The 144,179-nt window shown below is 46.0% G+C and overlaps 1 protein-coding gene across 2 annotated transcripts; it reads right to left on the bottom strand.

The window, feature by feature from the left end:
* Positions 1-60,613: 60,613 nt before the first annotated feature.
* Positions 60,614-121,549, bottom strand: ATP2A1 (ATPase sarcoplasmic/endoplasmic reticulum Ca2+ transporting 1). Of its 2 annotated transcripts, XM_069219573.1 has the most exons (23): positions 121,166-121,548; positions 116,426-116,443; positions 115,541-115,623; positions 112,125-112,229; positions 111,887-112,025; positions 106,873-106,953; positions 106,490-106,575; positions 105,561-105,858; positions 104,125-104,291; positions 95,314-95,402; positions 94,281-94,383; positions 89,710-89,841; positions 88,622-88,747; positions 87,396-87,614; positions 81,381-81,716; positions 80,395-80,615; positions 79,914-80,116; positions 76,149-76,234; positions 68,989-69,122; positions 68,435-68,552; positions 66,942-67,059; positions 64,810-64,856; positions 60,614-61,541 (listed from the first exon to the last, which is right to left on the bottom strand). In XM_069219573.1, the coding sequence occupies exons 1-22, from the start codon at positions 121,281-121,283 to the stop codon at positions 64,852-64,854; spliced, it is 2,985 nt and encodes a 994-aa protein (XP_069075674.1). In that variant the 5' UTR covers positions 121,284-121,548; the 3' UTR covers positions 60,614-61,541; positions 64,810-64,851. The 2 variants fall into 2 exon arrangements, with proteins under 2 accessions (XP_069075674.1, XP_069075673.1); XM_069219572.1 differs by lacking the exon at positions 64,810-64,856 and having other exon boundaries at positions 121,166-121,549.
* Between the last annotated feature and the right edge of the window lie 22,630 nt (positions 121,550-144,179).

The raw sequence follows: 144,179 nt of genomic DNA, 5'->3' as shown, positions 1-144,179 counted from the left end.
GCCCCACAAGTCACCCCATCTTGGATTCCCCTAGGTCTCTAGTTTTCAAAAATGCACAGGTTTGATAGGTTTCCCTAGGTGCCGGCTGAGCTAGAGGCCAAAATCTACAGGTAGGCACTTTGCAAAAAACAGCTCTGTTTTCTTTTAAAAAATGGGATGTGTCCACGTTGTGTTCTGGGGTGTCCTATGTCGCGGCCGCTAGGCCTACCCACACAACTGAGTTATCATTTTTATCGGGAGACTTGGGGGAACGCTGGGTGGAAGGAAATTTGTGGCTCCTCTCAGATTCCAGAACTTTCTGTCACCGAAATGTGAGGAAAATGCATTTCTTTTAGCCAAAATTTGAGGTTTGCAAAGGATTCTGGGTAATAGAACCTGGTCAGAGACCCACAAGTCACCCCATCTTGGATTCCCCTAGGTCTCTAGTTTTCAAAAATGCACAGGTTTGGTAGGTTTCCCTAGGTGCCGGCTGAGCTAGAGGCCAAAATCTACAGGTAGGCACTTTGCAAAAAACAACTCTGTTTTCTGTGATGTGTCCACGTTGTGTTTTGGGGCATATCCTGTCGCGGGCGCTAGGCCTACCCACACAAGTGAGGTATCTTTTGTATCGGGAGACTTGGGGGAACGCTGGGTGGAAGGAAATTTGTGGCTCCTCTCAGATTGTAGAACTTTCTGTCACCGAAATGTGAGGAAAATGTGTTTTTTAGCCAAAATTTGAGGTTTGCAAAGGATTCTGGGTAACAGAACCTGGTCAGAGCCCCACAAGTCACCCCATCTTGGATTCCCCTAGGTCTCTAGTTTTCAAAAAGGCACAGGTTTGGTAGGTTTCCCTAGGTGCCGGCTGAGCTAGAGGCCAAAATCTACAGGTAGGCACTTTGCAAAAAACAGCTCTGTTTTCTTTAAAAAAATGGGATGTGTCCACGTTGTGTTCTGGGGCGACTCATGTCGCGGCCGCTAGGCCTACCCACACAACTGAGGTATCATTTTTATCGGGAGACTTGGGGGAACGCTGGGTGGAAGGAAATTTGTGGCTCCTCTCAGATTCCAGAACTTTCTGTCACCGAAATGTGAGGAAAATGCATTTCTTTTAGCCAAAATTTGAGGTTTGCAAAGGATTCTGGGTAACAGAACCTGGTCAGAGACCCACAAGTCACCCCATCTTGGATTCCCCTAGGTCTCTAGTTTTCAAAAATGCACAGGTTTCCCTAGGTGCCGGCTGAGCTAGAGGCCAAAATCTACAGGTAGGCACTTTGCAAAAAACAGCTCTGTTTTCTTTTAAAAAATGGGATGTGTCCACGTTGTGTTCTGGGGTGTGTCATGTCGCGGCCGCTAGGCCTACCCACACAACTGAGGTATCATTTTTATTGGGAGACTTGGGGGAACGCTGGGTGGAAGGAAATTTGTGGCTCTTCTCGGATTCCAGAACTTTCTGTCACCGAAATGTGAGGAAAATGCATTTCTTTTAGCCAAAATTTGAGGTTTGCAAAGGATTCTGGGTAACAGAACCTGGTCAGAGCCCCACAAGTCACCCCATCTTGGATTCCCCTAGGTCTCTAGTTTTCAAAAATGCACAGGTTTGGTAGGTTTCCCTAGGTGCCGGCTGAGCTAGAGGCCAAAATCTACAGGTAGGCACTTTATAAAAAACACCTGTTTTCTTTAAAAAAATGGGATGTGTCCATGTTGTATTCTGGGGCGTTTCATGTCGCGGCCGCTAGGCCTACCCACACAACTGAGGTATCATTTTTATCGGGAGACTTGTGGGAACGCTGGGTGGAAGGAAATTTGTGGCTCCTCTCAGATTCCAGAACTTTCTGTCACCGAAATGTGAGGAAAATGCATTTCTTTTAGCCAAAATTTGAGGTTTGCAAAGGATTCTGGGTAACAGAACCTGGTCAGAGCCCCACAAGTCACCCCATCTTGGATTCCCCTAGGTCTCTAGTTTTCAAAAATGCACAGGTTTGGTAGCTTTCCCTAGGTGCCGGCTGAGCTAGAGGCCAAAATCTACAGGTAGGCACTTTGCAAAAAACAGCTCTGTTTTCTGTGATGTGTCCACGTTGTGTTTTGGGGCATATCCTGTCGCGGGCGCCAGGCCTACCCACACAAGTGAGGTATCATTTTTATCGGGAGACTTAGGGGAACACTGGGTGGAAGGAAATTTGTGGCTCCTCTCAGATTCTAGAACTTTCTGTCACCGAAATGTGAGGAAAATGTGTTTTTTAGCCAAAATTTGAGGTTTGCAAAGGATTCTGGGTAACAGAACCTGGTCAGAGCCCCACAAGTCACCCCATCTTGGATTCCCCTAGGTCTCTAGTTTTCAAAAATGCACAGGTTTGGTAGGTTTCCCTAGGTGCCGGCTGAGCTAGAGGCCAAAATCTACAGGTAGGCACTTTGCAAAAAACAGCTCTGTTTTCTTTAAAAAAATGGGATGTGTCCACGTTGTGTTCTGGGGTGTGTCATGTCGCGGCCGCTAGGCCTACCCACACAACTGAGGTATCATTTTTATCGGGAGACTTGGGGGAACGCTGGGTGGAAGGAAATTTGTGGCTCCTCTCAGATTCCAGAACTTTCTGTCACCGAAATGTGAGGAAAATGCATTTCTTTTAGCCAAAATTTGAGGTTTGCAAAGGATTCTGGGTAACAGAACCTGGTCAGAGACCCACAAGTCACCCCATCTTGGATTCCCCTAGGTCTCTAGTTTTCAAAAATGCACAGGTTTGGTAGGTTTCCCTAGGTGCCGGCTGAGCTAGAGGCCAAAATCTACAGGTAGGCACTTTGCAAAAAACAGCTCTGTTTTCTTTTAAAAAATGGGATGTGTCCACGTTGTGTTCTGGGGTGTGTCATGTCGCGGCCGCTAGGCCTACCCACACAACTGAGGTATCATTTTTATCGGGAGACTTGGGGGAACGCTGGGTGGAAGGAAATTTGTGGCTCTTCTAGGATTCCAGAACTTTCTGTCACCGAAATGTGAGGAAAATGCATTTCTTTTAGCCAAAATTTGAGGTTTGCAAAGGATTCTGGGTAACAGAACCTGGTCAGAGCCCCACAAGTCACCCCATCTTGGATTCCCCTAGGTCTCTAGTTTTCAAAAATGCACAGGTTTGGTAGGTTTCCCTAGGTGCCGGCTGAGCTAGAGGCCAAAATCTACAGGTAGGCACTTTATAAAAAACACCTCTGTTTTCTTTAAAAAAATGGGATGTGTCCATGTTGTATTCTGGGGCGTTTCATGTCGCGGCCGCTAGGCCTACCCACACAACTGAGGTATCATTTTTATCGGGAGACTTGTGGGAACGCTGGGTGGAAGGAAATTTGTGGCTCCTCTCAGATTGTAGAACTTTCTGTCACCGAAATGTGAGGAAAATGCATTTCTTTTAGCCAAAATTTGAGGTTTGCAAAGGATTCTGGGTAACAGAACCTGGTCAGAGCCCCACAAGTCACCCCATCTTGGATTCCCCTAGGTCTCTAGTTTTCAAAAATGCACAGGTTTGGTAGGTTTCCCTAGGTGCCGGCTGAGCTAGAGGCCAAAATCTACAGGTAGGCACTTTGCAAAAAACAGCTGTTTTCTTTAAAAAAATGGGATGTGTCCACGTTGTGTTCTGGGGCGTCTCATGTCGCGGCCGCTAGGCCTACCCACACAACTGAGGTATGATTTTTATCGGGAGACTTGGGGGAACGCTGGGTGGAAGGAAATTTGTGTCTCCTCTCAGATTCCAGAACTTTCTGTCACCGAAATGTGAGGAAAATGCATTTCTTTTAGCCAAAATTTTAGGTTTGCAAAGGATTCTGGGTAACAGAACCTGGCCAGAGCCCCACAAGTCACCCCATCTTGGATTCCCCTAGGTCTCTAGTTTTCAAAAATGCACAGGTTTGATAGGTTTCCCTAGGTGCCGGCTGAGCTAGAGGCCAAAATCTACAGGTAGGCACTTTGCAAAAAACAGCTCTGTTTTCTTTTAAAAAATGGGATGTGTCCACGTTGTGTTCTGGGGTGTCCTATGTCGCGGCCGCTAGGCCTACCCACACAACTGAGGTATCATTTTTATCGGGAGACTTGGGGGAACGCTGGGTGGAAGGAAATTTGTGGCTCCTCTCAGATTCCAGAACTTTCTGTCACCGAAATGTGAGGAAAATGCATTTCTTTTAGCCAAAATTTGAGGTTTGCAAAGGATTCTGGGTAATAGAACCTGGTCAGAGACCCACAAGTCACCCCATCTTGGATTCCCCTAGGTCTCTAGTTTTCAAAAATGCACAGGTTTGGTAGGTTTCCCTAGGTGCCGGCTGAGCTAGAGGCCAAAATCTACAGGTAGGCACTTTGCAAAAAACAACTCTGTTTTCTGTGATGTGTCCACGTTGTGTTTTGGGGCATATCCTGTCGCGGGCGCTAGGCCTACCCACACAAGTGAGGTATCTTTTGTATCGGGAGACTTGGGGGAACGCTGGGTGGAAGGAAATTTGTGGCTCCTCTCAGATTGTAGAACTTTCTGTCACCGAAATGTGGCGAAAATGCATTTTTTTAGCCAAAATTTGAGGTTTGCAAAGGAATCTGGGTACCAGAACCTGGTCAGAGCCCCACAAGTCACCCCATCTTGGATTCCCCTAGGTCTCTAGTTTTAAAAAATGCACAGGTTTGGTAGGTTTCCCTAGGTGCCGGCTGAGCTAGAGGCCAAAATCTACAGGTAGGCACTTGGCAAAAAACAGCTCTGTTTTCTTTAAAAAAATGGGATGAGTCCACGTTGTGTTTTGGGGAGTCTTTTGTCGCAGCCGCTAGGCCTACCCACACAACTGAGGTATCATTTTTATCGGGAGACTTGGGGGAACGCAGGGTGGAAGGAAATTTGTGGCTCCTCTCAGATTCCAGAGCTTTCTGTCACCGAAATGTGAGGAAAATGCATTTCTTCTAGCCAAAATTTGAGGTTTGCAAAGGATTCTGTGTAACAGAACCTGGTCAGAGCCCCACAAGTCACCCCATCTTGGATTCCCCTAGGTCTCTAGTTTTCAAAAATGCACAGGTTTGGTAGGTTTCCCTAGGTGCCGGCTGAGCTAGAGGCCAAAATCTACAGGTAGGCACTTTATAAAAAACACCTCTGTTTTCTTTAAAAAAATGGGATGTGTCCATGTTGTATTCTGGGGCGTTTCATGTCGCGGCCGCTAGGCCTACCCACACAACTGAGATATCATTTTTATCGGGAGACTTGGGGGAACGCTGGGTGGAAGGAAATTTGTGGCTCCTCTCAGATTCCAGAACTTTCTGTCACCGAAATGTGAGGAAAATGCATTTCTTTTAGCCAAAATTTGAGGTTTGCAAAGTATTCTGGGTAACAGAACCTGGTCAGAGCCCCACAAGTCACCCCATCTTGGATTCCCCTAGGTCTCTAGTTTTCAAAAATGCACAGGTTTGGTAGGTTTCCCTAGGTGCCGGCTGAGCTAGAGGCCAAAATCTACAGGTAGGCACTTTGCAAAAAACAACTCTGTTTTCTGTGATGTGTCCACGTTGTTTTTTGGGGCATATCCTGTCGCGGGCGCTAGGCCTACCCACACAAGTGAGGTATCTTTTGTATCGGGAGACTTGGGGGAACGCTGGGTGGAAGGAAATTTGTGGCTCCTCTCAGATAGTAGAACTTTCTGTCACCGAAATGTGGCGAAAATGCATTTTTTTAGCCAAAATTTGAGGTTTGCAAAGGAATCTGGGTACCAGAACCTGGTCAGAGCCCCACAAGTCACCCCATCTTGGATTCCCCTAGGTCTCTAGTTTTAAAAAATGCACAGGTTTGGTAGGTTTCCCTAGGTGCCGGCTGAGCTAGAGGCCAAAATCTACAGGTAGGCACTTGGCAAAAAACAGCTCTGTTTTCTTTAAAAAAATGGGATGTGTCCACGTTGTGTTTTGGGGCGTCTTTTGTCGCAGCCGCTAGGCCTACCCACACAACTGAGGTATCATTTTTATCGGGAGACTTGGGGGAACGCAGGGTGGAAGGAAATTTGTGGCTCCTCTCAGATTCCAGAGCTTTCTGTCACCGAAATGTGAGGAAAATGCATTTCTTTTAGCCAAAATTTGAGGTTTGCAAAGGATTCTGGGTAACAGAACCTGGTCAGAGCCCCACAAGTCACCCCATCTTGGATTCCCCTAGGTCTCTAGTTTTCAAAAATGCACAGGTTTAGTAGGTTTCCCTAGGTGCCGGCTGAGCTAGAGGCCAAAATCTATAGGTAGGCACTTTGCAAAAAACAGCTCTGTTTTCTGTGATGTGTCCACGTAGTGTTTTGGGGCATATCCTGTTGCAGTCGCTAGGCCTACCCACACAAGTGAGGTATCATTTTTATCGGGAGACTTAGGGGAACGCTGTTGGAAGGAAATTTGTGACTCCTCTCAGATTCCAGAACTTTCTGTCACCGAAATGTGAGGAAAATGCGTTTTTTAGCCAAAATTTGAGGTTTGCAATGGATTCTGGGTAACAGAACCTGGTCAGAGCCCCACAAGTCACCCCATCTTGGATTCCCCTAGGTTTCTAGTTTTCAAAAATGCACAGGTTTGGAAGGTTTCCCTAGGTGCCGGCTGAGCTAGAGGCCAAAATCTACAGGTAGGCACTTTGCAAAAAACAGCTCTGTTTTCTATAAAAAAATGGGATGTGTCCACGTTGTGTTTTGGGGCGTCTCCTGTCGCAGCCGCTAGGCCTACCCACACAACTGAGGTATCATTTTTATCGAGAGACTTGGGGAACGCTGGGTGGAAGGAAATTTGTGGCTCCTCTCAGATTCCAGAACTTTCTGTCACCGAAATGTGAGGAAAATGCATTTCTTTTAGCCAAAATTTGAGGTTTGCAAAGGATTCTGGGTAACAGAACCTGGTCAGAGCCCCACAAGTCACCCCATCTTGGATTCCCCTAGGTCTCTAGTTTTCAAAAATGCACAGGTTTGGTAGCTTTCCCTAGGTGCCGGCTGAGCTAGAGGCCAAAATCTACAGGTAGGCACTTTGCAAAAAACAGCTCTGTTTTCTGTGATGTGTCCACGTTGTGTTTTGGGGCATATCCTGTCGCGGGCGCCAGGCCTACCCACACAAGTGAGGTATCATTTTTATCGGGAGACTTAGGGGAACACTGGGTGGAAGGAAATTTGTGGCTCCTCTCAGATTCCAGAACTTTCTGTCACCGAAATGTGAGGAAAATGTGTTTTTTAGCCAAAATTTGAGGTTTGCAAAGGATTCTGGGTAACAGAACCTGGTCAGAGCCCCACAAGTCACCCCATCTTGGATTCCCCTAGGTCTCTAGTTTTCAAAAATGCACAGGTTTGGTAGGTTTCCCTAGGTGCCGGCTGAGCTAGAGGCCAAAATCTACAGGTAGGCACTTTGCAAAAAACAGCTCTGTTTTCTTTAAAAAAATGGGATGTGTCCACGTTGTGTTCTGGGGTGTGTCATGTCGCGGCCGCTAGGCCTACCCACACAACTGAGGTATCATTTTTATCGGGAGACTTGGGGGAACGCTGGGTGGAAGGAAATTTGTGGCTCCTCTCAGATTCCAGAACTTTCTGTCACCGAAATGTGAGGAAAATGCATTTCTTTTAGCCAAAATTTGAGGTTTGCAAAGGATTCTGGGTAACAGAACCTGGTCAGAGACCCACAAGTCACCCCATCTTGGATTCCCCTAGGTCTCTAGTTTTCAAAAATGCACAGGTTTGGTAGGTTTCCCTAGGTGCCGGCTGAGCTAGAGGCCAAAATCTACAGGTAGGCACTTTGCAAAAAACAGCTCTGTTTTCTTTTAAAAAATGGGATGTGTCCACGTTGTGTTCTGGGGCGTGTCATGTCGCGGCCGCTAGGCCTACCCACACAACTGAGGTATCATTTTTATCGGGAGACTTGGGGGAACGCTGGGTGGAAGGAAATTTGTGGCTCTTCTAGGATTCCAGAACTTTCTGTCACCGAAATGTGAGGAAAATGCATTTCTTTTAGCCAAAATTTGAGGTTTGCAAAGGATTCTGGGTAACAGAACCTGGTCAGAGCCCCACAAGTCACCCCATCTTGGATTCCCCTAGGTCTCTAGTTTTCAAAAATGCACAGGTTTGGTAGGTTTCCCTAGGTGCCGGCTGAGCTAGAGGCCAAAATCTACAGGTAGGCACTTTATAAAAAACACCTCTGTTTTCTTTAAAAAAATGGGATGTGTCCATGTTGTATTCTGGGGCGTTTCATGTCGCGGCCGCTAGGCCTACCCACACAACTGAGGTATCATTTTTATCGGGAGTCTTGTGGGAACGCTGGGTGGAAGGAAATTTGTGGCTCCTCTCAGATTGTAGAACTTTCTGTCACCGAAATGTGAGGAAAATGCATTTCTTTTAGCCAAAATTTGAGGTTTGCAAAGGATTCTGGGTAACAGAACCTGGTCAGAGCCCCACAAGTCACCCCATCTTGGATTCCCCTAGGTCTCTAGTTTTCAAAAATGCACAGGTTTGGTAGGTTTCCCTAGGTGCCGGCTGAGCTAGAGGCCAAAATCTACAGGTAGGCACTTTGCAAAAAACAGCTGTTTTCTTTAAAAAAATGGGATGTGTCCACGTTGTGTTCTGGGGCGTCTCATGTCGCGGCCGCTAGGCCTACCCACACAACTGAGGTATGATTTTTATCGGGAGACTTGGGGGAACGCTGGGTGGAAGGAAATTTGTGTCTCCTCTCAGATTCCAGAACTTTCTGTCACCGAAATGTGAGGAAAATGCATTTCTTTTAGCCAAAATTTTAGGTTTGCAAAGGATTCTGGGTAACAGAACCTGGCCAGAGCCCCACAAGTCACCCCATCTTGGATTCCCCTAGGTCTCTAGTTTTCAAAAATGCACAGGTTTGATAGGTTTCCCTAGGTGCCGGCTGAGCTAGAGGCCAAAATCTACAGGTAGGCACTTTGCAAAAAACAGCTCTGTTTTCTTTTAAAAAATGGGATGTGTCCACGTTGTGTTCTGGGGTGTCCTATGTCGCGGCCGCTAGGCCTACCCACACAACTGAGGTATCATTTTTATCGGGAGACTTGGGGGAACGCTGGGTGGAAGGAAATTTGTGGCTCCTCTCAGATTCCAGAACTTTCTGTCACCGAAATGTGAGGAAAATGCATTTCTTTTAGCCAAAATTTGAGGTTTGCAAAGGATTCTGGGTAATAGAACCTGGTCAGAGACCCACAAGTCACCCCATCTTGGATTCCCCTAGGTCTCTAGTTTTCAAAAATGCACAGGTTTGGTAGGTTTCCCTAGGTGCCGGCTGAGCTAGAGGCCAAAATCTACAGGTAGGCACTTTGCAAAAAACAACTCTGTTTTCTGTGATGTGTCCACGTTGTGTTTTGGGGCATATCCTGTCGCGGGCGCTAGGCCTACCCACACAAGTGAGGTATCTTTTGTATCGGGAGACTTGGGGGAACGCTGGGTGGAAGGAAATTTGTGGCTCCTCTCAGATTGTAGAACTTTCTGTCACCGAAATGTGGCGAAAATGCATTTTTTTAGCCAAAATTTGAGGTTTGCAAAGGAATCTGGGTACCAGAACCTGGTCAGAGCCCCACAAGTCACCCCATCTTGGATTCCCCTAGGTCTCTAGTTTTAAAAAATGCACAGGTTTGGTAGGTTTCCCTAGGTGCCGGCTGAGCTAGAGGCCAAAATCTACAGGTAGGCACTTGGCAAAAAACAGCTCTGTTTTCTTTAAAAAAATGGGATGTGTCCACGTTGTGTTTTGGGGAGTCTTTTGTCGCAGCCGCTAGGCCTACCCACACAACTGAGGTATCATTTTTATCGGGAGACTTGGGGGAACGCAGGGTGGAAGGAAATTTGTGGCTCCTCTCAGATTCCAGAGCTTTCTGTCACCGAAATGTGAGGAAAATGCATTTCTTCTAGCCAAAATTTGAGGTTTGCAAAGGATTCTGTGTAACAGAACCTGGTCAGAGCCCCACAAGTCACCCCATCTTGGATTCCCCTAGGTCTCTAGTTTTCAAAAATGCACAGGTTTGGTAGGTTTCCCTAGGTGCCGGCTGAGCTAGAGGCCAAAATCTACAGGTAGGCACTTTATAAAAAACACCTCTGTTTTCTTTAAAAAAATGGGATGTGTCCATGTTGTATTCTGGGGCGTTTCATGTCGCGGCCGCTAGGCCTACCCACACAACTGAGGTATCATTTTTATCGGGAGACTTGTGGGAACGCTGGGTGGAAGGAAATTTGTGGCTCCTCTCAGATTCCAGAACTTTCTGTCACCGAAATGTGAGGAAAATGCATTTCTTTTAGCCAAAATTTGAGGTTTGCAAAGGATTCTGGGTAACAGAACCTGGTCAGAGCCCCACAAGTCACCCCATCTTGGATTCCCCTAGGTCTCTAGTTTTCAAAAATGCACAGGTTTGGTAGGTTTCCCTAGGTGCCGGCTGAGCTAGAGGCCAAAATCTACAGGTAGGCACTTTGCAAAAAACAACTCTGTTTTCTGTGATGTGTCCACGTTGTTTTTTGGGGCATATCCTGTCGCGGGCGCTAGGCCTACCCACACAAGTGAGGTATCTTTTGTATCGGGAGACTTGGGGGAACGCTGGGTGGAAGGAAATTTGTGGCTCCTCTCAGATAGTAGAACTTTCTGTCACCGAAATGTGGCGAAAATGCATTTTTTTAGCCAAAATTTGAGGTTTGCAAAGGAATCTGGGTACCAGAACCTGGTCAGAGCCCCACAAGTCACCCCATCTTGGATTCCCCTAGGTCTCTAGTTTTAAAAAATGCACAGGTTTGGTAGGTTTCCCTAGGTGCCGGCTGAGCTAGAGGCCAAAATCTACAGGTAGGCACTTGGCAAAAAACAGCTCTGTTTTCTTTAAAAAAATGGGATGTGTCCACGTTGTGTTTTGGGGCGTCTTTTGTCGCAGCCGCTAGGCCTACCCACACAACTGAGGTATCATTTTTATCGGGAGACTTGGGGGAACGCAGGGTGGAAAGAAATTTGTGGCTCCTCTCAGATTCCAGAGCTTTCTGTCACCGAAATGTGAGGAAAATGCATTTCTTTTAGCCAAAATTTGAGGTTTGCAAAGGATTCTGGGTAACAGAACCTGGTCAGAGCCCCACAAGTCACCCCATCTTGGATTCCCCTAGGTCTCTAGTTTTCAAAAATGCACAGGTTTAGTAGGTTTCCCTAGGTGCCGGCTGAGCTAGAGGCCAAAATCTATAGGTAGGCACTTTGCAAAAAACAGCTCTGTTTTCTGTGATGTGTCCACGTAGTGTTTTGGGGCATATCCTGTTGCAGTCGCTAGGCCTACCCACACAAGTGAGGTATCATTTTTATCGGGAGACTTAGGGGAACGCTGTTGGAAGGAAATTTGTGACTCCTCTCAGATTCCAGAACTTTCTGTCACCGAAATGTGAGGAAAATGCGTTTTTTAGCCAAAATTTGAGGTTTGCAATGGATTCTGGGTAACAGAACCTGGTCAGAGCCCCACAAGTCACCCCATCTTGGATTCCCCTAGGTTTCTAGTTTTCAAAAATGCACAGGTTTGGAAGGTTTCCCTAGGTGCCGGCTGAGCTAGAGGCCAAAATCTACAGGTAGGCACTTTGCAAAAAACAGCTCTGTTTTCTTTAAAAAAATGGGATGTGTCCACGTTGTGTTTTGGGGCGTCTCCTGTCGCAGCCGCTAGGCCTACCCACACAACTGAGGTATCATTTTTATCGAGAGACTTGGGGAACGCTGGGTGGAAGGAAATTTGTGGCTCCTCTCAGATTCCAGAACTTTCTGTCACCGAAATGTGAGGAAAATGCATTTCTTTTAGCCAAAATTTGAGGTTTGCAAAGGATTCTGGGTAACAGAACCTGGTCAGAGCCCCACAAGTCACCCCATCTTGGATTCCCCTAGGTCTCTAGTTTTCAAAAATGCACAGGTTTGGTAGGTTTCCCTAGGTGCCGGCTGAGCTAGAGGCCAAAATCTACAGGTAGGCACTTTGCAAAAAACAGCTCTGTTTTCTGTGATGTGTCCATGTTGTGTTTTGGGGCATATCCTGTTGCGGGCGCTAGGCCTACCCACACAAGTGAGGTATAATTTTTATCGGGAGACTTGGGGGAATGCTGGGTGGAAGCAAATTTGTGGCTCCTCTCAGATTCTAGAACTTTCTGTCACCGAAATATGAGGAAAATGCATTTTTTTAGCCAAAATTTGAGGTTTGCAAAGGATTCTGGGTACCAGAACCTGGGCAGAGCCCCACAAGTCACCCCATCTTGGATTCCCCTAGGTCTCTGGTTTAAAAAAATGCACAGGTTTGGTAGGTTTCCCTAGGTGCCGGCTGAGCTAGAGGCCAAAATCTACAAGTAGGCACTTTGCAAAAAACAGCTCTGTTTTCTGTGATGTTTCCACGTTGTGTTTTGGGGCATATCCTGTCGCAGGCGCTAGGCCTACCCACACAAGTGAGGTATCATTTTTATCGGGAGACTTCGGGGAACGCTGGGTGGAAGGAAATTTGTTGCTCCTCTCAGATTCCAGAACTTTCTGTCACTGAAATGTGAGGAAAATGCGTTTTTTTAGCTAAAAATTGAGGTTTGCAAAGGATTCTGGGTAACAGAACCTGGTCAGAGCCCCACAAGTCACCCCATCTTGGATTCCCCTAGGTCTCTAGTTTTAAAAAATGCACAGGTTTGGTAGGTTTCCCTAGGTGCCGGCTGAGCTAGAGGCCAAAATCTACAGGTAGGCACTTTGCAAAAAACAGCTCGTTTTCTGTGATGTGTCCACGTTGTGTTTTGGGGCATATCCTGTCGCGGGCGCTAGGCCTACCCACACAAGTGAGGTATCATTTTTATTGGGAGACTTTGGGGAACGCTGTGTGGAAGGAAATTTGTTGCTCCTCTCAGATTCCAGGACTTTCTGTGACTGAAATGTGAGGAAAATGCGTTTTTTTAGCCAAAATTTGAGGTTTGCAAAGGATTCTGGCTAACAGAACCTGTTCAGAGCCCCACAAGTCACCCCATATTGGATTCCCCTAGGTCTCTAGTTTTCAAAAATGCACAGGTTTGGTAGGTTTCCCTAGGTGCCGGCTGAGCTAGAGGCCAAAATCTACAGGTAGGCACTTTGCAAAAAACAGCTCTGTTTTCTGTGATATGTCCACGTTGTGTTTTGGGGCATAACCTGTTGCGGGCGCTAGGCCTACCCACACAAGTGAGGTATCATTTGTATCGGGAGACTTGGGGTAACGCTGGGTGGAAGGAAATTTGTGGCTCTTCTCAGATTCCAGAACTTTCTGTCACCAAAATGTGAGGAAAATGCATTTCTTTTAGCCAAAATTTGAGGTTTGCAAAGGATTCTGGGTAACAGAACCTGGTCAGAGACCCACAAGTCACCCCATATTGGATTCCCCTAGGTCTCTAGTTTTCAAAAATGTACAGGTTTGGTAGGTTTCCCTAGGTGCCGGCTGAGCTAGAGGCCAAAATCTATAGGTAGGCACTTTGCAAAAAACAGCTCTGTTTTCTGTGATGTGTCCACGTTGTGTTTTGGGGCATATCCTGTTGCAGTCGCTAGGCCTACCCACACAAGTGAGGTATCATTTTTATCGGGAGACTTAGGGGAACGCTGGGTGGAAGGAAATTTGTGGCTCCTCTCAGATTCCAGAACTTTCTGTCACCGAAATGTGAGGAAAATGTGTTTTTTTAGCCAAAATTTGAGGTTTGCAAAGGATTCTGGGTAACAGAACCTGGTCAGAGCCCCACAAGTCACCCCATCTTGGATTCCCCTAGGTCTTTAGTTTTCAAAAATGCACAGGTTTGGAAGGTTTCCCTAGGTGCCGGCTGAGCTAGAGGCCAAAATCTACAGGTAGGCACTTTGCAAAAAACAGCTCTGTTTTCTTTAAAAAAATGGGATGTGTCCACGTTGTGTTTTGGGGTGCCTCCTGTCGCAGCCGCTAGGCCTACCCACACAACTGAGGTATCATTTTTATCGAGAGACTTGGGGAACGCTGGGTGGAAGGAAATTTGTGGCTCCTCTCAGATTCCAGAACTTTCTGTCACCGAAATGTGAGGAAAATGCATTTCTTTTAGCCAAAATTTGAGGTTTTCAAAGGATTCTGGGTAACAGAACCTGGTCAGAGCCCTACAAGTCACCCCATCTTGGATTCCCCTAGGTCTCTAGTTTTCAAAAATGCACAGGTTTGGTAGGTTTCCCTAGGTGCCGGCTGAGCTAGAGGCCAAAATCTACAGGTAGGCACTTTGCAAAAAACAGCTCTGTTTTCTGTGATGTGTCCATGTTGTGTTTTGGGGCATATCCTGTCGCGGGCGCTAGGCCTACCCACACAAGTGAGGTATAATTTTTATCGGGAGACTTGGGGGAACGCTGGGTGGAAGCAAATTTGTGGCTCCTCTCAGATTCTAGAACTTTCTGTCACCGAAATATGAGGAAAATGCATTTTTTTAGCCAAAATTTGAGGTTTGCAAAGGATTCTGGGTACCAGAACCTGGGCAGAGCCCCACAAGTCACCCCATCTTGGATTCCCCTAGGTCTCTGGTTTTAAGAAATGCACAGGTTTGGTAGGTTTCCCTAGGTGCCGGCTGAGCTAGAGGCCAAAATCTACAAGTAGGCACTTTGCAAAAAACAGCTCTGTTTTCTGTGATGTTTCCACGTTGTGTTTTGGGGCATATCCTGTCGCAGGCGCTAGGCCTACCCACACAAGTGAGGTATCATTTTTATCGGGAGACTTAGGGGGAACGCTGGGTGGAAGGAAATTTGTTTCTCCTCTCAGATTCCAGAAAATTCTGTCACCGAAATGTAGGAAAATGCGTTTTTTTAGCTAAAATTTGAGGTTTGCAAAGGATTCTGGGTAACAGAACCTGGTCAGAGCCCCACAAGTCACTCCATCTGGGATTCCCCTAGGTCTCTAGTTTTCAAAAATGCACAGGTTTGGTAGGTTTCCCTAGGTGCCGGCTGAGCTAGAGGCCAAAATCTACAGGTAGGCAATTTGCAAAAAACAGCTCTGTTTTCTGTGATGTGTCCACGTTGTGTTTTGGGGCATATCCTGTCGCGGGCGCTAGGCCTACCCACACAAGTGAGGTATCATTTTTATCAGGAGACTTAGGGGAACGCTGGGTGGAAGGAAATTTGTGGCTCCTCTCAGATTCTAGAACTTTCTGTCACCGAAATGTGAGGAAAATGCGTTTTTTTAGCCAAAATTTGAGGTTTGCAAAGCATTCTGGGTAACAGAACCTGGTCAGAGTCACCCCATCGTAGATTCCCCTAGGTCTCTAGTTTTCAAAAATGCACAGGTTTGGTAGGTTTCCCTAGGTGCCGGCTGAGCTAGAGGCCAAAATCTACAGGTAGGCACTTTGCAAAAAACAGCTGTTTTCTTTAAAAAAATGGGATGTGTCCACGTTGTGTTCTGGGGCGTCTCATGTCGCGGCCGCTAGGCCTACCCACACAACTGAGGTATCATTTTTATCGGGAGACTTGGGGGGAACGCTGGGTGGAAGGAAATTTGTGGCTCCTCTCAGATTCCAGAACTTTCTGTCACCGAAATGTGAGGAAAATGCATTTCTTTTAGCCAAAATTTGAGGTTTTCAAAGGATTCTGGGTAACAGAACCTGGTCAGAGCCCTACAAGTCACCCCATCTTGGATTCCCCTAGGTCTCTAGTTTTCAAAAATGCACAGGTTTGGTAGGTTTCCCTAGGTGCCGGCTGAGCTAGAGGCCAAAATCTACAGGTAGGCACTTTGCAAAAAACAGCTCTGTTTTCTGTGATGTGTCCATGTTGTGTTTTGGGGCATATCCTGTCGCGGGCGCTAGGCCTACCCACACAAGTGAGGTATAATTTTTATCGGGAGACTTGGGGGAACGCTGGGTGGAAGCAAATTTGTGGCTCCCTCTCAGATTCTAGAACTTTCTGTCACCGAAATATGAGGAAAATGCATTTTTTTAGCCAAAATTTGAGGTTTGCAAAGGATTCTGGGTACCAGAACCTGGGCAGAGCCCCACAAGTCACCCCCATCTTGGATTCCCCTAGGTCTCTGGTTTTAAGAAATGCACAGGTTTGGTAGGTTTCCCCTAGGTGCCGGCTGAGCTAGAGGCCAAAATCTACAAGTAGGCACTTTGCAAAAAACAGCTCTGTTTTCTGTGATGTTTCCACGTTGTGTTTTGGGGCATATCCTGTCGCAGGCGCTAGGCCTACCCACACAAGTGAGGTATCATTTTTATCGGGAGACTTAGGGGGGAACGCTGGGTGGAAGGAAATTTGTTTCTCCTCTCAGATTCCAGAAAATTCTGTCACCGAAATGTGAGGAAAATGCGTTTTTTTATCTAAAATTTGAGGTTTGCAAAGGATTCTGGGTAACAGAACCTGGTCAGAGCCCCACAAGTCACTCCATCTTGGATTCCCCTAGGTCTCTAGTTTTCAAAAATGCACAGGTTTGGTAGGTTTCCCTAGGTGCCGGCTGAGTTAGAGGCCAAAATCCACAGGTAGGCAATTTGCAAAAAACAGCTCTGTTTTCTGTGATGTGTCCACGTTGTGTTTTGAGGCATATCCTGTCGCGGGGCGCTAGGCCTACCCACACAAGTGAGGTATCATTTTTATCAGGAGACTTAGGGGAACGCTGGGTGGAAGGAAATTTGTGGCTCCTCTCAGATTCTAGAACTTTCTGTCACCGAAATGTGAGGAAAATGCGTTTTTTTAGCCAAAATTTGAGGTTTGCAAAGCATTCTGGGTAACAGAACCTGGTCAGAGCCCCACAAGTCACCCCATCGTAGATTCCCCTATGTCTCTAGTTTTCAAAAATGCACAGGTTTGGTAGGTTTCCCTAGGTGCCGGCTGAGCTAGAGGCCAAAATCTACAGGTAGGCACTTTGCAAAAAACAGCTGTTTTCTTTAAAAAAATGGGATGTGTCCACGTTGTGTTCTGGGGGCGTCTCATGTCGCGGCCGCTAGGCCTACCCACACAACTGAGGTATCATTTTCATCGGGAGACTTGGGGGGAACGCTGGGTGGAAGGAAATTTGTGGCTCCTCTCAGATTCCAGAACTTTCTGTCACCGAAATGTGAGGAAAATGCATTTCTTTTAGACAAAATTTGAGGTTTGCAAAGGATTCTGGGTAACAGAACCTGGTCAGAGCCCCACAAGTCACCCCATCTTGGATTCCCCTAGGTCTCTAGTTTTCAAAAATGCACAGGTTTGGTAGGTTTCCCTAGGTGCCGGCTGAGCTAGAGGCCAAAATCTACAGGTAGGCACTTTGCAAAAAACAGCTCTGTTTTCTTTTAAAAAATGGGATGTGTCCACGTTGTGTTCTGGGGTGTCCTATGTCGCGGGCCGCTAGGCCTACCCACACAACTGAGGTATCATTTTTATCGGGAGACTTGGGGGAACGCTGGGTGAAAGGAAATTTGTGGCTCCTCTCAGATTCCAGAACTTTCTGTCACCGAAATGTGAGGAAAATGCATTTCTTTTAGCCAAAATTTGAGGTTTGCAAAGGATTCTGGGTAACAGAACCTGGTCAGAGCCCCACAAGTCACCCCATCTTGGATTCCCCTAGGTCTCTAGTTTTCAACAATGCACAGATTTGGAAGGTTTCCCTAGGTGCCGGCTGAGCTAGAGGCCAAAATCTACAGGTAGGCACTTTGCAAAAAACAGCTCTGTTTTCTTTAAAAAAATGGGATGTGTCCACGTTGTGTTTTGGGGCATCTCCTGTCGCAGCCGCTAGGCCTACCCACACAACTGAGGTATCATTTTCATCGAGAGACTTGGGGAACGCTGGGTGGAAGAAAATTTGTGGCTCCTCTCAGATTCCAGAACTTTCTGTCACCGAAATGTGAGGAAAATGCATTTCTTTTAGCCAAATTTTGAGGTTTGCAAAGGATTCTGGGTAACAGAACCTGGTCAGAGCCCCACAAGTCACCCCATCTTGGATTCCCCTAGGTCTCTAGTTTTCAAAAATGCACAGGTTTGGTAGGTTTCCCTAGGTGCCGGCTGAGCTAGAGGCCAAAATCTACAGGTAGGCACTTTGCAAAAAACAGCTCTGTTTTCTGTGATGTGTCCATGTTGTGTTTTGGGGCATATCCTGTCGCGGGCGCTAGGCCTACCCACACAAGTGAGGTATAATTTTTATCGGGAGACTTGTGGGAACGCTGGGTGGAAGCAAATTTGTGGCTCCTCTCAGATTCTAGAACTTTCTGTCACCGAAATATGAGGAAAATGCTTTTTTTTAGCCAAAATTTGAGGTTTGCAAAGGATTCTGGGTACCAGAACCTGGGCAGCGCCCCACAAGTCACCCCATCTTGGATTCCCCTAGGTCTCTGGTTTAAAAAAATGCACAGGTTTGGTAGGTTTCCCTAGGTGCCGGCTGAGCTAGAGGCCAAAATCTACAAGTAGGCACTTTGCAAAAAACAGCTCTGTTTTCTGTGATGTTTCCACGTTGTGTTTTGGGGCATATCCTGTCGCAGGCGCTAGGCCTACCCACACAAGTGAGGTATCATTTTTATCGGGAGACTTTGGGGAACGCTGGGTGGAAGGAAATGTGTTGCTCCTCTCAGATTCCAGAACTTTCTGTCACTGAAATGTGAGGAAAATGCGTTTTTTTTAGCTAAAAATTGAGGTTTGCAAAGGATTCTGGGTAACAGAACCTGGTCAGAGCCCCACAAGTCACCCCATCTTGGATTCCCCTAGGTCTCTAGTTTTAAAAAATGCACAGGTTTGGTAGGTTTTCCTAGGTGCCGGCTGAGCTACAGGCCAAAATCTACAGGTAGGCAATTTGCAAAAAACAGCTCTGTTTTCTGTGATGTGTCCACTTTGTGTTTTGGGGCATATGCTGTCGCGGGCGCTAGGCCTACCCACACAAGTGAGGTATCATTTTTATCAGGAGACTTAGGGGAACGCTGGGTGGAAGGAAATTCGTGGCTCCTCTCAGATTCTAGAACTTTCTGTCACCGAAATGTGAGGAAAATGTGTTTTTTTAGCCAAAATTTGAGGTTTGCAAAGCATTCTGGGTAACAGAACCTGGTCAGAGCCCCACAAGTCACCCCATCGTGGATTCCCCTAGGTCTCTAGTTTTCAAAAATGCACAGGTTTGGTAGGTTTCCCTAGGTGCCGGCTGAGCTAGAGGCCAAAATCTACAGGTAGGCACTTTGCAAAAAACAGCTCTGTTTTCTGTGATGTGTCCACGTTGTGTTTTGGGGCATATCATGTCGCAGTCGCTAGGCCTACCCACACAAGTGAGGTATCATTTTTATCGGGAGACTTAGGGGAACTCTGGGTGGAAGGAAATTTGTGGCTCCTCTCAGATTCCAGAACTTTCTGTCACCGAAATGTGAGGAAAATGCATTTCTTTTAGCCAAAATTTGAGGTTTGCAAAGGATTCTGGGTAACAGAACCTGGTCAGCGCCCCACAAGTCACCCCATCTTGGATTCCCCTAGGTCACTAGTTTTCAAAAATGCACAGGTTTGGTAGGTTTCCCTAGGTGCCGGCTGAGCTAGAGGCCAAAATCTACAGGTAGGCACTGTGCAAAAAACAGCTCGTTTTCTGTGATGTGTCCACGTTGTGTTTTGGGGCATATCCTGTCGCGGGCGCTAGGCCTACCCACACAAGTGAGGTATCATTTGTATCGGGAGACTTGGGGCAACGCTGGGTGGAGGTAAACTTGTGGCTCCTCTCAGATTCCAGAACTTTCTGTCACCGAAATATGAGGAAAATGCATTTTTTTAGCCAAAACTTGAGGTTCGCAAAGGATTCTGGGTACCAGAACCTGGGCAGAGCCCCACAAGTCACCCATCTTGGATTCCCCTAGGTCTTTAGTTTTCAAAAATGCACAGGTTTGGTAGGTTTCCCTAGGTGCCGGCTGAGCTAGAGGCCAAAATCTACAGGTAGGCACTTTGCAAAAAACAGCTCTGTTTTCTGTGATGTGTCCACGTTGTGTTTTGGGGCATATCCTGTCACAGGCGCTAGGCCTACCCACACAAGTGAGGTATCATTTGTATCGGGAGACTTGGGGTAACGCTGGGTGGAAGGAAATTTGTGGCTCTTCTCAGATTCCAGAACTTTCTGTCACCGAAATGTGAGGAAAATGCATTTCTTTTAGCCAAAATTTGAGGTTTGCAAAGGATTCTGGGTAACAGAACCTGGTCAGAGACCCACAAGTCACCCCATCTTGGATTCCCCTAGGTCTCTAGTTTTAAAAAATGTACAGGTTTGGTGGGTTTCCCTAGGTGCCGGCTGAGCTAGAGGCCAAAATCTATAGGTAGGCACTTTGCAAAAAACAGCTCTGTTTTCTTTAAAAAAATGGGATGTGTCCACGTTGTGTTTTGGGGTGTCTCCTGTCGCAGCCGCTAGGCCTACCCACACAACTGAGGTATCATTTTTATCGAGAGACTTGGGGAACGCTGGGTGGAAGGAAATTTGTGGCTCCTCTCAGATTCCAGAACTTTCTGTCACCGAAATGTGAGGAAAATTTGTTTTTTTAGCTAAAATTTGAGGTTTGCAAAGGATTCTGGGTAACAGAACCTGGTCAGAGACCCACAAGTCACCCCATCTTGGATTCCCCTAGGTCTCTAGTTTTCAAAAATGCACAGGTTTGGTAGGTTTCCCTAGGTGCCGGCTGAGCTAGAGGCCAAAATCTACAGGTAGGCACTTTGCAAAAAACAGCTCTGTTTTCTGTGATATGTCCACGTTGTGTTTTGGGGCATATCCTGTTGCGGGCGCTAGGCCTACCCACACAAGTGAGGTATCATTTGTATCGGGAGACTTGGGGTAACGCTGGGTGGAAGGAAATTTGTGGCTCTTCTCAGATTCCAGAACTTTCTGTCACCAAAATGTGAGGAAAATGCATTTCTTTTAGCCAAAATTTGAGGTTTGCAAAGGATTCTGGGTAACAGAACCTGGTCAGAGACCCACAAGTCACCCCATATTGGATTCCCCTAGGTCTCTAGTTTTCAAAAATGTACAGGTTTGGTAGGTTTCCCTAGGTGCCGGCTGAGCTAGAGGCCAAAATCTATAGGTAGGCACTTTGCAAAAAACAGCTCTGTTTTCTGTGATGTGTCCACGTTGTGTTTTGGGGCATATCCTGTTGCAGTCGCTAGGCCTACCCACACAAGTGAGGTATCATTTTTATCGGGAGACTTAGGGGAACGCTGGGTGGAAGGAAATTTGTGGCTCCTCTCAGATTCCAGAACTTTCTGTCACCGAAATGTGAGGAAAATGTGTTTTTTTAGCCAAAATTTGAGGTTTGCAAAGGATTCTGGGTAACAGAACCTGGTCAGAGCCCCACAAGTCACCCCATCTTGGATTCCCCTAGGTCTTTAGTTTTCAAAAATGCACAGGTTTGGAAGGTTTCCCTAGGTGCCGGCTGAGCTAGAGGCCAAAATCTACAGGTAGGCACTTTGCAAAAAACAGCTCTGTTTTCTTTAAAAAAATGGGATGTGTCCACGTTGTGTTTTGGGGTGCCTCCTGTCGCAGCCGCTAGGCCTACCCACACAACTGAGGTATCATTTTTATCGAGAGACTTGGGGAACGCTGGGTGGAAGGAAATTTGTGGCTCCTCTCAGATTCCAGAACTTTCTGTCACCGAAATGTGAGGAAAATGCATTTCTTTTAGCCAAAATTTGAGGTTTTCAAAGGATTCTGGGTAACAGAACCTGGTCAGAGCCCTACAAGTCACCCCATCTTGGATTCCCCTAGGTCTCTAGTTTTCAAAAATGCACAGGTTTGGTAGGTTTCCCTAGGTGCCGGCTGAGCTAGAGGCCAAAATCTACAGGTAGGCACTTTGCAAAAAACAGCTCTGTTTTCTGTGATGTGTCCATGTTGTGTTTTGGGGCATATCCTGTCGCGGGCGCTAGGCCTACCCACACAAGTGAGGTATAATTTTTATCGGGAGACTTGGGGGAACGCTGGGTGGAAGCAAATTTGTGGCTCCTCTCAGATTCTAGAACTTTCTGTCACCGAAATATGAGGAAAATGCATTTTTTTAGCCAAAATTTGAGGTTTGCAAAGGATTCTGGGTACCAGAACCTGGGCAGAGCCCCACAAGTCACCCCATCTTGGATTCCCCTAGGTCTCTGGTTTTAAGAAATGCACAGGTTTGGTAGGTTTCCCTAGGTGCCGGCTGAGCTAGAGGCCAAAATCTACAAGTAGGCACTTTGCAAAAAACAGCTCTGTTTTCTGTGATGTTTCCACGTTGTGTTTTGGGGCATATCCTGTCGCAGGCGCTAGGCCTACCCACACAAGTGAGGTATCATTTTTATCGGGAGACTTAGGGGGAACGCTGGGTGGAAGGAAATTTGTTTCTCCTCTCAGATTCCAGAAAATTCTGTCACCGAAATGTAGGAAAATGCGTTTTTTTAGCTAAAATTTGAGGTTTGCAAAGGATTCTGGGTAACAGAACCTGGTCAGAGCCCCACAAGTCACTCCATCTGGGATTCCCCTAGGTCTCTAGTTTTCAAAAATGCACAGGTTTGGTAGGTTTCCCTAGGTGCCGGCTGAGCTAGAGGCCAAAATCTACAGGTAGGCAATTTGCTAAAAACAGCTCTGTTTTCTGTGATGTGTCCACGTTGTGTTTTGGGGCATATCCTGTCGCGGGCGCTAGGCCTACCCACACAAGTGAGGTATCATTTTTATCAGGAGACTTAGGGGAACGCTGGGTGGAAGGAAATTTGTGGCTCCTCTCAGATTCTAGAACTTTCTGTCACCGAAATGTGAGGAAAATGCGTTTTTTTAGCCAAAATTTGAGGTTTGCAAAGCATTCTGGGTAACAGAACCTGGTCAGAGCCCCACAAGTCACCCCATCGTAGATTCCCCTAGGTCTCTAGTTTTCAAAAATGCACAGGTTTGGTAGGTTTCCCTAGGTGCCGGCTGAGCTAGAGGCCAAAATCTACAGGTAGGCACTTTGCAAAAAACAGCTGTTTTCTTTAAAAAAATGGGATGTGTCCACGTTGTGTTCTGGGGCGTCTCATGTCGCGGCCGCTAGGCCTACCCACACAACTGAGGTATCATTTTTATCGGGAGACTTGGGGGAACGCTGGGTGGAAGGAAATTTGTGGCTCCTCTCAGATTCCAGAACTTTCTGTCACCGAAATGTGAGGAAAATGCATTTCTTTTAGCCAAAATTTGAGGTTTTCAAAGGATTCTGGGTAACAGAACCTGGTCAGAGCCCTACAAGTCACCCCATCTTGGATTCCCCTAGGTCTCTAGTTTTCAAAAATGCACAGGTTTGGTAGGTTTCCCTAGGTGCCGGCTGAGCTAGAGGCCAAAATCTACAGGTAGGCACTTTGCAAAAAACAGCTCTGTTTTCTGTGATGTGTCCATGTTGTGTTTTGGGGCATATCCTGTCGCGGGCGCTAGGCCTACCCACACAAGTGAGGTATAATTTTTATCGGGAGACTTGGGGGAACGCTGGGTGGAAGCAAATTTGTGGCTCCTCTCAGATTCTAGAACTTTCTGTCACCGAAATATGAGGAAAATGCATTTTTTTAGCCAAAATTTGAGGTTTGCAAAGGATTCTGGGTACCAGAACCTGGGCAGAGCCCCACAAGTCACCCCATCTTGGATTCCCCTAGGTCTCTGGTTTTAAGAAATGCACAGGTTTGGTAGGTTTCCCTAGGTGCCGGCTGAGCTAGAGGCCAAAATCTACAAGTAGGCACTTTGCAAAAAACAGCTCTGTTTTCTGTGATGTTTCCACGTTGTGTTTTGGGGCATATCCTGTCGCAGGCGCTAGGCCTACCCACACAAGTGAGGTATCATTTTTATCGGGAGACTTAGGGGGAACGCTGGGTGGAAGGAAATTTGTTTCTCCTCTCAGATTCCAGAAAATTCTGTCACCGAAATGTGAGGAAAATGCGTTTTTTTATCTAAAATTTGAGGTTTGCAAAGGATTCTGGGTAACAGAACCTGGTCAGAGCCCCACAAGTCACTCCATCTTGGATTCCCCTAGGTCTCTAGTTTTCAAAAATGCACAGGTTTGGTAGGTTTCCCTAGGTGCCGGCTGAGCTAGAGGCCAAAATCCACAGGTAGGCAATTTGCAAAAAACAGCTCTGTTTTCTGTGATGTGTCCACGTTGTGTTTTGGGGCATATCCTGTCGCGGGCGCTAGGCCTACCCACACAAGTGAGGTATCATTTTTATCAGGAGACTTAGGGGAACGCTGGGTGGAAGGAAATGTGTGGCTCCTCTCAGATTCTAGAACTTTCTGTCACCGAAATGTGAGGAAAATGCGTTTTTTTAGCCAAAATTTGAGGTTTGCAAAGCATTCTGGGTAACAGAACCTGGTCAGAGCCCCACAAGTCACCCCATCGTAGATTCCCCTATGTCTCTAGTTTTCAAAAATGCACAGGTTTGGTAGGTTTCCCTAGGTGCCGGCTGAGCTAGAGGCCAAAATCTACAGGTAGGCACTTTGCAAAAAACAGCTGTTTTCTTTAAAAAAATGGGATGTGTCCACGTTGTGTTCTGGGGCGTCTCATGTCGCGGCCGCTAGGCCTACCCACACAACTGAGGTATCATTTTCATCGGGAGACTTGGGGGAACGCTGGGTGGAAGGAAATTTGTGGCTCCTCTCAGATTCCAGAACTTTCTGTCACCGAAATGTGAGGAAAATGCATTTCTTTTAGACAAAATTTGAGGTTTGCAAAGGATTCTGGGTAACAGAACCTGGTCAGAGCCCCACAAGTCACCCCATCTTGGATTCCCCTAGGTCTCTAGTTTTCAAAAATGCACAGGTTTGGTAGGTTTCCCTAGGTGCCGGCTGAGCTAGAGGCCAAAATCTACAGGTAGGCACTTTGCAAAAAACAGCTCTGTTTTCTTTTAAAAAATGGGATGTGTCCACGTTGTGTTCTGGGGTGTCCTATGTCGCGGCCGCTAGGCCTACCCACACAACTGAGGTATCATTTTTATCGGGAGACTTGGGGGAACGCTGGGTGAAAGGAAATTTGTGGCTCCTCTCAGATTCCAGAACTTTCTGTCACCGAAATGTGAGGAAAATGCATTTCTTTTAGCCAAAATTTGAGGTTTGCAAAGGATTCTGGGTAACAGAACCTGGTCAGAGCCCCACAAGTCACCCCATCTTGGATTCCCCTAGGTCTCTAGTTTTCAACAATGCACAGATTTGGAAGGTTTCCCTAGGTGCCGGCTGAGCTAGAGGCCAAAATCTACAGGTAGGCACTTTGCAAAAAACAGCTCTGTTTTCTTTAAAAAAATGGGATGTGTCCACGTTGTGTTTTGGGGCATCTCCTGTCGCAGCCGCTAGGCCTACCCACACAACTGAGGTATCATTTTCATCGAGAGACTTGGGGAACGCTGGGTGGAAGAAAATTTGTGGCTCCTCTCAGATTCCAGAACTTTCTGTCACCGAAATGTGAGGAAAATGCATTTCTTTTAGCCAAATTTTGAGGTTTGCAAAGGATTCTGGGTAACAGAACCTGGTCAGAGCCCCACAAGTCACCCCATCTTGGATTCCCCTAGGTCTCTAGTTTTCAAAAATGCACAGGTTTGGTAGGTTTCCCTAGGTGCCGGCTGAGCTAGAGGCCAAAATCTACAGGTAGGCACTTTGCAAAAAACAGCTCTGTTTTCTGTGATGTGTCCATGTTGTGTTTTGGGGCATATCCTGTCGCGGGCGCTAGGCCTACCCACACAAGTGAGGTATAATTTTTATCGGGAGACTTGGGGGAACGCTGGGTGGAAGCAAATTTGTGGCTCCTCTCAGATTCTAGAACTTTCTGTCACCGAAATATGAGGAAAATGCATTTTTTTAGCCAAAATTTGAGGTTTGCAAAGGATTCTGGGTACCAGAACCTTGGCAGCGCCCCACAAGTCACCCCATCTTGGATTCCCCTAGGTCTCTGGTTTAAAAAAATGCACAGGTTTGGTAGGTTTCCCTAGGTGCCGGCTGAGCTAGAGGCCAAAATCTACAAGTAGGCACTTTGCAAAAAACAGCTCTGTTTTCTGTGATGTTTCCACGTTGTGTTTTGGGGCATATCCTGTCGCAGGCGCTAGGCCTACCCACACAAGTGAGGTATCATTTTTATCGGGAGACTTTGGGGAACGCTGGGTGGAAGGAAATGTGTTGCTCCTCTCAGATTCCAGAACTTTCTGTCACTGAAATGTGAGGAAAATGCGTTTTTTTAGCTAAAAATTGAGGTTTGCAAAGGATTCTGGGTAACAGAACCTGGTCAGAGCCCCACAAGTCACCCCATCTTGGATTCCCCTAGGTCTCTAGTTTTCAAAAATGCACAGGTTTGGTAGGTTTTCCTAGGTGCCGGCTGAGCTACAGGCCAAAATCTACAGGTAGGCAATTTGCAAAAAACAGCTCTGTTTTCTGTGATGTGTCCACGTTGTGTTTTGGGGCATATGCTGTCGCGGGCGCTAGGCCTACCCACACAAGTGAGGTATCATTTTTATCAGGAGACTTAGGGGAACGCTGGGTGGAAGGAAATTCGTGGCTCCTCTCAGATTCTAGAACTTTTTGTCACCGAAATGTGAGGAAAATGTGTTTTTTTAGCCAAAATTTGAGGTTTGCAAAGCATTCTGGGTAACAGAACCTGGTCAGAGCCCCACAAGTCACCCCATCGTGGATTCCCCTAGGTCTCTAGTTTTCAAAAATGCACAGGTTTGGTAGGTTTCCCTAGGTGCCGGCTGAGCTAGAGGCCAAAATCTACAGGTAGGCACTTTGCAAAAAACAGCTCTGTTTTCTGTGATGTGTCCACGTTGTGTTTTGGGGCATATCATGTCGCAGTCGCTAGGCCTACCCACACAAGTGAGGTATCATTTTTATCGGGAGACTTAGGGGAACTCTGGGTGGAAGGAAATTTGTGGCTCCTCTCAGATTCCAGAACTTTCTGTCACCGAAATGTGAGGAAAATGCATTTCTTTTAGCCAAAATTTGAGGTTTGCAAAGGATTCTGGGTAACAGAACCTGGTCAGCGCCCCACAAGTCACCCCATCTTGGATTCCCCTAGGTCACTAGTTTTCAAAAATGCACAGGTTTGGTAGGTTTCCCTAGGTGCCGGCTGAGCTAGAGGCCAAAATCTACAGGTAGGCACTGTGCAAAAAACAGCTCGTTTTCTGTGATGTGTCCACGTTGTGTTTTGGGGCATATCCTGTCGCGGGCGCTAGGCCTACCCACACAAGTGAGGTATCATTTGTATCGGGAGACTTGGGGCAACGCTGGGTGGAGGTAAACTTGTGGCTCCTCTCAGATTCCAGAACTTTCTGTCACCGAAATATGAGGAAAATGCATTTTTTTAGCCAAAACTTGAGGTTCGCAAAGGATTCTGGGTACCAGAACCTGGGCAGAGCCCCACAAGTCACCCATCTTGGATTCCCCTAGGTCTTTAGTTTTCAAAAATGCACAGGTTTGGTAGGTTTCCCTAGGTGCCGGCTGAGCTAGAGGCCAAAATCTACAGGTAGGCACTTTGCAAAAAACAGCTCTGTTTTCTGTGATGTGTCCACGTTGTGTTTTGGGGCATATCCTGTCACAGGCGCTAGGCCTACCCACACAAGTGAGGTATCATTTGTATCGGGAGACTTGGGGTAACGCTGGGTGGAAGGAAATTTGTGGCTCTTCTCAGATTCCAGAACTTTCTGTCTCCGAAATGTGAGGAAAATGTGTTTTTTTAGCTAAAATTTGAGGTTTGCAAAGGATTCTGGGTAACAGAACCTGGTCAGAGACCCACAAGTCACCCCATCTTGGATTCCCCTAGGTCTCTAGTTTTCAAAAATGCACAGGTTTGGTAGGTTTCCCTAGGTGCCGGCTGAGCTAGAGGCCAAAATCTATAGGTAGGCACTTTGCAAAAAACAGCTCTGTTTTCTTTAAAAAAATGGGATGTGTCCACGTTGTGTTTTGGGGTGTCTCCTGTCGCAGCCGCTAGGCCTACCCACACAACTGAGGTATCATTTTTATCGAGAGACTTGGGGAACGCTGGGTGGAAGGAAATTTGTGGCTCCTCTCAGATTCCAGAACTTTCTGTCTCCGAAATGTGAGGAAAATGTGTTTTTTTAGCTAAAATTTGAGGTTTGCAAAGGATTCTGGGTAACAGAACCTGGTCAGAGACCCACAAGTCACCCCATCTTGGATTCCCCTAGGTCTCTAGTTTTCAAAAATGCACAGGTTTGGTAGGTTTCCCTAGGTGCCGGCTGAGCTAGAGGCCAAAATCTACAGGTAGGCACTTTGCAAAAAACAGCTCTGTTTTCTGTGATGTGTCCACGTTGTGTTTTGGGGCATATCATGTCGCAGTCGCTAGGCCTACCCACACAAGTGAGGTATCATTTTTATCGGGAGACTTAGGGGAACTCTGGGTGGAAGGAAATTTGTGGCTCCTCTCAGATTCCAGAACTTTCTGTCACCGAAATGTGAGGAAAATGCGTTTTTTTAGCCAAAATTTGAGGTTTGCAAAGGATTCTGGGTAACAGAACCTGGTCAGAGCCCCACAAGTCACCCCATCTTGGATTCCCCTAGGTCACTAGTTTTCAAAAATGCACAGGTTTGGTAGGTTTCCCTAGGTGCCGGCTGAGCTAGAGGCCAAAATCTACAGGTAGGCACTGTGCAAAAAACAGCTCGTTTTCTGTGATGTGTCCACGTTGTGTTTTGGGGCATATCCTGTCGCGGGCGCTAGGCCTACCCACACAAGTGAGGTATCATTTGTATCGGGAGACTTGGGGCAACGCTGGGTGGAGGTAAATTTGTGGCTCCTCTCAGATTCCAGAACTTTCTGTCACCGAAATATGAGGAAAATGCATTTTTTTAGCCAAAACTTGAGGTTCGCAAAGGATTCTGGGTACCAGAACCTGGGCAGAGCCCCACAAGTCACCCATCTTGGATTCCCCTAGGTCTTTAGTTTTCAAAAATGCACAGGTTTGGTAGGTTTCCCTAGGTGCCGGCTGAGCTAGAGGCCAAAGCAACAGGTAGGCACTTTGCAAAAAACAGCTCTGTTTTCTGTGATGTGTCCACGTTGTGTTTTGGGGCATATCCTGTCACAGGCGCTAGGCCTACCCACACAAGTGAGGTATCATTTGTATCGGGAGACTTGGGGTAACGCTGGGTGGAAGGAAATTTGTGGCTCTTCTCAGATTCCAGAACTTTCTGTCACCGAAATGTGAGGAAAATGCATTTCTTTTAGCCAAAATTTGAGGTTTGCAAAGGATTCTGGGTAACAGAACCTGGTCAGAGACCCACAAGTCACCCCATCTTGGATTCCCCTAGGTCTCTAGTTTTAAAAAATGTACAGGTTTGGTGGGTTTCCCTAGGTGCCGGCTGAGCTAGAGGCCAAAATCTATAGGTAGGCACTTTGCAAAAAACAGCTCTGTTTTCTTTAAAAAAATGGGATGTGTCCACGTTGTGTTTTGGGGTGTCTCCTGTCGCAGCCGCTAGGCCTACCCACACAACTGAGGTATCATTTTTATCGAGAGACTTGGGGAACGCTGGGTGGAAGGAAATTTGTGGCTCCTCTCAGATTCCAGAACTTTCTGTCACCGAAATGTGAGGAAAATTTGTTTTTTTAGCTAAAATTTGAGGTTTGCAAAGGATTCTGGGTAACAGAACCTGGTCAGAGCCCCACAAGTCACCCCATCTTGGATTCCCCTAGGTCTTTAGTTTTCAAAAATGCACAGGTTTGGAAGGTTTCCCTAGGTGCCGGCTGAGCTAGAGGCCAAAATCTACAGGTAGGCACTTTGCAAAAAACAGCTCTGTTTTCTTTAAAAAAATGGGATGTGTCCACGTTGTGTTTTGGGGTGTCTCCTGTCGCAGCCGCTAGGCCTACCCACACAACTGAGGTATCATTTTTATCGAGAGACTTGGGGAACGCTGGGTGGAAGGAAATTTGTGGCTCCTCTCAGATTCCGGAACTTTCTGTCACCGAAATGTGAGGAAAATGCATTTCTTTTAGCCAAAATTTGAGGTTTGCAAAGGATTCTGGGTAACAGAACCTGGTCAGAGCCCTACAAGTCACCCCATCTTGGATTCCCCTAGGTCTCTAGTTTTCAAAAATGCACAGGTTTGGTATGTTTCCCGAGGTGCCGGCTGAGCTAGAGGCCAAAATCTACAGGTAGGCACTTTGCAAAAAACAGCTCTGTTTTCTGTGATGTGTCCATGTTGTGTTTTGGGGCATATCCTGTCGCGGGCGCTAGGCCTACCCACACAAGTGAGGTATAATTTTTATCGGGAGACTGGGGGGAACGCTGGGTGGAAGCAAATTTGTTGCTCCTCTCAGATTCCAGAAAATTCTGTCACCGAAATGTGAGGAAAATGCGTTTTTTTAGCTAAAATTTGAGGTTTGCAAAGGATTCTGGGTAACAGAACCTGGTCAGAGCCCCACAAGTCACTCCATCTTGGATTCCCCTAGGTCTCTAGTTTTCAAAAATGCACAGGTTTGGTAGGTTTTCCTAGGTGCCGGCTGAGCTAGAGGCCAAAATCTACAGGTAGGCAATTTGCAAAAAACAGCTCTGTTTTCTGTGATGTGTCCACGTTGTGTTTTGGGGCATATCCTGTCGCGGGCGCTAGGCCTACCCACACAAGTGAGGTATCATTTTTATCAGGAGACTTAGGGGAACGCTGGGTGGAAGGAAATTTGTGGCTCCTCTCAGATTCTAGAACTTTCTGTCACCGAAATGTGAGGAAAATGCGTTTTTTTAGCCCAAATTTGAGGTTTGCAAAGCATTCTGGGTAACAGAACCTGGTCAGAGCCCCACAAGTCACCCCATCGTGGATTCCCCTAGGTCTCTAGTTTTCAAAAATGCACAGGTTTGGTAGGTTTCCCTAGGTGCCGGCTGAGCTAGAGGCCAAAATCTACAGGTAGGCACTTTGCAAAAAACAGCTCTGTTTTCTTTAAAAAAATGGGATGTGTCCACTTTGTGTTTTGGGGTGTCTCCTGTCGCAGCCGCTAGGCCTACCCACACAACTGAGGTATCATTTTTATCGAGAGACTTGGGGAACGCTGGGTGGAAGGAAATTTGTGGCTCCTCTCAGATTCCAGAACTTTCTGTCACCGAAATGTGAGGAAAATGTGTTTTTTTAGCCAAAATTTGAGGTTTGCAAAGGATTCTGGGTAACAGAACCTGGTCAGAGCCCCACAAGTCACCCCATCTTGGATTCCCCTAGGTCTTTAGTTTTCAAAAATGCACAGGTTTGGAAGGTTTCCCTAGGTGCCGGCTGAGCTAGAGGCCAAAATCTACAGGTAGGCACTTTGCAAAAAACAGCTCTGTTTTCTTTAAAAAAATGGGATGTGTCCACGTTGTGTTTTGGGGTGTCTCCTGTCGCAGCCGCTAGGCCTACCCACACAACTGAGGTATCATTTTTATCGAGAGACTTGGGGAACGCTGGGTGGAAGGAAATTTGTGGCTCCTCTCAGATTCCGGAACTTTCTGTCACCGAAATGTGAGGAAAATGCATTTCTTTTAGCCAAAATTTGAGGTTTGCAAAGGATTCTGGGTAACAGAACCTGGTCAGAGCCCTACAAGTCACCCCATCTTGGATTCCCCTAGGTCTCTAGTTTTCAAAAATGCACAGGTTTGGTATGTTTCCCTAGGTGCCGGCTGAGCTAGAGGCCAAAATCTACAGGTAGGCACTTTGCAAAAAACAGCTCTGTTTTCTGTGATGTGTCCATGTTGTGTTTTGGGGCATATCCTGTCGCGGGCGCTAGGCCTACCCACACAAGTGAGGTATCATTTTTATCAGGAGACTTAGGGGAACGCTGGGTGGAAGGAAATTTGTGGCTCCTCTCAGATTCTAGAACTTTCTGTCACCGAAATGTGAGGAAAATGCGTTTTTTTAGCCAAAATTTGAGGTTTGCAAAGCATTCTGGGTAACAGAACCTGGTCAGAGCCCCACAAGTCACCCCATCGTGGATTCCCCTAGGTCTCTAGTTTTCAAAAATGCACAGGTTTGGTAGGTTTCCCTAGGTGCCGGCTGAGCTAGAGGCCAAAATCTACAGGTAGGCACTTTGCAAAAAACAGCTCTGTTTTCTGTGATGTGTGCACGTTGTGTTTTGGGGCATATCCTGTCGCAGGCGCTAGGCCTACCCACACAAGTGAGGTATCATTTTTATCGAGATACTTTGGGGAATGCTGGGTGGAAGGAAATTTGTGGCTCCTCTCAGATACTAGAACTTTCTGTCACCGAAATGTGAGGAAAATACATTTTTTGGGCCAAAATTTGGGGTTTGCAAACGATTCTGGGTAACAGAACCTGGTCAGAGCCCCACAAGTCACCCCATCTTGGATTCCCCTAGGTCTCTAGTTTTCAAAAATGCACAGGTTTGGTAGGTTTCCCTAGGTGCCGGCTGAGCTAGAGGCCAAAATCTACAGGTAGGCACTTTGCAAAAAACAGCTCTGTTTTCTGTGATGTGTCCACGTTGTGTTTTGGGGCATATCCTGTCGCAGGCGCTAGGCCTACCCACACAAGTGAGGTATCATTTTTATCAGGAGACTTAGGGGAACGCTGGGTGGAAGGAAATTTGTGGCTCCTCTCAGATTCCAGGACTTTCTGTCACCAAAATGTGAGGAAAATGCGTTTTTTTAGCCAAAATTTGAGGTTTGCAAAGGATTCTGGGTAACAGAACCTGGTCAGAGCCCCACAAATCACCCCATCTTGGATTCCCCTAGGTCTCTAGTTTTCAAAAATGCACAGGTTTGGAAGGTTTCCCTAGGTGCCGGCTGAGCTAGAGGCCAAAATCTACAGGTAGGCACTTTGCAAAAAACAGCTCTGTTTTCTTTAAAAAAATGGGATGTGTCCACGTTGTGTTTGGGGGCGTCTCCTGTCGCAGCCGCTAGGCCTACCCACACAACTGAGGTATCATTTTTATCGAGAGACTTGGGGAACGCTGGGTGGAAGGAAATTTGTGGCTCCTCTCAGATTCCAGAACTTTCTGTCACCGAAATGTGAGGAAAATGCATTTCTTTTAGCCAAAATTTGAGGATTGCAAAGGATTCTGGGTAACAGAACCTGGTCAGAGCCCCACAAGTCACCCCATCTTGGATTCCCCTAGGTCTCTAGTTTTCAAAAATGCACAGGTTTGGTAGGTTTCCCTAGGTGCCGGCTGAGCTAGAGGCCAAAATCTACAGGTAGGCACTTTGCAAAAAACAGCTCTGTTTTCTGTGATGTGTCCACGTTGTGTTTTGGGGCATATCCTGTCGCGGGCGCTAGGCCTACCCACACAAGTGAGGTATCATTTTTATCGGGAGACTTGGGGGAACGCTGGGTGGAAGGAAATTTGTTGCTCCTCTCAGATTCCAGAACTTTCTGTCACCGAAATGTGAGGAAAATGCGTTTTTTTAGCTAAAATTTGAGGTTTGAAAAGGATTCTGGGTAACAGAACCTGGTCAGAGCCCCACAAGTCACCCCATCTTGGATTCCCCTAGGTCTCTAGTTTTCAAAAATGCACAGGTTTGGTAGGTTTCCCTAGGTGCCGGCTGAGCTAGAGGCCAAAATCTACAGGTAGGCACTTTGCAAAAAACAGCTCTGTTTTCTGTGATGTGTCCACGTTGTGTTTTGGGGCATATCCTGTCGCGGGCGCTAGGCCTACCCACACAAGTGAGGTATCATTTTTATCGGGAGACTTGGGGGAACGCTGGGTGGAAGGAAATTTGTGGCTCCTCTCAGATTCCAGAACTTTCTGTCACCGAAATGTGAGGAAAATCTTTTTTTTTTTGGCCAAAATGTGAGGTTTGCAAAGGATTCTGGGTAACAGAACCTGGTCAGAGCCCCACAAGTCACCCCATCTTGGATTCCCCTAGGTCTCTAGTTTTAAAAAATGCACAGGCTTTGTAGGTTTCCCTAGGTGCCGGCTGAGCTAGAGGCCAAAATCTACAGGTAGGCACTTTGCAAAAAACAGCTCTGTTTTCTGTGATGTGTCCACGTTGTGTTTTGGGGCATATCCTGTCGCGGGCGCTAGGCCTACCCACACAAGTGAGGTATCATTTTTATCGGGAGACTTGGGGGAACGCTGGGTGGAAGGAAATTTGTGGCTCCTCTCAGATTCCAGAACTTTCTGTCACCGAAATGTGAGGAAAATGCGTTTTTTTAGCCAAAATTTGAGGTTTGCAAAGGATTCTGGGTAACAGAACCTGGTCAGAGCCCCACAAGTCACCCCATCTTGGATTCCCCTAGGTCTCTAGTTTTCAAAAAAGCACAGGTTTGGTAGGTTTCCCTAGGTGCCGGCTGAACTAGAGGCCAAAATCTACAGGTAGGCACTTTGCAAAAAACAGCTCTATTTTCTGTGATGTGTGCACGTTGTGTTTTGGGGCATATCCTGTCGCAGGCGCTAGGCCTACCCACACAAGTGAGGTATCATTTTTATCGAGATACTATGGGGAATGCTGGGTTGAAGGAAATTTGTGGCTCCTCTCAGATACTAGAACTTTCTGTCACCGAAATGTGAGGAAAATACATTTTTTGGGCCAAAATTTGGGGTTTGCAAACGATTCTGGGTAACAGAACCTGGTCAGAGCCCCACAAGTCACCCCATCTTGGATTCCCCTAGGTCTCTAGTTTTCAAAAATGCACAGGTTTGGTAGGTTTCCCTAGGTGCCGGCTGAGCTAGAGGCCAAAATCTACAGGTAGGCACTTTGCTAAAAACAGCTCTGTTTTCTGTGATGTGTCCACGTTGTGTTTTGGGGCATATCCTGTCGCAGGCGCTAGGCCTACCCACACAAGTGAGGTATCATTTTTATCAGGAGACTTAGGGGAACGCTGGGTGGAAGGAAATTTGTGGCTCCTCTCAGATTCCAGGACTTTCTGTCACCAAAATGTGAGGAAAATGCGTTTTTTAGCCAAAATTTGAGGTTTGCAAAGGATTCTGGGTAACAGAACCTGGTCAGAGCCCCACAAGTCACCCCATCTTGGATTCCCCTAGGTCTCTAGTTTTCAAAAATGCACAGGTTTGGAAGGTTTCCCTAGGTGCCGGCTGAGCTAGAGGCCAAAATCTACAGGTAGGCACTTTGCAAAAAACAGCTCTGTTTTCTTTAAAAAAATGGGATGTGTCCACGTTGTGTTTTGGGGCGTCTCCTGTCGCAGCCGCTAGGCCTACCCACACAACTGAGGTATCATTTTTATCGAGAGACTTGGGGAACGCTGGGTGGAAGGAAATTTGTGGCTCCTCTCAGATTCCAGAACTTTCTGTCACCGAAATGTGAGGAAAATGCATTTCTTTTAGCCAAAATTTGAGGTTTGCAAAGGATTCTGGGTAACAGAACCTGGTCAGAGCCCCACAAGTCACCCCATCTTGGATTCCCCTAGGTCTCTAGTTTTCAAAAATGCACAGGTTTGGTAGGTTTCCCTAGGTGCCGGCTGAGCTAGAGGCCAAAATCTACAGGTAGGCACTTTGCAAAAAACAGCTCTGTTTTCTGTGATGTGTCCACGTTGTGTTTTGGGGCATATCCTGTCGCGGGCGCTAGGCCTACCCACACAAGTGAGGTATCATTTTTATCGGGAGACTTGGGGGAACGCTGGGTGGAAGGAAATTTGTGGCTCCTCTCAGATTCCACAACTTTCTGTCACCGAAATGTGAAGAAAATCTTTTTTTTTTTGGCCAAAATGTGAGGTTTGCAAAGGATTCTGGGTAACAGAACCTGGTCAGAGCCCCACAAGTCACCCCATCTTGGATTCCCCTAGGTCTCTAGTTTTCAAAAATGCACAGGTTTGGTAGGTTTCCCTAGGTGCCGGCTGAGCTAGAGGCCAAAATCTACAGGTAGGCACTTTGCAAAAAACAGCTCTGTTTTCTGTGATGTGTCCACGTTGTGTTTTGGGGCATATCCTGTCGCGGGCGCTAGGCCTACCCACACAAGTGAGGTTCCATTTTTATCGGGAGACTTGGAGGAGCGCTGGGTGGAAGGAAATTTGTGGCTCCTCTCAGATTCCAGAACTTTCTGTCACCGAAATGTGAGGAAAATGTGTTTTCTTAGCCAAATTTTGAGGTTTGCAAAAGATTCTGGGTAACAGAACCTGGTCAGAGCCCCACAAGTCACCCCATCTTGGATTCCCCTAGGTCTCTAGTTTTCAAAAATGCACAGGTTTGGAAGGTTTCCCTAGGTGCCGGCTGAGCTAGAGGCCAAAATCTACAGGTAGGCACTTTGCAAAAAACAGCTCTGTTTTCTTTAAAAAAATGGGATGTGTCCACGTTGTGTTTTGGGGCGTCTCCTGTCGCAGCCGCTAGGCCTACCCACACAACTGAGGTATCATTTTTATCGAGAGACTTGGGGAACGCTGGGTGGAAGGAAATTTGTGGCTCCTCTCAGATTCCAGAACTTTCTGTCACCGAAATGTGAGGAAAATGCATTTCTTTTAGCCAAAATTTGAGGTTTGCAAAGGATTCTGGGTAACAGAACCTGGTCAGAGCCCCACAAGTCACCCCATCTTGGATTCCCCTAGGTCTCTAGTTTTCATAAATGCACAGGTTTGGTAGGTTTCCCTAGGTGCCGGCTGAGCTAGAGGCCAAAATCTACAGGTAGGCACTTTGCAAAAAACAGCTCTGTTTTCTGTGATGTGTCCACGTTGTGTTTTGGGGCATATCCTGTCGCAGGCGCTAGGCCTACCCACACAAGTGAGGTATCATTTTTATCAGGAGACTTAGGGGAACGCTGGGTGGAAGGAAATTTGTGGCTCCTCTCAGATTCCAGGACTTTCTGTCACCAAAATGTGAGGAAAATGCGTTTTTTAGCCAAAATTTGAGGTTTGCAAAGGATTCTGGGTAACAGAACCTGGTCAGAGCCCCACAAGTCACCCCATCTTGGATTCCCCTAGGTCTCTAGTTTTCAAAAATGCACAGGTTTGGAAGGTTTCCCTAGGTGCCGGCTGAGCTAGAGGCCAAAATCTACAGGTAGGCACTTTGCAAAAAACAGCTCTGTTTTCTTTAAAAAAATGGGATGTGTCCACGTTGTGTTTTGGGGCGTCTCCTGTCGCAGCCGCTAGGCCTACCCACACAACTGAGGTATCATTTTTATCGAGAGACTTGGGGAACGCTGGGTGGAAGGAAATTTGTGGCTCCTCTCAGATTCCAGAACTTTCTGTCACCGAAATGTGAGGAAAATGCATTTCTTTTAGCCAAAATTTGAGGTTTGCAAAGGATTCTGGGTAACAGAACCTGGTCAGAGCCCCACAAGTCACCCCATCTTGGATTCCCCTAGGTCTCTAGTTTTCAAAAATGCACAGGTTTGGTAGGTTTCCCTAGGTGCCGGCTGAGCTAAAGGCCAAAATCTACAGGTAGGCACTTTGCAAAAAACAGCTCTGTTTTCTGTGATGTGTCCACGTTGTGTTTTGGGGCATATCCTGTCGCGGGCGCTAGGCCTACCCACACAAGTGAGGTATCATTTTTATCGGGAGACTTGGGGGAACGCTGGGTGGAAGGAAATTTGTGGCTCCTCTCAGATTCCAGAACTTTCTGTCACCGAAATGTGAAGAAAATCTTTTTTTTTTTGGCCAAAATGTGAGGTTTGCAAAGGATTCTGGGTAACAGAACCTGGTCAGAGCCCCACAAGTCACCCCATCTTGGATTCCCCTAGGTCTCTAGTTTTCAAAAATGCACAGGTTTGGTAGGTTTCCCTAGGTGCCGGCTGAGCTAGAGGCCAAAATCTACAGGTAGGCACTTTGCAAAAAACAGCTCTGTTTTCTGTGATGTGTCCACGTTGTGTTTTGGGGCATATCCTGTCGCGGGCGCTAGGCCTACCCACACAAGTGAGGTTCCATTTTTATCGGGAGACTTGGAGGAGCGCTGGGTGGAACGAAATTTGTGGCTCCTCTCAGATTCCAGAACTTTCTGTCACCGAAATGTGAGGAAAATGTGTTTTCTTAGCCAAATTTTGAGGTTTGCAAAAGATTCTGGGTAACAGAACCTGGTCAGAGCCCCACAAGTCACCCCATCTTGGATTCCCCTAGGTCTCTAGTTTTCAAAAATGCACAGGTTTGGAAGGTTTCCCTAGGTGCCGGCTGAGCTAGAGGCCAAAATCTACAGGTAGGCACTTTGCAAAAAACAGCTCTGTTTTCTTTAAAAAAATGGGATGTGTCCACGTTGTGTTTTGGGGCGTCTCCTGTCGCAGCCGCTAGGCCTACCCACACAACTGAGGTATCATTTTTATCGAGAGACTTGGGGAACGCTGGGTGGAAGGAAATTTGTGGCTCCTCTCAGATTCCAGAACTTTCTGTCACCGAAATGTGAGGAAAATGCATTTCTTTTAGCCAAAATTTGAGGTTTGCAAAGGATTCTGGGTAACAGAACCTGGTCAGAGCCCCACAAGTCACCCCATCTTGGATTCCCCTAGGTCTCTAGTTTTCAAAAATGCACAGGTTTGGTAGGTTTCCCTAGGTGCCGGCTGAGCTAGAGGCCAAAATCTACAGGTAGGCACTTTGCAAAAAACAGCTCTGTTTTCTGTGATGTGTCCACGTTGTGTTTTGGGGCATATCCTGTCGCGGGCGCTAGGCCTACCCACACAAGTGAGGTATCATTTTTATCGGGAGACTTGGGGGAACGCTGGGTGGAAGGAAATTTGTGGCTCCTCTCAGATTCCAGAACTTTCTGTCACCGAAATGTGAGGAAAATCTTTTTTTTTTTGGCCAAAATGTGAAGTTTGCAAAGGATTCTGGGTAACAGAACCTGGTCAGAGCCCCACAAGTCACCCCATCTTGGATTCCCCTAGGTCTCTAGTTTTCAAAAATGCACAGGTTTGGTAGGTTTCCCTAGGTGCCGGCTGACCTAGAGGCCAAAATCTACAGGTAGGCACTTTGCAAAAAACAGCTCTGTTTTCTGTGATGTGTCCACGTTGTGTTTTGGGGCATATCCTGTCGCGGGCGCTAGGCCTACCCACACAAGTGAGGTTCCATTTTTATCGGGAGACTTGGAGGAGCGCTGGGTGGAAGGAAATTTGTGGCTCCTCTCAGATTCCAGAACTTTCTGTCACCGAAATGTGAGGAAAATGTGTTTTCTTAGCCAAATTTTGAGGTTTGCAAAAGATTCTGGGTAACAGAACCTGGTCAGAGCACCACAAGTCACCCCATCTTGGATTCCCCTAGGTCTCTAGTTTTCAAAAATGCACAGGTTTGGTAGGTTTCCCTAGGTGCCGGCTGAGCTAGAGGCCAAAATCTAGAGGTAGGCACTTTGCTAAAAACAGCTCTGTTTTCTGTGATGTGTCCACGTTGTGTTTTGGGGCATATCCTGTCGCGGGCGCTAGGCCTACCCACACAAGTGAGGTACCATTTTTATCGGGAGACTTGGGGCAGCGCTGGGTGGAAGGAAATCTGTGGCTCCTTGTAGGAAAGTACCATCTTGCCTGGCATGTTACCCCCATTTTTCACTGTATATATGTTGTTTTAGTTGTATGTGTCACTGGGACCCTGCCAGCCAGGGCCCTAGTGCTCATAAGTGTGCCCTGAATGTGTTACCTGTGTTATGACTAACTGTCTCACTGAGGCTCTGCTATCCAGAACCTCAGTGGTTATGCTCTCTCATTTCTTTCAAATTGTCACTAACAGGCTAGTGACCAATTTCACCAATTTACATTGGCATACTGGAACACCCTTATAATTCCCTAGTATATGGTACTAAGGTACCCAGGGTATTGGGGTTCCAGGAGATCTCTATGGGCTGCAGCATTTCTTTTGCCACCCATAGGGAGCTCTGACAATTCTTACACAGGCGTGCCACTGCAGCCTGAGTGAAATAACGTCCACGTTATTTCACAGCCATTTACCATGCACTTAAGTAACTTATAAGTCACCTATGTCTAACCTTTACCTGGTAAAGGATAGGTGCAAAGTTACTTAGTGTGTGGGCACCCTGGCACTAGCCAAGGTGCCCCCACATTGTTCAGGGCAAATTCCCCGGACTTTGTGAGTGCGGGGACACCATTACACGCATGCACTACACATAGGTCAATACCTATGTGTAGCTTCACAATGGTAACTCCGAATATGGCCATGTAACATGTCTATGATCATGGAATTGCCCCCTCTATGCCATCCTGGCATAGTTGGCACAATCCCATGATCCCACGGGTCTGTAGCTCAGACCCTGGTGCTGGCAAACTACCTTTCCCGGGGTTTCACTGCAGCTGCTGCCAACCCCTCAGACAGGTTTCTGCCCTCCTGGGGTCCAGCCAGGCTTGGCCCAGGATGGCAGAACAAAGGACTTCCTCAGAGAGAGAGTGTTACACCCTCTCCCTTTGGAAAAAGGTGTCAGGGCTGGGGAGGAGTAGCCTCCCCCAGCCTCTGGATATGCTTTCATGGGCACAGATGGTGCCCATTTCTGCATAAGCCAGTCTACACCGGTTCAGGGACCCCTCAGCCCTGCTCTGGCCCGAAACTGGACAAAGGAAAGGGGAGTGACCACTCCCCTGACCTGCACCTCCCCTGGGAGGTGCCCAGAGCTCCTCCAGTGTGCTCCAGACCTCTGCCATCTTGGAAACAGAGGTGCTGCTGGCACACTGGACTGCTCTGAGTGGCCAGGGCCAGCAGGTGACGTCAGAGACTCCTTCTGATAGGCTCCTTCAGGTGTTGCTTGCCTATCTTCTCTCCTAAGTAGCCAAACCCTCTTTTCTGGCTATTTAGGGTCTCTGCTTTGGGGATTTCCTTAGATAACGAATGCAAGAGCTCATCAGAGTTCCTCTGCATCTCTCTCTTCACCTTCTGCCAAGGAATCGACTGCTGACCGCGCTGGAAGCCTGCAAAACTGCAACAAAGTAGCGAAGACGACTACTGCAACTCTGTAACGCTGATCCTGCCGCCTTCTCGACTGTTTTCCTGGTGGTGCATGCTGTGGGGGGTAGTCTGCCTCCTCTCTGCACTAGAAGCTCCGAAGAAATCTCCTGTGGGTCGACGGAATCTTCCCCCTGCTACCGCAGGCACCAAAGAACTGCATCACCGGTACCCTGGGTCTCCTCTCAGCACGACAAGTGAGGTCCCTTGAATCCAGCAACTCTGTCCAAGTGACTCCCACAGTCCAGTGACTCTTCAGTCCAAGTTTGGTGGAGGTAAGTCCTTCCCTTCAGACTGCATTGCTGGGAACCGCAACTTTTGCAGCTACTCCGGCCTCTGTGCACTTCCGGCGGAAATCCTTTGTGCACAGCCAAGCCTGGGTCCACGGCACTCTAGCCTGCATTGCACGACCTCCTAAGTTGTCTTCCGGCGGCATGTGACTCCTTTGTGCAACTTCGGGTGAGCACCGTTTCACTCCTCTTCGTAATGCCTGTTCCAGCACTTCTGCGGGTGCTGCCTGCTTCTGAGAGGGCTCCTTTGTCTTGCTGGGTGCCCCCTCCGTCCCCTGACGCAATTGGCGACATCCTGGTCCCTCCTGGGCCACAGAAGCATCCAAAAATCCTAACCGCACGACTTGCAGCTAGCAAGGCTTGTTGGCGGTCTTTCTTCAGGAAAACACTTCTGCACGACTCTCCACGGCGTGGGGGATCCATCCTCCAAAGGGGAAGTCTCTAGCCCTTGTCGTTCCTGCAGAATCCTCAGCTTCTACTGTCCTGTAGCAGCTTCTTTGCACCCACAGCTGGCATTTCCTGGGCATCTGGCCATCTCCGACTTGCTTGTGACTTTTGGACTTGGTCCCCTTGTTCCACAGGTACCCTCGTTTGGAAATCCATTGTTGTTGCATTGCTGATTTTTGTCTTTCCTGCAGAATTCCCCTATCACGTCTTCTAAGTCCTTTGGGGAACTTTAGTGCACTTTGCACTCACTTTTCAGGGTCTTGGGGTGGGCTATTTTTCTAACCCTAACTGTTTTCTTCCAGTCCCAGCGACCCCCTACAAGGTCACATAGGTTTGGGGTCCATTTGTGGTTTGCATTCCACTTTTGGAGTATATAGTTTGTGTTGCCCCTATCCCTATGTGTCCCCATTGCATCCTATTGTAACTATACATTGTTTGCACTGTTTTCTAATACTATACTGCATATTTTTGGTATTGTGTACATATATCTTGTGCATATTTGCTATCCTCATACTGAGGGTACTCACTGAGATACTTTGGCATATTGTCATAAAAATAAAGTACCTTTATTTTTAGTATATCTGTGTATTGTGTTTTCCTATGATATCGTACATATGACACTAGTGGTACTGTAGGAGCTTCACTCGTCTCCTAGTTCAGCCTAAGCTGCTCTGCTAAGCTACCATTATCTATCAGCCTATGCTGCTAGACACCCTATACACTAATAAGGGATTCCTGGGCCTGGTGCAAGGTGTACGTACCCCTTGGTACTCACTACAAGCCAGTCCAGCCTCCTACATTGGTTGTGCAGTGGTGGGATAAGTGCTCTGTAACTACTTACCACTTTTGTCATTGTACTTTTCATAAGAGGAAAATATACAAAACAAGTTCAGTATATGTACACCTAACCAAAAAGTTTTGCTATTCTTCTCTCACTTCTTTTCTAAAGTGCGGAAAAGTACCTCTAAACTTTCTAAAAAGTTCTTAAAAAGTTTTTAAAGTTTTTTTTCCTGTTCTTTCAAAAGTTCTAAAAACTTTTTCTCACTTTTTCTGTCACTTAAACACTTTCCTCTCAGATTCCAGAACTTTCTGTCACCGAAATGTGAGGAAAATATGTTATTTTAGCCAAATTTTGAGGTTTGCAAAGGATTCTGGGTAACAGAACCTGGTCAGAGCCCCACTAGTCACCCCATCTTGGATTCCCCTAGGTCTCTAGTTTTAAAAAATGCACAGGTTTGGTAGGTTTCCCTAGGTGCCGGCTGAGCTAGAGGCCAAAATCTACAGGTAGGCACTTTGCAAAAAACAGCTCTGTTTTCTGTGATGTGTCCACGTTGTGTTTTGGGGCATGTCCTGTCGCGGGCGCTAGGCCTACCCACACAAGTGAGGTATCATTTTTATCGGGAGATTTGGGGGAACATAGAATAGCAAAACAAGTGTTATTTCCCCTTGTCTTTCTCTACATTTTTCCCTTCCAAATGTAAGACAGTGTGTAAAAAAGACGTCTATTTGAGAAATGCCCTGTAATTCACATGCTAGTATGGGCACCCCGGAATTCAGAGATGTGCAAATAACCACGTGCTCGCAACACCTTATCTTGTGCCCATTTTGGAAATACAAAGGTTTTCTTGATAGCTATTTTTGACTCTTTATATTTCAGCAAATGAATTGCTGTATACCCGGTATAGAATGAAAACCCACTGCAGGGTGCAGGTCATTTATTGGCTCTGGGTACCTAGAGTTCTTGATGAACCTACAAGCCCTATATATCCCCGCAACCAGAAAAGTCCAGCAAACGTAACGATATATTACTTTCGAAAATCTGACATTGCAGGAAAAAGTTACAGAGTAAAACGTAGAGAAAAATTGATGTTTTTTACCTCAATTTCAATATTTATCTTTTTCAGTTGTCATTTTCTGTAGGAATCCCTTGTAGGATCTACACAGATTACCCCTTGCTGAATTCAGAATTTTGTCTACTATTCAGAAATGTTGTGGTTTCTGGGATCCAGTGTTGGTTTCATGCCCATTTCTGTCACTGACTGGAAGGAGGCTGAAAACACAAAAAATCGTAAAAATGGGGTATGTCCCAGTAAAATGGCAAAATTGTGTTGAAAAATTGGGTTTTCTGATTCAAGTCTGCCTGTTCCTGAAAGCTGGGAAGCTGGTGATTTTAGCACCGCAAACCCTTTGTTGATGCCCTTTTCAGGGAAAAAAACACAAGCCTTCTTCTGCAGCCCCTTTTTCCCATTTTTGTGAAAAAAACAAAATGTTCACTGTATTTTGGCTAATTTCTTGGCCTCCTTCTGGGGAACCCACAAAGTCTGGGTACCTATAGAATCCGTAGGATGTTGGGAAAAAAGGACGCAAATTTGGCGTGGGTAGCTTATGTGAACAAAAAGTTATAAGGCCTAAGCGCGAACTGCTCCAAATAGCCAAAAAAAGGCTCGGCACAGGAGGGTGAAAAGGCCTGGCAGCAAAGGGGTTAAAAACTTTGACCAGTGCACTTGAAAACATGTTTATGATGTATTACGCGCCGTGTTCTAAAGCGCGAATAACGCATTCGACTGCCACAACCTCTTGTGAAAGTATGTGCTCGCAATTCTGTTTTCATCAGAATATACTTGCCCTAATTTGGTTCCACGATTCGCTGTTTTCATTGTTTGATGCTTATAAAATGTACGTTCGATAAAACAAGCCACCTGGGGTCACCAAAGGGCTGTGTTTTGTGTAAATACCTCCCAAGGTGACATTTCCTTATATCTGTTTATCGGTTCACAGACTCAAGACAAAACTACTGGTGGCGTTAATCCAGAACCATGTCCAATCTGTGCGCGGGAGCTGGGAAAGCAGGTACGAATCCACGGAAGTGGTTTACTTGTTGAGAATTTCGTTCATAAATATATAAGTTTGTGCATTTAGGGCTCAATTAAAAATTGGATATGTGGGCTTATTTATTGTGCCATACTCCAAGTACATTTCAGTAATCACGCCGTACATTGTGTCCCTATTCGGATTGGGTAATATCACTTGTAAGGAGCGGTAGGCAAATTTTGCGCAAGTACCCCCTCCCCCCACCCACACACACACCGTTATTACGCGAAATCACACACAAACCGAAAATTACATTTAGGGGCATATTTATACTCCGTTTGCGCCGGAATTGCGTCGTTTTTTTTGACGCAATTTCGACGCAAAACTAACTCCATATTTATACTTTGGCGTTAGACGCGTCTAGCGCCAAAGTCCATGGAGTTAGCGTCATTTTTTAGCGTGGACACCTACTTTGCGTTAATGAGATGCAAGGTAGGCGTTCCCGTCTAAAAAATCGACTCCGAGGCATGTGCGTCGGATTTATACTCCCGGGCAAAAATCACGCCCGGGAGTGGGCAGGTCAAAAAAAATGACGTACGGCCGCTTTTGCGCCGTTTTTTAGCGCCTGCAAAAGGCAGGCATTAAGGGACCTGTGGGCTCTGAAGGATCCCAGAGGTGCCCTCCCATGCCCCCAGGGACACCCCCTGTCACCCTTGCCCACCCCAGGAGGACACCCAAGGCTGGAGGGACCCATCCCAGGGACATTAAGGTAAGTTCAGGTAAGTATTTTTTTTTTTTTTTTTTTGTGGCATAGGGGGGCCTGATTTGTGCCCCCCTACATGCCACTGTGCCCAATGACCATGCCCAGGGGATAGAAGTCCCCTGGGCATGGCCATTGGGCAAGGGGGCATGACTCCTGTCTTTGCTAAGACAGGAGTCATTTCTATGGGGGTTGGGAGTGAAAAAAAAATGGCGCAAATCGGGTTGAGGCGCAAAAATTGCCTCAACCTGATTTGCCCCATTTCTTGACGCCCAAGCTCCATTTTCCCCTACGCCGGCGCTGCCTGGTGTACGTCGTTTTTTTAACGCACACCAGACGGCGCCGGCGGCTAACGCCGGCTAACGTCATTCAATAAATACGGCACCCGCATGGCGCTTCAGAATGGCGTTAGACGGCGCTAATTTTTTTGACGCAAAACTGCGTTAGCGCAGTTTTGCGTCAAAAAGTATAAATATGGGCCTTAGTGTTGTATCTCAGAAACCACAAGTACCGCAAACCTCAGGTGCTTATATTCTGGGTGTTCGCTTTCTTTAACTACTCACACTCTTAAAATGTTTCTGTGAGGCGCGTGGTCTACGTACATAATTCAAAGAATTTTGTGTGACAAGGTGGACCGTGGAACGCAAAATTGCGCACGAGTACACTGGTCCTACTTGTAAAGGGACTCCTACCCTGAGTGGTCTGGTTCAGGAGGGCACATAGTGAAAAGATTTCTAAGAGTTGCTTGGTTTAGTAAATTAGTCCATTTGTCATCTGCCAGGAAGGATCGAGAAGTACAACTTGTGTCTCAGTGACTCTGTGAGAGCTGCACAGGAAGGAGTCGTGTCTGTTCATCTCTATGAAAGAAAAGGATGTGCTCTTTTATGGGGAAATGCTGATACGGCACAAACAGTGGAGTAGAGGGGCCGTATATTTTTTTCATACTGTCAACAATGACACAATCGATTATCTTCAGTGGCTTCTCTCGAAGTAAATTGTGGTGGGTGTACACGTTGGGCCACAGAAAAATCAAGATGGGTTCACCTTCAAAGGGTAGATAGATAGATAAAAAAAAGTTAAAATCTGATTTTGTGTGTGTGCAGCTCACAGCAAAAATGCACTGTGCCATCTTCTCAGATCATAAGAGTATCAGTACGGTTGCCATGGTGATGGGGTGAAATACTGTCGGGAACAGGCTTTGTTTTTTCCAAATAAGAAACAGAAATAGAAAGTAAAACAGATCAAACATTGGCGGAGCCAATAGATCGCAGCCCTGAAACCTACTGACATGGGTAACTCTTTTTAGGTCAAGTATAGTACTGCACAATCACTGCTTTTCCAACCTGTTGTAGTGTATTTGTGGCTTTTAGCGACATCCATGTCACGCCCTTCACTTTTACTCGTTGATGGCTTGTCTTTCAAAAATCCCTCCAGCCCTTTAATTATATGCAGGGCCACTGGAATTGTGTGGCAGAAAGGACCACAATATGCAGCAGGGTTGGCCAATTCATGTGGCAAAAAATGTCCAGTTATGCATTTACGATGTCAATATGTCCAACTCACGAAAATGCGAGACCTATTGCATTGCAAATGCTTGTTACTTTATGTATGTTTGTTTTTGCCTATGTGTCACTGGGATCCTGCTAGCCAGGACCCCAGTGCTCATAAAGTATGCCCTGTATGTGTTCTCTGTGTGGTGCCTAACTGTATCACTGAGGCTCTGCTAACCAGAACCTCAGTGTTTATGCTCTCTCTTCATTTGAAATTGTGAGTGCAGGCTAGTGACTAATTTTACCAATTCTGATTGGTACACTGGAACACCCTTATAATTCCCTAGTGTATGGTACCTGGGTACCCAGGGTATTGGGGTTCCAGGAGATCCCTATGGGCTGCAGCATTTCTTTTGCCACCTATAGGGAGCTCAGACAATTCTTACACAGGACTGCCACTGCAGCATGAGTGAAATAACGTCCAAGTTATTTCACAGCCATTTTACACTGCACATAAGTAACTTATAAGTCACCTATATGTCTAACCCTCACTTAGTGAAGGTTAGGTGCAAAGTTACTTAGTGTGAGGGCACCCTGGCACTAGCCAAGGTGCCCCCACATTGTTCAGGGCAACTTCCCCGGACTTTGTGATTGCGGGGACACCATTACACGCGTGCACTACATATAGGTCAATACCTATATGTAGCGTCACCATGGTAACTCCGAACATGGCCATATAACATGTCTAGGATCATGGAATTGTCACCGGGGGACAATTCCATGCATCCCCGGGTCTCCAGCATAGAGCCCGGGTACTGCCAAACTAACTTCTCCAGTTTTTCCCTGCAGCTACCGCTGCTGCCACCCCTCAGACAGGTTTCTGCCCCCCTGGGCAGCCTGGTCCCAGGAAGGCAGAACAAAGGATTTCCTCTGAGAGAGGGTGTTACACCATCTCCCTTTGGAAATAAGTGTGAAGGGCCTGGGGGAGTAGCCTCTCCTGGCCCCTGGAAATGCTTGGAAGGGCACAGATGTGCCCTCCTTTCATAAGCCAGTCTACACCGGTTCGGGGATCCCCCCAGCCCTGCTCTGGTGGGAAACTGGACAAAGGAAAGGGGAGTGACCACTCCCCTGACCAGCACCTCCCAGGGGAGGTGCCCAGACCTCCTCCAGTGTGTCCCAGACCTCTGCCATCTTGGATGCAGAGGTGTGAGGGCATAATGGACAGCTCTGAGTGGCCAGTGCCAGCAGTTGACGTCAGATACCCCTCCTTATAGGTGCTTACCTTTCTCTGTAGCCAATCCTCCTCTGAGGGCTATTTAGGGTCTCTCCTTTGGGTATCTCAACAGATAGCAAATGCAAGGGCTCACTAGAGTTCCTCTGCACTTCCCTCTTCTACTTCTGCCAAGGATCGACCGCTGACTGCTCCAGGACGCATGCAAAACTGCAACAAAGTAGCAAGAAGACTACCAGCAACATTGTAGCACCTCATCCTGCCGGCTTTCTCGACTGTTTCCTGGTGGTGCATTGTCTGAGGGCTGTCTGCCTTCACCCTGCACTGGAAGCAAAGAAGAAATCTCCCGTGGGTCGACGGAATCTTCCCCCTGCAACGCAGGCACCAAACTTCTGCATCACCAGTCCTCTGGGTTCCCTCTCATCTTGACAAGCATGGTCCCTGGAACACCGGAGCTGGATCCAAGTGTCCCCGACAGTCCAGTGGCCCTTCTGTCCAAATTTGGTGGAGGTAAGTCCTTGCCTCCCCACACCAGACAGTAATCCTGTGTACTGCGTGAACCGCAGCTGCTAGGGCTTCTGTGCACTTTTGCAAGACTTCCTTCGTGCCCATCCTAGCCCAGGCCCCAGCACTCCGTCCTGCATTGCCCAACTCACTGAGTTGGACTCAGACTTCATGGGACTCCCTTTTGTTGTGCTAAGTCAACCGTTGTGCTCAGATCTTCTGAACACCTGCTCAGGTGCTTCTGCGGGTGCTGCCTGCTTCTGCGGGGGCTCTCTGTGTTGCTGATCATCCCCTCTGTCTCCTCCTCCAAGGGGCGACCTCCTGGTCCTTCCTGGGTCCTGGCAGCACCCAAAATCCTAAACCGCGACCCTTGGAGCTAGCAAGGCTTGTTTGCGGTCTTTCTGCATGGAAACAACTCTGCATCCTCCAGCACACCGTGGGACATGTTCTGGCCAAAGTAGAAGTTCCTGACACCTTCCGTTGTTGCAGAATCTTTGGCTTCTTCCACCTGGAGGCAGTCCTTTTGCACCTTCATTTGGGGTTTAGTGGTCTCCTGCCCCCCCGGACACTTGCGTGACTCTTGGACTTGGTCCCCTTCCTTTACAGGTCCTCAGGTCCAGGAATGCGTCTTCAGTGCTTTGCAGTCAGTTGTTGTCCTTGCAGAATCCCCTATCTCGACTTTACTGTCTTTCTGGGGTAGTGGGATAACTTTACTTCTACTTTTCTGGGTCTTGGGGAGGGGTATCTTGGACACCCTTTGGGCCATATTTATACTTTTCGACGCACAACTGCGCCAACGCAGTTGTGCGTCAAAAAATCTAACGCCGGCTAACGCCATTCTGAAGCGCCATGCGGGCGCCGTATTTATTCAATGACGTTAGCCGGCGTTAGCCGGCGTAGCTGCCTGGTGTGCGTCAAAAAAAATGACTTACACCAGGCAGCGCCGGCGTAGGGGAATATGGAGCTTGGGCGTAAAAAAATGGGGCAAGTTAGGCTGAGGCAAAATTTGCGCCTCAACCCGATTTGCGCCATTTTTTTTTACTCCCAACCCCCATTGATATGACTCCTGTCTTAGCAAAGACAGGAGTCATGCCCCCTTGCCCAATGGCCATGCCCAGGGGACTTATGTCCCCTGGGCATGGTCACTGGGCATAGTGGCATGTAGGGGGGCACAAATCAGGCCCCCCTATGCCACAAAAAAAATACTTACCTGAACTTACCTTAATGTCCCTGGGATGGGTCCCTCCATACTTGGGCGTCCTCCTGGGGTGGGCAAGGGTGGCAGGGGGTGTACCCGGGGGCATGGGAGGGCACCTCTGGGCTCCTTCCGAGCCCACAGGTTCCTTAACGCCTGCCCTGACCAGGCGCTAAAAAACGACGCAAAAGCGGCTGGACGTAATTTTTTTTGACTCGGGAGTGTAAATACGGCGCACATGCCTCGGAGTCATTTTTTAGAAGGGAATGCCTACCTTGCATATCATTAATGCAAAGTAGGTGTCCACGCTAAAAAATGACGCAAACTCCATGAACTTTGGCGCTAGACGCGTCTAACGCCAGAGTATAAATATGGAGTTCGTTTTGCGTCGAATTTGCGTTAAAAAAAACGACGCAAATCCGGCGCAAACAGAGTATAAATATGGCCCTTAGTGTTTTCTTACACTCCCAGAGACCCTCTACACACTACACTAGGCCTGGGGTCCATTCGTGGTTTGCATTCCACTTTTGGAGTATATGGTTTGTGTTGCCCCTAGGCCTATCTCTCCCTATTGCATTCTATTGTGTCCTACAGGGTTTGCACTACTTTTCTAACTGTTTACTTACCTGATTTGGTTTGTGTGTGTATATTTTGTGTATATTACTTACCTTCCAAGGGAGTATACTCACTGAGATACTTTTGGTATAGTGTCACTAAAATAAAGTACCTTTATTTTTAGTCTGAGTATTGTATTGTGTTTTCTTATGATATAGTGCTAAGTGATATAAGTGGTATAGTAGGAGCTTTGCATGTCTCCTAGTTCAGCCTAAGCTGCTCTGATATAGCTACCTCCATCAGCCTAAGCTGCTAGAACACCTCTAATCTACTAATAAGGGATAACTGGACCTGGCACAAGGTGTAAGTACCACAAGGTACCCACTATAAGCCAGGGCAGCCTCCTACACTTTGTTATATTAAATATTGTTCAATAATATTATTTACAACCTTTTTATGTTAAGTTACTCTTAGAAATGGGGTCTCTAGTTGGCAGAGGTATACACCCTTGTCCAAGTAGGGACCACAATCCTAGTCAAGGTATATCACACACAATCCAAATTATCCTGTGCCCACCCTCTGGTAGCTTGGCACAGAGCAGTCAGGCTTAACTTAGAAGGCAATGTGTAAAGTATTTGTGCAATAAATCATGCAGTAACATAGTGAAAACACCACAAAAATACACCACACAGGTTTAGAAAAATAGATTATTTTTATCTGAATAAAATAAGGTCAAATAAACACAAGTTGAAATATCACTTTTAGAATGTTTAAAAGAGTCTTAATCCTTGGAAATAAACAGAAGTCTCTTTGTTACACACAGTACCTAGTATGCGTCAAAAATAACAATGCACGGATACCGCAGAGGAGGAGATGCGTGGAAAAATAAGATGGCGCATCGATTTCTCCGATGTGGCACAGAAGATGCGTTGTTTCTTTCCACGCTGCAAGGGGTTTGCGTTGTTTTTCAGCATGCAGTCTTGGTTCCTCACTGTGATGCAGGGTATTTTGACGCCCAGGGATGATGTGGGGAAAGATCCTTGACACCCTGGAAGAAGGCATGGGCGCTGCATCGATCCGATAGGCAATGTGTCATATTTTCCACCGCAAGACAGGCGCTACGTCGAATTTCCACACTTGAAGTTGGGCTGCGTCGTTCCGGTCGGCTGTTCGGCAATTTCTCGGTCTCAATACAGGCTTTGCGTCGATTCCGGCAGGTGGTGCATCAATTTTTGGCGCACAAGGAATTTCCTGAAGAGATGAAGTCTTTTTGGCCCTGAGACTTCAGAAAGCAGGAGGCAAGCTCAATCCAAGCCCTTGGAGTGTACTTTTGGGGAAGGCAGAGTCCTTCTCAGCAAAGTCAGAGGCCAGCAGGGCAGCAAGGCAACAGCAGGGCAGCAGTCCTTCTCAACAAAGCAGTCTAGATGAGTCCTTTGGGCAGCCAGGCAGTTCCTCTTGGCAGGTGTTTGTCCAGAAGTGTCTGAGTTGGTGGCGTCAGAGACCCAGTTTATATACTCAAAAATGCCTTTGAAGCGAAGGAGACTTCAAAGAGTGGTTTTGAAGTGCACAAGTTCCCCTTTCAGTGCAGTCCTGTCTGCCAGGGTCCTAGTAGGGGGTTTGGCAGTCCATTGTGTGCGGGTAGACCACTGGCCTTTGAAATGTAAACGTGAGGCCCTCCACCCTTCCAGCCCAAAAAGACCCATTCAATATGCAGATGAGAGCAGGTGTGACAGAGTGTCCTGTGTTTGTGGTTGTCTGGGTGAAATTTACAAGGGAGAGGTCAACCAGCCCAGCTAAGACGTTGATTGGAGACAGGTTGTAAGTGGCATTTCCAAAATAGTAATATAAAATCCAACCTCACCAATAAGCAGGCTTTTCTATTACCATTCTGGCCATACTAAATATGACCTGGTTACCTCTTTCAGATCAGACTCTACCACTGAAAAAGTATATGAGGGCAGTCCTAATGCTAGTCTATGAAAGGAGCAGGTCTCAAAGTAGTGGAAAACAAATTTAGAAGTTTTTCACTACCAGGACATATAAAACACATATGTTCATGTCCTGCCTTTTACCAACACTACACCCTGCCCTTGGCAAGTACTTTTAAATGCCAAGTTGAAGTGGCAGTGAAACTGCACACACAGGCCTTACAATGGCAGGCCTGAGACATCTTTAAGGGGCTACTTAAAGTGGGTGGCACAATCGGTGCTGCAGGCCCACTAGCAGGTGGGTCATCCTTGCATACCAATCCTCACCCCTACAGGAACCTCCATTTTAACAATGTCTGTGTCTGATGAAGCCTCAAAAGGAAACTTTCCCCCTTTCCCTCCTCTAGTTTCATAGTAACAACTTTGGCAGGCGATCAGTGACTATAATTGCTGCATCCAATCTTCTTGTGACAAAGCCCTTGTAAAATTAGCATTCACCTGGCGCTCTTCCTTTGCTAGTGCCTTTCTCCGCCTCATCGCGGTTCCAGAGTTCTCTTTGGACAAAGACAGTAATACAGTCTTTATTTCAAGCACCTGCATGAGGCCTTCTCCAGACTAAAGGAGGTAGCATTCTCTGATACACTCCTCTGGAACAGACCACAGCGCTGCATTACTGATTTTGGCTGCCCACTACCTCGAGTCCCAGATCAGGCAGACTGATGATGATGATGTGGCTGATGACTTGGAGGTTGGTTCCTTCTCCCATGCCTCACAATGATGATGATGATGTTTTTTTCTTGTGCTTGCCCTCAAGATGCTCTGGAGCCCTTGTCTACTACTCTGGCTCCCTATGCCCAATTCCCAAATTCCCCAATTTTGGATTTGCTAGGACGACATATGTTTGGCCTCTCCGAGCTGAGACACCCTAACTCCTGAAAGTGGCCCCCCTCCCTCATGTAATCGGCTTAGTTTTCAACTGGTTCTCTTCCCCTTTGTATAAATAAGTTAGAGGCACCTTTCACTTTGAATTCCCCCATCTCTTCATAACAGTCAGGGTTTGTCCACTCCTGGGATTAACATGTATTTGTTTTCTTTTCTATAACGTCATGGCGAAGACCCATGACACAGCATCAACTGTGCCTTCAAACAACATCAATATCACATCCTGGACACTTTTGATCCTCTCAGCCCCTCTTGGAGGCTCTCGAATTGGCTGCTCCATCACCTGTGGAGGTTGACCTTAAAGCTTTCTGTTTCTGTGTCCAACAATTATTGGTCTTCTTGGGTGACACCCATGCTCCCATCTCCACAAAAAACCTTGTTAAATTACCCTTTGCTTGAGTCCCTAAATTGTGGAACAGTTTGTGAGCCCATCTCACATTCTAGCAAAGGCCCTTCAGAGACAAGTTCATCAAGTCACTCTTTAAATGCGTTTCTCTACTTACTTCCCTAGACAGGGCTCAGACTAACATGTGGATGATCTCTCACAAGCCTTGCCTTCTCTCTATAGCTGGCCATCATCAAGGGTACTTGTCTGGCCAACACAAAGGTCTGTTCTGCAATTATCCTTTTTCTCCCACTTTCCTACCTTCTTCCCATGAGGAAGTCGTTCTGGCCTCAGCAATGGGCTCAAGCAACAAGGTCTCATTCCTTAATCAAGATAAGCATGGTAACTCTTCAAGGTAAGCATGGTAACTCTTTCTTATTCTTTCTCACTGCTCAATGTTGGTGGGTAATACTCACTGTAACTCTTTTTTATTCTTCCCCCTACCAGTTGTGTCACCCAGTTCATCCCAAAATGGTGCTCCCTAACCTCCAACCATTGGGACCTTCAAACTGTTTGGTTGTCACATAGATTTCTGGTTCTGTTCCCCTTCAATCTCACCTCTCTATCCCACTCTCCTTTTCACCAGCAAGGTCCACATTGGTAGATCAAGAGGTCTTGGATATAGCTTGGAAGGGTGCTATCATTACTACACCCCTCAAAGCTGATGTTAAAGCTTGATTTTTCTGATTTGCAAAAAGGACAAATGCCTCAGACCAGTTATTAGTCTTTGGGCTCTTAATCTTTGAGTGATACACTAGCATTTATAATTGGAAGACATTCATTTTTTGAGAGACACTGTTCTACCCTTAAACTGGTTGGTCAGACTCAACCTGAAATTTGTTAATTTTTAGGGGGGGCCTGGGGGGATGCATGCTGGAACCATGCATGCCGTTCACTAATGCCTTTACCAGGTATGCCTTTATCACGAAAAATCGTTGTTAAGGCATTCGTGGTAAAGGCATTAGTGGTAACAACGAGGTCGTTGTTCCGACCTCGTTGTTCAGGCATGGGTGGCTCGAGCACTCATTGTTCCGACATATAACCCACATGACTCCTGTCTTAGACATATAACCCACATGACTCCTGTCTTAGAAGAGAAGGAGTCATGCCCACCACCCCAATGGCCAGCACAGAGGACCAGAGTCCCCTGGGCATGACCATTGCACCCAGTGCCATGTAGGGGGGCCCATTTCAGGGTCCCCGATGTGAATTGCATCTTCCTGCAAATGGACAGCCTGTTTGCTGTGAAATGTGTCAAAAAGCTCAGAGGAAAAAGGTCCAAGCTTGTTGCAGATTTTTCCAGTTATCTCTGTGAACATTGTATCTTGCAACAGTCTCTCTGTGATAGTGAAGTGCCTGCCAAGCCTCTCCCCCTCCCCTGCAGATTAGTTTGCCAGGCATCTTTGGGACTCCAGCAATTGAGTGTTGCACTTCTCTCGAGAGTCCTCCTATTTTTTAGACATTTTCTCTACAAAATAGTCTTGGTCACCCCGATTGGCTTCTTTCTAAGGCCTGGATCCCCTCATAGTGGATTTGGCCACAGACTGTTCATGTTTCCTTCCAAGCATCTACTCTCTTCTCTTGGACTCAGAAGGTCATCATCATACCCCTGTGCTGCAAGGTCAAGTTTATCTTCTGGCGTGGGAAGTCTCTGGGGAACCTCAAGATGGCCAGACCTTTTGGAGGTCGCTGCAGACCTGGTTGACGAGTCCTGGTCCCCGTGTATTCATTGCACCTATAACTCTGCCTGGAAGGTGTGGTTTGGTGGTGCTTGGTATGGAATCTGGGTCCCTTTACTTCCTCCATTTCCTGTCTAACCACATTCCTCACATCCCTTCTTTTCTAAAGTCTCTCTTATAGAAATAATTATTAATGTTTATCGTTATGCTATTGGTACCCACCATCCTCTTTTCAACACTATTTTCTTTGGTAGGGACCCCTTGTCTGCCACCTAATAAGGTGAATCCAGCTAAGGAGACACTCTCTTCCTTGTTAAACTTCCATCTGGGACATCTTCATTATTTTTCATTTCTGAACTCCTCACTCTCCCTAAAAGATCTCTCCTTCAAGCTTGCCTCTTTGTTGTGCCTTATCTCTTGTAGAAGAGTGTCAGTCATTAGCACAATTTCCAAAGCAGGCATTAACATTTTGCCTGATGTTGAAATGTTTTACATATCTGCTCGCACCAAGATATCCTCCCATTCCGTGCCTTTCCTGCTGTCTTTGTTTTCTGTCTTCAGAATTAAAATATGTCACACTTCTATTCACTCCTCTGACCAGCTTCTTCTCTTTCATAGTAGTTCCCACAAATCAGTCTCTTCTGCTACGTAGTCCAGTTGGATGAAACTAACCTTGCCTGTCACTGCCATCAATACCTGCACTTTTGAAGCACAATCCACTTGTGGGGCTATGGCTTCAAAGGTATTCTACACTGGCTGAAGACTGGAGGACATCCTTAGAGGTGCCTATTTAGTCCCAGCCACTGACCTTTAAACCTTCTGCCTTATGCAACCTGAACACATATCCGACTGAGTCCTCTCCAAGCTTTGAACTTGCACATTGTGCTACCTTATACTTTTGCCATACAATTGGGGTGTTCTTAGCATCAGTGAAGAGGGGATCTAAGATCTTATTAAGACAATGAGACATGTATAATATTACTCTAACCTTTCCCCGGGGTCAATGTTCTCTCTATGCTTAATTTTGCTTTACCATGTGGTTTGAAAGAAGATACTACTTGTTTAATATTATTGATTGCTGTTAATGTTATTTATTAAGACATTGTCACTGCAACTTGCTTTGTATCACATTTCTTCCTTTTACAGGTTCCTCATAATTTTAAGGTTGTAGTAAGGGTTATTTTTGTTTTCTTTTTAATACTAACATTTCGTGAAGTGCTCCCGTTGTTCCAGCGAGATGTTTGTTCATGGCAGTTTTTCTTCGAGTTTGATCACCTGACTAATTTTCAGCTTTCTGTAATGTTAGGCAGTAAGAGAGAGCATTTGCTGTTGGATCTGCTACTATACACTACGAGGGACATCATAATATTATTGTTTGTCAGCACCTTTTATTGCTACTGCCAGGATCAGATTAAAGAGATAGGGCCACACTTATAAGGGAATTGCATCACTTTTGCAGCACTCAATGTGGTGCATGTGAGATGCAACTTCAAAATGTGATTTATCAAGCCAGGCAAGGCAATCTTGTGTGGCCCTTGGTAGCTTAATAAATCCAAAGTAACGTTATTTAGCGCAAATCGCTGTGTTGTGTTACTCTGCTCCAGGGAGGCATACCCCAAGGATCTTGACGCATTCCCAAACATTCCAAAAGATTTACCAAAAGTGGTAGACCTGGGAATGTGTCAAAACTGCTACACCTCCCCAGTTGAGGCGTATCAAGGAGAAATATAATGCAGCACACATAGAAAAATAAAAATGCCTCAGTGGATTGATTTTGTGCATGAAGGTGAGCCTTCCTGCACAAAAACAATCACCTTACGATGCAGTCACCCTTGCACCATGGTGCAAGGGTGCCTGCCTTGGCACTAGGCTGCCAAAAGGGCACCGGCACAGGGAAAATGCAGGAATGTACCGTATTATTTGATATACGGTGTGTTCCTTTCCTTTCCCTGTCACCCAGCGCAGCCCAACAAGTGAGCTGCATGATTTTCTTACAAAGATGCCCCTTAATGAATGTTTTACAAGCCTCATTGTCTTTAATAAAATCTTAGATGTGCTCTTAACTGAAGGTGGGGAAAGCCTTTGTTAAGGATTGCAAAAATAAAATGAAGCCATATTTGTCTTTAAAAAATTGTAGTCTTCATATGTAGGGAGTGCTGACATATATACTCTCCTAAGGGAGAGTAAGTACGTGTGATAAAGCATAACCAGAATAATTATATTTTTTCCAGATGAATCACCGATTGAACATACCATGGGCAAGAGTCACACATGTTTCTTTCCATTAATTTAGTAGGCGTGACGTACTCATATGAATGATGGCTTAGGGCTGCAGTGAGTTACACCTAATTCAGCAGGTACACCAGAAACAATCGTTTTTCATACCACTGCATAGGGCTTCTGTGTTAAACATTTAAAAGTTTATTTCGAACAAAAACTATAGTTGATGGCATTCCGATCAAAATGCATTTCTGAACATTATGTACAGATGTGGATAAATTCCACACCCTTTTTTTCTTCCACCCTCAAAGCCATGTAGTGTTTCCTAGCAATGGGGCTCCATTTGGTAAACGTGTATTGGGTTCAACTTTAGTCTGGCTTTAGGCCGCCCATTGTGTGCATAGGGCTTTCATTGGAGCCAGGTCACTTAATCACCAGGGACGCCTCCCATCCTTCTACAACCACATGCATCTCGAAATTGTATTTCCTGAAGGTCCCAGTTTGGAGTAGTGTCGTACTACAGAAGAGTGATCTACAAATGTTCCCTGCCTAAACCTGAGAAAGTGGGTATCCTGTAAATGCGTTTTGTTTTATAGTGCAATCTAGAGAATCTGTGCTAAACAATATGAAGTTTATTTCACCCAAAAAAGATTATATTTGACGAGACGGTGTTCCAATGTGTTTCTGAGCATTGTGTACAGCTCTGGATGAACTTCACTTTCTTTTCTCCCTCCTCCCTCCAAGCAAAGTAGCGTTTCCTAGCAATAGGGCTCCGCTGGGTAAGTTTGTAAATTGGGCTATGCCTCACCGAACCTGTGAGGAAGCAGGTACACCAGAACATTCTTAATTACATAGCGCCACCTAGGTCTTATGGCATAAACAATTTGGTGTTTATTTCGTTCAAAAAGTTTATATTTCATGGCATTTTGTTTCGAAAGAGTTTCTGATCTTTTGGCATAGATTTGGATCAATATCCCTATTTTTTCTCACTGTCCCATCTCTGACCATGAGTGTTTCCTAGCAGCGGGGCTCCATTTGGTAAACACATGTATTGGGTTCAAATTAGGCCTGGCTTTAGGCCGCCAGGTCAGTGACTCTTAGAACTGCCTTGTGAGACCGGCTACCTGACAACTAGGGCTTTCCCTCCTAATTAAACAGATCCTTTGGGGCATCCAGCCTGGGTGCCCAGGTAAGGGGTGCCAGGTTAAGGGTGAGGCATGTTTGGGCCAGGAAAGGTCTACGAGCAGCAACACTGCCACTTTCCCTCCAGACCACCAAGTAAGCAACTACTCACCACTACAACGGATAACTGATATTGAGTACTAAGGGATTAGCCCTCCTGAGTTCAAACCCTCATATACAATCACACAGTAAGGATTGCTGATACTGGCTTCTAGTGAACAATCACCCCTGGATATTGCTCGTTTACTCGGCTCTAATTGATTATCACTGAGGGCTACAGCCCTAACCGATAACCACTCATGGTTACAGCTGACCATCTAGGCTCTAAGACCCATTCACCTTAGGACAGCTCACTAGTCGATTACCTAGGCAGAGAGCCTTCTCAGGTATAACTCGCCTCTGATTCTAGAGAGAATACAGTCACCCCCGCAACATATTCAGACACTAGCAGCAGGATCATCCATCTCTACCTCCAACCATAAGACGAAGGAAAGAAGCTTTAGTTTTTCTAGCAGTGTTCCCAGTACCAATCTGATTTCATCTGTGACACAAAGTCATACCATATACCAATTCACTACCTAATAATTCATTTTCAACAGGACCGACATATAATGTATGAAAGGTCCTGTGGCACTTTGATGGCAACTGAAGGGCACAGAACCACACACTTCCAGCCCACTAACCACTCAGTACAAACTAGACAGGCTTTTAAAGGCTGGAGGGACCTGCAACACACTGCTAGTCACTGAACGACTATAACATAGTCCTTTCTGCAGGTCCCAAATAGTCATATACTGTGAACACCAACATTCTATTACAACAAAAGGTTGTTTCTAACACTGTATTTTTGGCCATTCTCTGTAGTTGATGTCTCATAATGGCAATAAAATAATGGAGACCGTTAAAGCAGTCTATCCAGGAAGATCTCAGATTCCCACTGACTCCTTCTTTACACCAATTCCTCCACCAGACCCATAAGATCTCAGAGTCGATGGTCTCCTACTACAACCAGTATGGGGCATGGTATTGAGAACCTAAAGAAAAATAACAACACAATGAAAGGCCCTGAAGAGCTAATTGGGGCTGGCAGTATTCCACAAACTATGACAATTCATGTCTATCTCTCACACTTCCTTATTCATCGCGCTGCCAAGTTCACATCCCATAGCGCTATAATCCCACCTCAGTGGTCATCATGTATGACTTGGAAACACATTCCACATAAGGGCAATGCAAAAACACTACACATTTTCAGCCACACTCCCACATGGTTTGGCATGCTGTCCGTGTAAACAAGCCCTTCAGTGCCCCACATCGGGATTGTAAGTGCTACACAAATGCAAAAATACACTGTCCCGCATGCAAATAACATTGATTCTTTCTGCAGTTTTACATCCTTAGGTTGCATGCTATCTCAAAAAGTCTTCTTGATACATATGCCTAAAACAATGCATGAAACATCGTCCTTGACTCAAAACAATTGATTGTTTTCGTCACCTTTCTAGTAAGCAATAATTAATAACCATTGGATTAACCACTAACTATGGGTACCAGAGTAGCCTGCTACTCATCACAAAGCACTTCAATGACTCATCAGTAGCAGTAAGCAGTATATGAATTCAATTACGATTGTGAATCATGCCCTGTCTGCTCACGCAGAGCTGAAGTACATGCCAATGCACCGAATTAGGGCAAGAGGCACAGAAGTTTTAAAGCCCAAAGTGGCTCTATTTATAGCTTTCTCCCACTTAAAACGGTCTTAGCATCTATGCATGTCAATGGGGAAAAAATATCCTGGTCTGTTTTCAAAATCTCGCACTTCTGTTCTTAAATGTTATCATTTATGGGCTGATGTTCTTTGTGACTCAAACCACCATTTGTCCAGAATCTGTGCTTAATGAATGCCGGTGGTTGCTGGTAGTAGGCACTGGCACTCTTGGATGAGCACCTGGAATTATTTTTTTAATCATCAGACTTCCATTTAGTGGAAGATAGGTAGGAACTGGAGAAAAAAATGTAACAGAAAGATCGGATAACGGCAACAATGGCAGGAAGCAGAGACCGAAAGCAACCCACCTTAGTGGTATGAAGAGATGGAAAGTGTGGGGTGATGGAGGAAAGATGCATGAGGTAAAATCAAGATTTTGCAACTTTTACATTTGGTAACCCCGTCATTTTGCCGCACTGGCCATGGGTTCCTAATAAAGTATTTGGATCTCTCCACTTATTATTATTTTTAATATGTGCTAACTATTCCATATAACCTGAACGAATATAGGTGGACATCTGAGGGGAATGTATTCAGTCCGAAAAGGTCAATCTGAAAACAGGCAGATTACTTGCAACCCAGCATCACACATTACATAAAAATAGTCACTCCTCCAACACTTGTGATGCAGAGTAAAATGACAGACTGGATTTCACAATGCAGGCACAGTTAAGAATTGTAACCTTTATTATTCAATAAATAGGCACTTAGAAGAGATCTTTGTACATTGTGGTGTTTGACATCGTCCTATGAAGCCTGTCTTTTATTATGAACGGTTTTTCCTTTTTTGCGATTTGTTTTTTTAGAAAACAGAAAATTCTGAAAACATTGCATCATGCTGCCCTGCAGGTTTCTGCTTGATACATTGGATGCAGATGAGGGCGTTTAAGAGACCAGTGCATAATGGGATGGATTATTTTCTGGGTCTCTGGGCGGGTGGCTGATTATGTGGAACGGAGGTCGAGGGGAAATGGGTGGGGAGGGGCAAGTAACAGGGAAGAAATAAATCATGTTTGATGAGGTTTGACGTTAGACAGACTCGCAGCTCAAAATAATTTACAAAAGCAGAATAAAATAAATATAAAATATGATAACCTCCCAAGATTGAATGAGGGAGCCACAGCAAAGATCCTTAAGACACCTCAGGGCCTTAAAGTGAAATAACCCTTCCCACAAGCCTGAGACACATCCAGGGCTTTGAGGGGCGGGCTGCCTCTTCCAGTGTCCTCTGGGTAAAAGTAGATACACCAGAGCCCTCCCCCTTAGTGAACTTCCCTGAACATACTCAGGGCCAAAACAGCAGGGCCCCTTCCGGCATCCTTGGGTAAACCCCCAGTTGTGGAAAGGAAAATAATCAGGGGTCCTTTGCTACTGTCCCAGAGAAGGCCCTCACAGTGGAGGCCATCAAGCGAGGGAGTCATTGTACTTGTCGTAGTTCAGACGGTGATGTGGTGAGACTTGCGTTGGGTCTGCAGAGGGTGGGGGAGAAGTAGGGAACCTAGGGACAGGTGATGGGTTGGGAGAAGATTTTAGTCTGTACTTCGGGTGGTAACATGGGTTCCTGGATTTTGCAGGTATTTATATTTGTTTACCTAAAGACAGAGAGAGAAAAAGAGATGTTAGGGCCACTGGGATCTGAGGGGAGCATCTGTGCAGACAATATGTTTGTAATAGCAATGGATTTGGATCCTGAATGGAAAATCTTTAAAAGTATAAAATTGTTGCTGCCTATAAAAGAGAAAACCATTGTAGACAGCTAACCATTCTCGAGTTACAAGGATCCCACAGGATCATGCTTGAGATTGCAGGCATTGTGGTATACAGATCTTACAGTTTCAGAACTCAGACAGCAGAGCTATCACTTAGGTTAAACTGATCATACAATTTCATGCTGAGAAAGCAAGTTTATCCCTCAGATATGACAGACATACACTCTCAGTCCTTAAGCAGCAGCATTAGCTTTCAGATTACAGTCATCCTATTGGTTACATAACTTATACGTGTATACATAGGGTACCAGATGGCTTTTTCTGTACCTTTTAGGCTTGTCCTAGATGAATACACTTACCTCAGTGGTACTGATTCTCATACACATGACTTCAGCAATCTGTATGCATCTAAAACTCTCATGACATACATGTTGTACTCTCCATGCGACATGGTGTTAGAAAAGGTGGCACTAGAATTCAACTGTCCTGAAAACAGTAGACTGTCAAAGAGAGGCTTCGTTTGCTTTAAAAGGGGTGGAATTTGATTATCTCCACTCATACATTCAACAGGCAGTGTCAGCTGTGCAAATTGGCAACGAGAACTGCCCACACACCCACCGCCGCATTGATGCCTGCAAGAGCACAAAAGGACATTTTGGAACAACCAACAAAACTGGCAAGAACAACAGAAGACCATTGACACACGAAAATGAATGTGGTGTTGGACATCCTGCCCTCACAGACAAAAGAGATGCCAGTACATGGTTGCGTATCCTTCTGGACTGGAAGGTCAGAGTTGACAGGAACGAGGGGAGAGCTACCTCTTCTGGCTAAAGCAATATCTTCAGCAGGGATATATTTTCTTTAACGGGGCTTGAAGAAACGGGGTTATTTCAAATGGTTTTCCGCAGAGACACATAAAGAAGTACTTTGTGGTGTGTCAGGCATTGGATTAGTAGTTCAGTGCCAGACAAACAGGATCGCTTGTCATGGACGGCTTCTTTTTATGGTAGATGGACTCTTGTAAGCTACAGGGTATAATTAGTATTTCACCTTTTTAGTAAAATGTCAAAGAGTGATACAAGGACTGGCACACATTGCAGTCAGTAGAAAAAAGCATGCCCATATACTCTGAGCATTTTCATCTGATGTCGCTAGTGCTCTGATGTTCCAATATCACTGATGAAATGATCTCGAGGGCTAGTCCATAACAACCAAGGATAAATAGCCGCTCACATATGCAGAGAGTACGACCCAAATAAATTAGGAGATGGGTCAAAGAAAAGAAACAGGCAGAATTTTCCCTGCGTAGGATATGTTGAATCATGTCTCAATTCACATTAGATGAGAAGCCATCAAGGCTACACTTTGCACTGAGGAGAAATAGAAAGGTGAGGAATTGGAGTAAAGCAGTGTTTCCAAAACTTTTGGTCATAAGCAGCTTTTTGATGGGTCACTAAAGTTCTGGTATATGTCACACTTAAAGCTTGACCTTGATTTGTAAACTCTCTTACCCCAGTCCCAGTGGTCAAAACACTTTTGGCCTAATTTACAATGTTTTGGCGCAGGGCAGCACCGCAAGCATTCTTGTCAAAAGAAATAGGCAGGAATGCACTGTGTCTATAAGATAAGGCGCATTACTGTCCTTTTCCACTGTGCTGGCCCACAATAGGCTGCCATGTGCCAACGCAGGCACCCTTTCAACATGGTGCCATGGTGTCTGTATTGTAGAAAGGATTATTTTTGTGCTGGAAGAGGCACCTTTCTGCACAAAAATAATCAATGGAGGTGATTTCATCTTTCTATGTGTACTGCATATTGCAGCATACATAGAAAGAGGAAAAAGAAAGGAGAAATAAAAGTATTTCTCCATGTTGCGCCTCCTTTACGCCTTCCCTGGGGAGGCTTAGATTTTTGATGCATTCCCAGGTTTACAGCATGTTGTAAATCTGGAAATGTGTTAAATGCCATGGGTGTTATGTGGGAACACTCACCGTAATGCCCATGGCACACCTACATATCGCAGTGTGAGACAACGCAGCAACTTGCACTGCGTTGCCTCACTCCATATGTAGAAGGCCATACAAGGCCATGAAAAGCCACACAGAGTGGCTTTATGTGGCCTTGTAGATATGGCTCTACATTGTGCTCCACCAGAACGTCATTGAAATTGACGTTCCTGCGGGGCACAAGGGATTGTAAATAAGCCCATTTGTTTACAAATCAAATGCAACATGAAACTAGCGGATAGGCTCGCTCGTGTTCCCAGTAATGTGTGTGTTCTTGGCATTGTCCTATTTGATGTAAAGAGGTATGTCAGTAAGTAATCTGCTGTAACATGAGTTAAATAGGACATGAATGTGCCATAGTGCAACTCCTTGACAATGCACACAGCTGCTCTGTGGCTAGACAACAGGGTTGATAACTGCAGGTAGCAGATGTATTTCTTTAAAGTCAAAACTTTAGCCCCCACCGCCCCCTAAGCCCATTAAACATAGGTGGGTCGCGAGTCAGTCATTCTAAAAAATTAAGTTGAGGTTCTAAAAAGGTTTGGGAAGCACTGGAGTAAAGGGATATGGTAAGTAATTCAAAGGTCTCAGGGGATGTACAGATAAAAAGACCGAACATAACTCGCAAATGATCCATAGCTGAAGGGTGTCACCAGCACTTGAGATTCATTAATCGTCAGCAGGTACCATTTCCTGAAGTGACCCTCCAACTGATTCGTTCAGTCTATTACATATTCGAAATTGTACTAGTATTTGGTGTGAGGTACTTTCTAGAAGGGACAAGCCTGCAGAGTTTCAGAGTGTGTGAGGGAGGACATTGGAGAATTAGCAGGTGAGGGTTAAGATGCTGCAAGAAGATCACAGTTGATCAGCTACCAGAAATGGATGGCACATGAATTTCAAGGCGCAGCAATAACAGACCGTGCCAGTACCATTGCAAAGGAACAAGATGTGCAAAAAAGAACAATAGGAAAAGTGTGGCACAGGAACAAGAGGTACTCGTAACGATAACAGAACATGAAAGTGTATGGGCCAGGAATGGTTAAAAATGCAAAAGAGGAAAGCACGTGCTTGCAGACGAAGTACATAAAGTACAAAAGGAGCCATGCATCTCAGACATTTAGTAGCAGGATATGGGTTACCTGTGTGAGACGGGAGCAACAGGCATGGAGGGGGGAAAATACTTATGCTACAATGGAAAAAATGAAAATGGATTGTTATTGTTTGAATAAAAAGGTGATTGTTAGAAATTACTACAAGATATGGGTATAAACATTAGAATCTCAAATTATTTCCATATTGTATGTCTCAGCTTGCTCAGCCACTAAGGCACCCATTAGCTCAGGTCATGACTTGAAACAAAATAATCCTGGGAGGAGCATTATTAAAGAACTTTAAACTTTAAAGGGTTCCCAGAGTCTGCCAGTACCTCTCGGAGGTGGTTTAGCAAAAGCTTAAGAATGTGATACTCCAGAAGCCTATTAAACATATTTGATCGGTTTCTCCCCAGAGAAATACCACTGCTTAATCCCGAGTTTTCCCTATCAAAATGAACGATAACGTGAAGAGCCAGGGTTACCCCTTTGGAAGACTTACATTTTCACTAAATGCGACCTTTTTTTACAATGAAAATGTTGAAAGACAGTATCTGGTGAAATGTGCATACTGGAAAATGTGTGTGCGATATTACAGCACAAATAAAAATACTAGAATTGCGCCATATCCCGTGTTTTGTGTAAGAATTAGAATGAGGGCAAAATAAGCTTATGAGGTGAACTGTATTATCAATTTATTATAGGGACATTAATGAGCAGATCACATAACTCACACTGAGTGTATACTCTGTTAGTCTCTCCACAAGACATGTATGTGCGCTTGCCAGCCCACTCCTCTCGGTCTTCTTGTAAAGAATGGATTCCTCTGTCCAGAGGCAGGCTCCTGACAAAGAAATCCCCTTTTTTGTAGCAGTCACCTCCCATCTCTGACATCTTAAGTGCTGTTAAACTGGGGTAGATTTCAGCACAAGACAACCTATTTAGTCGTCATTATACGTTTTGCAGGACTCTTGATCCATTAATACTGCAGTGTGGGGTGCAGTAATTTCTAGGTGTGTTATTACCGCACCACAGTGATATTGCCTAGTATTTCCACACCAGTTTCTGCATGTTTTCCTGAATTCTGTGCTGTTTCCTGTTGGCATATTCTGCTAGGTTTTCCATGGAAATGTTGTCCTTGATAAAACCTTAGGTTCCAATACTACCACATATTTTGTAATCACAATTTTGGGTGGGGTCTCCTGTTTCTACACAAAATAATCCTAATGAGAGACTTTGGGGGTCATTCAGACCCCGGCGGGCGGCGGGAGCCGCCCGCCTGGAGGGAACCGCCATATGGCCGCTCCGCGGTCGAAAGACCGCGGAGGCCATTCTGGCTTTCCCGCTGGGCTGGCGGGCGACCGCCAGCAGGCCGGCCGCCAGCCCAGCGGCAAACCCCTTCCCCTTCCCACGAGGAAGCCGGCTCCGGCGGAGTGGGAAGGTGCGACGGGTGCAGTTGCACCCGTCGCGAATTCCAGTGTCTGCTGAGCAGACACTGGAATTCAAAGTGGGGCCCTCTTACGGGGGCCCCTGCAGTGCCCATGCCATTGGCATGGGCACTGCAGGGGCCCCCAGGGGCCCCACGACACCCCTCACCGCCATCCTGTTCCTGGCGGTCGGAACCGCCAGGAACAGGATGGCGGTGAGGGGGTCGGAATCCCCCATGGCGGCGCAGCAAGCTGCGCCGCCATGGGGGATTCCCAGGGCAGCGGAAAACCGCCGGGAGACCGCCGGTTTTCCTGGTCTGACTGCGGCCAAACCGCCGCGGTCAGAATGCCCTGCGGGGCACTGCCAGCCTGTTGGCGGTGCTCCCGCATCCCTGGCCCCAGCGGTCCTTGACCGCCGGGGTCGGAATGAGCCCCTTTGTGTTCTGTTAAGAATAGGCATGATGTTAAGAGATTTCACAGTTAATGTGACATCTAGCATCTTAAGCACTTGTCTGGTTAGAGCTCTGTTAAGCGGCCGTTCAAGAATGGTGTGAAACATGTGCAAGGGACTTTGGCAAGGAGTCATACCCTGCCCAAAAGTCCAGACAAGGATTCAGAATTAACAATCTGTTCAAACGTCTAGAGGAATCTACAAGGAAGATTTTCTTCCAAGAACCTTTAATAAAGAGAAAAATGAGAGGGAGCAAATAAGGAGAGATAGAGAGTAAGACAGATGGACCAACCACAACTCACCTTCAAGGTAATTACGAGCGATGAACTTCAGAAGTTCGTCCAGGAGGATGACAGGAATGGAAATCTTAACAACAACCATCCACTGAGAAAGGTCCAGAGGAGTGAGTTTAAAGATCATCTAGAAGAAGATTGAGGAAGAAAAATAATGAGTCTTGCCAAAAAGAGATATAGCCAAAGCAGAGTAGAAGACAGATGTTTACCACCTAGCAGATTACAAAGTGAGAAGGTTACAGGAAAATGAGGCAGTATGACTGCTGGCCCCTACTGGTGATCAAAAGCCAGTGGAAACTTAAAAAACACAGCAGAAGCTTATCTACCTAGAGTGAGAGTCACAGGGCATGATAGTAAACAAGGAGACTTGTTAGTTGCTTGTTTTAAAAAGAAGAATCTCATTCTATAGGAATGGTAACCCAGCAGTTTGAGAAGTGTAGAAATAGCACTGTCCATGAGTTAACATACTATAATTTCACAAAACATGCAACATACTCAATAAAGAAGATAATCTAATGCCACTTCCCTAAATTACTATGTAAAGCAAAAAAAAAAAAATCAACTGGGCCATCTGCGGAGATGACAAAGTCTTAGTGAGACAATGCCATGGGTAAAAAGTGTAATTTAATCAACATATTTATTTATCAGCTATTTTAGGAAAGACAACCCAATCTTCATGAAAGAAGTCCCTTGCATTATTTGAATAAGCAGAAGAATCAAACTACTCTGAAATAACACCAAGGGCCAGATTTGCGAAAGGACTGTGCTACCCTTGTGTCACGTAAAGTGAAGCAAGGGCAACATAAGACTTAAATGAGATAAGCTATGCCATGCAGAGCCACCTTGCTCTACCCATTTACCCATGGGTTTTGTCGCATTCCCAGATTTACTAACAGTAATAAACCTAGAAATGCGTCAAAAAGGTTCAACTTCCTAAGGGAGGCGCATTGAGGAGAGATAACTTTATTTCTCCTTGTTTATTCCTGTTTCTATATGTGCTGCTCTCTGCAATACACATTGAAAGAGGAAGAGGAAAAAGGCTTGTTTTTGTGCAGGAAGGTGCCCCTTCCTGTAAAAAAACAATCCTGCCTGTAACACAGGCACCCTTGCAGCATGTTACAAGGGTGCCTGCTTTGGCGCTAGGCTGCACTTGTGCACCAGCAAAAGGAGCGAGCAGGAATACCCCATATGTTAATAGATATGACACATTCCTGCCCTATCCATGTGACGCAGCACAGCAAGTTGTCTTGCTGTGTTGCGCTCTGTCACATCTTCTACCACAGCTTTTGGTGATATTTGTAGTCCACCAACAAATTGCAATCTCCTCAGAGTATTATATGGGCTATATCACACATTTAAGCTCTCTGCATGATCATCTCCTGCTACGCAGTGTGACTCCCAGAACATGATGGGCTACCTGTGACACTTTGCCGCACGAAGCAAGTGAAGCGAGCTGGATTTGTCTGCTGTTAAGTTGGCTTGTATGGTTAGTCAGTACTTACAGGCAGAGGATCCACATAGAGGATCAGGAAGTGGAGTGACATGGAGAGACAGATGGAGCCCAGCAGCCAGATGTTGACCCATGGTGGCATCCTAATCAGAGACTGGTTCTCTGACAGGCTGTTAAGAAAAGGAAAAGAAGTGCAGTGAGACACAGAGCTAAACCAACTTCAGTACCTAACACAATCCTGGTACCCACTGCCTGAATGTTATGCTGGTAGAGTCATGTCCTTGTGCCCCCAGAGTGACTTAACAGAGGTCAGTGACTGTGCAAACCATTATTAGAGTAACAGATAACGATTCCTTGCAGTTTCAGAAAGGTGAAATAGGTAGGAAACCTTTGGAAAGCTATCAGAGGCAGTTGAACTTTAAATTCCAGTTTGGTGTCTACCTAAAAGAATTACAGGTGCTAGACAAATTTCTCTCCAGGCATTTGTGTGCACAAAAAATCTGCCAAGTTACAATGCACATTCAGAAATAGAGAGTGAGCAATGGGAAGTGAGGTGGTCTCTTCAGGGGCAAGAACAAGAAGCAGGTAAAAGAGAAGGCTCTTTACCTGTTGAGGGCGTTGCACATCTCAATTGTGACCAATACGGACAGAGCCATGGTCATTGGAACAGGGGACTCAAAAATCTCACAATCCAGCCCTTCGAAGTCGGGGTTGTCCTCTGTGCACTGCATGAAGTGAGACTGGGAAAACAAAACTTGGGTTAGAGCAGCAGAAATGGCCAGACAGGCCTCGAAAAATGTTTGGCTACAAACAGATAATCCTCACAACACATTGCATACACAGTAAAGGCCACCAAAGATCACAACAGGTGCTAACTGGAGATTACAGACATATCCACAGGCACTATTGCAAATTGTTTGGGCCATTATAAGATGAATGAGGAGGCTTTGCCATTTACAACCATGCATAATAGTTAAATAGTCCTCAGAAAAAACTTCAAGACTGTCGTATACACTTTGTGGACTAACAGGCCACCAAGTGCTTTTCATTTGTTCATTTCTGTGTCCTTTAAAAAGCTTCACTTCTGAGTGGTTATTTTTCCTATTTGTCCCTCCTTTTTCATTGTTTATTCACTCCGATGGAGCAGGCAGCATCCCCCTTGGTACATTGTAGTTAGTGCGTCAGAGACTACTTTTTCCTTGTTGCTCTGAGCGCTTTTTGAGCTGTAGGCTATGTGTTTGTCTCCTCCAAGCTTGTTGCCGCCCTCCTCCCCTGCGTGTCTGTAGAGTTACCTGTTTTTAATTATATTTGTAAATCACTTAATCTTTCCATGCCACCACCTCCTGCACATTGCTGCTTGTTTAAATAGATATCCTTGTTTTGCTCTGTAGTGCTGGTGTTTACTTTTTTTTGTTTTTAACACGTTCACTGACTTGGTCCAAATTCTTTTGTAAACAGGGCTGCTCTTATTTCGTCACATTGTGTTAAATAGCACTGGAAAAAGGTGGCTGCACAACACAATGAAAGTCAGGAATATGGTAATGAATTCAAAGTCCTGTGCGCCTTTTCTTTTCTCAGCTTCTAGCCGCAAGCCTCAATTATAGTTACTAGCCAAAGTGGATGTCGTAAAGTGACTTCAAAGGCAAACCACATTTTAAAACAGCAGCCATCGTTCCTTTTATCCTTTCTATTGACACACATTCAGTGTCCCTGTTCTTGGCAGGAAGGAGCTATTGAAGCAATAAACAAACAGCTGAAGCCACAGTTGACACCGATAGCTATTTGTAAGCAACAAGTGCTTTCGCTTTTAGAAAATAAACTAATACAGCATACGTTTTGAATGTTGACCACACGAAAAAGGTGTTTTAATTATTATGAGGCAAAATTAAGAAGTATAACAAACCTTTTGCCTCATATCGCACTCTTGTTGTTTACAGTTGTTTCCTCAGCTGGAAAAAGGGCGGGCCAGGACTGCATGTGCGCTTATTTTCTTATCCCAGATATTGGGAGCAGCTGTACTTCGCTGCTTCCCTGAAGGCCACTCATTCATCCCCCCACCAATTGTTTTTTTTCAATATCTCCCATTAGCAAATGGTAAATGAAAAGATTGGGGGTAAGTTACGGAGTTAGGACAAGACTACAGGATCCGAGTGCACCTGTCTCTAAGGAGAAACGCTTCTGTTTGAAAGTATGTGTTTAACTTTTATTTCACAGTTTTCAAAATTGTTTTATTTTCTATTTTACTTTTCCATATGTTTTCTTTTCTGTTGTTCTCAGAGGAATGCAGATAACCCACCCTTCTGCCTGCTGCTCAGAGGAGAATAAAAAGAAAAAGTGGCTTTCTGGTGAATATTTGTTTAAACAAACACTATTCAGGAGGACATGAGTCCTCATGGCTTCTGTTGTCTTCCTCTGAGAAGGTTCAAGCTCGGTCCTGCCATGGCTTGCATTTCCCAGCATAATGCGGGCTGCTGAATCAGTACAGTTTTAATCAATGGTTTACATATTTCAGTAAACATCCCTCCGGGGTTCCCTATAGCACAGGATGGTAGAATAGGATAGATTAAAAGAAAGGCTGAAAAGCAAAAGGTGAAATTTGGGGATTGGAGATGGCTGTGAAGTGAGTGTATGTTTTCAGCCCAGGCTTCTGGGCTCCTGGGGGTCCATATATAGATATATCAAATGATTTCTCATCCATACGGCTGCCTGACTTACGTGGTCAGTCAAAAAAAATGTGATAGATAGATAGATAGATAGATAGATAGATAGATAGATAGATAGATAGATAGATAGATAGATAGATAGATAGATAGATAGATAGATAGATAGATAGAAAGACAGACAGGAGACCCGAGTGTAGCACAAATATCTAATTTTTGACACCGACTAGCCCCTCCCACAGGGTGGCCTCACCATCACATATATAATCATAAAAATAAGTGTTGTCTGGAGAAGCCACACCTTGGCCTATCCTATTTAACTAAAACGTCTATTCTTGAAAATGAAAATGTCTCTTTTTTAACAATTTCACCATTGCTGTCATTCACATACAAGATCTTTAAAGAAAAAGTGAAAATTTAAATTATTTGACTTTACTCCCAAATTAATGGTAACATGCTTGTTTTTTTACCACAAAACTCCTTGTGAGGATCAGTTCTTCCATATGTAAAAACAAATATATTGTTAGTTTAACAAAGCACGCTAAGTTTCTGACATGACTTCACAAAGTGTTCAGCAATTAAGTCCCACAACTTTAGACTATCCAAGAGCTGGTTGGTCTCATCTTTATGAAAACTAGTTTTTATTTTTAAAAATGAAAAAAGGTGATTCCGCAATGTGGCTTTAGTGGCATGGGGGAGTGTGCAGAACAGTGCTTTGATTTTGTAACCTATATGAAAACCTCACATCATAACCTACCCACCTTCGGTGATTGTTCACTATTACTTATCATTTTGCACCAACATGAAAATGAGAGGATTCGTGTTTGCTCTTCAAAGAAAAAAGGATATAGCAGGTGGAATTTGCTCCAGGCCACATAATGTTTTCCACCAAAGTAAAATAGAAAAACAATTTTTAAGTTTCCAATACTCATTGCAAAGCTAATAAACTATTCCCTTTTCAAATGTGAACTTTGAGAATTATGTAAGGGTAAAATCAGCTTACTCCGTTGCCTATTACATAAGCAGTTACAATAGTGCAAAACAGTTAGCACAACGTCTACATCATGCAATGTCTTTTTCATAATGTGAAATGTCAGTGACCGGTGTTTGCACCATTTCTAAGCAAACAAGGTTGTTGTCAAATAGATTTACTTTCTTTCAAGCCCTTGTAAAATTTAACATTGGAGCCCGGTGCTAAACGCAATGTAAATGTTTGCAGCGGACAATTGATGGAATAAAGCAAACAGTGCTAAAGTTTTACTTCAGACATATTGGGGACAGGGGGTCATAAATCATGGCCAACACCCCCTCTTAACAGCCACCCCAGTTGTGTATTTACTTCACTGCCTTTGTGCTCAGGCCTGCCAGCAGAACACACCCAGAGACCTTATGACAGGGTCACTTGAATTATGCAACTGGGGAGGACCAGATTTTGAGGCAGAGTGACTCAGTTATGTAACTAGGACAGGAACTTTATGCGTCATATTTTGTGATACTAGTACTTCTTTATTTTTATATTTTTATGTCTTGCTTGAGACAGCGCACGTACTGGCACTTGCAAGATATTTTGTTTACTTACAGGGGGCTTACAGCCTGCCCAGTGTTTGCCATTGTTAGACCTCATCGCCACTCTTATTTCCTTGCTTCTCTTTGGTCAGCTTGTGCCAGCTTCACTTCTTCTTCCTATGTTTGTCCCGCCCCAGGAGCATGGCCAAAGAACTGCTTCCTTGCCGAGTGTGTGCCTTTCTGCTGCTCGTCCGACTTCGTAGGTAGTTATTTTCTTTTATTTGCAGCAGTGCTTGAGTTTGAAGGCTATCACCCCCATCCTGTCCTGCCCCATTGTCTTTTTTGCTTGCCTAACTGATTTTTTGCTTCCCTTTTATTTGTTGCTTGCCCCGTTGTTTGTTGCTTTCCCAATTGTTGCTTGACTCACCCCTCCCACATTGTTGCTTGCTCCATCCCCTCAGCCCCCCCTGTACTGGCAAACCCAATATGTCTATCTCTGTGTGAGAGCTATTTGCTTTGTCAGCATTTTTCTAGCCTTGTTGTACCGCAGTGCCACTGCTGTGCAGCATGAATAAAAGTGGCTAGAAAACATTGACAAAGCCAACAGCTCTCACTTAGTGAGACCTATTGATGATGACGTTGATGATGATGATGAAAGAGGTTCATGGAGTGCGTGCTTACTCCAAAGACTGTCCTGGCGCTAATAATCGGTTTTCACACAGACGCTAATCATCATATTAAGGTGCATATTTATACTCCGTTTGAGCCGAATTTGCGTCGTTTTTTTCGACGCAAATTCGGCGCAAAACTAACGCCATATTTATACTTTGGCGTTAGACGTGTCTAGCGCCAAAGTATGAGGAATGAGCGTCATTTTTTTGCGTGAACGCCTTCCTTGCGTTAATGAGATGCAAGGTAGGCGTTCCCGTCGAAAAAAATGACTGCGAAGCAAATGCGTCGTATTTATACTCCCGGGCAAAAATCACGCCCGGGAGTGGGCGGGGCAAAAAACCCCGCATTTGCGCCTCTTTTTAACGCCTGGGTCAGGGCAGGCGTTAAGGGACCTGTGGGCTCAAAATGAGCCCACAGCTGCCCTCCCATGCCCCCAGGGACCCCCCCTGCCACCCTTGCCCACCCCAGGAGGACACCCAACGATGGAGGGACCCATCCCAGGGACATTCAGGTAAGTTCAGGTAAGTATAATTTTTTTTTTTTTTTTTTTTTTTTTTGGCATGGGGGGCCTGATTTGTGCCCCCCTATATGCCACAATGCCCAATGACCATGCCCAGGGGACATAAGTCTGGGCGTCGTTAAAAATGGCGCAAATCGGGTGGAGGCGATTTTTTTGCCTCAACCTGATTTGCCCCATTTTAAGACGCCCTAACGCCATTTTCCCCAACGCCGGCGCTGCCTGGTGTACGTGGTTTTTTTCCACGCACACCAGGTAGCGCCGGTCTGCTAGCGCCGGCTAACGCCATTCAATAAATACGGCGCACGCATGGCGCTTCAGAATGGCGTTAGCCGGCGCTAATCTTTTTGGCGCAAAACTGCGATAGCGCAGTTTTGCGTCAAAAAGTATAAATATGGCCCTAAGCTTGTTAAAAGAGCTAGGTTTTTCACCCTTTTGCTGCAGCCCTCTACCCCTCACCCCCACACACACATACTGGCTATTTGGGGTAGTTCACTCTTAGGCCCCCGTTTTGTCCACATAAGGTATCCACGCCAAATTTGCGTCCTTTTTTTCCAACATCCTGGGAATTCTAAAGGTTCCCAGGGTTTGTGGATTCCCTTGGAGGGGACCAGGAAATTATCCTAAATACAACTAAACTTTGGGTTTTGGGGGAAAAATTGGGAAAAAGTGCTGCAAAAGAAAGTGTATGGTTTTATCCCTGCAATGGCATCAGCAAAGGGTTTAAGATGCTAAAATCATCACCTTCCCAGCTTTCAGGAACAGGCCGACTTGAATCAGCAAACCACATGTTTCAATACAGTTTGGGCATTTTACTGGGACTTAGCATATTTTTTTTTATTTCAACCTCCTTCCAGTTAGTGGTAGAAATAGTGTGAAACCAATGGTGGATCCTCAAAAGCTATACATTTCTGAAAAGTAGACAAAATTCTGAATTCAGCAAGGAGTCATTTGTGTAGATCCTTCAAAGTTTTCCCAAAGAAAGTAACAGTTGAAATAAAAATTAAAATTGAGTTGAAAAAAACAGCCATTTGTGTCTAAGTTTTCATCTGTAATTTCTTTTAACTAAGGCAGATTTTAGAAAGCAATATACCATTACGTCCAATGGACCAATCTGGTTGCAGGGAGATATACAGCTTGTAGGTTCACCAAGACTCTAGGTACCTACAGCCAATAACTCAGCTGCACCTTGAATAGTTTTTTATTGTGTACTAGATATACAGTAATTCATTTGGCAAAATATATATATAAAAATTGAAAAATAGGTATTAAGGAAATGTATGTATTTCTGAAATGGGCACAAGATATGGAGTTTAGAAGCAGTGGTTATTTGCTTATATTTGAATTTTGGGATATCCATACTAACATGTGAATTAAAGGGCATTTCTCAAAATAATTTCTTTTTTGAACACCGCCTTAATTTGGAAGGCACAAATGCAGAGACAGACATTTTGTTAATAACCCTAGTGATACTATTCTGTTCCCCCAAGTCTCCTGATAAAAATGGTACCTCACCTGTGTGGGTAGGCCTCATGCCCACAACAGGAAACCGCCCAAAACTCAACGTGGACAAAGCACATTTTTCCACTAAAAACGGACCCTTTTTTTGCAATGTGCCTAGCAGTGGATTGTGGGCTCCAGCTCAGCCAGCCCCCACAGAATCCTAGCAAACCTGTACATTTCTGACAACTAGACACCTAAGGGAATCCAGGATGGGGTGACTTGTATGGCTCTTACACAGAATCCCTTGCAAACCTAAAAAATCTGTCTACAAAAACACATTTACCTCATATTTCTATGATGGAAACTTCTGAACTCTGAGGGGATCCACAAACGTCCTTCCACACAGCATTCCCCAAGTCTCCCAATAAAAATGGTACCTCAATTGTGTGGGTGGGCCTAGTGCCCACAACAGGAAAGGGCCCAAAACGCAACGTGGACACATCACATTTTTCCACCCAAAATTGACTCTTTTTTTGCAGTGTGCCTAGCTGTGAAATTGGGGACAAAAAACACAATCTCAGTTTTGTTGGGATTGCATTTTAGTTAATGGGTGGACAGCCAGTTGAACACATTAAAGAGTTATGTTTTGATAGCTTCTACTTCGAACTCTTCACCATTTTCACAAGTGAGAAGCAGCTGGGTATAATTGGCATAAGATATTACCTTTGCCCCCAGGGCCTCGGCTATCACTACCAAGAGTGTGAGATAAACATTAAATAAGGTAGTGCTGAGTGCTGAACCTTGAGGTACTCCGATTGCCTTTGGCTTTGCCAATGCTTGTTTTTAGAATTATTACTACATATGCTACACAACCACAATTGTTTCCCTTCCGACAGGAGCTGGCTATCTAGTGAGAACATATTTATTGTTAGAATATCCTCAAGCCACATTGCGTGATGAGATCTTACCAGCTGATAGAAGGTGACTTCTGGTCCGTCCTCGGAGCACATGAACCACCAGGCAGCTGCACCAACTGTGGCTGCACCAACATACGCTGTGGAGAAAGACGAACATCAGTGTTAATAAAATGGCAGCCAAAGCATACAGCCACCACTGAACTCACCAATGAATCAACCTTGCGCAGTGCATACAAAAAGCAGTGGACTTTGCCAGCCATGTCAAATGTCAGAAGTCACACCCTGTAGATGAAGGACAAACTGCCAATAAAGCAGATCAGTAGGACTTTTTAGCGCCAAAGAGGCTCTCCCACCACGCCACACAACAGTGGCACAAGTTGCTAACAAAGCAGCAATCCAAACTTCGGGTGGTGCCAGCTTCACCATACAATACCTGGGCCTCAGCCCTATGAAGCAGTCATACAAGGGTCAGGTTCAGACAATGTCAGCGTCAGTGCACAGATGTGGCACCACTCACCAATTAAGCAGCCACACTCACGGACATCTTAAGGATTTTTCGGGCCCTGGGCCAAATGTATTTTGGGGGCCCCTGTTCAGAATAGCTTTGTATTTATAATCACATTTCAGGTCTTTCATGCCCTTTTGGCAGGGTCAGTGCAGAGGCACACTGATCCAACTTCTGAGTGTGTTTACATCTAATACTCATGGACAGTGACGTGTAATAAAGCAGCAGCTCATATTATTAATGCAAATAATCTCTGTGCCCCTCTCTTTTCTCATAGGTGAGGTCCTGTTTCGATCTAAAAAAAACTTTTCTATGGATGTTGTAATACAGTCCCACAGATCAAGCATATTAAAAACAAATGAAAGGAAAACGGATTTTAACACAATTTGTCTTAGAATGCTTCAAGGTCATCAGGGCAGGACTGTCTGTATATCAGAGCTGGCTCTATCAGGGGGCTTGCTGAAACATCAAGGCCCTGGGCCAGAGCCCACTTTGCTCATGCCTTAAAACGTCTCTGGCCACACTAGAGCCCATATTTATTTGTTTTTGGCGCAGGGCAGTGCAGCAAGTCATCTCTGCCCTGTGACAAAGGGAAAGGGCAGGAATGTGTCATATCTATGGCATATGGCACATTCCTGTCTTTTCCCCTGGCGCTGGCACCGGTTCAACAGCCTAGCGCCAACGCAGGCACCCTTGCACTCTGATGTAAGGGTGCCTGCACTGCATGCAGGATTGTCTTTGTGCAGGAAGGGGCACCTTCCTGCATAAAAACAATGCTGGAAGGCGTTTTCCTCTTTCGATGTGTGCAACAGAATGCAGCACACATGCTCGTAAATATGCCCCTTGGTTCACTCAATTCCTGCTGCACCATTCGTTAGCAGCACAACTTGACAAACGATCAGGAATACAGGATTCATACACCAGTGAGCCTTGGCACCTAAATATTGAAATAGCACTTGACGCCTGCAGGTAAAGTATCAAGAACATGTTCATTCCATTTCAGATGCACTATGCATCACCCACACTATGCTTCAGCTGCACAAGGCATCAACGAAATAACCTACCAGTAGTGACAGACTGAAAATGGGTCTTGGGAGCTACATCCCATAGCTTAACATAGTGAGAACAAAGCTGTGAAAGGTTCAAATAGTGTTAATCACACAAGCCAGCAATAACAGTCAGCTGGTGAAGCAGAATTTTGAGATTCACACAATGCCAACAGCCATCTCAGTATGACCAGTACCAGTAGGATCAGAAAGATCAGAAATGCTCAGAGATAGGCAGGGCTTCAGGAAAATCTTGACTTTCAGTGGGGAAAACTCCCTACCTGCTAAAAGTTTGGTTGCCTATGGACAATCTTATGAATGAGCAAACCAGATAGAAGATGCAAGCCTCCCAAACGCCAGCGCCAGATTATCTATGAAAATTAATCATATTGTTAGGCATGGGCTTCGAATGTTAAATGGTAATGGCATAAATATACAAGGCTCAAGATACTAGAAATGGAAAAAAACATCAGCTCAGCGGCAAGGAGGTCTAAGTACTCAGGGGCATATTTATACTCCGTTTGCGCCGAATGTGCGTCGTTTTTTTCGACGCAAATTTGGCGCAAAACTAACGCCATATTTATACTTTGGCGTTAGACGCGTCTAGCGCCAAAGTATGGGCAAATAGCGTCATTTTTTTGCGTGAACGCCTTCCTTGCGTTAATGAGATGCAAGGAAGGCGTTTCCGTCTAAAAAAATGACGGCGACGCAAATGCGTCGTATTTATACTCCCGGGCAAAAATCACGCCCGGGAGTGGTCGGGTCAAAAAAACCCGCATTTGCGCCACTTTTTAACGCCTGGGTCAGGGTAGGCGCTAAGGGGCCTGTGGGCTCAAAATGAGCCCACAGGTGCCCTCCCCTGCCCCCAGGGACCCCCCCTGCCACCCTTGCCCACCCCAGGAGGACACCCAAGGATGGAGGGACCCATCCCAGGGACATTCAGGTAAGATCAGGTAAGTATAAATTATTATTATTATTATTTTTTTGGGTGGCATAGGGGGGCCTTATTTGTGCCCCCCTACATGCCACTATGCCCAATGACCATGCCCAGGGGACAGAAGTCCCCTGGGCATGGCCATTGGGCAAGGGGGCATGACTCCTGTCTTTACTAAGACAGGAGTCATGTAAATGGCGTCTGGGCGTCATTAAAAATGGCGCAAATCGGGTTAAGACGTTTTTTTGGCGTCAACCTGACTTGCGCCATTTTCAAGACGCCCTAACGCCATTTTTCCCTACGCCGGCGCTGCCTGGTGTACGTGGTTTTTTTCCACGCACACCAGGCAGCGGCGGTCTGCTTGCGCCGGCTAACGCCATTCAATAAATACGGCGCCCGCATGGCGCTTCAGAATGACGTTAGCCGGCGCAAAATTTTTTGACGCTAAACTGCGTTAGCGCAGTTTAGCGTCAAAAAGTATAAATACGGGCCTCAGTGCTTAGAGGTCATATGTGTACAAATATCTGTTATTCCCTCCTAAATAGGTTAGGAAATAAAGATGGAGGTGCATCTTTTGTGATAGTTGTGAGTAATTTGTCCAATGCCTTGCTGGGTGTACTGAGACTGTTGAATCAGTGGATACACTTTTGGAAAGAATTAAAAGCACTTTTCTTTTTAGCTATGTCTGTATATCTGTTTCATTCAGCACCTAAGTGTCTGGTGTTTTTTTTTTGATGCCATAACAAATTTGCAGTTTTGTTGTGTTTGTATAAGGCCTTGGAGAGAAAGTCTTGCTGCATAAGGTGAGGAAATGTTATTGCCACGTGAGGTCATCATTAGAAATTCTTATTTGTGCCCGAGGCCTGCACATATATCAATATGTGCATTTAACTTTTGCTCCGACTGTATTCTGTGCTGAGGGCATCTCTAGTGTGTGTAGGGTCTCGGATCAGCAGACCTCTGGTGTGCTAGTAGTTCCTGCTAGAATTATACGAGGGAATTCCATCCTAAGCAGAGTTGTCATGCCCCTGAATTAGAAAGGGCTTGTTTGTGTGTAAGGGTAGATAAAGTATATCTTCTTGGATTCACAGAGGAGCCTTGGAATCTTGGAATTTGCCTGCTACAACAATTTTGTAGATGCCACATCAGAAGATCCAAAGTGAAATTCATTGTGTTTCAGTGACTGATCTGGTGCAGAGCCTCCAGTGCTTCCACCCCACCAATCAAGAAGGTCTTGATTAGAACCAAAATGACGATTGGCGTCTAACATGGAATGCTGCATTGATAGTTTTCTGTGACAGTCCAGCAGTAATCATCCAGTATCGTCTTACCTCCAATAGCCAGGTAACGGAAGAAGAGCCAACCACTGATGAGAGGCTCCTTGGGGCTGCGAGGTGGCCTGTCCATGATGTCCAAGTCAGGGGGGTTGAAGCCCAGAGCAGTAGCGGGCAGACCATCAGTCACCAGATTCACCCAGAGCAGCTGGACAGGAATAAGAGCTTCTGGCAGACCCAGAGCAGCAGTCAAGAAGATACTGAAGGTATAGAGAGAAAGGTAGACAGAGAGTGCAGACAGGTGAGGAAAGGAAGAGAGAAATGAGCAGCAACTCAGATTAAGAGATAGACAGAGCAGATGATTACATGTCTAGAAGAAATAATGAAAAAGCAATAAAACATGGGCTAGAAGTGCAGATAAATACAAGTGCAGGCAGGGGTGAACTGTAATGAGGTTGATTGAATTGTAAGATGAAACTTGGCTGATAGTGGTGTGAGGCTCCAAAACAATCTAGTGATTGGTGAAAGCAACACTCACCAGACCACCTCACCGACATTGGAGGAGATCAGGTAGCGGATAAACTGCTTCATGTTGTTGTAGATGGCACGGCCTTCCTCTACGGCAGACACAATGGAGGAAAAGTTATCATCAGCCAGCACCATCTCAGAGGCAGACTTGGCGACGGCTGTGCCAGATCCCATGGCAATACCAATCTCAGCTTTCTTTAAGGCTGGAGCATCATTCACACCATCACCAGTCTAGAGGACAGAGAGAAGGCAGAGACACTTAGGTGGTTACTCCTTTACCAAAATGGTCTTTTCTTGAAGTAACACACTTCCCGACCCTCTCATAAACCTTGCTCTTTAACACAGACTTCCTGTGACCTGTGGACGCTGAACAAGACTGTCCTCTTCACATGCAAATGCTTCGAAATATAGGTACGCACTAGAGACTTCCAGTTAAACGGCTATATAGACTTAAAGAAACAAAACAAATAATTTCCCTCTTTGACTTCCTAAAATGAAACTGCGTGGGCATCAGTGTTTACTTGAGAAGGCCAGAGGCTGATCAATGGCACTATAATTGAGGGACAGGTGATAACTGGCAAATAACGGACTGAGGCACTAACAGAATAATTAATGGAATTATTTTCAATGGATAGGAACACGTTTACATCTGAAATTAATATGCCTGCTGTCAAACGTACACATATGGGGTAGCTACAATCAAAAGAAATGATGGCCTGTAATACCTACAAGAATACCTCATGTGGCATTGTTACTGAATACAAAACTCTTTTTTGTCAAATAACTGATGGAGCAGGAGATTTTCTCTTGGCATTTCCAATTAGCACTGTAAGTCCAGAGCCCTGTCATTTGTGGGAAACTCCTGCTAATAAAATCTGAATATTTTGCTGTGATTAATAATTTTCCATAGCAACACCGAGTGATCCTTAAAGGTCACCTAGAAAATTCTAAACAGACACGCACTCTTTCATCCCCCCAGATGTCTCCCAATCTCACCATGGCTGTGATCTCATCGTAAGATTGCAAGAACTCCACAATCTTGGACTTGTGAGCAGGCTCCACACGAGCAAAGCAGGAGGCACGTTTGCAGGCTTCGCGTTGCTCTGCAGGTGGCAGGTCATCAAACTCACGCCCAGTGTAGGCCCGGTTGGAGACCTCCTCGTCCTCAGAGAAGATGCCAATGCGCCTGCAGATGGCAATGGCAGTACCCTTGTTGTCTCCAGTGATCATGATGACACGGATACCAGCATCTCTGCAGAGCTGGATGGAGCCAGTGACTTCCTTACGGGGAGGGTCCAACATGCCCACAACACCAACGAAGGTCAGATCAGCCTGTCGGAGAAAGAAAGGGGACAAAGTTCAAATTTCACAACAAGAGGTAGAGACCTAAGTATACGTTAAGAACACTCTGTGAAGACCCAAGTTCACTAGGGTGCAATGATCGCAAAATAACTAAGTCTAAAGAATCCTGGTTATTCACAATTTCCTGGTTTTGGAACTGGCCCTCAAGATCTGGCTGTGTTCTGTTTCTTACAGGGAGTGCAGAATTATTAGGCAAGTTGTATTTTTGAGGATTAATTTTATTATTGAACAACAACCATGTTCTCAATGAACCCCAAAAACTCATTAATATCAAAGCTGAATATTTTTGGAAGTAGTTTTTAGTTTGTTTTTAGTTTTAGCTATGTTAGGGGGATATCTGTGTGTGCAGGTGACTATTACTGTGCATAATTATTAGGCAACTTAACAAAAAAAAATATATACCCATTTCAATTATTTATTATTACCAGTGAAACCAATATAACATCTCAACATTCACAAATATACATTTCTGACATTCAAAAACAAAACAAAAACAAATCAGTGACCAATATAGCCACCTTTCTTTGCAAGGACACTCAAAAGCCTGCCATCCATGGATTCTATCAGTGTTTTGATCTGTTGACCATCAACATTGCGTGCAGCAGCAACCACAGCCTCCCAGACACTGTTCAGAGAGGTGTACTGTTTTCCCTCCTTGTAAATCTCACATTTGATGATGGACCACAGGTTCTCAATGGGGTTCAGATCAGGTGAACAAGGAGGCCATGTCATTAGATTTCCTTCTTTTATACCCTTTCTTGCCAGCCACGCTGTGGAGTACTTGGACGCGTGTGATGGAGCATTGTCCTGCATGAAAATCATGTTTTTCTTGAAGGATGCAGACTTCTTCCTGTACCACTGGTTGAAGAAGGTGTCTTCCAGGAACTGGCAGTAGGACTGGGAGTTGAGCTTGACTCCATCCTCAACCCGAAAAGGCCCCACAAGCTCATCTTTGATGATACCAGCCCAAACCAGTACTCCACCTCCACCTTGCTGGCGTCTGAGTCGGACTGGAGCTCTCTGCCCTTTACCAATCCAGCCACGGGCCCATCCATCTGGCCCATCAAGACTCACTCTCATTTCATCAGTCCATAAAACCTTAGAAAAATCAGTCTTGAGATATTTCTTGGCCCAGTCTTGACGTTTCAGCTTGTGTGTCTTGTTCAGTGGTGGTCGTCTTTCAGCCTTTCTTACCTTGGCCATGTCTCTGAGTATTGCACACCTTGTGCTTTTGGGCACTCCAGTGATGTTGCAGCTCTGAAATATGGCCAAACTGGTGGCAAGTGGCATCGTGGCAGCTGCACGCTTGACTTTTCTCAGTTCATGGGCAGTTATTTTGTGCCTTGGTTTTTCCACACGCTTCTTGCGACCCTGTTGACTATTTTGAATGAAACGCTTGATTGTTCGATGATCACGCTTCAGAAGCTTTGCAATTTTAAGAGTGCTGCATCCCTCTGCAAGATATCTCACTATTTTTGACTTTTCTGAGCCTGTCAAGTCCTTGTTTTGACCCATTTTGCCAAAGGAAAGGAAGTTGCCTAATAATTATGCACACCTGATATAGGGTGTTGATGTCATTAGACCACACCCCTTCTCATTACAGAGATGCACATCACCTAATATGCTTAATTGGTAGTAGGCTTTCGAGCCTATACAGCTTGGAGTAAGACAACATGCATAAAGAGGATGATGTGGTCAAAATACTCATTTGCCTAATAATTCTGCACTCCCTGTATATGCCAGGTTGTTTGAAGCTTCTTGAATGTGCGCTAGTGTCTCCCAGGAGTTTTATCGTAACCTAATCTAAAGTCTTGCACTGTGATTCAGTGAAGTTGCAGCTGCCTTCCAATGACGTCATACAGCCCTTGTGAACATGTGCAATGTGTAGGAAGCTGGCTCTGTATATACTATATCAAAATGAGATATAGTGTGCACAGAGTCCAGGGGTTCCCCAGAGGCTTGACAGAGGCAATAATAGATAATACTAATGCTCTATTTGTGGTAGTGTGGTCGAGCACTTAGACTTATCAGAGGGTAGTGTTAGGCATTTGTTGTACACACACAAGCAATAGAAGAAACACACACTCAATGACTTAACTTCAGACCAATAGGATTTTATATAGAAAAATAAGTTTTGTTAATTTATTTCTAGAACCACAAGATTCAGTTTGCAGGTAAGTACATACAATGTAAGGTACTTGGCGTAGTTATAATCAGAACTTTGAAAGGAATCGACAATGTATACAGTTTTCTTAAAAACGGCAAACAGCTATTTTAAAAGTGGACACTGCAATTTTCAACAGTTCCCGGGGAGGAAAATAAAGTACAGTTTCTGAGGTAAGTAAAACACTTACAGTCTCAGTCTCCAGGGCATAGGTAGCCCACCGTTGGGGATTCAAGATAACCCCAAACACCCACCACCAGCAACATGGGGCCAGTTAGGTGCAGAGGTCAAACAGGAGCCAAAATAACATGGGCGCCCTATGGAGACAGGGGGTGCTCCAGTTCCGGTCTGCTTGCAGGTAAGTACCCGCGTTGTCGGAGGGAAGACCACGGATGTTTAGAGGAACATGGGAGGGGCCCCAAGTAGGCACAAAAACAAGACCCTCAGCGGCACAAGGGCAGCCAGGTGCAGAGTGCAAACAGGGCGTCGGTTTTCCAATGAAACTCTATGGAGGGTCCCCGGGGGTTACTTAGGCGCTGCAGGAAGGGAACAGTGGGGCTCCTCTGGCAAGCCACCAGCTGGATAGGGATGAGGGTCGCCTGCAGGTCATTGCTGCACCAGTGGTCAGTTTCTCTCGAGTCTGGGGGCTGCAGGTGCAGTGCTTCTCCAGGCATTGGATATCTTTGTCCCGGGCAGTCGCGGTCAGGCGGGTCCTCGGGATTCCCTTTGCAGATGTCGTTGTGGGAATCTGGAGGGGTCAACCCAGGAAGGGCTCTTGTTCCCAATCGCCTGGGGACCCTTTCTTGCTGGGTGGATCACCTGGACACGGGCTGTAGGCGTCGGGTGCCCAGGGGTCAGTCCTCACGCATCCGGAGTGATGTGGGAGTCCTTGGTTGAAAGTTACTTTTGGACAGAGCCGCTGTCTTTGGGAGTTCTTGGTCCTTTGGGGTGCAGGGCAGTCCTCTGGAGTTGTCAGGGGTCGCTGGGCCTGCTGGATGCATCACTGTTCTACTTGCAGGTTCTTTGAAGCAGGAGACAGGCCGGTAGGGCTGGGGCCAAAGCAGTTGTCGTGCTCCTTCTTCTCTGCTGGGGTTTCAGCTTAGCAGTCCTTCTTCTGCTTGTAGGTCACCAGGAATCTGGTGACTAGGGTTCAGGGAAGCCCTTAAATACTAAATTTAGGGTTTTTTTTAGGGGTAAGAGTTCAGTAGCCAGTGGCTACTGTCCCTGAGGGTGGCTACACCTTTCTTGTGCTCTCTCCCTTTGGGGAGGGGGTTACAGACCTAATCCTATTGGTCCCTGTACTCTAAACCAAGATGGAGGATTCTGCCGGGAGGGTGTCACCTCAGCTCTGGACACCTTAGGGGTGGTCCTAGCTGGGGGGTCACTCCTCCCTGCTGTCCCTAATTTTCCCGCAGGACTTGCTGCCGAAAAGTGGGGCTTTGTCCAGGGGGGGAGGGCAACTCCACTAGCTGGAGTGCCCTGGGGCACTGTAATCTGAGGATTGAGCCTTTGAGTCTCACCGTCAGGTGTTATAGTTCCTGGAGGGGGAGGTGTGAAGCACCTCCACCCAGGATAAGCTTTGTTTCTGACCACAGAATGCACAAAGACACTCACCCCATGTGGTCAGACACTCATATGAAAGTGGCAGGCTGGCACAGACCGGTCAGTCTTACACTAGCAGTTGGGCTAACATACAGGGGGCATCTCTAAGATGCCCTCTGTGTAATTTTTTCAATAAATCCCACACTGGCTTCAGTGTGGGTTTATTGTGCTGAGAAGTTTGATACCAAACGTCCCAGTGTTCAGTGTAACCATTATGGTGCTGTGAAATTCATAATGACAAACTCCCAGACCATATACTCAATATGCCTAGCCTGCACCTACAATATCTAAGAATTGACTTAGACACTGTAGGGGCATATTGCTGTTGTAGCTATGCTTTCACCTGTGGTATAGTGCACCCTGCCTTAGGGCTGTAAGGCCTCCTAGAGGGGTGACTTACCTGTGCCATAGGCAGTGGTTTAGGGACAGGACACCCTGAGAGGGGTCTCATGTCGACTTTGTATTTTCCTCCCCACCAGCATACACAAGCTGCAAGGCAGTGTGCATGGGCTGAGTGAGAGGTCCCTTACGGTGGCATATTACATGCTGCAGCCCTTAGAGATCTCCCCTGGCCACAGGGCCCTTGGTACCAGGGGTACCTTTTACAAGGGATTTAAGTGTGTGCCAGGGCTGTTTGTGGAAAGAAAGGTACAGTTTTGGGAAAGAACACTGGTGCTGGGGCCTGGTTAGCAGGGTCCCAGCAAACTTCCAAACAAAGCTGGCATCAACACTAGGCAAAAGGTGGGTGGTTAACCATACCAACAATGGCATTTTCCTACACAATGGGAATATCTCCACCCTGGAGTTTCAGAGAAACGACTAATGAAAAAAAGTGTGCAATGAATGGGGATTAAAAGTGGTGAGACTATAAGAAAACCCTTTTTGATGAGGGTGGTCACAGATGCAGAAGTCACAGGAGTGAAGGAAGGGAGTATGAATTGTGGGAAGCTATTATTCAAAATGAATAATTCTCAAGAGGCGAAGGATTTCTTTCAATCCACCATGCTATTTATCCGTAATTGGATGAATTGCAATCACCTTAAACTGAATTCCGATAAAACTCAAATTGCTATTACCAAAAGTAAGGTTGGCTATTGGACTGCATCTTTTTGGCCCTCTGAGATGGGATCTCCCTTTTCTCCCAAGAACTCTGTAAAGAGCTTTGATGTGATAATTGACGACAGTCTTTCAATGAAAGCTCAAATTGGAGCAGCAGCTGCAGGTTCCTTCCACATGCTCCGTTATATTAGAAAAATAGCTAAATATCTAACAACTGAGGCCCTCGATCAGGTTGTCATCGCCCTGGTGATCTCCACAATGGATTATGCCAACTCTTTATTTGTTGACATCTCCAAATGCCCCATGGAGAGGCTACAACTGGTTCAGAATCAGGCGACCGGTCTGATACTTAAACTCCCTAATCGGTGCCACATCACCCCACTGATGAGAGAATGCCACTGGTTTCCGGTGACCCAATTAACAATTTTTAAGGCAGGTTGCATCATCCATAAAACCCGTTGGAACAAACGTCAGGCTTTTTTTTGTTCACAATTTCAGAAATACACCCTCACCTGGGCTTTGCGTTCTTCTCATTCTAAGTATTTGTCAGTCCTCAAATTTAACAATAAAAGGACTGGCAGAGACAGATTTTCTTTTCTTGCACCTAACATGTGGAATTCTTTACCCCCGGAAATTAGATCGGCTACCTGTTATCAAAAATTTATGCTTAAAACCTGGTTATTTAATTGACATGGTTGATTAAATATTTAGTCTCAGCACCTTCTGTTTCATTCTACCCTCAGCGCATTGAAATCAAATGGTAAATGAGCGCTTTACAAATCCAGCTAACATAACACATAACATAACAAGGGCATCCAGCTTACCTCATACTGGGCAAACTTGGTGGAGTCTTCCAGTAGCATTTCCTCTTTCTTGGGGGGGGTGTCACGGGTAGCCAGTGCCAGACATCTGAGGGTATCTCTTCCTGTGCCCCACTCTTTGATAACGGTCATGATTTTGTCCTTGACTGCAGTGGTGAGGGGAACGCGGGTAGTTCCGACACGGACATAGTTGCAACGATCAATGACACCCTCGGGTGCACCCTGGAAGAAACAGTGACATTTTCAAATATTATCATGTCTATAATGCTGCAGATGTGATGTCACTAAATTTGGATACACAGTAGGACACCCTAGCTACAAAGCTCTATTTAGTGGCCATGGAGCTGTATCTGTACACACATATATGGTGGCAAAGACACTTAGGTATTCAGACTAGCATAAGCATAGATATACAGTAACACATCTGTGCATATGAATCAGCACTCATGCACATTATTAGCCTCGTCCACACACACAGGAACACAAAAAGTCTGGGGCATATTTATTAAAGACTTGCTTTGCCCTTGCGCCACTCAACGGGGTGCAAGGGTGATGCAATTTTAAAGTAAGACTTATCAAGCCACTCAAGGCCACTTTGTGTGGCCTTGCCTGCCTTGATAAATCTAGAATAACAAAACACAGCTCAAATTGCTGTGTTGCGTTACTCTGCCCTGGGAAATCATTCCATGGGTGGAGCATGTGCATTCCCACGCATCCACCCGCGGATTTTGGCATGTTCACAGATTTACTGTTACTGGTAGACCTGGGAATGCATCAGAATGTTACACCTCTTCAGGTGAGACGTAATGAGGAGAAATGTATTTATTACTCCTTGTTACTTCCTCTTTATATGTGTGCTGCATCCTGTAGCACACATAGAAGGAGAAAATGCCTCTCAGGATTGTTTTTTGTGCAGGAAGGTGCACCTTAATGCACAAAAATAATACTGCTTACAATGCAGGTACCCTTGCACCATGGTGCAAGGATGGCCGCATTGGCGCTAGACAACACATTGTGCACCAACTCAGGGAAAAGACAGGAATGTGCCGTACAGTGTCAGGTACGATAAAATCCTGCCCTTTCCCTATCACGCAGCACAGCAAGGTGACTTGTTGCGCTGCATGATTTTTTAATAAATAAGCCCCTCAGTATCCACTAGGAAGCATTCACATATGACTGCCCCCTGTTGAGGCTGATTCTGGCTCCATCTAAGGAAACCAAGGACCCACCTTGACAAACATCTTGTTTCCAACTGCAGCTCTGGATGCCTTGGCAGGTGAGCAATACACAGACATGGACTTTCTGTCACGGGAGAATTCCAGAGTAAATTCCTTCTTCATTAGCTGTTTAATGACCTGTGAGAAGATGAGGAGTGTGAGGTATTAGAGACATAAGGATAAGGAAGTATTTCTGACCATGCTCATTAACCAAAGCAGGGACTAGAAAACCCCCAAATCACCCACCATGGATGCTCCCATTACTACCAAAACCACACGATAAAACTAACATGACAAATACACCCTGAGAGCCCCCCCCCATTCAACCTATATTAGTAGCAAGATACCATCATAATCTAAACTACCATCTATCAATTTAACACTACCATTGCACCTTTCCAAACCATCTAATCCACTACTCAAACACCACCAAGAGGATTCTCCCACAAAGAAACCCCTGATCCAACCAATTCCATCCAGATACAAACCCAAACCAAAGTACTATCTCTAGAATACCCCCAGAGTACTACCCAAAAACCCAACATCTAAATAAGACTACATTACAAGACTACCACCCAAACAAAACTACTGGTCAACCAACATTGAACTAATACAATCTCAAAACAACCCAATATCAAACCAACCCCACCCAAATACAAACCCAAGCCGCACTACTATTCATGCAACACTGCTAAAACACCATTCAAAGCAGTCCTAACTACAAGGATACCACACAAGATAACCCATTATGCAACCATTCATGCCAGGTTTTCATTGCAGCCAACACGCTTTCAACAAACACCTCCCAGACAGAATTGGCAATCAATCCACATCAAATTATCCTTAGAAGAATACTACCATAACAGCAATCTATCAACCAAGCAACATCACTCAGGATATCACCTCAGCGAAGTCAAAAACACTGCAAGAACTGGTGAATTTCCATAAATATAGCAGATAAGTGAATGACTATCTGGTGGCAAGAGGTGTGAGTATGCAGATACCCTGTAGTTCAGGAAAATCTAAGGACACCCAGTGGCAAAAGAAGAACACTCTCCATTTTGCATTTGTGCATACTCAGGTCTGGGAAGGAACCTCACCGAGTTGCAGGCATTGGCACGCTCCACCTTGGACAGGCTACGCACGTCGGTATTGAACACATTCATTTTCTCCACTAAGGTGGTCAGGGCAGTCTCTGTGGCTTCACCAACCTTCTCGTAAACTCCTTTAGACTGTAAGGAAAAGATGGAACCATCAGGTAAATAACACAAATGCCCACCTAAAAAGATTGTTCCTGTTGTGTAAAGAGTACCGTGTGAAATATGTGTTGTGCCTTACCTAACAATACATTTATTATTTCTATGCCATAATGGACCATGCAATCTGATCTGATATCACCCACGTTGCTTCTAGCTCGTATTCTGACAATGTTTAATCAAATTTTGTATATATTCAAAAGTTAGTTATACCTGGGTGTGTGCTTGAACCCCTACTCTTTTCTAACTTTAGCTTCCCACTTACGATTATGAACTTTTCAAATATTCTGACTTATCTCTTTTACCCAGATGATTCTCAGATCTAGATCTTCTTTCCCTCCTTCTCTTCTGCTCTTCATGCCTCTTGTTTCAAACTGCCTATCAGCCAATAATTAATGGATGTCTCTTACTTTATATTAGGCATTCCATAACAAACACCTCATTTGTTGAGTCCTTATCTCTTATGCTGAGATTTTCTTTCCACTCCCCATGTTTATCCCAAAACCTTTATATTATCTATGACACTCCTATGACCATTTCTCAACATATCTCACCTTTTGACGTTAGGATACATGCAAGTTATTTTCCCTTACTGCCATCAACACAGCTGTAAGTCTCTTTCTTACCCTGAATTTCTCATTCCTTGCCTACTGCTCCTATCTACTTCTTTACCTCTATACCTTTAAGTGTTTGTCAGAAACCCTTTCAGAGGGCCACATGGCACGCACGGGGTAGGGGGCCCAACCGTAGTGGTTGAGGCCTTTAACTAGTGATGTCCAGGGGCTGACCTACTATGGGTTCTCAGCAGCTGGGCCAAGTACCCCTGCTGCACTTGACTCTCAGCGGCTCCTTTGGGGTGTGTGTGCAGAAACAGGTCAGTGAACATGACTCACAACTCAAAGTGCAAACAGTACGAACAATAAATCAATGTACAGTCCAATACTTGCTTTTATAGAAAAATCCCTCTTGAGGCCAGGCTCTAGTAGTTGTCCCACCTTCCTTCATGTTTGGGGTTATTCCCCATTCACTTGTGCCTGCATCCAAGGAATGCAAACTGGTAGGCCATACTCAAGAGTTGTCCCTTTGACTCTTTAGGAATTAGTAAAAAGTGTTCATGGTGCCTCATCAGCATTAGCAGCATGTACCCTGGGGCCTCAAAGGCCCAGTTCCAGTCTTGCCTGCTCTGGCAGTATGGCAGTGTGCAGTGGTGTAGCGAGTGTCCTCTCCTCTGACAGTCATGTATTCAGATCCTGTACAGCGAAGTCGGGCCACTTGCAATGGACACTGCACCACGTGGTGATGCAGTCTCTCTCTGTTGAATAGCACTGCTGGTGATTCAGCTCCCGCTTGGAAGACACAAAGGTAAGTTGCTTTTCCTTCTAGTCGGGGTGGTGGGGAGTTGGTGCTGTTGTGATCCTCCAGCTCAGATAAGTGTATGACATTCCCAATGGCATTTTGGTGATATCCTGGGAATCAGTCACATGCGGACTTGACCCGCTGGTTACAGAAGTATTCTTCGGTCCCAGTGATGACCTGGACCCTAGCCTAAGTGGTACCGGCAGTCCTGGGGGTTGCTGCGGTACTCACAATCTGGGTGCAGACTCTCCTTATGAGATTGCCGTCACTACGGTTGTCCCTCCTTGCATACAAGTTTGCCGATTTTGGCAGTCCTGAGCTCCTAACCTAAAATCAGTTCACCGGTGACCCCCCTTCTGGCATATGAGGTCACCGTGGCACAGCAGTGCAGCCTTCTGCTTCCTGCACAGAACAAGGCAGTCCTCTCCTGTCATATTGGGGGGGGGAGTCACAGAGCCAAGACTGCACATGGGAAATGACCTCATCAATACACAGCCTTGCACCTCGCTCAGAGAATCCTCATGTAGGGCTCCCCACTGGACCTCGCTCCCTCCAATGCTCTTCTCGCCCTCAGAAGGCAAACTGGTCTTGTCAAGCAGGCAGATGATCGTGTTCCAGGCTCAAGTGCAGGTGATCTTGGTGTCCTTGGTGATGTCTCCAAACCCTTCAGGGAGACTATCAGGCCCTTTTCTCGAGTACTGCCCACAGGTAGAGGTCTTGCAGAGCTTCCCCTTCTTACACAGCCTGTCTGCCTGCTTGGAAAATGACAACATTTTGGGGACTTAGACTCTCTTTCTTATAGTCTTTTTCCAAACACCAAATGTGATTTAGGTCCGAGTCTTCAACGTTTTATGTTGTGGTTCTGCTTCTTTTGAAGTGTAACCTTCTCTCTTTTTTCTTTCCTCATGAACAATATCTGTCATAGAGGCAACCTCCGAAGCCGATTGCCTCATAACATAATTTATGGGAATGACCAGAGTTCAGCCCCATCTCTCTTCCTGAGATGTGTCCAGGCCCCTTCCTTGTGATCTCTCACTGAATCAAAGAGCAGTCTTTTGAGGTTTAAAGGCACTCTCTTCCTTTTCCCTTCAGTGTGTGTCCCACCCATCTCACAGGAATGCAGCAATATACAATCTGTTTTGGAGGATTCCTGTCCTCCTCATGTCTTCACAAGGCAGGCCTGCACTTCCCAAAATGGAACCCAGGGTCCTCCATGTAATGTACCATTGCAGACACATTTACCTAGTGTACATTCACAGCACACTTACTTTTCAGCAGTAGTACCTCCATGCATTGTACCATTACATGTACACATACATTCAGTACACACACTCAGTCTGTGTGCACTGTTCAGCACTGAGGCTTTTCTATATTTAACCAGGGTGTGTTATTTACAAACACACACCCTGCCACCACACACACAGTTACCACTTGCACGCTGCACAACACTTCACCCTTCCTCTATTGTACTTCATGCAAGCATGCATTCACCCACAACATGGTTTCATTGCTTGTGCTCTTGTCAGCACTACATGTTTCATGTTATGTATGTAAGTTAAGCTCACAGCATCTGATCTTTTAAAAAAGTGAGTGAGTCTGTAGGACTTATTTCAGGGACACAGGATAAAAAGTTCCTGTTCACTACTACTGATCACTACAAGGTATGCTGCCATCACCGTCTTGTGCTACTTAACTCCTGGTGAAGGTGGTAGCCTTCCAACACTATGAGGGTAGCGCCTTGGGCGTCCCCCGTAGTCCAACAAGACCACAATCTGTCAGACAGGCCTAAGTCATGGTGCACACACATAATCCATGTTCGCCTAAGACAATAAAAACAGCATTAGGGATCCAGGCAACAGTACAGTTGGGCACTCAGGGAAGGGGTACATGTCTTTACCTTGCAGAGGACTTTTCCATCCCAACTGTCCCAACTGTCTTCTTTTAGACATTCTTTAAACTTCTACTTCTCACATTTCTTCCCAACTCACATGTTTTCTCTTCTTTCTCCATTTCCTTTGCTATGAGTTTAAGTACATTCATGGTCTGTCCATTTTATATCTTGCCTCATGTATCCCTTCAGTGCACACCACTGCCTCGAAAATTGTCTTTGTTAAGCAGCACCACTTTGTACATAGTCTTGTTTCAAAGCTTTTACCCTTCTAGTCCCTAACTCTGAAGGTTTGATCTCCTCCCTATTCCGTTCATCCTCTGAAGACTTCTCTACCTAACTGAACAATATCATTGCACTACATGGGGTTTCCTGTTCCCTGTGCTGAGTCATGAATCAGTGTTGCCTCTGTTAAATTACTTCTTTGTAATCTATTTCCTTTTGTAGTACCATTTTTGCTAGGTACAGTGGTGAAACATAAGTGCTTAGTACATACAAATACATAAATAAGTACATGAAAAAAATTAGACTGTCACATATGCACTGAAGTACTTTTCTCATAATACATGATAAATGATCCTACTTGCTTAGTCTGATATGTAGCATTAAGTATGTCTGGTATCACACCATTCTTGCATCACTTCTTTGCGCTTGTACTTCTCAAGCCAGATATTAGACACATAGTGGTCATCTGGCAAAATATCATGAGTCAGCTTTCCTGGCCAGATATCGCAGACATAGTGCTTGTCACATATCCCTTCTTCAGTCTGATATTACATGGGTAGTAACCAACTGAAACAATATGATTTGCTTGCTCTCATACAACACAAATATTGTTTGCCTACTATTAAGCCACATAACTGTCCTATTGAAAAAAATATACAAACTAAAAAGTTGTACCTAGCATGCCCTGATGGCATATGTATTAATATATTCAGTGAACAAATGTCAAGGGGAGGGTTCGTACATGAGTGCCGAGACATCCAGGCAGGCACTGTTTTTAAAATGAAGTATAATATCGCACACTCTGGAGGAATGATAACACGACCTGCGCTGTATTAAGCCCTTAAAATAAAAATACATAATCTGGGCATGTATCAAGGAAATGAGATAGGAAGCTAGGAAGAGAAGCATTTGAGCGCACAGGGGAGAACACACAGTCTCTTTTTACCTCATTGAAATCCAGGGAGGAATCGTTGCACAGAGCACAGATAGTGGCCAATTCAACTAAACCATCATACTGACCGCTGTTCACTGGTTTGTCGTTCTTCAGCCTTAGGAAAGACAGAAAATTGGAGATAGAGAAAGGGGGAGGAAGGGAGAAATAAGCACTAAGGAAGACTTGGAGCAGTTAAAAACACACAGGAGACTGCAGAGGTATGGTGTAAGAATCACTCTAGATGAGAGAGGAAAAAGGACCAGCAAAAAAATAAAGATGGACAAAGGAACTGAGAGAGTACAGCAATGAAAAACAGTGAGCAAAGCAATGGGAAAAGAGAAATACGAGCTGAGTGAAAAGAGAGGACAAGTAAACTGACACAAGAACAGTGAGTATCTGACAATAAAAAACTGAAACTAGAGATAGAAGCATGCAAGATAATAAATCGATAAAAACAAGAATGAATAGAGGAAGATTAGCGCATACTTCCGTGCTCAAAAACAAAAAAAAGCAAAACAGAGAGAGATAAGCATTGAGAGGAAATTGGGGAAGAAAGAGAAAACACTGATAAGGAAAGCTGGAAGGGCAGTGGAGATTAGAAAGAAAACACAAAATAAGTAGACAAATATTAAGTAACAGAAAGGCAAATGTACTATATAGCGAAAAGTAAAAAAAATGCAGAGAAAAAAATGAGCAAAACATTGAGTGATGGAGATGGCAGAACTATGTAAAATACAGAAAATCTTGGCCTAGGCATCCATGAAAAACAAAGGAAAGATCAAAAACATTGAGGAATAAAATGAAAAAAGTACTAACGAATATAGAGAAAATCTCAAGGGGGTAAAGGGAATAAAGAACTGAGAAAGAAAGAGTGAAAAGGGGGTAAGAGACAGGCAATGTGGGACAGAGAGTAAAGCACGAAGGGACAAGCGAAAAGCACGTAAGATCGTAGAGTAAATCAAAGAGGAGCAGAGAAGAAGCATCAAAGAATAGTAAGGAGTAGAGAGACAACGTGCAACAGAAAAACTCAGGCAGCAGTACTTACACCTCTCCCTCTGGTGCGTACGTGGAGCCAGTGATGCTGAATTCATTCAGGGTGCAGACATCCCCATCAACTTTATCCAGAACGAACATCTGCAGAAAAGACGTGACGTGTCAGAGCCAGTGATTAATGGAGACCTGGGATCTTAAAAATTGTTACGCACTCTGATGGTGGACTGGCTGTGCAGACTAATCGAGCACTAATCGACAAGTGGAAACAGTGGGTTTCCACTTGTATATGGGTGTACTGAAGGGCGTTGTGATGCATTGGATTGATGTCTCATGCACTGGTTTGGTACATGATGTATAGCTGTTGAGCACCAGCTGGATATTAGTTTGGTGCCTGTTGTATGCTTAGGTATGGTAAAGGTGTTAGGTAATAGCTTTTCAGGAATGTTAGCCATAGCTTTGCACGAATGTTAGTCATGTTTTAGAATGATAGCTATATATCAGAATGCGACTGGTGTGTTCCATGCTGGTTGTTTTTGGAATGTGGTTTTGACAATGGCTTGTGGTGCAAAGCCTTGGCTGTCACAGGGTTTGCTGCCGAATAAGCTTCAATACAACCAGATCTTCACGTGTCCTGGAGTGTTCATTACATGAGTGCCAGCTGGGTACATGTTCGGTACATGCGGAATGCTAGCTGCAAGGCAGATGGACACCAATTTGACATTTCTGGCTTGTGTTTCTAGCTTGCAGGTGGATGGGAATTAATAATCTTTTTAGGAGATCTGTTGCAATTTAAGTGTTCTACAGCAGGAACCAGTCTACAGCGATTCTAAAACAAATACTGGCATGGACAAATCATTTCTGACTGGAGGTGTCATAGGTCATGAATAAATCTGTTGATTTGGTGCCTCATAAGGGGACATGTTCTGGGATGTCTTTCCAGAAGTGGCGCCACTAAGGACCGGTCACACAGATGCTGGGCTGAACAAGTTTTGCGGTGGTACTTAAGAAGAGAGGTGTCATAAGGCAGGTACAACACTTTTGAGAGCCTCGATCAGATACTTGTTTCAGGGTGTGTACAGAGATCCTGGAATAGACACTGATTTGGGGGTGACATGGCCTTACTTTGTAACTGAGGTGGCATGGGGTCACATAAGGTCTGCAGACAAACAGGAGCAGACCTAGTTTTCGTGTGGAAGTTCTGAACCCATGTGTGTTAAAGAAGGGCACCGAATTTAGGGTGTCAATTCTGAATGGAGTGATAGAAAACAAGTTTAGTGTTAAATTGGAATGTGTGTGACATGGTAAGGGTGGGTGCTGCTGATGGGCTGAAGCTAGGTCCTAATCAGGGAGGGACTTGGCAACAGGTTAGGGCACCACCTTCAGCAGGTATCAGCTTGCCACTCAAAGCACGCACTCTGATCCGTGCCCGAGGTGATGAGGAAGAAGAGAAAGGGCAACATTTCACTTTACTTAAATTGCTAAAAACCTTGTACCAGCCCTGCCTGGTATAGACATGGGTTTTGAGGATCTACTTCAGAGGGGGATGTCATGGGAAAGGTCTGAAGAGGGTGTTTGAACTGTTGCATGGGCACTTGTAGTAAATAAAGCGCAATGCTTTTTTTGCAGTCTTGCCATGACTTCTATGAATGTAGCTCATGGGTTTGGTGCATGTATGCTGTGCGCCCCCAGAAAGTGCCCCCCTCTAGCTCAATGGCTCACTGTAAATAGTAAAGTCATGTGTCCTCAAAGTACCATCCAGCATGTAAGGGGACATACAAAGGAACTCAAGTAACCAAACACCATCAATTATATAGATATATACATATTACCTACTGGCAGTTACCAGTAGGTAGTTAGGACCTAGTTTCCATAGAGAAAGCATTTTTTGTTTTACTAGAACTTTGTTGCCGTTTAACGAATCTTCACAAACTTTTCAAAGCTAGTATGCTACTCACTTCAGCTGCTGTTTTGAAAGTTTTAGGGTGACCCCAAAGCAGGGACCAAGAAAAAGGGGGAGTCCCAAAACGCATTTTCCCCATGCATTTTAGCATAGGGATTTTGAACTTGACTACATCCTGAACCCCTGAACAGAATTACACCATAATTGGCAGAGAGCTAGATCTTGGTCCAGAAAGATCTCTTTTTGTTATTTGGTGCAAATCCTTTCAGTCGTTTTTCCGTTATTAAAGAAAAAGTCAATATAAATGTCAAGGGACACAGATTGCCCACGGATCCGACAGATCTCATGATGAGATCTTATTGGCTACCAACACTTTGAAGAGAATGTGTTGGCAGCCATCTTGAGACTCCGACTCATCTGACTGGGGCCAAAACGTTTCTTTAATGTTTGCTGTGAATTAGCAGAGGAACCGCGAATCCACAGCAAATAAAAAGAAAAAAACGATCCCCCATGCTTGTTTTTTATTTTGCCATCGGATGGGCCGGGGGCTGTATATAATAATATTAGTAGGGGAGAGAGGCGTGCGTGGCCCCCTCCCCAGGCTGATTTTGGCCCTGGGAACCCCATCCCCCAGGGCCCGGTGGAGTTTGAAAAGTGGGAGGGGAGCCATGTGGCCCTCCTCCTGGGCCAATTTCGGCCCCCGGGGACCTTATCCTCTCGGGCCTGGCCAGTATACAAATGGGGGGTCATGGCCCCCCTCACAAGCCATTTTCGGCCTCAGGGACCACAACCTCCCCGGGGAAGGCCATTAGCTTAAATGGAGAGGAGGGCTATGGAGCTCCCCTCCCTGGGTCGTTTTCAGCCCTGGGGACGACCACCTTCGCAGGGCACAGCCATGCGCTTTAAAAGGAGGGGTGCTGCGTGCACCCCCCCCGGAACCATTAATGGCCATGGGGACTGCCACCCCCAGCTCCTGCTGTGTCCCAAGGTCCCCACGCTCCGGACATAACTATTTGCTCTCGCTTGCCAGGAGCTGTTTGAAAGCTACAGCCAAGCAAGAGCAAACAGTAAGGCCCATATTTATGAAAAATGGCACACAACTGCACTAATGAAGTTGTGTGTCATTTTTTTTAATGCTGGTTAACGCCATTCCCCAATGCCATCCTTGTGCCATATTTATAAAATGACGCATGATGGTTTTAAGAAATGGCTAGCGCAGTGGCGGCCCATCCTTTAGGGCGGAGGGGCCACGCCCCCCCACCTTTTGCCCCTCATGAAGAGTGTCTGTCAGCCTGAAAAAAGGCCAGCCTGACAGACACTCTTCATTTTCAGCTCAGACAGCCAGGAGTGAGCCATACGCGATTTGCGCAGACTCCTGGCTGCCTGAGCTGAACTTTGCTGGGCTGAGGAGGTCACAGCTCCTATGGGCGTGACCTCCTCAGCTCAGAAAAGGTGCCTCGAGGCCCTCCCCTGGGTGACGAGGAAAGCGTCACCCATTGACACTCGCCCAGGGAGTTTCAGATTTAAGCCCTGAAGCGCCCAGGGCGAGTGTCAATCAGTGACACTTCATCACAGAGTGGGGTGGGGTCAGCAGTCTCACTGACCCCTTCCCACTCTGTGGCGAGGCTAGGACTGCTGCCTTCCCTCATTGGCGCAGCAGTCCCAACCCTCTTGGGACCTGGAGGCTGAAGGTAAGTGTGTGTGTGTGTGTGTGTCTGTGTGTGATGTTTGAAATTTAATGTTTGGTGCGCGTGTGCATGTTTGAGTGTTATGAGTGTTGTTAATGGATGTGCGTGCGTGTGTGCATGTTTGAATGTTATGAGTGTTAATGGATGTGCGTGCGTGTGTGAAAGAATGAGTGTGTGTGATATTTTAAAATGAATGTTTGGTGCGTGCGTGCATGTTTGAATGGTATGAGTGTTGTTAATGGATGTGCGTGCGTGCATGCGTGTCTGTGTGTGAAAGAGTGTGTGTGTGTGCTTCCCGTCTGCAACCCTCCCTCCAATAGCTGCCGGCCGCCACTGCACTCGCATCTCTAAAAATACGCTAGCCGGTGAGAGATGGCGTGGGGGAAATGGCGCTAGTGGGTCATAAATGACGTTAGGCTGGTTAGCAGCAAAATATCTGCTGCTAGTCAGCCTAGCATCATTTTTTGATGCACAAGCAGCCAAAAACGACTCCTGTCTAAGTGTAGACAGGGTTCATTAACACTACCCAAGGCCCACCACAGGGGACTAGTGTTCCCTGGGCAAGCCCTAAATACACAGTGCCAAGCAGGAGGCCCCATGTAAGGGCACACCACACACATACACACTTACCTGCAATTTACCTGGGATGGGCACCCTCCTCATCTAGTGTCCCTATGGGGTGGGCAGTGGTGTTACTGGGGCTTTGGGTGGGCATCTTTGTGCCCATTCCTTGGTATTTTCCCATGGAAATAGGCCTACCTGCACTGAAACACCTGGTCTGGCCAGACGTTAAATACTGGTGCAAAATGGGCTTAGAGCCACTATTTAGGCCCACCTCCCAGTTGCGCGTCGTTTCTGCGTCAGGAGTTAAATGTGGCGCTGGGGGGCTAGCGTCATTTTTAGGAAGGAAACACCTACCTTGCATCTCATTACGACAAGGTGGCTTGGCGCTTCCTAAAAATTGCGCTAAGTCCAAAACTTTGACGCTAGATGGGTCTAGCATCAAAGTATAAATATGGAGTTAGATTAGCGCCGCTTTAGTGTCAAAATAAATGGTACTAAGGTGACACAAACCTTCCATAAGTATGGGCCTTAACCCGTTCACTAATTTTGGCCTAGCCTTGGCAGATGGAGTCCCCTGGCCACTATGGGCTCCAACTTAATATGGCCAGGCCCCGGGAGATGGGGTCCCAGAGGCCAAAATTGGCCTGGGCGAAGGGGGCTGCATGCCCCTCTCTCCAATTAATAATTGTATAGGCACTGGTGTACAGATGGGATCCCCAGGGCCAATATTGGCCGGGGGGGCTGTGTGCCCCACTCTCTCTTTTTAATATGGCCAAGCCTTTGGAGATGAGGTCCCTAGGGCCAGAAATCAGCCAAGGGAGAGGGGCTGCGTGCCCCCCTCCCCATTTAAAAATTGTCTGGGGCCCTGGGAGATGGGGTCCTCAGGGTTGAAATTGGCCTGGGGAGGGGAGCTCAATGCCACCCTCCCACATAAATTAAGCAATGGGCCCTGGGGGATGGGGTATCTGGGGCCAATTATGGCCCGGGTAAAGGGGCTATGTACCCCTTCCCCTAAAAAAATTTGGCAGGCCTTGGGGATGGGGTCCTCAGGGCCAAAAATGGGAATTGGGAGGGGTGGCTGTGTACCTCCCTCACAGGTTGTCTGCATGTGGGGGTGGCCACAGGGCCTTGCTGCAGCCCAGGCCCTGCTGTCAACCCCCGCCGAGCATTGCTGAAGGCCGCGTGTGATGCAAGTCAGAGTGCCTGCAGTGGGTTTGATTAATGTTAGATAATTACCTATTACTTCATGTTAACAAAACCTTAGAAATTCACTTAAAAAACACAAAGGTTACAGAGACTTTAGAATTATGAAATAGAATTAAAAAACCCTTAAAAATTCACTCAAACAACCAAAGGTTACAGGGACATTATAGTTAGGTTCACATTTTACACACAGAATACCATGGAAACTCAGCTGTTATTGTTATACTTATCTAAAAAAAATATAACTTGTGCCCTAAGGTAACTATAACTCACCCCCTCACCATGCACTGCTAACCTTGTCCCTGTAACCTTTGGGTTGCATATATATATATATATATATATATATATATATGTACTTAAAAAACATAGGTTACAGGGACGTTATAGTTAGAAATTCAGATGTTATACTTAGAGTTATTTCATTTAACTATAACTCGTGTTCTAAGGTAACTATAACTCAGGCCCTCACCGTGCACAGTTTTCTCATCAATAATTTTACTGCAAATGTTAAAGTGATATAATCAGTGATGTCAAAGAAGATGTCATGAGTGATGTAATATCTTGAGTAATTAGCAGTGCTGGCGACAGAGCAAGTTATAGTTAACTTAGGGCATGAGTTATAGTTACTTGAAATAACTCTAACAGCTGAAATTCTATGGTTATGTGAGTGTAAAATCTGAACCTAACTATAATATCCATGTAACCTTTGTTTTTTAGTGAATTTCTAAGTTTTTTTTAAAATCTATTTCCTAATGATAATGTCCCTGTAACCCTTAGTTTTTCAGTGAATTTCTAGTTTTTTTTTTAACGTTAAGTAATATTCCAATTGCAATGCACGGTGGGTGGGTGGGGGGGTGTTGGACACAGGTCCTGGCTCCCTAATTTCCTTATTTACTGCAGTATCCTCAGTTGAAAATCCTTTCAGTTTTCCACTTCGATTCCATCAAGATGGCGTTCAGATGTGGCACACTTTTGGCATAAATTCAGAATGTTAGCACTCTAGCTGCTCATTAGAACAGTGTAAGCTGCTGATCACCAGGGAGTTAAATGGCAGTCTGCTGCTGGTGTTGAAGGTGCACGCTTCAGTCCACATGTCAGAATGTTTTAATGAAAAAGAAGAGAAAGATATTTGAGAACTCACTTGAAACATGCTAATTTTTCTTTCTACAGCACAACCCATAATGAATACCCTCATTTTGTTCCTTTCTACGTTACATGTTTTAAGTTTTACCAGTTTGATTCAATCAAGATGGCTTCAAGTCTGCCACACCTTCAATATAAGTAAGACTGTTAGCGCTCTAGTTGTTCTTTAGAACACTCTGGGAGGCTTCAGTAGAACACAAGGAAATCAACTGACAGCCTGCTCCTGTTGGAAATACAACAGGAAGATATTTTAGAACTCACTTAAAACATGTCCTATTTTTTCTTTCTACAGCACTAGTCATAATTTATATGACAAAGTGAACCCCCTCATTTTGTTTCTTTCCAAGTTAGAATGTTTTTAGTTTTACCAGTTTGAGTCAATCAAGATGGCTTCAGGTGTGTCACACTTTTGTATAAGCCAGACTGTTAGAGCTCTAGTTGTTCTTTAGAACTCTGACAGACTGCAGTAGAACATGGGAATCCACTGTCAGGCTGCTCCTGTTGGAATTATGTTTTACTGTGATTGTCTGACTTCATTCTCATATGGCTGAGAAAGATAGTGTGAATTTACAGAGAATATACTGTCATTTTAGCTTCAGGAGCACCTTCCATAACCTCTATAGGAAAATCAGGAAAAAACAGTTTTCTCTCAAACATGATTCATGGAATCCTAGCAGGGTAAAATCACCTCAGAACACAACATAATTCCTAAACTTAGTATGGGACCATTTACAAATGATTTACATTGTAACCAAAATTTGTAATCACCCTTTCTACGTTCTCTTTTTTTGTGTACCTCAAAACCTACCATTCAATACAATCCATTTCTATGGGGTGCTATCATGTATGTTGGTCCCAAGGTGGCTGCCGACACATCCTGGTTGAAGTGCTGACAGCCAATCAGATCTCACCATGAGATTTGTGTGTGGGCTCCACCCAGATATACAATTTTGGATTTCTTTAACTATCTCAAAAACTACTGAACGGATTTACACCAAATAACAAAAAGGGCGCTTTCTGGACCAAGAGCTACCTTTCTGCCAAAAGTGGTATAATTCTGTCACGCGGTTCGGGCTGTTGTCGTGTTCAAAATCCCTATGTAAATTAACATGGGGAAAACACGTTTTGGGACCCCCTTCCCCCTTTTTCTCAGCCCCCGCTTGTCGAATCCCTCCGAAACTTTCCAGACAGCAGCTGTAGTGAGCAGTGAATTGTTTTGGAAAATTTTGTAAGGATTCATTAACAGGCGCCAAAGATATAGGCAGGTAAAAAAAACACTACCTATAGATTATATATATATATATACATACATGCATGCTAGGAGTACTAAATGGATAACTGAGTACAATGACGTTTATGAGCAACAGAACAAACAACTCTAAATGTTTTTTAAAAAACTAAAAGTGTAATGAAGGTGCATGGGAGATCTGCACGTACTAAATGAAATGTAATTTGTTGACTTTAATGTTTCACTGTAAAGATAATATTTTAATTGTACAGAGGATATGAGATAACAAATAATGTATAAATCAAAGATATGTAGTAAAAGGATGAGGTTGATAGGCATTTGTGTCAATTTTCAGTTGTGGATTTTCATTGAGCATGTTCAATAGTGTCAAATTCGGGATGCATATAACCTGGGATGTCTCTTCAGAACAAGCCTACTGTTTGGTATAGGGTGGTCAGTGCACAGCCTGGAGAAGATATCAGCTTTTGGTTATGCTCTGTACTCCAGCGGGTTGTCTTTGAAATACCAGGGATAGGTACCAGCTCCTGATTATGGTTTGTACCACTTTAGGGGTGTCTGTATAGAGCCTGGAGTAGATGCCAGAACCTGGTCATGGTTTATAGCACTTGAAGTCTCTGTCTATGCAGAACATGGAGTCTATACCAGCTCCCGGTTATGGCATGTACTCTAGGTGTCCTTCTGTGTAGAGTCAGTAATAAGTACAAACTTCTGGTTGTGGTCTATGCTGTTGAAGTCTCTGTCTATGGAGAGCCTGGAGAACATACCAGTTTCTGGCTATGGTCTTTACCGCTTGCGGGGTCTGTCCATGAAGAGCCTGGAGTGAGTACCAGCTCCTTGTTATCGACTATATCACTCTAAGGGACTGTCCATAGAGAGCCTGGAGTAGATACCAGCTCCCGGTTACGGTCTGTGGTGCTTCAGGGATCCCTCAGTGGAGACCCTGGAGTTGAGACCGGTTCCACGTTGTAGTTTGTACTCTAGGAGTCTGTCCATGGGGAGCCTAGCGTAGATACCAGCACCCGATTATAGGTTATACTGCTGTAGACCTAGTGATGATTTACACTCAGGCTGTGTGTGGAATTCGAAGGGCACACAGAGTACCTTGGCTCCTCTTACCCTGCAGACGGACATCTGGTTGGTGGTCAGAGTACCAGTCTTGTCGGAGCAGATGACAGAGGTGCACCCTAGGGTCTCCACAGAGGGCAAGCTTCTCACAATGGCATTCTTCTTGGCCATGCGTCGGGTTCCCAGAGCCAGGCAGGTAGTGATGACAGCAGGCAGACCTGGAGAATTTAAGACACTGAAGTTACCTGTAGTGTCTCAGTGAGAGTCAGTTTAAAAGCAAAAGGATACAGAACAATTCATCTTTCAAACGTATCTTAAGTAAGTGCAATCGTTCAATGAGGAGTTACTGTGCCCTCCTATAAGTGAATGTTAGTGGCAGTATTGAACATGGTGTCATCCACATGCCCGATTGGGTTTGTCTTTGAGTTTTCCCCATGTTGTTTACCACTAATTCACACCAGGAGTACATCCTCAATAAACTCTTCTGTGTGCTTGAAGCCTGCTGGGACAAACAAGCTAGCTGATCGGTAGAAAAGTAGTCCCTAGAAGAAACATTAGTTTTCAAAGTCAATAAGAATCTACCCCATTGGGTTGCACCTTCCATCCTACTCAAGTAAGCAATGCTAATTTCCAAAGTCAATAATAATCTACCCCTTTGGGTTGCGCCTTCCATTCTACTCAAGTAAGCAATAGGCCATCTTTCATCTTCACCACATGAATTATACCATCAAGGCCTGGCCTAATATCTGATAACCCACTCTGAGTCAGCAAGACACTCTAGAACAGAGTTCAAGATTTGTCCTGGTACCTCTACTTACACCAACCTGAGGAAGGGGGCTGCTTCTCATCCACCACCCTGGGAGGCCAAACTACCAGGAGCACTATAAATTCAGACATTTTAGCACTGACTTTTGTATGAGAAGTTTCTGAGTTATAGAACCCCTAAACCTACAAATGAAATCAAAACCGTGCCTCTCTTTTTTCATTTCCGATTGAGCTGGATTTGCAGGTTCTACTGTTTCGAGAGCGGAAACTGTGCAGCAGAGTCTTTGAGTGGTCACTATTTCTCATTTCACTTTTATCTTTATTACAGAGAGAAAGAGCAACCCACTGATTTGAAATTATAAGTCAGAAACGCTGCAACTGTGAGGCTCCGCCTATGCCACTGCACAGATGCAATTCAGTTTTCAAATATAAAATGGAAAAGATTCTGGAATTATCTTTCTGGGAGGTACATCTTTAGCCTGGTAGGGGTTCAGAATAAATTCCAGCAGTGATTAAAAAGTACTGTAGATTACTTATTATTTTACCCTCTATGCTCGTTATAACTATGGAAACACAATCTAGAGTCTGATAGGGGATATACTGGGACTGTATAGAACCCATCCGGTCCAGTCCAGAAGCTTGTACGAACCAAAGGGAGTTGTGGGGCTACACCCAATGTCTGGATCAAAGATACAAGGGTCTCCTAGAACTGAAGCACCCACCTTCGGGAATGGCAGCCACAGCCAAAGCAACAGCAATCTTGAAGTAATAGACAGCACCGCGGAACCAGGAGCCACCATGGATGGGATCGTTGAAATGTCCAATGTTGATCATCCAGACAGCAACGCAGATCAGGGAGATGACCTTGGACAGCTGCTCTCCGAACTCGTCCAGCTTTGCCTGGAGTGGGGTCTTCTCTTGCTCTGTGGCAGCCATCTGGTCACGGATTTTGCCGATCTCAGTGCTGACAGCAGTGGCAATCACAACGCCGATGGCCTTGCCAGCACTCACGTTGGTACCCTATGAATCAGAATTACACATGCGGTTAAGACAGATGGAGAGAGAAGCAGGAGATGCAACACATCTGAGGACCACAAGTGCTACTACAGAAAGCACAGAGGGCATTGCCAGCACTACAGCATGGGGCATTGTTTGCTTTCTCTAGGCCTAGAGTGACCAGTAGTTACCATTGGTATAGCAGGTGCAGTACACCGGACCACAGAGTCATGAGGGGCCCATTAAACCCTGATGTTTGCTGTATTATAGTACACCAACAACATCCAAAGGGGCCATTTTCCATGCTTGCACTACAGTTTGTGGCATTCAAGCTATGCTTCTGAGCCTGTGGTAATGACTTCTCTCTTTGAGACAGTGACAGGGGCCTGAATCTCTTTCAGGACTGAAGCCTTTGCTGTGGAAGCTTCGACAGTACAACCTAAGAAACATAACGGATATCACAAGTGGACTGACAGAGATTCGGGAGGGATAAGTGAACTGATTTAATTTCTAGTACCATGAAAAAAACTGACCACACTGGGGAGTTGCTGGATATGCACAGGAGATAAAGAGTTCCCTTGTACTTGTAGCGAGAGCAAGCTTGAGGCCTTGGAAGGGTGGCCACAAGAGAGGCTCCAGGCAGACCAATACTTACAGAGAAGAGCATGTTCTTCTTGTCCTGGTTGACAGCCCTGAGGTCAGGGACAGCTTCTGTGTGCTTGATGACAGAGACTGACTCACCTGGAGTGAGAGAAATGATGGAGGAGAGAGTAGTTAGATGACTGAGTGAACGTATTACCATCTTAACTTCAAACAAGAACTTGGTCCACATCCCATAACTCCTCTAGGTGTCAGCCTACAGTGTCTTCAGGAGATAGTTTCTCAAAAGGAATGATTGAGCTGGGGAAGTCACTGATATACTCCAGTCCTATCCCCATTTTAGAGCCACAAGACTTGTGAAGTCTCCCCCGGTCCCTAAGAGAAAGCCTGCTTTATTGCCCCCGTGTGGGGATGTCCATGATGGGACTAGTTACTTACCCGTCAAGATGGACTGGTCAATACGCAAAGTGGTGGATTTAATGGTGATGAGGCGGATGTCAGCTGGGACTTTGTCACCAACTATGGAAAGAATAAAAGAAAAAACAGAAGTGAGCAAGGCAAGAACATGGAGTGAGGTGGTGAGAAGAGGGGTGGAAATAAAACAGAGGGAGAGTGATGGTGTAAATGTGACGTATTGTTTATGAGACAGATAGAGCATGAGGAAGAGACTGGATATGGGGAGGGTTAATGTGAGAGAGGGAAGTGACAATGAAAAGGGAATGAGTTACATAATGAGCTAGAGCGAGGTACAAAAAAAAACCTGAGAGGCCACAATATGCTTTCTGATTTTACAAGTGACCTTTATTAAGTCTCCCCTCACCTGGTTAGTCAGTGCTTGAGCCCCATCCTTTGGCCTGGTTACATCAGAAACCTCAGTGACCTAGACATGTTTAAATGCACTGTACTAAGGTTCCCTATTCTAGCCATCAAAGTAAAGAAGCTGGCAGCAATACTTAACCGATATCAGGCTTCTAAAGCACCACATTCCTGCAAGAAGAGGGTACAACAGGCTTGCTCTGCTATTTATAAGATACGTTTTACCTAGCCTCAGAGACTGTCCACCACACTGGGCAAATCCAAACAGAACATCTACTCATCCCTGTCACCTATCTCGGTATAGGGTTGTATAAGAGTTAGCAGAGATACTGCCTCTGCAAAGAGGTAAAATCTGCTGCCGAAGAGTTTGGACGTTGTCCTCTGTTCTCTTCCAGCCTCTGAACCTTAAATTATAGTAGCGGGTGAAATGTTTCAACTGAGGTGTTTCAGGAAGAGAAAGACCGTTTTTTTAGACAATATCTCTGATGAATGTTCCGAGAAGTAGTTGCAGCCCAACTGGTCAATTACTGTATGCTCCAGATCATCATTTCCTGTCCCATGGGTCTCAAACCTCACAACTGGCTTTAAACCGAGACCAGAGCCATTCCATTCAGAGGTCTTTAATTGTAAAAGGGACCACTCTCAAGAGACCTGCACCTCTGTTGTCAAACTCACTGCCACAGCATCAAAACTGTAACACTGGTATCAAACATGCACAGGTCACCTCACCTGAGCCATGGTCTCCCTCTCTGTCTTGCATGCAGTGAACTTAATTTGAGTCCATCACCACTCCTTCCACCCCAAAAAAGCAGAGGCGTAAGAACAGAACTAGTAACAGTAAAGTCCAGGCAAGCAGCCAATTTTTCCCTGTCTTCAACTTTAGTCTTCAGCACACCTCAAGCTGGGCCTGCCATGTAACCTGAATGTCTGATTTCTCAATAGGCCAGCACGCCTCTGGCTAAGCATGGGAAGGAGATGTGTCTATCCCGTGGCAACTCGAAACCTTATCCACCCAGGATAGAGTTCCCTTGACTTTATTTATAGCCCTACTCCAGCTCCAGTTGACATCATTCTTACTTATGAATGTTGGAGGGACTTATACCCTGTCTCAAGGAGAGCTAGAAATTGATTTATGGCTAAGGCAGGAGGGAGGTGGGGTAGTGACAACCATTCAGATTTACCATGGGGCACCCCTGGGTTACAAGTAGCACGGCAATGGAATGGAATGTGGGTGAAGTAAAAACGGCAGCTCAACTTTACCCATAGGTGCTGTAGGGAAGCTGTAGGGGGGGCTTCACTGTTTTACCCCTGGCCAGGCCGCCTCTTTCTGAGGATTGCTGCAGTGGCTATGGAGATGTAAGATGGGATATGTTTCTGCCAGCAAAACGTTCCCATGATAAAGACGGACCGTAGGTAAAGCGGTCCAGTGAGCCGCTCACCCAGCCTTCCTACACATTCCCTAATATCTTCGAAGAATAAATTTGCAAATACAGGAAGATCGGTGTTTTTCCACTTCTTCCCCTAAAAATCTGAATATTGACACTGGGTTGGGGGAAGGTTTCTCATCAAGAGCCTAAAAGTAACCCGTCTCTCATTCTGCCCTTGAAAAGCACAGAAGCTAGAGTCACTCTATGGTTCTTAGTCCAATCTAACCCCACCTCCTTGAGCTCTATATAGACCAGAAGTTGTCCATGATTGTTGTACTAACCGTGAGACCCAATCTGTAATGATGAAGGATGATCACGCTCAAAGACTTCTCCATCTCCAATAACTCTACCACACTGGGGCATGCAGGCTAGGTTTATTGGAGTATCACTAGGTTAGTCTGAGGGGCGTCAGGCCTGATTGCGTTCTTTGGAGTGCCAAGCCATCTCTTGTACCCAAAAGAATTCAGTACCAGTACTCCTGCGGAACACCTGTATTTGCACTGGTATCCCGTCGTGCCAAATAGGTTAGGCTATGGGCTGGATAGGCCTGGCTGTCTCCTAGGGAGTCGCAAGGGGCTGCCGGGGCTGCCTCAGAGCCCAGTAATCCTACCCCTTGGCTCGCCGCTTCACGAGACGAAGCGGTCACACAGCAGCTTTGGGATGCATGTCTTTTAATACCAGCATTAAGTGTCCCTGGAGGCCAGACAGGACCCAGCTGCTTCTCGGCCGCCCTCCCCCCTCATCCTTCCTTGCCTCCCGGTCCCGTGGAGGTGTCCTCATTACCCAGTGTCATCAGATTCCGGCCAGGCGAAGGAGCGTCGAAGTGACCTTACATGGTAAAGAGGGTCTTGGTCCTCCTACACCTCTCCTTCGCCGGCTTTCCTACTCTCTCCCGTTCTTCACCGCCACTGGCCTTGCGCCGTTTTCATCATACTCTCCACCCGCAGCCTTCCTTCCTCGCACCATCCTCTTCCTTTAGGGTTTTCCCCGCTCCCTCACTCTCCTTTTCCCTATCACCCTTCCTTCCTCTCGCCTCTGATCCGTCATCGGCTTTTCTCCATCTCCAAGCCCCTCAGAGGCCTCTCTGAAGGATACTGAGTGAGCACTGGCAGTTCGCATCTCAGACCCCGCGAAACCTGTCACATCCATGGGTATAAAGGAAGCTAGGGGCAAATTAAAAGGGATATTATGAAGGGGAATACACACTGGGCGCGTGGACGAGGAAGAATAAGGATAAGGAGAGACTGGCCACAAAGGAGCGCCGTGAGACTGAGAAAGGAAAGGAAGTGATGGGTTAGAAAGGAGAGATGGAGGGATGGATGCTTGGCAGGTTACTAGAAGGAGACAAGCAATGGCTACATAGACGCAGGTGGAGGGAAGAACGGGAAGTTACAGAACAAGAAGGAGATGCAAAGGGAAGGTTATACAGATTTATAGAGATGGAATGGTAAAGGAGGAGTAAGGGAGGGGCATGAACTGATAGAAAAGGAGTGAAGGGCGGTAAAAGGGGATGGGTGTCACAGTACACTGAGAAGTATGAATTGGAGAGGAAAGCAAAGGCAGGGACAATGGGTAGACAGAGAGGGATAGCTGAGAGGGAAAGAGAGGGCTGACGGGGAGGAAAGAAGGTGAGAAAAAGAGAGATGGAGAGTGAGGGGAGGACGTTGTATATAGGGGCGATATGGAGACGGTGTGGATGGGAGGAAGAAAGGGAGGTCTTGCGGGAAGGAGTGAAGAAAGGGAGGGGGAGTGCTGTCCCTGACAGGCTTATGCCGGCAGACACCTGTCACTGAACAAGAGCAGCCAGCCAGTAGAGCCTGGGGGCTGGGACTGGAATGCCAGAGGCTCATCTTTCCTCCTTCTAGGTCTAAGATATAAACAGCTTCTGCTGAGCACTGCAGCATGTCTCAGACACCTCTGATCCGTGGCCCCTTCCCTCCCTGCTCTCTCACCTCCAGCGTGAGCTGATGAAAACAGGGCATGGTGAGCAATACATGATGTGCCTATACCCAATATATTTGTTGTATTGAAACATTTATATGACACTACTCCTGTGCGTGATGCTGAAGTAGTTGCCTACATAGGTAGCACACTACACCGTTTTCGATGTGTGATCGGAAGTGTGCTGTCTTTGTTTTGCACCCTATATGGGAAGTGTTTTTATGTTGTGCACTGTGACCACCGATGACTACCGCTGTGCCGTTACCATGTTATGGAACTCAGAGCTTAGCTGTGTGATGGAGAACAGTACAAGAGACATGCACGCAGTTTAAGTTTTTCTGTAAGTTGGCAGCTTTGAACAGCTCTGCATGTTCCTATATGGTATTTCTTATTATCTTATGGTACTTCGCTGGTTACTGTATTGGGTTGTCCATTCTGAGATTTTAAATTTTACTAAAGTGCCTAGCCAGTCCTTCCTGCTCTCTACCCGGCCTGGTTGACCTTGGCCACCTCCTGACACGACCTTGGACTTCCCATGCAACATGAAGTTAGTAATTTGATGCACTTGAACCAAGGCAAACTCCGCACGGAGCCTTGGGGTAGTGGGAGGAAAGGAGAAATTTAAGTCAGGCCATGTCTGGAAACCTGGACAAACCACTCACATCCAAGACAATCTCCCAAAATGTATGGTTTTTTTTATTTTCCATTCCATGAAACGCTGGGTTTGGAGTTGGAACTTGAAACCCCCAACAGTATCAAGTCACCATTATGTTGTTTTCATAGCTGTCAAAAGAGGGCCCCATCATACGATTCCTCAGACCTTTTAGTTTTAGCACTGTCTAGAGACTGACATTGAATGAACGTGACAATGTGCCTCTTTTTTCATGGTGGTGTACACCAATACTGTATTCTGCTTGCTACAAAAGTGGCACTGGTGAATGGCACAGTTACTTCTTCCACCACTTCTTGACCTATTTATCATACTAAGGTCCTCTCACAAGGATAAGATGCCTCTATTTTTCCAGCCATCCCCTTGACCTGCAAGCCTCATTTAGTCAGATATGAGCATCTTACCCCAGGATAAATCTAATTTGAATTCCTGGTCCAATGTGGCTTTCCGGGCTCTGATCCTCCACTTTCCTCTCCATGCTGAATAGCAAACTGGCTGAATCTTACTTCCAAGGTGGTTCCTGCCGAATGGTGACCCTCCAATACACCAATTGAACCACCTTGAAAAACACAAGTCACGTCAAAAAGTCACCACTCACCAGACACCTCCACAATGTCTCCGGGCACGATCTCCCTGGCCTTTATCCTCTGCACTGACTTCCTGTCACTGCGATAGACTTTGCCCATCTCGGGCTCATACTCCTTCAAGGCTTCAATGGCATCTTCTGCGTTTCTTTCCTATGGAATGTAGGAGACAAGAAGAGAGGGTCAATGTCTTGGATAGGCTGGAGCTGGAGACATCTCACTGTGTGAGGGGGGCCTGGGAGGCACACTTACCTGCCAGACACCGACAACAGCGTTGGCAATCAGGATCAGTAGGATGACGAAAGGTTCTACGAAAGCTGTGATAGTCTCTTCACCTTCCTCAAACCAGGCGAGCACCTGTCCAGGGGAGGAAGAGAGAAATCTTCATGTAGAGAGACAGCTCTGCCAATACATCTTAAGCAGACTTTCAAGGACATAAAATACATGCAAGGTACATAGGATAAGTTTGTTTCATTGAAGACAAATCTGATTGTGGAGATCAAGGCCTACGAGGAGAGGGGCAAGGAGCTAAACTGCCAATTACGTCATGGCATGTAATTTCAAAAGCTTTCAGGTAAAAATTCTATTGCAGGAGTATGAGAACAACAAAATGCAAGAGGCTGTTGTAGTAATGTTTTTATGCTATTGATATTTTAGCACGAAATGCAACCTCACATCAAAAATGGATAAGGATGCACATTTCATGCTAAAATAAATTGCTACATTTCATGCTAAAATAAATTGCTAAATGGTAGATTTACATTTTGCATAATTCTTCCAAAACTGTGCGTAATTACACAAAAGGAAATTATGCAAATATTGTTTTCCTCCCTTACATAAAAACCTTTAAATGCACAGCAGTCAGGAACATGTATCTGACATAGGCAGTGCAGGCCGTATATGGAATAAAAACATTAAAGTGGGTAGGTGGGTCCAGGCGATTCAGATCAACTCCAAATTTCCAGGGTGTCGACCTCAAATACATTTTCATACAATAAATGGAACTCATTTACTTAGTGAGTGGTTATTCTGAAACCCTCGTGAACTTGCACTCGGCGTCCCTCGTTTAAACGTACTGGGTCAGTTTAATGCATCCGTTTAAAGGCAAGGTTGTTCAGTTCCAAAGGTACCATCTCTTCGAGGTAACTGGCGAAGACACTTCCTTTCCTGAGTGATTTGATCACTTTTACACAAGGTCAAAGTCAGATGGACTGCAGTAGCCTGTGCAAGCTAAAGTTGTATACTTAATGGTTTAGAAATGTTTGCTTTGAGCACGACAGTAGTCAAAAGGCGATGTAGCAGCTGCGCCGAATATCGCTGATGTATAGAACTGTGCCCTCTGAGATTCTAGCACAGAACAGCAAACACAGCCCTGATGGTACACCCCAGTATTACTCCTCAGCATCTCGTTCTATTCTAACACGCAAACATAGCTGTGCGGTGTACCCCTGCCCTTCCCCGCATTACTCGAGATATACTGGTGGTGCAGAGCAAACACGGCTGTGCCACTGCGCCTCAGTCTTGCTCTGCGACACCCTTTGCGCTTCAGTACTAGATCCCAAACACAGCTCTGTCAGAGGTCCTGCAACCAGAACGTCATCAAGAGCAGCTGTACTCAGTGTGTGACCCTGCGTTCTACAGATAGGGTTGCACAGGAAGGAGCCCAGCTGTCCTCCCTGCCATGGATATGTCAACAAACATCATGGGGTGGTTTGCAATGGGAGGGAGGTGGGGGGCTGACAGAGAGAGGGTATCAAGCGAAGACAGAGTAAGGAACTCTGGAAAGCAGGGAAAAGAGGAGTCAGCCAGGAGTGGCAGAGGGATAACGACCTGCGCGCGAGAGCGTGCTTCTAAGAGTATGACGTGGCTAAGAGTGGGTGAGTGCAATGGAGACAGCATTTGTTTATGAATTTAACGGAGCATGTGTAACAGTGCTTAATTTGTAAATTAAGAGGTGCCGGTGCTCAAAGCCCTTCTCTTAAACACGAGGCTGCTGTAATTAAATCTGCCAGCACTGTATACTGAGGCAGCGTAATACTGAAGCCATCCCGGGCCTCTTCAATCCATTTACGGCCACCCCTGCCGCTCATCCTGCAACTTTCTACTTTCTCCCTTTATGACCCTTTTTAGTTTTTCCTTCTTCCGTTTTTCACATATGTGTCTTTTGCTCCCAGCAAATGCTTGAGGCATAAGAATAAGCCCCGGCCCTCACAAATAAGTGTCGGTGCTCAGCACCGGAAACAACAAGCACAAATTAAGCACTGATGTGTAAGTGGGAGGACGCGACAGCAGTGGTGTAACGAAACTTGAGGGAGCACCAGTGTACTGTGCTGAGGGAGCCCATGGAGCTCGCCCGCACCGCCTGATCAGCGGTGGCCTTTGTTACTACACTGTGCAAGAGCCTCTGTGTGTGAGAGCAGGTGTATGGTCGTGAAAGGATAAGTGTGTACATGAGTGTAAGAGTATTTGACAGTATGTGTCGGAGCATGTGGTAGTGAGAAAGGAGATATGTGTAAGTGTGGGTCGAGCTTCTGTTTAGAGAAGGCGAGTGTGAAAAACGTCACAGCCGTGCAAGACATGATGTGTGTTTGTGTGTATGCCTGTAGGTTGGTGTCAGTTTGCATCAGCCTGATAGCGTGGAGACCCCTACCACAGAGGGAAGGCAGTACTTGAGGAGCTGAGAGGTTACCACTAATGTGCATTCTGCTCTTAGCTAAAGAAAGTGAGAACATAGGGGCATCTTTATGAGCCCCTAGAGCCACAAGAGCGATATTTTACGTGACTCTCCAGTGGCTCTATGCCCTGCACCGTATTTACAAGGTGATGTTAAGCCAATTTTTGTGGCTTAACACCACCTTGTAAATAGAGCCCTTTCACACACAGCACTTTGCGTGGAAGGGATGTGCAATGAGTGTTGCTGTGGGCGTACCACAGCAACACCCATTACATTTTGACGTTGCCCCAGATTTACCTCTTTTCGTAAACCTGAGGCAGCGCCAAATTCTAACACCAGCCGAGGGGTGGCGTTAGAGCGCCTCAACAAGGAGAAATGCTTTCATTTTTCCTCATTTTTTTATCGCAGCACACATAGAAAGAGCAAATCACCATTTAAGATTGTGTTTGTGTAGGAAGGTGTCCCTTCCTGCACAAAAACAATCGCGCTCTCAACGCAGCCATCCTTGCACCATGGCACTAGGGTGGCTACGTTGGTGCTCGGCAGCAAATTTAGCACCGGCACAGGGGACAACACAGGGATGCGCTGTATTCTATTAAATACGGTGCATCCCTGCATTGTGAAAATGATGGAGCACAGAGCTGCCAGTTTTGGTGCAGTGTCGCCTCTGTCATTTTCTTTTAAAATGAACAAACAAAAACATTCTCTATGTCCTCTTATTCACAAGGCACTGTGCCATATTAGTCTCAAGCATGCTCCCTGGACCCTGACGTCATACAGCTAGTCTTTGGGTCTGGGCCAGTTGGGTATTTGGGTCCCTTTATCAAGAAACCCTTGCTGTGTACCACACATCTTCCTCACTCCACCTCCCACATCATTGGTCCTTGCAGTCACATTTACAAGTGAATTGTACATTTTAATGAAGCCTGCTGCTGTACATACAAAAATCCCCAATACCTCCTGCTACACCCCAGGTGCACAAAGTCACACTTACAAATGAGATGCAGGCGGCCAGCAACAAAATTCGCACCAGCAGGTCTTCAAATTGCTCTGCCACCAGCTCCCACAAGGTCTTGCCTGAGGGGGAAAAGAAGAGGTCTCTGTTGAACGAGAACAATATACCTGACTAATATAGTCACAGAAGCCCCAATCAGAAGAAGACTAAAAACACGCCTAGAAACAATGAGAATGCACACACTCATCATCTGTCAAGCTAGAGAACAGGCATACAGAAACCCCCTTCCCTGAAGAAAATACAGACACTAACAGGCCCGTAAAACATAGACATACATGCTTTGCTTAACCCTGGAGCACGTGCATATGCCCATCCCTGGAAACCAAACGTACATCCACAACTCTGCACATTTCACATATACCAAACCATGAAGAAAGAAAATGCAAATCACAAGCCTAGAGGTGGAGGACATTTGACCATGCCCATCATATTATACCCATCCGTGGAGAAAGCACAAAACCCCAACACTGGAGAAAAGAAACATGTATGTTCCCAAACTAAGAGGAGCTTACAAACTCGACCAACCTGGATAATCCACAGGCATTCCCAAAATGCAGAAAACACATGCACAGTCCGAACCCATGCCTTTAAAAGATACGGCCGTCACCAGAGAGTACAGATCCCCCATGCATGGCTTCATGAGGACTAGGAAGATACTCTGAGATCCGCCCCCTATGGCCTATAACGTCAGTACTCCTTCTAAAATTGGTCATTTTAATGTCCTTGCTGAGAGCTCCACTTCAGTCGATATCAACGAGGGTGGTGGTCTGTTTGTCGAACCATCGCCACCGATCTTCTCTCCCATCCCCAAAAATCCTCACCCCCCTAAAGATCCAATTAATTGCTCCAACACCAGGCACTCACCTTCTTCAGCTGGCAGCTCTGCAGCATGTGATAGAGGGCCCCACAGCAACCGGGAGACAAAAGGGCAAAAGAGAACGTTAGCGACTCGAATCCAACATCAATTCAGTAGATAATACAGCAGAGCCATCAAGAGTCTCCCTTACTCTCACCATCTGCCTGATACACCTTTTTTACTTCCTCTAATATCAGCATCATCCCACTAAAAGAAAGCCTTTAATACAGTGTGGTAAAATATTTAGGATAAACAGATATATATATAAGTAAAAATATAAGAATATAGTTGTAAGCTGGCCTGCGTCAGTCACAGTCACATGTTGAGAAGGGCCAAGCTTCCTGAGTCCACAGCCCCATATTTATACCAGTCCTCTTTCAGTAATGGAGTAAAGGCTGCCTGTTCCCTTAATCCACAACTGTCCTAGGTCCTTCTTCTTTGGGATGAGGTGAGAAGCTGCCTGGTCCTCAGGCCCACCACTGTCCTAGGCCCTTCTTCGTTTGGGCGAAATGTGATGCTGCAAGGGTCTCTGGCACACCAATGAAAACAACCATTACTGGTATAAGAAGGTCAAACAGCCTGGTTCTCTGGCGCTCCACTATCCAAATCACACTGTTGTTTTGGTTAGGGAGTGTGGTGCTTGAACCATTCACACAGCTGTGTTGTAGTTCATCCTTTATGTTTCATGACGCGGTTGGTGGTCTAGTCCTCTGACATACTTGTGCTCTAGATCAAACTAGGCTTAATGAGATGGAAAACTGTCTGGTTCTCCGCTAGCCTCATCTGTCCTCTGTTTGAAGTAGGCTCAAGGCAACCTGCTATTTGTGTCACATAACTATTTTTACCCCATTTAGATATCCTGAAAAACCTTCGGTTTTCTAAACTAACGTTCTAGCTGCTGGTGAAGAAATATAATTTTAAAGCACATTGCAAAGCATGAATATCACCTTCCCCTTTGAGCTCAAAGATTTTACCTGGCTACTTTGCACCAGATGAGGATTTATACTCACAGAACCAGAAGCTCAAGCCATCCTTCCAGGCACACATATCAAGTGTAGGACACACAACAACACTAGTATGGCACAAAACCTATTCAAGAACTTCAAGTGCCCTTCACATAGAGTCGAGTTTGGAGGGAGAGCGTATTTAAATACTTCTTTTACACGGGGTGTAGCTGTGTGTCAGTAGGGGCGGGATACAACAAATGTTCAGAGCAGTGGGAGACCAGCGAGACGAGAAATATGGGCAGAAGCGGAGCTTAACTCCTACCTGGATGTCAGGAACAAGCATTTGAATTGCAGCCACATTTCCATGAGAGAGGCCGATTTCAGCCTTGTTCACAGGTAGGGGACAACCCTCTTCACTGATTGGTAGACAGCCGCGTCATTCAAAAAGCCCTTCCTGTGGCCACAGAGAAGGAAGAAGAAAGCGCAGCTCCACCTTTAGGACCTCAGGTGTATGTCCTATATTAGTGATGTCCCCATCAACCTTACCCCTCACGCCTGCACCTCTTGTATCCCTGCTTACGTAGACCTGCATGATGACTTCAAAACGAGGACAGCAAATGTGGAGGAACACAAACTGCAGTCAGCGCTGCCAGAGACATTTTATCAGAATGCAGGAACGCGAATGCAACTAAACCTCACTGCCCAGACAGTGTCCTCACTGAGACCAATTTTACTTAGCCAATTAGCATGCAGTTTTCCCAGTTGTAGGCTTTGTGGGCCTCCCTATAGAACAGATGGTCCTAGGGCCTAAGGTACCCCCGTACTCCTAATGGTACACACCTATGACTGCTTCTTCTTTTACTTTTATGGGTCCCCTCGGGGTGCAGCATGTTTGCAGCATCTGGCCAGAACTCTAACACAGGCGAGTTCTCAAAAGTAGCAAAGATTGTAATAACAATCCATACAAACACGTGCGGTGCAGGAACCCTCTCTCAAGTTACCTGGCTGTGTATATATGAGGAGCTCACTCAGCCCATTTTCTTGGTATCCTGGTACCTGTAGCCCTGAAATCATAATGGGATTAAAAGGAAAAAGGGTACCAGAATTCAAAGGAAAATGGTGAACTAGATGAGCTTCTCACACACGGACCTTGAAAACTTGAGAGCTCTGTTTCCTGTGACTCTTCACACTCTGGCATATTTGTTGGGTCGTAGTGGTAGGCCGCCTGGTACTCTGGCCCACTTGGGACCTCATTCGATTATTGTCTCACTACTGCTGCCCCACTGTAACCTTTGTCCTATTGTCGTTGGTAAAAGTAGGCAGGGAGCATGGTGCCCTGACTCACCTCTAACCTAGTACATTGTGTTTGGAGTGAGAGGAGCAAACTACTATATCTCCGGTTTCCTACCTGGATGAATTGCTTACAGGCTCACTACTGCCCACTCATGACCACAACACTGCTGTTACTTAATACATTTTGGTAGCAGGAGTTCCGCAGCCCTGGTTGAAAGGGCTGCAACAGCTACTACAGTCACCATAATGCACTGGGGTGGACCTCTGACACAGGCAGTGCTCGCCATCACCTGGGGCTGATATACAGCTAGAGAGGGCATTTCTTTTAACCCTCTATGTCCAGAATTAGCCCCAGCTATTCCCCTACACTGCAGTTTCTGAGGCGAGCGTGAAAGCTGAGCTGCCACCCCCAGGGGAGATACGGTTTCTCAGAAGGGAGGGAACAGGGCCCTCGCGCTCACCAGGGAACAGCTGCCCTCGCCTGAGTCACATTCACACTTTAAATAGTTCCCCTTCTGACTTAAAGTGGGGGGTGGGAAAAGACCTTGGCAAGGAGTATAAGGGGTTGCCACCTGCCAACATCACTACAACCCCTCCACCGACCAGAAAACAACTCGTACTACACCCCTCTCGGGGCTAAAGTCTTAACATTTCAACTTTGTTAAATGTGTCTGAGAAGCAGGTAACAGGTAGTGCCTGACTAACTTACATATGTATTCTCTCATAGAATGTATCATCGAAGGAGGGCAATCCAGGTCACATACATTGCTTCTTCTTCAGCCAACATGCAGGTTTGGGGCTATGCATCCGTACAAGCAGATTGATTTATGGTGGTTATTTCTAAGGGATGCAACTGGAAAGCAGTCCCATGCCCATCCTATAAATTCTGCCTCAGCAGAGTACACAATCGATCCACCAGCTGTATCATAAAGACACTGTCTCAGAGCCAACCACCCACTTCTGTATCTACCCATGAAACTCCCCTTTCCACTTTGAAAGACAAGCCCATATTTTGATATTTTGCAAAATCAGTAACCACAACTTCCACTGTGCACTTTAACTGGAGACTTTGGTATAACCCAATATCATGATTTGGAGCAAAGTTGAACCTGTGTCAAATAATAAGGCGTCCTGTTGTTGCTGCACTACCAGGGAGCATTGGGACCCACAAACAATAGTACTACCATTAAGGATTGCAGCACACAATACAGGGAGTCCTGGGGCCTGCGTCACTGCCACCTATTCTTGGGGACCCTTAGATTACAGCACTACTATCGAGTCCTGGGGACAGACGGCACTACAAATCAGACCCGTGAGTACAGCAGTACAACAAAGCTCTACAGGGCTTTGTAGCACTTTTGTATTCTACTGGAACACAGGCGAGGAGGAATCGAGATAAAAGCAAACCGTAAACTTCGTGTAATAAATGTATTTGAACCTCTCTCTCACACACAGAATGCGCGCACACACACATCTGTCCTCACGAGCTGTCTTTCAATATGTTTCTTTTCCCCATCACGCATCATCCTCACCTTCCCTATTCCGACCTCCGCCAGCCACTCTGCGCACATTACAATGTCCGTTATGTCCAACAATATCTTAGGCCTCCCACGTCGAAAGAAATTATCTACTTTCTACCCCCCCTCGCCTTGGTGTGTTTTCAAATTCGACCCACACTCTTCCATCCCGGGGCTAACGGCCCATTCGAGATTCACGTTTTCGTTACCTGGGACTGTTGGTCCACACGAACTTCTGACTCACCCAGACAGTCAGACAGCTAAGCTACACTTACCTCCTCATGGGAAATCCTTAGGACTAAGCTTTGCCAAACGCATAACCCCCTTTCAGGCAGTAAGTTTACCTGTAGTTGAGGTGGGACATCAATTCGCCCCCAGTAGTTTAAATTTCTACTTCTCATCCCCGAGGTTGTCAGTCCTTCCTAGCTTCTTTTGTATCCGTCTCAAACGTTGTTGGTTTCTCTACATTTCTCTCTCGTTTTTCAGAGGCGTGAATTTCTTTGAGTTTCTACACCCTTCCCTATGCTTTGGGTCCTTCTGACATCTCCTCAACTCCATTTCACCTGGTCCTTATGACCAAGTTCTATGCACGCTTTCCTTGGTCTGTTGGATATTCTAAGATTCTATCTGCCTTTTCTTTGGGTAGTTGGCCCTTCAGAGCTTCCCCTCCCTGTCTCCAAGGCTATGAGCCTTTTAAAGCTCCTACCTACCCTTACCGGATTAAAGGCCCTTCTAAGCAACAATAACTCTATCCCTAGGCGTGTTGGTCCATCCGAGCATTCTCTCTTTCCCTCCCAAGCATTACAATCCTTCTGCACTTGTATGTTCTATCTAGCTGGGCTGATGTCCCTCACTTTAGCCCTGGGTGCTATCCATATTCCTTGTCCTATTCTGGGTGTTGGGGTATAGTTCCAAAACCCCCTTGTGTCTCATCCCTACCCACTGAAGAACTGCTTCCTGGTTCCAAGTCATTCAGCTCAGTCCAACTCACCGTTGGGTCCATACTTTGCAAAATTCTTCTTCACCTGGTCGGGTGATAGGCCGGTATTCTCATTGACCCCAAAGTAGGCCAGGCACTCTTCGGTGGACTTGACATGCGCGTTCTCCATGTTCCCACCTCAACGCGCTGCTTGGTAAAATAAAAAAATAAAAGAGTCCAACCCCCCCTCTTCCAAGAGTCTTGTGAGCTTCTTCCCCAGTTGGACACCCCAACACCCGGCGTTGGTGCACAAAGGCTGTATGTCGACTCTTGAACACGATGTATTGGCGTTCAACAACTCATGGTACGCCAGCCGTGCCCGGGGCCTGGAGGGGAAGGTCTCACCACCCCACCGCTGTCGCCGCACAGAAGCTGTCAGAAGACCCTGTGCCCAGCCCGGTCCCTTATGAGGGAGCCCACGGGCCAATACCTGGGCTGCCGCGCTGCCTTGCCATTGGCCAGCTGGCCATGCTGACATCACCGCCCACATTAGCGCACATAAGGAGCGATGCGATGGCTGGCCGTAGGGGAGGGGAGGGCTGTTTTTTGATTTCTGCTGACTTGGGGCTCCCGGAGGGTACAGAGAGGTGACTTAGTAAAAGGAGCGTCGAATGCACACACGGGTGTCACTCAAAAATACGGAAAGGCCTGCCCGGCTTCTTCCAAGAGGTGCCGGCTGTGCCCCCGCGTCTCCTCCTAAGGAGGTTATTTTTATCGCCTGCCTATAATTGTTATCCATGTGTCCCGAGTGCTCGACTTCTCCATCGCCTCTTTCCCTTTGCGGCCCCTCCTGACTGCCCCCCCCCCCACCCAGCGCACTCCCTGCATTGAATGCAAAGTCTGGTGGCCCAAGCAGCGGCACACTTGTTCTCCATTCTGTATTTCATAATATCCTTGTCTGCCCCATTAGTTACCTACCTTGTACGGTTTGGTATTTAATAACACCCTGAAGTGTCTGATATTCCGTAGTGGTCTCCCTCCTCGATATTTTATATTTGTCTCGCCCTCCAGTCGAATATTTCATTACATAGATGGATATTTTGTGAAGGCCTCCTTTGGTTTCATGTTATGTAACAGCCTTGTCCATTCCGATATTTCGTAATTCACTGTTGATCAATGCGATATTTCATGACTAACTCGCAGGGAAGTAAGGCATGCCACTGTGGCTCCTCGGGCGCATCGCGCCTCCTACTTTTCCAGAGCCCACAAACCATTTCGAGGGCCACCATTTAGCTAAAGACCCATAAACATCTATGAAATATGGGGGATTTAGGGGGGGTCGCATCACGTTCTGCAGGGGAGACCCGTCATTTTGAGTTATGCCGCTGCTAACTTGTCCCTCAGACGCTTTAGAAGAGCTTTACTTCGTCCTGTATTTCCAGCTCGGGCTATATATTACATACCATTCTTTCCCGAACCAATACTTCATGAAAACCAAGTCTGATCTGATATTTTATCAGATGGTTTGTCTGAACCAATATTTCACAGTAATCAAATTCAGATAAGGCCTCTTCTGGGTTTAAATTTTATAAAAGAGCTAACCTCTCCATACTTTGTAATAAGCACACCTTGCCCATTTATTTTATAACAATATCAACAAGTCCAATATTGTTATGACATCATCCATTCCCCACATAATCCGTGCTGACTCTACCCTACAGCCTTATTGGACCCAGTACTTCATAATTTCTTGTCCAGTGTGGTACGATCTTTGAATTGTCTGGTTTTCTGATGAATCTCGCCTGGTACAATTTCATAACAACAGTTTAGGAATGTAATAGTATGTAGGGGTGCAGGATTATGAAGCAGGTGGATTTTACCCTAATATCTCTCCTCAGCTGAATTTACGAAGTTTGGTGACTCTAGTAGGGAAAGTGGGAGAAAGGAGAATAACGGAAATAGCCCCATTTTGCCGGATTTGTGGGCATAATATGTGGGAATCAATGATTCCACTCCGCTGCCTTTATGTTTCCCTCTACTGTTTTATCAAGAAACTTTAGCTTCCGTTACAGCCCAATCAGGGTTATCTGGAACACCCCTAATACTCATATAGTGCCCCTGTCCAGTCCAGTATGCCATAAAAACCCCTACTAATCTGATATTTCACAATGACAGTCTCTGATCTAATACGAACCTTATTTAATCCAAGGTTTCTTAAGTACCGTTTTTTATGAGGATATTGGTGATTTGTGTGGGCTCAGCATGTTTGGAATAGTCAATCACATGTCTGAAGGCCAATGCTAGGGATGTAAATGACAGTACAAGTAGGGAAGGAATAACTGAGTTAAGCTAATGGTCTCATTCAGTCATTTGAGTTCTTTTATGTAGCAAAAAAGGAGCTAAATAAGGATAGCCTTGGGTCAAATCCATTGTCATCTTTAAAGGTTTTGGTGAACCAGGCCATGCATTTTCTCGGGCCCCTATTTGGAACAACATTGAACATTTTTTCTTATTTTCTTCTAATTCAAGCCTGTATGAAGTCAAAAATATTGAATTGCATGTCAATCCCTAATCGAGAGAGGCAGGATCAGATATAGATGCGGGAGCGAGGTTCTGATAGAAAAATAGACAAAAGTGAGATACAGCGGGTGAACAATCACATTGCAGGAGGGCCCGTTGGAAGGTGGGGGATCTGGGAAATAGCCCACTTTGCTCATGCCTTAAAATACCTTTGGTCACATCAGGAGACAGCAGAGGCGAGAGACTTTTCTAGTGGGAAGCCTGAAGGAATGGAAAAGGCTATCTTCACGAGAAGTTCATCTGTCAATTGTTTGTTATTTGGAGAGAGGGAGAAATTCTTAGCCTTCTTCAGAAGAAAAGACCGGTGTTGGCTTGCATACTTTTTCCAGCTGCGTTAGCTCTAGAAAGCCACCTTATTGCAAGTTATATTATGTTCTGTCATGCTATTGACATTTGTGCCGCATGTAAGTTCTATTCAGTGCTTTAAATGGAAAAAAAATAAGTGCAGGTACTCTTGAATGCTATATTCATATTTAGGTGTGTAGATTACCTCTGCATGCAGCACATAAAATACATTTTGCATAGCTGTATTATGCAAAGCAATTGATAGTGTGAAAACGTTAAGTAAGTAAACCTTGAAAATTAAACACAATGACCTCATTATGTTTAATAACAGCCCCTATCTCTTCAGCTTGTATTATTTTCTAATGTTCAGTGTAATAGAACTATGGTGCCAAAAAAGTCAAATCACCTTGCAACAACCATGCCCTCTACAGGCAGGTTAATCCACCCCATAGTCTTTATAGTAGACAGAGGCCTCTTCTCAATCAGTGGCTTGCACAACCAAGAATGACCTGGTGCTCTTCGGCATTGAGATGAAAGGTAAATACATTCTTACAAACACCAGCACCACGCCCTTGAAAAAATACCCCACTAGATGTCTATTAGACCTGGCAGCTCTTGGTGTGGTTTCCCTGTAACTTTTTGCTTCTGACTCCCTGTTTTTGGATCCTGTGATGTAATTTGTTTCTGTCGGTTTTTGATACTCTGGGCACTTTACCGCTGCTAACCATTGCTAAATTGCAAGTGCTCTCTGTCTATGAGCTATTGGTAATTGGTTTTCCATGATTGGCACATTTGATTTACTGGTAAGTCCCTAGTAAAGTGCACCATGTGTGCACAGGGCCTGTGAATCAAATGCTACTATGGCCTGCAGCACTGATTGTGCCACCCACATGAGTAGCCCTGTAAACATGTCTCAGACCTGCCCCTGCAGTATCTGTGTGTGCAGTTGTGCACTGCCAGTTCGATCTGATAAGTGTACCCAATTGCAAGGCCCAAACCTTGCCTTTTACTACATGTTAGTCATCCCTAAGGTAGGCCCAATGCAGCCCCATTGGCAGGGTGCAGTGTATTTAAAAGGTAGGAAATGTACTGTTGCGTTTTACATGTCTTGATAGTGAAACACTGCCAAATTCGTTTTTTCACTATTGCTAGGCCTAGCTCTCCCATAGGTTAACATGGGGATTGCCTTTAAATATATTTTAAGTGCAGTTTACCATTGGGAGCAGATAGACATTTGGAGTTTGGGGTCCCTGAACTCACAATTTAAAATTACATCTATTGGTGAAGTTGGTTTTTAGATTGTCTGTTTGAAAATGCCACTTTTAGAAAGTAGGCATTCTCTTGCTTAACCATTCTGTCCCTCTGCCTGCTGAATACACATCAGGCTCAGACTGACAGCTGGGCCATTTGTGAATTTACTCTAGACAGTGACACAAAGGGATCTGAGGTGTGTCCTGCATATCCTGATGAGTCTTCCTGGGCTAGAGTGGGAGAGAGGAGCTGACACCTGTACTTGAAAGTGCTCTACATGCCCTCACACAATACAGTCTACAACCCCCTAGTGTGCTTCTGGGGCAGGGCAAGGAAGAGGCAGGGTCACATGCACTACAAAGACTTTCCTTTGAAGTTTGCCTTTTTCAAAGGCAGAAATGGGTATAAGTATTGGACTGCTGACCCCACAACTTAAGATTACTTCTGGATCAAGAGGAATCCCTGCCAAGCAGAAGAGCCTGATGCTTGAGGAGGACCTGTCACTCTGCCTGTTGCTTTGATGTGCTGGCCTGCTGCTGCTTCTTCTGCCTGAAGAGGGAAGGACTGGACTTTGCTTTCTGAAAGCATACTTGTGAAGTTTCTCCAAGGGCGTGGACAAAGCTTGTCCCCTGTTCTTAAGTCTCAGGGACATCAGATAATTCATCTGCCAGTGCCTGGGTTCTTCTGCTAAGAGTCCTGACTTGCTAAGTGATACCAAATCCAGTCCCTGGGCCCTTAGAAGTGGAAGCTGGTAACCTGTGGGGGAAAATCCATGCACCGCTGTACACACATCAGAAAAATTGACTCAGCACCTGTCCTCGGCTGAAAATTCGAGGCAGCGCCTGCCTTGTGGCTGGAGAATCGATGCTGCGCCTGTTCTCAATGCAGACATCACGTCAGAATTTTCCACGCATTGAGCCTGGGCGTTAAACTCTTCAGCATCACCTCACAGACCAGAGACTATTAGTCCAGATATCGCTGCATCCCTTCCCTGTGAGGAGAGAATTGACGCATCACTTACCCAGCAGAGAAAGAATCAAAGCACGGCCTCACTTGCGAGTAAAGAATTGATGTATTGCTTGCTTTTCTGATGCACGCTCACCCGTGCGGCTTTATTTTTTACACATTCCAGGTACTTTGTGCTAAAACAACACATCCATTGATTTCTATGGAGTAAGACTCTTTTTACTTTAAACTTTCATATCTTTGCTTGTGTATGTTGGATTACTGTGGTTTTGGTCTTGTTTGATTGAGATAAATAGTGGCTATTTGTCTAAACTGGTGTGGAGTCCTTTTGTGGTGTTTTCACTGTGTTAGAGGAGAGGGCACCATCCAAAGAGTGTAGGGAAAGAGTACACTAAGGAGGATGACATCCACAGGTGGTTTCAAGGTTATGAGGCAGCTCTCCTCATGTATGGGATACCTGAGAGAGATTGGGGGGGCAGGCCTATGGAACTACTTCACAGCAGAGGGGAGGGACACCTTGCTAGCTCTAGGGAAAGCTAGTGAGCTGACCTACTCTAACATGAAGGATACCCTCATCACTTGGTGTGGCCTAACACCAGAAATGTACAGGAAGAAGTTCAGGAAGAGTAGGAAACTTGATTCCCAGACCTGGCTTGAATTTGTGGATTCATTTTGCAGAGAACTGGATGGCTGGATGAAGGCCAGTGAAGTAACATATTACCAGGGACTGTACAATTTGTTTGTATGGGAGCACTTATCTAATCTGTGTTTTCCAGAGCTGCACCAGGACTTGATTGACAGCAGGCTTACGTGAACGAAGAAGCTTGCTCAGGAGGTGGACTGTTGGCTGAGTACCAGTATCCTCAAGAAGTTGTATGAGGAGACTCAGCCAAGGGTGGGCAGGGTCCTGAACAAAAGAAGGAGGGAGTGGGCAAGGATACAAGTAAGGAGTTCTCTAAAGGGTCCCAAACAAGTTTTCAGGGTAAAGATTCCCAGCTCCCTATTGAGAAGAAGAGTTGGTTCCTCTCAGGAAAGCCTGCAGGGAAGGAACCCATCAATTTCTTTGCCTGTGGTCAGGAAGGGCACATCAGAGGGAGTCCCAGGTGTCCTAAGTGGGCTTAGCCTCCCACGGATGGGCAGTCACTTGGGGTGGCCGGTGTATCGCTTGGGGAGGGGTTGGCTACAGTTAGTGGTGTGGAGCCAGCTGAGTTAACCCCAGTCTTCCTGGGTGAGGGTAAGGTGGCCCAGAGAACCCTCATACCTGATAATACAAAGAAGTACAGGCAGTGGGTGACCATCAATTGGAGGTGGGTAGAGGCTCTTAGACACACAGGAGCCATTATGACAACAGTTCCCTATCATCTGGTGTCTCAAGAGCAGGTAATCCCTAATGTGGTCCTCTAAATTGTAGAAGTAGACAACAGTGAGCGCAAATGCTTGAAAGCTCAGGTCCCCTTTGAACAGGGGTAGGGTTTCAGGTTCCTTGAGGGTAGCTGTGAATCCATCCATGCCTGTTGACTGTCTGCTAGGGAATGACCTAGAGCTTACTGCCTGGAAGGAGGTGGAGCTTAGGTCCCATTTGGAAATGTTAGGATTGTCAGAGTGGGCGTGCATGACCACACAGTGTATGGCCGACAGAGAGGGTGGTCAGGAGGACCTGAAGGCTGAAACAGTGGCTCTGGTGCCTGCCAGGAGAGGAAGGGGCGAGGGTGTGGGAAACCCGCCCCTGATGGTTCCCATCCCCAGACCTACAGGGGAACAAGTGGCTGAACTTGGAAACTTGCCTGAGCTTACCCATTTCTCAGCATGAAGGAGGCCCCACCAGGGAGGAATTCTGCGCAGCACAGAAAGCATGCCCCACTCTTGAGGGCCTTTGGAAACAGAATGAGGCTCAGGCAGCTGGTGACACCTCTGGACCTCACCTGATTTACTGAGAGAATGATCTCCTGTATAGTGAGCCTGAGATTGCTGAGCCTCTGGCAGCCAGTGTGCCGGTGGAACCCCAGTGTTTCAGAGCCTTCCTACTGGGTCTGGCTCATGATGTGTCACTGGCAGGTCATTCTGGGCAGGGCAAGACTTTTGACAAGCTTGTCACCCACTTTTATTGGCCTCAAATGAGGAGCAATTCAGATGCGTTCTGTAGAACTTGTCAGACCTGCTAGGCGAGTGGCAAATTTGGGAAGAAGTGCAAGGCTCCTCTTCAACCCTTTTTCTGTTGTGAGCACTGTAGGAAAGTACCATCTTGCCTGGCATGTTACCCCCATATTTCACTGTATATATGTTGTTTTAGTTGTATGTGTCACTGGGACCCTGCCAGCCAGGGCCCCAGTGCTCATAAGTGTGCCTGAATGTGTTACCTGTGTAGTGACTAACTGCCTCACTGAGGCTCTGCTAATCAGAACCTCAGTGGTTATGCTCTCTCATTTCTTTCAAAATTGTCACTAACAGGCTAGTGACCAATTTTACCAATTTACATTGGCATACTGGAACACCCTTATAATTCCCTAGTATATGGTACTGAGGTACCCAGGGTATTGGGGTTCCAGGAGATCCCTATGGGCTGCAGCATTTCTTTTGCCACCCATAGGGAGCTCTGACAATTCTTACACAGGCCTGCCACTGCAGCCTGAGTGAAATAACGTCCAGTCTATGCAGAGACTCCTTGCTCCTTTCCAGCTAAGGTGATCATATGCAAGTTTGGACAGATCAACATTTTGGCCTGTGCCAGACATTTTTAGAGAGAGTTAAAGTGATAGAAAAAGAGAAAAAAGTTTGTCAGAGCTTTTTAGAAAGACAGAGAAAAAAACTTTTTAGAACTTTTTGAAAGTTTAGAAGTACTTTTCAGCACTTTAGGAAAAGAGTGAAAAGAGGAAATGCAAAACTTTTTAGTTATGTGGACACACACTGAACTTGATTTGTATATTTTTCTCTTATGAAAAGTACAATGACAAGAGTGGTAAGTAGTCTCAAAGCACTTATCCCACCGCTGCACAACCAATGTAGGAGGCTGGACTGGCTTGCAGTGAGTACCTAGGGGTACTTGCACCTTGCACCAGGCCCAGTTATCCCTTATTAGTGTATAGGGTGTCTATCACGATAGGCTGATAGATAATGGTGGCTTAGCAGAGCAGTTTAGGCTGAACTAGGAGACGAGTGAAGCTCCTACAGTACCACTAGTGTCATATGCACAATATCATAAGAAAACACAATACACAGATACTTTATTTTTATGACAATATGCCAAAAGTATCTCAGTGAGTACCCTCAGTATGAGGATAGCAAATATACACAAGATATATGTACACAATACCAAAATATGCAGTAATAGTATTAGAAAACAGTGCAAACAATGTATATTTACAATAGGATGCAATGGGGACACATAGGGATAGGGGCAACACAAACCATATGCTCCAGAAGTGGAATGCGAACCACGAATGGACCCCAAACCTATGTGACCTTGTAGAGGGTCGCTGGGACTATTAGAAAATAGTAAGGGTTAGAAAATTAGCCCACCCCAAGACCCTGAAAAGTGAGTGCAAAGTGCACTAAAGTTCCCCAAAGGACATAGAAGTCGTGATAGGGGAATTCTGCAGGAAAGACACAAACCAACAATGCAACAACAATGGATTTCCAGTTGAGGGTACCTGTGGAACAAGGGGACCAAGTCCAAAAGTCACAAGCAAGTCGGAGATGGGCAGATGCCCAGGAAATGCCAGCTGTGGGTGCAAAGAAGCTGCTACTGGACAGTAGAAGCTGAGGTTTCTGCAGGAACGACAATGGCTAGAGACTTCCACTTTGGAGGATGGATCCCACACGCCATTGAGAGTTGTGCAGAAGTGTTTTCCCGCCGAAAGACTGCCAACAAGCCTTGCTAGCTGCAAATCGTGCTGTTAGTGTTTTTGGATGCTGCTGTGGCCCAGGAGGGACCAGGAGGTCGCCAATTGCGTCTGGGGACAGAGGGGGTGTCGATCAAGACAAGAAGTCCTCTCAGCAGCAGGCAGCATCCGCAGAAGTGCCAGAAACAGGCACTACGAGGATGCGTGAAATGGTGCTCACCCGAAGTCGCACAAAGGAGTCCCAAGTCGCCGGAGAACAACTTAGGAGGTCGTGCAATGCAGGTTAGAGTGCCGTGGACCAAGGCTGGACTGTGCACAAAGGATTTCCGCCGGAAGTGTACGGAGGCCGGAGTAGCTGCAAAAGTCGCGGTTCCCAGCAATGCAGTCTGGCGTGGGGAGGCAAGGACTTACCTCCACCAAACTTGGACTGAAGAGTCACTGGACTGTGGGAGTCACTTGGACAGAGTTGCTGGATTCAAGGGACCTCGCTCGTTGTGCTGAGAGGAGACCCAAGGTACCGGTGATGCAGTTCTTTGGTGCCTGCGGTTGCAGGGGGACGATTCCGTCAACCCACGGGAGATTTCTTCAGAGCTTCTAGTGCAGAGAGGAGGCAGACTACCCCCACAGCATGCACCACCAGGAAAACAGTCAAGAAGGCGGCAGGATCAGCGTTACAGAGTTGCAGTAGTCGTCTTCTCTACTATGTTGCAGTTTTGCAGGCTTCCAGCGCGGTCAGCAGTCGATTCCTTGGCAGAAGGTGAAGAGAGAGATGCAGAGGAACTCGGATGAGCTCTTGCATTCATTATCTAAGGAATCCCAAGAGACAGAGACCCTAAATAGCCAGAAAAGAGGGTTTGGCTACCTAGGAGAGAGGATAGGCTATCAACACCTGAAGGAGCCTATCACAAGGAGTCTCTGACGTCACCTGGTGGCACTGGCCACTCAGAGCAGTCCAGTGTGCCAGCAGCACCTCTGTTTCCAAGATGGCAGAGGTCTGGAGCACACTGAAGGAGCTCTGGGCACCTCCCAGGGGAGGTACAGGTCAAGGGAGTGGTCACTCCCCTTCCCTTTGTCCAGTTTCGCACCAGAGCAGGGCTAAGGGGTCCCTGAACTGGTGTAGACTGGCTTATGCAGAAATGGGCACCAAATGTGCCCATGAAAGCATTTCCAGAGGCTGGGGGAGGCTACTCTCAGAGGAAGTCCTTTGTTCTGCCATCCTGGGCCAGGCCTGGCTGGACCCCAGGCGGACAGAAGCCTGTCTGAGGGGTTGGCAGCAGCAGCAGCTGCAGTGAAACCCCGGGAAAGGCAGTTTGGCAGTACCAGGGTCTGTGCTACAGACCACTGGGATCATGGGATTGTGCCAACTATGCCAGGATGGTATAGAGGGGGCAATTCCATGATCATAGACATGTTACATGGCCATATTCGGAGTTACCATGGTGAAGCTACATATAGATAGTGACCTATATGTAGTGCACGCGTGTAATGGTGTCCCCGCACTCACAAAGTCCGGGGAATTGGCCCTGAACAATGTGGGGGCACCTTGGCTAGTGCCAGGGTGCCCTCACACTAAGTAACTTAGCACCCAACCTTTACCAGGTAAAGGTTAGACATATAGGTGACTTATAAGTTACTTAAGTGCAGTGTAAAATGGCTGTGAAATAACGTGGACGTTATTTCACTCAGGCTGCAGTGGCAGGCCTGTGTAAGAATTGTCAGAGCTCCCTATGGGTGGCAAAAGAAATGCTGCAGCCCATAGGGATCTCCTGGAACCCCAATACCCTGGGTACCTCAGTACCATATACTAGGGAATTATTAGGGTGTTCCAGTAAGCCAATGTAAATTGGTAAAATTGGTCACTAGCCTGTTAGTGACAATTTGAAAGTAATGAGAGAGCATAACCACTGAGGTTCTGGTTAGCAGAGCCTCAGTGAGACAGTTAGTCATAACACAGGTAACACATTCAGGCACACTTATGAGCACTGGGGCCCTGACTAGCAGAGTCCCAGTGACACATACAACTAAAACAACATATATATACAGTGAAAAATGGGGGTAACATGCCAGGCAAGATGGTACTTTCCTACAGGTAATAAGGGTAAATCCTTGCCCACTATGCCTCCCTCTCCAGAAGATTCCCCTTTTAAGAAAGATAAATAATCTCCCTGTGCAGAACCCACACCAGATGAGCTGGCAGCAGACACTGCTGAGCTTTTGGGTGCAGGGGGGCCTGCTAGGGAAGAGCTGAGTGTTCCACAGCAAACCTGTCCCACACTGGAGGGTTTAAGACAGCAAGCTGTCAAACAACAGAATGTGGATATCACTGTTCGCCATAAAGTCTACTGGAAAGAGAACCTGCTCTATACTGAGTCAAAGGACCTAAACCTAGAGCTGCCAGGAGATTGGTCATCCCTTTGCAATATAGGGAGTTTCTTCTGACTTTGGCTCATGATACTCCTTTGGCTGGGCATTTGGGCCAAAGTAATACTTGGGACAGACTTGTTCCATTGTTACACTGGCCTCATTTGTCAGAGGACACCAAGGAGTTTTGTCACTCCTATGTGACCTGCCAAGCCAGTGGCAAGACTGGTGGCACACCTAAGGCTCCCTTAATTCCACTCCCAGTGGTTGGGGTGCCCTTTGAAAGGGTAGGGGTTGACATAGTTGGCCCCCTCGACCCTCCAACAGCTTAAGGAAATAGATGTATCCTTGTGGTAGTGGACCATGCCACTAGGTATCCTGAAGCCATACCCTCAAGGACCACTACAGATCCTGCAGTGGCAAAAGCCCTCCTGGGAATCTTTTCCTGAGTGGGCTTCCCTAGGGAAGTGGTATCAGACAGAGCTAGTAACTTCATGTCTACATACCTCAAAGCTATGTGGAAGGAGTGTGGTGTTACTTACAAGTTCACTACTCCTTATCATCCACAAACAAAAGGATTGGTTGAGAGGTTTAATAAAACTCTCAAAGACATGCTCATGGGACTCCCTGAAAAACTCAGGGGGAGATGGGATATCCTGTTGCCATGCCTTCTTTTTGCTTATAGGGAGGTACCCCAGAAAGGAGTGGGCTTCTGCCCGTTTGTACTCCTCTTTGGACACCTTGTAAGAGGTCCCGTTGATCTTGTGAAGGAGGGTTGGGAACAACCTTTAAAAGCTCCAAAGCAAGACATTGTTGATTATATACTTGTCCTCAGATCTAGAATGGCTGATCACATGAAAAAGGCCAGCAAAAACCTTCAGGTCAGCCAAGAGCTCCAAAAGCAATGGCATGACCAGAAGGCTGTCCTGACTCGGTCCCACCCAAGACAGAAGGTGTGGGTATTGGAGCCTGTGACCCTAATAGCACTCCATGACAAATGGAGTGGACCCCATGTCATTGTGGATAAAAAAGGTGAGGTCACCTATTTGGTAGACCTGTGCACTGCCAGAAGCCTCCTTAGGGTGCTTCATGTCAATCGTCTGAAACCTCATTATGACAGGGCTGACTTAACCCTGCTCGTCGCCAATGATGAGGGGCAGGAGGAAGAGAGTCACCCTCTCCCTGACCTCTTCTACACCACTGAAGCTGACGGCTTAGTGGAGGGAGTTGTGTTAGCAGATTGCCTTACTGATGAGCAGAAAGACAACTGCATAAATCTCCTAGATCAATTCTCTGACCTCTTCGCACTGATTCCAGGTACAACTACCTGGTGTGAGCACACAATTGACACTGGAGACAGTTTACCTGTCAAAAGTAAGATTTATAGGCAGCCAGACCATGTCAGGGACTGCATTAAACAAGAGGTACAGAAAATGTTAGATCTGGGAGGGATTGAACCTTCTGAAAGCCCATGGGTTAGCCCAGAGGTGCTTGTCCCCAAACCTCACAGTAAAGATGGTAAAAAAGAAATGAGGTTTTGTGTGGACTATAGGGGTCTCAATCAAGTCTCCAAAACTGATGCTCTCCCTATACCCAGGGCAGATGAGCTAATAGATACACTGGCTTCTGCCAAGTATCTAAGCACTGTTGACTTAACTGCAGGGTATTGGCAGATTAAGTTATCAGAAGATGCTAAACCAAAAACAGCATTTTCAACTATTGGAGAGAGTTCCTCTGCACCTCTCTCTTCGACGTTTGCCAAGGATCGACCGCTGACTGTCTCCTATTCCAAGTGGCGACATCCTGATCCTTCCTGGGCCCGGGCAGCATCCTTTTTCTCCAACTGTGACTCTTGCAGCTAGCAAGGCTTGTTTGTGGTATTTCACCAAGGAAACAACTCTGCATCCGCCAGCACGCCGTGGGACATCTTCTGCATGAAGGAGAAGTTCCTAACCCTTTTCATTGTTGCAAAATCTTCAGCTTCTTCCATCCAGAGGCATCCATTTTGCACCTTCATCCGGGGTTTAGTGGGCTCCTGCCCCGCCATGGACACTTTCACGACTCTTGGGTCCTCAGGTCCAGGAATCCGTCTTCAGTGCTTTGCAGTCTGTTGTGGTCTTGGCAAAATCCTCTATCGTGACTTTAGTGTGTTTCTGGGGAAATAGTAGTACTTTACTCCTACTTTCCAGGGTCTTGGCATGGGGTATCTTGAACACCCTTAGTGTTTTCTTACACTCCCACCGACCCTCTACACACTACACTAGCCCAGGGGTCCATTCGTGGTTCGCATTCCACTTTCTTAGTATATGGTTTGTGTTGCCCCTAGGCCCATTGCATCCTATTGTATTCTACAGTGTTTACACTACTTTCTGACTGTTTTACTTACCCGAGTTTGGATTGTGTGTATATTTTGTGTGTTTTACTTACCTCCTAAGGGAGTATTTCCTAAGATATTTTTGGCACATTGTCACTAAAATAAAGTACCTTTATTTTTAGTAACTATGAGTATTGTCTTTCTTATGATATAGTACCTATATGATATAAATGGTATTGCATGAGCTTTGCATGTCTCCTAGTTCAGCCTTGGCTGCTCTGCTATAGCTACCTCTATCCGCCTAAGCTGCTAGAACACTACTACTCTACTAATAAAGGATAACTGGACCTGGCACAAGGTGTAAGTACCATTGGTACCCATTATAAGCCAGGTGAGCCTCCTACAGGTACCCACTACAAACCAGGTCAGCTTCCTACAGAACCCCAGTCCTCATGGTTTGTGGCCTTGTCAGTCTGTTTCACTGTTATTGTCAGTATGCTTAACTGTGTCACTGGAGTCCTGCTAACCAGAACTCCAGTGCTTATGCTCTCTCTGGTTTCAAATGTGTACTTACATACTGGTAACCCAGTATTTCACTCCAAATTGGCATACTGGACCCCCCTTATAATGCCCTAGTGCAGTGGTTGCCAATCTGTGTGTCACGGCGCCCAAGTGCACTGTCAAAACTAGACAGGGGCGTCTCACACTAAGCACATAGTTTGGAAACCACTGTGTGACATGAATTTGCCTTTAAATTAGATATTTTTGAAGCACAAAACTGCAGTTTCACTCCCTCAGCTCTCTCTGGCCAGGCCAGTCTCTGACAAGGGAATAATAAACTAAGCAGCTGAGGCAGATGAAAGAAAACATTTTGATCAGTAATGTGAAGTTAAAGTGTCAAAGCCAAGTTATTTATGATGCTCGGGTGTACTTGTCTCCAATTATCACCAAAGAAAATTAATGAGTTCACAATTACCAGTTCCATACTACGTTTTAAAAACGTACACAGGCTGTCTGAAGTGTTCAAAATTCATAAAGGGAGGCAAGGCATTTGCTGTATTCATTGCAGGTTAATGTTTGAGTTTATTCAGTTTGCAAAAGAAGAAATAAGTGAATATGTAGATGCTTATTTCACTAAAAACAAATGAAAATATTAATAAGCAACTCAGCAGATCAGAAACAGAAAACCAAAGCAAATGTCATTGGTTAGAAGCATAAGTTCACAACCTAAGGTAAAAACAATAGGCCAAAGGTCAGAACAAATGCACATAAATGTGGAAAAATGTGCCCAAACCGAGGAAACTGGAAAAAACATTGCTAAAGGCAGAGTGTGTGGTGGGACCTGGGAGGGACACGGTTGGGACCCTAGGGAAGGGCTGGCACAGCACTGATGCCATTATCATCTCTGAGCTGAGAGAGGCCGAAGCACCAAAAAGACAGGAGACAGGGGTGTCAAAGTCATTGGGGCGGAACAGTCAGGGAGCTTGAGGACTCAAACATCTGGGGCAAGAGAGCAGACAGGAGATTTATAGACAGCATAGACAAGGTGTGTCCGCAGGTGACATAAGGCGTGAGTGTCCACACATGAAGCTTGAAGACTGAGACAGGAGTCATGAGGGTAGAGACATGAGTCATGAGGGCAGGGACCGAAGCCTGAGGGCAAAGACAGGAGACCTGAGGGCAGAGACAGGAGGCGTGAGGACATGGACAGGAGGCCTGAGGACACAGACTGGGGACATGAAGACACGGGAGCATGGAACACAGACAGGAGGCAAGAATGCACAGTCAGGAGGCATGAGGGCAAAGACAGGATACATGAACACAGACAGGAAGCAGGAGGAGACAGACAGGAGCCAAGACCACACAGTCAGGAGGCTCGAACTCCCAGACAGGAGACAGGAACACACAGACAGCAGGCAGGAACAAAGAGACAGGAGGCAAGGACACACGGACAGTAGGCAGGAACACACAGGCAGGAGGCAGGAGGCAGGAACACAGGCATAAGGCAGGAACACACAGACAGGAGGCAGGAACACAGAGTCAGGAGACAAGGACACAGGCAGTAGGAAGGAACATAGACATTAGGCAGGAACACAGGCAGTAGGCAGGAACACACAGACATGAGGCAAGGACACACAGGCAGAAGAGGCAGGAGCACACAGACAGGAGGCAAAGACACACAGACAGTAGGCAAGAACACAGGCAGGAGGCATGAGGACACAGACAGGAGGCAGGAAGGCACAGACAGGAGGCAGGAACACACAGAAGTCAAGGATACACAGGCAAGAACACACAGGCAGGAGGTATGAGGACACAGTCAGGAGGCATGGAGGCACAGATAGGAGGCAGGAACACACAGACAGTAGACAAGGACACACAGGCAGTGGGAAGGAACACACAGACAGGAACGCACAGGCAGGAACGCACAGGCAGGAGGCACGAGGACACAGTCAGGAGGCAAGGACACAGGCAGTAGGCAGGAACACAGACAGGAGGCAAGGGGACACAGACAGTAGAGGCAGGAACACACAGACAGGAGGTAAAGACACACAGACAGTAGGCAGGAACACACAGACAGGAGACAAGGACACACGAACAGTAGGCAAGAACAACCAGACAGGAGGCAGGGGGATACAGTCAGGAGGCATGAACACACAGAAAGTAGGCAAGGACACACAGACAGGAGGCAGGAACACACAAACGAGAGGCAAGTACACACAGACAGTAGGCCGTAAAACATAGACAAGAGGCAAGGACACACAGACAATAGGCAAGCACACCAAGGCTGAAAGCATGAGGACTCAAGTCAGGAGGCATGAAGGCACGGACAGAAACAGGAACACACAGACTGAAGGCATGGGAACACAGTTAGGAGGCAAGTACACACAGATTGGGGGCAAGTACACACAGGAGGCATAAGGCAGACAGCATGCATGAGATTGTAGTCTGGTGTTAGAAAGGAGCAGACAGGAGAGGGCACAAAGCATGCTCATAAAGAGGACAGAGTTAAAAGGGAGGAAGGCAGACAAGAGTTTACCTGATACCATCAAACTGGAGGCAATAATGTTGAAAAAAGAAAAAACTAGAGGGCAGATGCAGACCTTCTCCATCAATGCACCAAGGATCTGAAACAATATTCCTGTATCTATCAGGGCCTCACAAACCCTGCTCAGGAATGAACAAAAGACACACCTCTTTAAAAAGAACTACATCACAATGCAGTAAATGTTCAGTTCTCTGGGAACCCTGTGTCCCTCCAATCAGTCATTGACACTGCATGGGGCTCCACAGTGGATAGGATAGGATTTCACACATGATTGTAACATCTTCATCGGCTTCATCCCTACTATTTTCAGGGAGAAAAATGGGAACATTCCAGAGGTCAGGCTTACATCTTCCCACCCACCAAAAAAAAGTAACATAATGGGAAGCTGTGGCCAACAGCCAACAGGTAAAGGGAGCCATGGTTTGAAAAAGTTTGGGAACCACTGCCCTAGTATATGGTACCTAGGTACCTTGGGCATTGGGGTTCCAGTGGATCGTTATGGGCTGCAGCATTTCTTGTGCCACCCATAAGGAGCCCATACAAAGGTTTCTACAGGGCTGCCGTTTCAGCCTGTGTGAAATAGTGCATGCACTTTTTCACAGCCATTTTTACTGCACCAGATCACTTATAAGTCACCGATATGACAAACCTTCAGACCCTGAAGGCTGGGTGCAAAGTACCTGTGTGTGAGGGCACCCCTGCACTAGCAGAGGTGTTCCCACATTGTCCAGACCCCTTTTCCCAGACTTTGTGGAGTGCGGGATGCCATTTTAAGTGTGCACTGCACATAGGTCAATACCTATGTACAGCTTCACCGTGGTAACTCCGAATATGGCCATGTAAGGTGTCTAACAACTGGGAATTGTAACCCAATACTGATTCCAGGATTGGTTGCACAATCCCATGCACTCTGGGGGCTCCACAGTGTTCCCCTAGTACTGCCATACCAGCCTTCTGAGGTTTTCACTGCAGCCCCAGCTGCTGCCACCTCACAGACAGGCGTCTGCTCAATCCCAGGAAGGCAGAACAATGCATTTCCTTCAAGAGAGGGGTGTTACACCCTCTCCCTTTGGTATTAGGTGTCACAGACAAGGGAGGGGAATCCTCCCAGAGCCTCTGGAAATGCTTTGAAGGGCAAAGATGATGAATTCCTTGCATAATCCAGACTACACCGGTTCAGGGACCCCCAGTCCCTCCTCTGGCGTGAAACTGGACAAAGGAAAGGATAGTGACCACTCCCCTGTCAATTACCACCCCAGCTGTCCTGCCCAGCACTCCTCCAGTGTGTCCCTGGGTTTTGTCATCTTGGATTTCAAGTTGGTGGGGCACTCTGTGAGCATCTGAGTGGCCAGTGACAGCAGGTGACGTCAGAGACCCCTCCTAATAGGTGCTTGCCTGGATGGGTGACAATCCCCATTTCAGGGGTATTTAGGGTCTCTCCTCTGGGTGTTTCTTCAGATTCGGATTGCAAGACTCCAGCAGGAATCCTCTGCATCCTTTACTTCATCTTCTACCAACGGATCAACTGCTGACTGCTTCAGGAAATCTACAAAACTGAAACAAAGAAGCTAAGATGACTTCTGCAACATTGTATTTTCAGCTTCTGCCAGCAAGTGCAACAGTTTCTATGTCATGCATCCTCTGAGGACTGCCTGTCTTCAGCCTGCACCAGAAGAACCAAAGGAATCTCCAATGGAGTGGCGGAGTCACTTCCCTGCTTCAGCAGGCACCTCTCTGCAATGACAACAGGTGGCTTGGGTCCACTCTCCAGATGACAGGCGTAGATCCAGTGACACAGCTGGTGGACTAAAGTGACTCCGACAGTCCCAACGCCCATCTGTCCAAATTTGGTGGAGGTAAGAGCTTGCCTTCCCATGCAAGACAGTACCCCCGTTCACCACATGACTTGCAGTTGCCAAGGCTTGTGTGTGTCCTTCCAAGACGTTCTATGTGCACAGCAGAGCTTAGGCCCCCAGCACTCCATCCTGTGACGCACAGCTTCCTGAGTGCTTCTCTGGCGGCGTGGGAATCCTTGGTGTCATGCTGCGTGGGCCTCCATTTGCTCCTCCTTTGTCCCTGTGCTGTGGGACTCCAGTGCATGCTGCCTGGTCTTCTGAGGGCTCTCTGAGTTGCTGAGAGCCTCCTCCATCTCCCCCTCCTGGGAGGAGGTCACCAGATCCATCCTGGTCCTGGACAGCACCATTTTCCCCAGCTGCGTGTTTTGTGTGATCCAAGGTTTGTTGGCGGAATCCAGCAACGCTAACCAGACTGCATTCGTCCATCCAGCATGGGACATCTTCTGCACCAACCAGGAACCCACATCTGTTTTCTTTGTTATAATACTGACTTTGTCTTCTCACCAGGGTTCTTCTTTTGCACCTTCATCCGGGTTAGCAAGGGCTCCTGTTCTTCCTGGACTCTTCAGTGCTTCTTGGACTTGGTCCCCTTCTTCCACAGGTCTTCAGGTCCAGGAATCCATCATTGGTGTCTTGCAGTTTCCCCTGGATCTTACATTATCTTCTATCATGACTTCTAGTGTGTTTTAGGAAACTTTCTGTGTTTTACTCCTACTTTCCTGGGCTCTGGGGTGCAGTATTTTTCTTACCTTTGGTGTTTTCTTACACTCCCAGTGCCCCTCTACAAACTACACTTGCCTAGATGGGAAACCGACTTTCACATTACACTATTTTAGTATATGGTTTGTGTTCCTCATAGACCCATTGCAACCTTTTGTGATTTTCACTGTTCGCACTATTTTCTGACTATTTACTTACCTGTTTTAGGCTACTATTGTATATATTGTGTAACTTCTTTACCTCCTAAGGGAGTATAGTCTCCAAAGTATTTTTGGCATTGTGTCACTAAAATAAAGTACCTTTATTTTTGGTAACAATAAGTATTGTCTTTCATGTGTGTGAGTACTGTGTGACTACAGTGGTATTGGAAGAGTTTTGCATGTCTCCTAGTTCATCCTTGGCTGCTCTGCCTACAGCAGGCTCTAGACACCCTGGCTTCTAGACACTGACTACATTTCACTAGTAAGGGATAACTGGACCTGGTATAAGGTGTAAGTACCTTTGGTACCCACTACAAACCAGGCCAGCCTCCTACACCCCTGCACTGTGTTTCCAACAGCCTTCCCATGGCAAGGTCACAGCCATGGAAAGACTGGTGGAAACAGGAATCGTGATCAGCACTGCAGTGCTGAGTTCAGCGCTGCGAGTCCAACTGCCGTCAGACCATTGGGAACCATGTTCCCGGCGGTGACAGCGGTACCCTGGCAGTCAGACCACCGGGGTTGTAATGTGGCGGTCTGACCGCCTGGAGTGCGGCGGTCTGACTGTCAGCAGGAGGCTGGTGGTCTGAAGACCGCCAGTCTTGTAATCAGGCCCTAGGTCCTGAAACATACATTTTATATAATTAATCCAGGTGATGGCTGATGATTTACTTTGTTTAAGGCAATCCTCCAGGATTCTATGAGTAAAGATGAGCTCCAGTGTGGACCAAATTTTAACCCATACCAATATCGGCGCCAAGCCCACTGTGTCTTCTACAAAGCCTAACCCCACTTCATTATGGAAAATAAAACTCAACGTAGATCTGGGAAGTCCTAAAAGCCTATTAAAAAACCTGTTCTTTACTATCTGAGGGGAATTTATAGATGTATACTGTAGGAGGCTGGCCTGGTTTGTAGTGGGTACCTAGGGTACTTACACCTTATACCAAGCCCAGTTATCCCTTATTAGTGAAGTAGTAGTGTTCTAGCAGCTTAGGCTGATAGAGGTAGCTATAGCAGAGCAGCTTAGGCTGAACTAGGAGACATGCAAAGCTCATGCAATACCACTTATAGTAACACAGTACTTATGCACAAGTAAAGACAATACTCAGTGTTACCAAAAATAAAGGTATTTATTTGGGTGACACAGTACCAAAAATATCTTAGAGACAATACTCCTTCTGGAGGTAAGTATTATACACAATATATATTCACTAGACACCAAAATTAGACAAGTAAATAATCATAGAACAATGCAAGCAATAGGAAATGCTATAGAATGCAATGGGAGAAAATAGGTCTGGGGCAACACAAACCCTATACTAAGAAAGTGGAATACAAATCACCAATTCCCCCCTACACAAGTGTAATGTGTGCAGAATCGCTGGGAGAGTAAGAATACAGTAAAGGTAAGTAAATTACCCCACCCCAGAGCCCAGAAAAGCAGGAGTAAAGTACTGCAAGTTTCCTTAGGACACACTACACCTCATTTTGGGGATTTTGCAGCAGCCAACCAAGTCTGCAAAGAACAAACTGCTGGATTATTGGACCTGAAGACCTGCAAAGGAAGGGGACCAAGTCCAGAAGTCGAAAGAAGTTCCAGGAAGGACAGGAGCCCCTGCCAACCCAGAATAGGGTGCAAAAGAAGAGTCCCTGGTTAGTCAAAGACTGCAGAAATGCACCCTAGGAAGATGTCAGTGGGTTTCTGCATGATGCAAAAGATGTCTCACGGTGTGAAGATTGTTGCAGATGAGATTTCATGTTGGAAGTCACCAACAAGCCTTGGCTATGACAAAAGTGCATTTTGCATCAAAATGGCGCTGGATGAACCCAGGAGGGACCTGGGGGCTTCAACTCTGTGTGAGAAGGAAGAATGAGCTCTCGGCACTTTAGAGAGTCCTCAGGATACCAGCCAGCACCCCCAGGAGCCACAGGATCCGGGTTCAAAAGAGGTGCAAAACACAGTTGATGCATCACAACAAAAGAAGGTCCCACGCCGCCGGAGAACAACTCAGCAAGTTGAACAATACAGGATGGAGTACTGGGGACCTGGGCCCGGCTGCGCATGAAGGAATTTTGCAAAGAGAGCACAGAGGCCTCAGGAGGCGAGGAATATGCAGTTCACAGGGGTACCGTCACTCTCGGGGAAGGCAAGGTCTTACTTCCTCCAAATTGCATCAGCAGGACCTCAGGACAGTGTATGTCGATGATGTCCACCCTCTGCGTCCTTATGAGCATGCTCGTTGCTTTGAGAGGAGTCCCAGGGTATCGGTCGTCGTCATGGAAGGTGCCTGCTTGGAGCAGGTGAGTGACTCCATCTCTCCACTGGAGATTTATTTGGTCCTTCTGGTGCAGGATGAAGAAAGGAAGTCCCCAGGGTGTACACCATGGACATTGTTGCAGTTGCTGATTTGGAGCTGAGGTTGCTGAAGAAATGTGTCTCTTGTAGGCACTTTGTTGCAGTTACAGCATTTCTTGGAGCAGGCTGTGGTTGATCCAAGGTCAGAAGAGTCTGAAGTTGTTGCAGAGGATTCCTGAAGGAAACTTGCAAGCAGAATTTGAAGAGAACCCACAGGAGAGACCATAAATAGCCCTCAGAGGGGGATTGGCTACCTTATCAGGTATGGTCTTATCAGGAGGGGTCTTGTAGGAGGCTGGACTGGCTTGTAGTGAGTACCAAGGGGTACTTGCACCTTGCACCAGGCCCAGTTATCCCTTATTAGTGTATAGGGTGTCTAGCAGCTTAGGCTGATAGATAATGGTAGCTTAGCAGAGCAGCTTAGGCTGAACTAGGAGACGTGTGAAGCTACCACAGTACCACTTAGTGTCATATGCACAATATCATAAGAAAACACAATACACAGTTATACTAAAAATAAAGGTACTTTATTTTTATGACAATATGCCAAAGTATCTTAGAGTGTACCCTCAGTGACAGGATAGGAAATATACACAAGATATATATACACAATAGCAAAAATATGCAGTATAGTCTTAGAAAACAGTGCAAACAATGTATAGTTACAATAGGATGCAATGGGGAAACATAGGGATAGGGGCAACACAAACCATATACTCCAAAAGTGGAATGCGAACCACGAATGGACCCCAAACCTATGTGACCTTGTAGAGGGTCGCTGGGACTATTAGAAAATAGTGAGAGTTAGCAAAATAGCCCTCCCAAGACCCTGAAAAGTGAGTGCAAAGTGCACCAAAGTTCCCCTAAGGACAAAATAGTCGTGTTAGAGGGAAAATGCAAGGAAAACACAAATCAGCAATGCAACAACGATGGATTCCTGACTGAGGGTACCTGTGGAACAAGGGGACCAAGTCCAAAAGTCACAAGCAACTCGGAGATGGGCAGATGCCCAAGAAATGCCAGCGGTTGGTGCAAAGAAGCTCTTACTAGGCTGAAGAACTGTGAATACTGCAGGAACGACAAGGGCTAGAGACTTCCCCTTTAGAGGATGGATTCCCCACGCCTTGGAGAGTCTTGCAGAAGTGTTTTCCCGCCGGATGGATGCCAACAAGCCTTGCTACACGCAAATCGTGCGTTTGACGTTTTTGGATGCTGCTGGGGCTCAGGAGGGACCAAGAGGTCGCAAATTGGACCTGCAGAGAGAGGGGACGTCGAGCAAGACAAAGAGCCCTCACTGAAGCAGGTAGCA

The sequence above is a fragment of the Pleurodeles waltl genome, unplaced genomic scaffold (assembly GCF_031143425.1).
Source record: "Pleurodeles waltl isolate 20211129_DDA unplaced genomic scaffold, aPleWal1.hap1.20221129 scaffold_80, whole genome shotgun sequence".
In the NCBI taxonomy this organism is placed as follows: domain Eukaryota; kingdom Metazoa; phylum Chordata; class Amphibia; order Caudata; family Salamandridae; genus Pleurodeles; species Pleurodeles waltl.
The sequence above is the reverse complement of the archived record's forward strand: the minus strand, read 5'-3'. Positions and strand labels throughout refer to the sequence as shown.

Bases quoted from the DNA above. Each gene is read 5' to 3' on its own strand.
- ATP2A1 (XM_069219572.1), bottom strand. From the start codon at position 121,283: ATGGAGAACGCGCATGTCAAGTCCACCGAAGAGTGCCTGGCCTACTTT. The intron at 80,616-81,380 runs GTGAGATTGGGA...TCTGTCCTCTAG, and splicing joins ACGATGAGATCACAGCCATG to ACTGGTGATGGTGTGAATGA. The intron at 67,060-68,434 runs GTAAGTACTGAC...ATCTTCTTCTAG, and splicing joins TCTATGTGGATCCTCTGCCT to ATGATCTTTAAACTCACTCC.